Source organism: Cibotium barometz, chromosome 18 (assembly GCF_041138505.1).
Source record: "Cibotium barometz isolate CiBa-2024 chromosome 18, ASM4113850v1, whole genome shotgun sequence".
NCBI classification, from domain to species: domain Eukaryota; kingdom Viridiplantae; phylum Streptophyta; class Polypodiopsida; order Cyatheales; family Cibotiaceae; genus Cibotium; species Cibotium barometz.
The window spans coordinates 34,169,389-34,313,567 of NC_141063.1; the positions used below are offsets into that span (position 1 = coordinate 34,169,389).

Genomic DNA, 144,179 nt, shown 5'->3' on the forward strand with positions numbered 1-144,179 from the left:
GACGTCTTTGGTGAAGCATGTGGAACCTACATGCTATACAGAAGCTATTGGAAAGCAATGGATGTTGAGATGGACGCATTGGTTCATAATGACACATGGGACTTGGTTGCATTACCAAAGGACAAAAATGTTATTGGTTGTAAATGGGTTTACAAAGTAAAATGCAAGTCTGATGGTTCCATTGAGTCACATAAAGCAAGATTGGTAGCTAAGGGTTATGCACAAACCCAAGGATTGGACTATGATGAAACATTTAGTCCAGTGGCAAAGATGGGAACAGTGAGAGCAGTCATTGCTATGGCTGCAGCTAATGGTTGGGAAATGTATCAAATGGATGTCAAAAATGCATTTCTAAATGGTGATCTACAAGAAGAAGTGTATATGGCACAGCCAGAAGGTTATGTACACCCAAGATATCCCACTCATGTATGCAGATTGAAAAAGGCATTATATGGTTTGAAGCAAGCACCTCGTGCTTGGAGTGATAAGATGAGCAGATATCTTATCTCCCTTGGATTTCAGGTTTCTACAGTGGGATTCTTCACTCTATGTGAAGAAGACTGATCATGGGATTGTTTTACTTGTCATCTATGTGGATGACTTAATTATCACAGGTGATCATGGTACAGATGTGATGCATGTCAAGAAAGCATTGAGTGGGCAATTTGACATGAAAGACCTTGGTGAGTTGAGATACTTTCTTGGAATCGAAGTGATCAAAGACCATGCAAGTACATGGTTAGTGCAATGCCAATATACATTGGATATGTTAGCAAAATATGGCATGACAGGGTGTAAGCCTATGAGTACACCTTTGGAGCAGAATGTGAAGTTACGGGCTGATTTTGGTGAGGAGTTGGATGATCCATCTATGTACAGAAAGATGGTTTTGGTAGTCTCATTTACATGACTATTACACGCCCCGATTTGAGTTATGCTGTGGGGCTAGTAAGCCAGTTTATGCAGAGCCCCAGAAAACCTCATTTGGATGTAGTGAGACGCATCATGCGATATGTAAAGACCACTGCACATTATGGTCTTCTTTATGAGAGTGGTAAAGGCTTAGACATACATGGCTACACAGATGCTGATTGGGCAGGTAGCTCATATGACAGGAGGTCTACTAGTGGTTATGCTTTTACACTTGGAAGTGCCGTGGTGAGTTGGAGTAGCAAGAAGCAACCTACAGTTGCTTTATCCAGTACAGAGGCTGAATACAGGGGTGCAGCCATTGCTACTTATGAAGGAATTTGGTTAAAGAGTCTCTTGGCAGATTTGGGTGAGCCTATTGATGGCAAAGTTGTCATTCATTGTGACAATATGAGGAGTATACAGTTGGCCAAGAATCTAGTGTTTCATGCGAGGACCAAACACATAGAGGCCCATTATCACTTTGTCAGAGAGAAGGTGCTGGATGGTACAGTTGATCTACAGTATGTGAGGACTGAAGAGCAGGTGGCATATATCTTTATAAAGCCACTTAGCAGGGAGAAGTTTGAGTACTTCCATACTATGTTGGGAGTACATGGGATGAGCTTGAGGGGGAGTGTTGAGAGCCTTGATATCCCAAGCTCATCTACATCTTCATCTATGGCAGTACATCATGAGCTTGAGAGGGACTGTTGAGATTCAAGCTCGATGTCAGTGTGAGCCAGCTATGCTAGGTGCTGGCATGTTAGGTAGGAACATGTGTGAGACATAAATGACCGCGTCCAGCTGGTCATAGTGTGTGGACATTAGCTAGGGTTAGATGTGTGTGGACACAACTTATAGTGTGTTGTGTGTATTATGGATTACGGCTTTATGCATTGTGTGAGAAGTGAGATGGCTTCCCTCTATGGTTAGGGTTTGCAATATACATTAGGGTTTGCTCCTGTGTGTGTGTCTCCTCCCCCTCTACCAATCTTTCAACATATCCCTTGGGAATGGCACCACTTCCATCTCCCTTACAATCAAGGGAGAGTGGCACTACTCCCATTCTCCTCAAGGTAGTGGTGCCATTTCCCCCCTAATAAATATATGGAAGGGAAATGGCAGTGATGCCTCTCTCCCCCCTTACATCAATTTGATTATGAGGAGAATGGCACCATTGCCATTCTCCTTTTTTAATTTAATGAATTCTTGTCTTAAGAATTTTTATTGAATTTATTTGGGATATATGAGTGTTTTACATGATTTTAGTTTTCCTTACAAAATAAACAAAGACCGTGGCTTTTAGAGGTGGGGACAAAGTAAAGATGCTAGTGGGTAATCGAGTTATTGTAGTTGGTGCAGTATGTGTAACTGACCCAAAGGGCTATTGCAGTGGTGTGAAAATAGGGATAGACAATGTATTGGTGATAATGGAAAAGGGTATTAATAATGACATGCTATTACCGTTCTCCACTATGGATGCAATGACAATTGGTGAAGCAATTTGGAGTGTCATCAAATGGCCTAAGACCTCTCTCCAATGTGTTGGTCAACTTTGGATGAGGCCATGGGTGAAGAGACTATAGAAATTGAGTCCATGCCCCCTTATGTTAAGGCAATTCCTATTTCCTCAATGGAAAATGATAATAAAATTTGTGAGCCTTGGAGAGAGAAAAAGGTGGCCTTATGGAATGAGAGCATGACAGAGACCATTGGGAAGGGTATGATCTTATATGTTTATCCCTATGATTCCCATTTACTCAATGGAAAATGATAATAAAATTTGTGAGCCCTGGAGAGAGAAAAAGGTGGCCTTATGGAATGAGAGCATGACAGAGACCATTGGGAAGGGTATGATCTTATATGTTTATCCCTATGATTTTGGAAAATGATAATAAAATTTGTGAGCCCTGGAGAGAGAAAAAGTTGGCCTTATGGAATGAGAGCATGACAGAGACCATTGGGACCATTGGGAAGGGTATGATCTTATATGTTTATCCCTATGATTCCGTAAACTTTGTTGTCTTGGGAGAGGATTGTTTAGGTGTGGGAATAGATAAGAACAATCAAAACATAAGGAGGACCACCTCAACAAGCACTACACAAGAGATTGGTAGTGTAAGCTTGGTTAAGTGACCAATTAAGCAAATTACCATGTTAGATGGAAGCCCATTAAAGAGATATGTGCCCATGGAACATGATGAGAGTATAGATAATGTTGTGAATGGTGCATTGACAAAAGATGCTTCATCTTCAAGGAAATGAATGTACACTTTCATTAAAAGAAATCCCAAGCCTGAGCAAAGAGAGCCACTGACATCAATGTTCAGAATATCGATCGAATCAGTGCTATAAGTTCCTTCGATTGATTGTTGTGAGTGCAGCATGCTGATTGAGATATGTTATTGAAAATTTGAAAGAATTTTTGGGGCAACTCTCTAGAATCTTGCATAAACTGTGTATGACATGTTATCTATGGCTTTGCATCGTGACATGCATAGAAAGGCAAGTTACAAATTTAGGGGGAATGGTGTGGAGGTATGTTTGAGAGCATGGTATGAGATGCATGGAGTACCAAAAACATCATTCTACAGATATACCTAGAGAAGTTTGAGAATGGTGAACAACAATATGTGCATGGAAATATAGGAATTGTGAGGAGAACTAGGGAGCACACATGTATATGAAGGGCTCTTATGCAAGAGTTTGTGGAAAATAACTCAAAGCGGATGCCTCACACAAAAGTAGAACCATGTTGGATGGTTCTATAAGGACTCAATTGGTAATACCTAAAGTATATAAAAAGGTAGGTATCCAACGTGAGTGAAACAAAGGCCTATTCCATTTGGGTTTAGAAAATATGTCCGAATCTTCTTTTGTGGTGGTAGGATATGGAATAAGGGTTTCAAGAGGGAGAAGTGTGTAGATATAGAAGAGGTGAGATAACATCATATGAACCCTATATTAGACCAATCATAGATTACTGGAAAAATATGCTAGAGGAACTTGAGCATCCAATTTTATCACCAGACAAGAGTGTACTCAGATTTTTGGCCAACGACACAATTGCCAGATCATGTGGATAACTTCGATAGGCACAGTAATGAGTTCATAGGCTATGAGGAATGGAACAATCACTATTGTGCTCCTTTAAGTGGTAAGCCAAGGGAAGAGTTTAGCTCGATGATAGATGTTAAGAAATGAAACTTTGTCTTGGTGAGGCCATCTGATCCAATTTATCCTATATGGCTTGGTGTTTGCCCAATAAGAAATCAAGATAGATGGAACATCACCTAATTTCAATAAGGTACTAATTTAGTATTGGGCACCTTGTACTAAGAAAAAAGAACTAAGTGATGCAGAAGTCTATGAGGATTGTTGGAGCAAGTTTTAGGTAGAGAATAAGAAGGATCGACAAGTTTGGGAATGTGTTGAGGCAGTTGTATGTTCATGGATATCAAAAGTCACAAATACTAAGAGGATTAAGATTCCACAAAATGTGCGTACAAAAGCACAAGAAGGCTTGCTTAGTAGTGGAGACTTGAAAATCTCCTGACTTATCCGGCAATACACTCTCATGTTTACACTCTTCAAATTCTACATAATTTCTTGTACATATTTTGAAAAAAGATCTTTCATTGATTTTATTGATGGTGTAGAAAAGCATTATGAAATCCTAGGAGAACATATATTGAAAGGTGTTTATAAACACCACCCTTTTGTGTGATTATTGTATTAAAATCCATTGTACCCCTAAATGGTGTGAAGAAAACCATCTGTTGTTTGATCATTCAATCTCCCAAACTTGTAGAAATTTTCCCAAATTTAATGAAATTCATCCAATTTCAAATTCCCAAAGTGTCTCCATTCACCCAATTTATCTAATACGTCCTTAAGTGGTGTATGTGACCAATGGATGTGGTTTTCTAATGAGAGGCTTGACCATACAAGCAATATGGACAGCAATATAGTGAGAACCCTACCACCTATTCCTAGGGTATGGCCCGGTGCAGATAGGAACAAGTTTGACAATTGAGGAGATTTGCAAACTAGAATCTGTAACTTTTTGATTGGAGAAAACCATGTAGGCACAAAGGATGCCACAAGCAGCTTTATTATGTAAGCAATGAGATCAGAAATGTTACAGAATACCAAGGCACAATTCAGTGGAAAGCAAAGTGGAGACATGGAATCTCAAAGACAGCTTTGAAGAAGATTCAAGATTCTCCTATACAGCAATTTGGTGTGATCAAGGAGACAAAAAATGGAGAGGCAAAATCCACTTTCTTAGTAGTATCTTTTTCCACAAATAAGAAAGGAAGGGAGTATGAGGTGACGATCAAGACAGAACCCGAATGCAGTTTCCTTGACTTCGCAAAGAGTTCACGGGAAAAATCATATCTTGCTTGCAAGCATGTTTACTACTTGTTCCTAAAAGTCCTAGGTCTACATCGGAATAAGAACATGTTTGTCCATCATCCTATTATACCAGAGAGAGATATCATTGAAGCTTTATGCAGGAATCGCAAGTTATACTGCATTGAATGACTTTTAATGTTTCATCATCACATGAAGTATTTATCAGGTTTTTTGTATAACTAAGAATGATGTTATTTATCTTTCTACTATGAATCCAGCTAGTGTTTTTTTATTTTCAAGAATACCTTTTAGTTAATACTTGCATTTTGCAACTTAACAAATCTTTCCCAAATCTAGTGCGGTCTGGTCCACTATTCTTATGAAAAGTCTAAATAATATGAGCTGCAAAACATTATTGGGTGGGATGCCAAATGACAGAAAGGAGGTCACATGCTATTAGAGTTTTGAGAGAATTCTATTATTGGTCACATGTAGTATTGACATTTTTATGGTGTTACTTTTAAGAGAATTCTATAATTGGCCACATGTATGATTGACATTTTATTTGTGTAATTATATAGTTGTTCAAGATGGGACAACCAGAACAATGACTTGTTTTTTAGTATGTCCTCCTTGCCACCAAGACAATGGTAATTTTTTAATTAAGTCCTTCCCACCCTATACATCCACATTTTAGCCTTCATGGATACATTAACACCAGCTTTAGAGCCTCCCATTTAGCCCATGCTCTCGGTTGAAGAACGAAAATGACAACCTACAAGACGTGAATAGACAACGGAAGTTCAATATTGCCAAGAAGGTATTTTACGGCTACCTCATTCTTTACAATTACTTGAGGGACAAGATGAAAATATGATGTATATATTTCATGTTCCATATGTTACAAGAATAACAGATTTTACACCAAATCATGCTTCAAATCATTACTTGAGGGACAAGATGAAAATATGATGAAAATATGATGTATATATTTCATGTTCCATATGTTACAAGAATAACAGATTTTACACCAAATCATGCTTCAAAAGTGGTTGCCATCAAAAAATCTCACCATAGGAAGCTCCCCAAAAATATTCCCCCTTGACATTTCACGTGCTAGCACAAAATCAAACTAAGGTTAATGACAAGGTAATGAAACGCATTTTTATCAACTACAAAGCCGAAAGCAAAGGTTTTTATCTCTATAATTCTCTCACTAAGAAGATTATTGCACTAGGGATGTTATTTTATAGAGGATTCTATCTACCCATTGATCAAATTCCATAAGCATGCTTATGCAAATTCTTCGGACATGTTTGATGACTTATTATATGTGCTAGTATCAGCTAATTCTCAGCAGATTTTGCCTACTGATCCTTTTTTGTTGCAAGAGGGAATGCTCAAGGAATTGATGCATCAACTTCATATTAACTCGAAAATATAGTAAATGTTGAAAGATCACAATCAATTAATCTAGGGTTATGCCTAAATTAGTTAGAAGTACCTTGTAGGATAGTAAATGATCTTCACCTTTGCAAAGTAGAACCAGATTCGATGCTCAAACCACTTCTTTAGTAGATATTAGTGAGTTTTTATTTTTTAGTTCTTAACATGATGTAGATGAATGTGAGTCTTTTGAACAGGCTCAAGAAAATCCAAATTAGGTGAAAGCTATGCAAGATGAAATTCATTCCATTCAAAAAAATTGGTACTTGGGATTTAGTGGATCTACCTAAATCTACCACTTGGCAAGAAAGCTATTGGTGGGTTTAGTGGATCTATCACTTGGCAAGAAAGCTATTGGTACTTAGTGGGTTTTCAAATTCAAGAAAAAGGCATATGGATAAGTTGACAAATGCAAGGCCATACTTGTAACAAAAGGTTATGTCCAACAGAGAAAGGGATTGATTATGATGAAACTTTTGCTCCCACTTCCCATATGACCACTATTCAATTTGTTATTACTTTGGCAACTTGATGGAAAGTACACCAACTCGATATCAAAATAGCATTCCTAAATGGTGGCTTGTAAGAAGAAGTTTATATGACTCAACTAACTAGATTTCTAAACTAGTCAAGAATAGAAGGTTTGTAAGCGTAAAATAAAGCTTTATATGGTTTGAAACAAGCTCCCAAAGCTGTATATGGTTTGAAACAAGCTTCCAAATCTTGAATCCAAAAGATTCATACCTAATTGACTAGAGAGGGATTTCAAAATAGTCATATATGGAAAGCACTTTATATGTGAAAAAGAACAAGCAGGATTTTCTTATTGTCATTCTCTATACAGATAACATATTAGTGATAGGCACCAATGAGGATTTTATTATAGCCTTCAAGGTTAACCTTACCTCAAATTTTGAGATGTCAAATCTTGGTCTTTTGGACTATTATTTAGATATGCAGTTTATACAACAAGATGATGGTATAATCATTAAATAGTCAAAGTACATCAAGGCACTAAATGAATTCAACATGGAAAGTTATAAATCGATTTTTACACCGATGGAACCTAGTATAAAATGTAACCATTTGATATAACCACTTATGATCAAGATATTGGATGCCTAATCTATTTCTGCAAATCATGGCTAGACATCCAATATGGTGTGTCGCAACTTTCAAAATTTATGCATTATCCAGGCACTAAGCATTGGCAAAAGAAGTTAAAGGGGGGTATTTAGAGTTGCAAGCCTTTAGTGATTTTGATTGGGCAGGTGATTATGATACATGACAGTGCACATTTATAAACTGTTTCTTTTTCTTAGCAATTCGTGTATATCATGGCTAAGTAAGATAGTCCACATCTAGAAACTATTTCTTTCTTGGTAATTCGTACATATCTTGGCTAAGCAAGAAACTAAGGCAACATTCCCATATGAAGCTAAATATAGAGAAGCATTCACTATGATAATTAAATGTCTATGATTAAGAAGATTGATGGAGGATCTTTGTGTCCCTTTGAGACACTCCTACTCCTATTCTCAAAATGACAAGTCAAAGCGCAATGACAGTTGCTAAGAATCTTGTCTTTCATACTAGGACTGTATATTATTAAAGCACATTACCACAATATTAGAGAGAGACTCCATGTAGGAGAGATCAATCTGATCTATTATTATAATACACATGATAATGTGGTAGATCCTTTCATTAAAGACATATCATGTGAAAAGTTTGAGGCTTTCCATAAAGCTTTGGGCCTCTTCTCTTCCAAACATTGATATGTTATCTCTATAAACCTAACATTTGTACTATAGGGGGTTTGTTAGATATTTGGTAGTACTTCACCTTGAGGTCATGCATTTATGCTATGGCCACTTTTCTCCCACTAGGTTTTTCCCATAACCCCATCCAAGTGTGAATGGGAACCTTAGGGTTCGCTAGTATATAAGCAACCATACATTTTAGGCTTACTTTCTCATTTGTAATTTCTCTTTGTACTTGTAGAGAGAATTCATCTCTCTCCTTTGAGCTTTCCATTCTCTCTCACCCTCTACACCCTTGTGTTCTTGTCATCGATGAGAGAATTGTGTGTGTGAGTCTGATTCTCCATTCTATGAGATACAACACATCCACAATGACAACTTTAATGTTACTGACATCATCCTTGCTGACACGCTTGATTGAGATTTGCTCTTCTAGTGCTATCTTTCCAATCGGTGTTGCAGCATGGTGCACGTGGGTGTTGTGGTGATCCCCTTGAGCCTTGAGAACACTTGTGTGTGTGTGTGTGTGTGTAGCTATCTTTAGAGTTTAGAACCTTGTGTGGATTTTCCTTAATGGGAACAGGGTTAAGTGGGACCACTACACAACCTCGAGGGATTCACATAAAGCATGTAACCTATCACCTGAGTTCAATAGAATGATATTTTTATTTAATTTTTTGAGAGAAATATATTTACAAAAGGATGCTATCAATAGGATTTTGAAAAAAAGTTACAAATTTATATTAAAAAAGGGTTAATTTCAAATCTATAAAATTTTCAAATAAGGAGTTTAGATATAGGCCTTGAACACATGTGCTATACTAGGTTTACATGTAGTGAACTCCCCAAGTACACAACATGGGCTAGGTATTGCCTCTTGCTACTTTGGTGTCCATAGCCTCTTCTACCTCCTTCAAAGAGATGGTGTTTGTATGTGTAACGAGGTGTTAATAATAGTGGCTACTTCTCTCCATTCCTTCTTAAGCTCTTTAGAGTTGACATCGAAGGTTTGTCTTTAGGTCTCCACCCCATTTTTGGTCTAGCTTTTGTTGTTAGAGGCTTATAGTGTAGTGGTGCAAGGTTTCTTGACTTTGGGATCCAAATGTAGGGGTTCCCTTTTAGAAGCCTTGCACTTCTAGCAACCTACTTAAGATCCAATAATATGTCACTTGCTAAGCTTAAACTGGGGTCTAAGGTTTTCGCTAGACTCTCTTTAACTTTGAAAATTAGGGTGTAATTTTTGCGACCCAAATGGAGGCCTTGAGCTTCTATGGGGATCTAACGAGCTCGAGTTATGGGTATAATTATTTTATGTGAGACTCTTGGCAGATCTCTACTCAGGTCATGGGTAGGCTTTTGGCCAAATGGTGACTTTCCATGTCTTTTCTTTAGTATCATATCTACCTTGGCTAGCCAAGGTACTCTTGGGTACCCACACCTTAAAGTGACCTCCTTCTTAGTGACTTCCTTGAAGGGTTGTTGAGGTTGACATTTGGAGGGTGTAGGCACTATATACATACAAATTTATAGCCTTTATTAATCATCAAGTTCATTGTAGTTAAGCAAGACATCCACTATCTAGTTAGAATCTATCTAAATCATCAAGTTCACTGTAGTTAAGTAAGACATCCACTACCAATTTATAGCCTTTATTAATCATCAAGTTCACTATAGTTAAGCAAGACATCCACTACCAATTTATAGCCTTTATTAATCATCAAGTTCACTATAGTTAGAATCTATCTAAATCATTCAATCCTCTTTACCCGAAGCACATAGGTGGTTAGATAACCATCAGTTTATAATCAAAGTTTGCAAGCAATAATATTATTTACTCTCTACATCTTTCCATAATTTAATACATTATAATATTAATTTCATGCTTCCCCTATTGTGTTTTCTTATATGGTATCATAGCTTAGGCTTTAGGAAAACCTTATTTTGGTAGTTCACTATTTGAAGGTAGATTTGGAGAGGTGGCCCAAAGTTGCAAATAATGTAACCACTCGTGCTTGAAGGAAACTGCTCATGCTTATTGTTCTCCACCATTTGGTGATGAAAAGTTGGATGGGATAAATTATACTCTATGGAAGTTTAAGATTATGTTCATTATTAATTTAAATCACAATAGGGGGTAAAGTCGGGTCCTACTCCAAATCTAGTAGAAGATCCACTATAGACCATACCAACAAGCCTTACTTTGGCTTAGCATGGAGGTTATATTCATTAACATTATTAATTTATTAATGACCCTAATCTAGCTTTCTAAAGCATGGTAAGTTCTTAAGGACCACTATGAGAGGAGGAATTAGATAAGGATTCAAAAACTTGAGGATAATCATCTTGTAGTAGAGAAGCATTCCCAAGGGAAAGCATCATAGTAGTTCATATCATGGATAAAGAATCTGCAAGATCAAATGATGACAATGGGGACCACCAAGACCAGTGAGCAAATCAGACACAAGTGCATCAGATTGTTGTTACTCTCAAAGTATAAAAGTTTTTTGACCTGAATAAACATGCAGGTGTGTGATGCACCTTTTACTTTTGAGGAGTTCGATGCAATTTTGGCAGAGGAGATGTGTTTTAAAGGCAAAGAAGGTAGTGACACTGCATTCTCCATAAATGCATAGAAAGGCAAGGGGAAGGGCTTTGATAACCCCAACGCTTCCGAGAAGAAGAAGAAATCAAAGGTAAAGTGTCTCTACTATGACAAGCCTAGTCATGTCATGAAATTATGTAGAATGAAGAAGGAAGTAGATGAGAAGAACATCAATTCCAAGCCTATGATGAAGAAGAACATCAATTCCAAGCCTATGATGAAGAAGAGTCTAAGAACAGTAATGAAGCAGAATTAGAGTTGTTTATGATGGCAACTGAAGAGATATATGCAAAGTCAAAAAATTCATCAACACTTGATGGTTCATGGATCAATGATAGTTGAGTATCCCAACACATGATGACCAGTCAAAAGGGCTGGTATAGCTCCTTCAAGCTTGTGGAAAATTATATCCTAGTAGCAATCAAGTATGATGCTAAATGCCTAGCCATGGGATCATGTACGATTTCTTTTGTTTATAGAAATGGTGATACTAAGAATTTATCTAATTTTCTTTATGTGCGAAACATCAAGAGAAATTTGTTTTGTAAGATTACTCCCTCTAGCTTTTGAGGTGTAAAGGTGTAAGAACCTCCCCTTCTATTCTTGTAATTATTCCCCTCTCTGAAATAGAAGAAAGATCTTGTTTTACCCTGTTTTGGCCTAGAGAGAGAGAGAGAGAGAGAGAGAGAGAGAGAGAGAGAGAGAGAGAGTCTAGAGAGAGATAATCCTAAATTAAGATATCTTTGGATATAAAAATCCTCCTAGTGTCTAAAATGGATTCCCCTGAAATAGAAATTCACAAAGAACTTTCCAATGTGCATTTGGAATTATTAATTGAAAATGTGTATAAAGGACCTTAGCCTAAGGGTCTACATTTTCAGAAATTTTTGGATTATGGTCCAATTAAGGTTCCAATGTGCCAATTGGATTAATCCAAGTGTTGGGATGAGATAAATCCAAAGAATAAAAGAAAATACCCAAAAATGAGTAAATGCTCACATAAGATGAAGAGTTGACTGAGTACAAGGTTTATTAGTTAAAAACTATGAGATATTACTAAAAAAAATGAGATATTTTGGAATAATGATGCATTTTTGACACCTTGGTAAGGAGAGGGGGACTCTTGAGGTAGGTGCCTAATTCACACATGTGGATGAGTTTTTAATTCAAAAAATTTGTGATATTTTTATCTCTCCTCTCTCTTGGATCAAACCAAATCAAAAAGGGAGCCAAACTGGTCCAAATCTTGTCCAAATTGAGTCAAACTGAACCTGGAAAATTCTAGAACCTAGTTGGACTTAGCTAGTGGCCTCCTTCACCTATAAATAGATTCTTAGTCTTTTGAAAAAAAAAATCTGTGAACTATACCATGCCAGTATTACATTAAAATAATGATATTTTCTATAATCCCTTTAAAATCCTCTACTTTTGGAGGACTTGGAGCTTCTCTCGCTCTTCAACAATCCTTGGAGCTTTCTTCTCAACATACTAAACCAATTGATTGGTTGGGGGCTTCCTTCTAAGATAAAGAAGCAAGCCAAATCAAGAGGTAAGAAGTAATTTCATGGTTTTCATTAATATTCTCAAAAGATTTCACTTCTCAACCCCTCTCAAGCTTGAAAAGTTTCAAATTCATTGTTTTCAATGCAAATCAAGCTTTCTATAAGAATTCTAATGATTAATCACAAAAAAAGTTAGTTTTTATGCTTAAGATGCTTTTTATGTATATCTCTCTCTCCCCAAAAGAATAGTCATTCCTATGACTAATTCTTTATCAAATGGATGCTTCTCATTGATAAATTCTCAATTCAAAAATCAAACTCTATGCAAGTTAAGCTAGAGGTTAAGAAAATAATTTTTTATGCTTTTATGCTAATAAAATTATGGTAAACTTATGATTTAATTCCATAAATTGGATTTAAGTCTAAGGATAGTATTCTACCATAATTGTATTACAAAGTCTTATTCTTTCTAGAAATATTAAAAAATTATAATAGCAAAAGCGAACCTATGGTGGCAAAAAATTTAGAAATTAATACATAGCTCATTTTTATGCATAATATGAAAAGAGGACTTCCTACCATATTCTAGGATTGGTCATCCTATGCTAAAAGAATGATTTTCATCACATTCATGGAAAGCTAATTTTTAGTGTTTATGCATAAATAATTAATTAAAGAAAAGAGGAATTTTAGGTAATTTTATTTTTATGCAAAAAGAGGAATTCCCATGATAATGGAGATCCATGTAATTAAATGGAAAAAGAGAATTTTTGGTATATAAAAATAATAAATATTTTTATTTAAAGAGAAATTTTAGATAAATTTATTTTATGTATGAGAAAATTTAAATGATAAAAGAGGAATTCCCATGACATTTAGAATTCAATCATTTAAATGGTAAAAGTGGAATTCTTGGCATATTTGAAATAGTGGATATTTTTATTAAAGAAAAGAGAAATTTTAGATAAATTTATTTTATGATAAAAGAGAAATTCCCATGACATTTGGAATTCAATCATTTAAATGCAAAAAAAGGAATTCCCATGATATTTGAGATCCAAGAAATTAAATGGAAAAAGAGAAATTTTTAGCATAATTCAAATTATGAGTATTTATCAAAAGTGAAATTTTGAGCATTATTGGAAAATATGGGTAGAATTGATTTTTGTAAATCCCATGAATCTTTTACTCAAAAGAAGAATATTGAATATATTTCACTTGAGAAATTTGAGAAAGAATATGAAAATATCTATCGAGAAAAAGTACCTTTAACTAGACCAAGCAATTGGCAGAAATTTAGAAAAAGTCTCATCATCGGTATCAAAGTAGAAAAAGCTACTAAATGTGATTATGATGTGAATAAGATGTGAATGCAATGTGATGGGATGTGAGTGGATGTGATAAGATGTGAATGTGATGTAAATGGATGTGGATGTGAAGAGATGTGGATGGGATGTGATGTGATGTAAATGGATGTGGATGTGAAGAGATGTGGATGGGATGTGATGTGATGTAAATGGATGTGAATGTGATGAGATGTGGATGGGATGTGATGTGATGTAAATGGGTGTGGATGTGGATGTGAAGAGATGTGGATGGGATGTGATGTGATATAAATGGATGTGGATGTGAATGTGATGAGATGAGATTAAGATGTGATGATATGTGAAAGGATGTGATGTGATGTAAATGGATGAGCATGAGATGTGGACGTGATGTAATGTGGATGACATGTGATGTGATGTAAATAGATGTGAATGAGATGTGATGTGATGTGAATGGATGAGATGTGATGTGAATGGATGTGAATGTGATGTGATGTAAATAGATGTGAATGGATGAGATGTGATATGAATGGATGTGATGTGATGTGAAATGGATGTGATGTGATGTGACGTGAATCGGGATAGATGTGAATGAATGAGATGTGATGTGATGTGAATCAGGATAGATGTAAATGAATGAGATGTGATGTAAATGGATGTGATGTGATGTGATGTGAATCGGGATAGATGTGAATGGATGTGATGTGATGTGATATGGATATGGGTAGATGTGAATGGATGAGATGTGATGAGGATAGATGCGATGAGATGTAATATGATGTGACTAAATGAGAATGGATGAAGGATGATGGGAATACATATGATTGGATGTGGATTAAGTAATGTGAATTTATGTAGAAGAATGTGGAATAACGAGAAATGATGTGGAACAATGTGGAAAGATGAGAGTTCGTTATTAGAAACTGTATTTATGACCTATTTTTAAATGATTGTTTTGTCAAGAATGTTGGGGAAGCATTTTGACCTTCTTGTGAATGAGGTCGTGGAGAGCTAAGTGATAAAGTTGCAACAGCTGACGGAGAGTCAATGGAGGACGTCTCACGTAGCAAGGTCGGCCGAGGCCTTGACCAGCCTCTGTTCAATTTAACTGGGTGAGCTTTTGGTACGGTGGATGAGGGACCAAGGAAGCGGCCTACGAGTGAAGCGCTAGGTGACCCTGCGAAGGAGCCTAGAGGGTGCTAACCATACGGTGCTCGGGCTCTGGGTCGCCAAAGATACCCACACGTGCATTGAGGAAGAAAATGAAACAAGGAGTTAGAGTTGTTTTCTGAACTCGGGCATGGATCTGGTTGATTATCCTTGCTGGACCATGGATGAGTCCATGGCTCTTTTATATAGATCTGTTGGTTGATCTTGCTAATCGTCAATGGAGAGTCCATCTGGATTTTTATAAGTGAATATATTTTCGAGTACTATGAGCTAGGAACTATTGAAAAGGCCCCTAAGTGAACAGGTGGTGAGCGTTCTGGTTGCCAATGATGCCATAGGTACATCGATGAAAGAATGATTGGAAATTAGAATTCAACCTGGATATTTTGGAGGATTATGATCAATGATACTATGGTTTCATTAAAATATTATTTTAAAGACAGCTGAATCTGTGAAACAAGCAATTTCATATTGGGTGTGTAAGTGGTGTGACTATCTTGAAGTTTGCATGAAGCGCCAGCTAGGGGACCTGGGAACTCTTTTCCCTAGTACCTAGGGCAAAACATAACCAAATTCCTAAATGGATCCTATCACTACAGTGGTTGGGCGGTTGGCTGACCCATGGGACTGAATGGGGTTAGGCTGGACTGATGGATCCCTAAAATGAGACTCAATTCTGTTATGGTACGATAGATGAAGTAAATCCCAGATAGTCTTTGTTCCATGGAAAAGAATCAACGACTATGCCTCTCGAATGAGGAAAAAAGTGTTGGTCTCTATGATCCAAGTGCAAGTCTTTTCCTTGATCTGACCATGTGACTTATAGGTTCAATTGGATTAGTTTGGTTAGTTAAGACTCTTGACTACGTTAGAATAAAAATATCCTAGAGGAATCACCCGTGCTTTCTGGGCGAGGAAAGTTTTTTCGGGTGGGTTTTGGAAGAACCGAGGGATTAGTCTCTTGTCTGGATATCCGTGGGGCGAGGTCCCGAGTGACAGGCTCTACCCTGCGCAAGAAGTGCTACTTCCACTGCTAGCACCCCCGATTTCGTTGCACAGAGGGGGCAGGGATCTTTCATGTTTTGTCAGTAGTCTCAGCCCCCATAGCTGAGACTATGACTTGAAGCTTCTCTTTAATTGAGCTAGTGGTGCAATCATCATACATGCGAGTTTCAATGTCATTTGGGAGAGGAATTTGAAGAAGGGCATGACACTCAAGAAACTTATTCTAGTAAGAAACCTTTAGCTATATATTTCAATAAATTTGGGGTGGCTATTTTCTGTGCATGTTCTAAACCCATCCAAAACCAAGTGAGATTCCAAGTGTAAGAACTGTATCTTCTTAGAGTAAAGTATGGAGTCAAAGGGTTACTGACTATATAACCTAGATACAAAGAAGACAATTACATAGCTATGATGTGGTGTTTGAGGAACAACCTCATCAAGTGAAGGATACTTTGCTCTGTTCACACATTCCTTAAAAAATAAGTAGCCCAATAGACATAGCCACACCAATGACATTACCAACTCTACAAGAGATGATTCATGAGATAACAAAGAAGTAAAGCCTATAACACAACAAAAGGGGCCATATCCTAAATGGGTGAAGCATCTCTTGGATTAGAAAAGATCCATCAAGCCAACAATTGTTTATAGATCTAAGAGAAAAGAGGAGCCTCCACTCACATTATCAATATGGACTTGATGGTGGCTAAGATAATGAAAATATAAGAGCTAGTCAGCTTGTAGGAAGCATTAGTAGATACAAACTAGATCTAAATTTAAGGTGGCCATGTAGTAGTCAAAGTAGTGTGAATTAATTATGTGAAACCGCACGTGGGATCTTATGGATCATCCTACAATAGAAACATCGGCACCAACAAGTGGATTTGGAAGGCCAAGTATGGTACATGGATAAGTACAAGGTAAGGCTCATGGCAAGGGGCTTTACACAGGCCAAAGGGTTTGACTTTCAAGATATATTTTCCCCCTAATCTAGATTAATCATTTATATGGTACTAGCCTTGAGACTGCTCTTGTTAATACTAGCCTTAAGACCGCTCAGTCAGGACCCCATACATCTGAATGCACAACAGCTAGTACATTCCTGCTCACATTTCTATCATGTGGAAATACATGATGTGTTTGCTTTCCAAATTGACATTCTTCACATACTTTCTGCATACCTTCAACTTTAAACTTAGGCAGCCCTATCACAATTTCTTTAGTCTGCATAGACTTCATTCTTTGCACATTTATATGCCCAATTCTCTTATGCCAAATGTCTGTATCTACAACAAATCCTGAACCATTTACAAACATTGCAGCACTCACTTCAGGCATATTTACATTCAATGTAAACATTATGCCCACTCTGTTGCCTTTTGCAAACCAACCTGCACTTATATTTAAAGTCTTCTACATAATAGCCATCAAGGTTAAACCAAACCTGCAAACCCTGCTCAATCATCTAGCCAACAGAAACCAGATTCTTTGTAATGTTCGAAATATGAAGTACATCTGCAAGGTACTTCACCTTACCATCTTGCATAGACAATGACACATCTCCAACATGGGCAATCGGATGAGCAATGTCATCCCCTGTTTCAACAAAACCTAGTCTTTCAAGACTCTTCATTTCCTTGAACCACTCACCATGACTTGTCATGTGGTTCGAAGCACCTAAATAAACATACCATACATCATCCTTACATGCTGCTACATCATTTCCAAACACAGCATTAACCACATATTGCATAACAAATAACCTCTCATTATCCTCACTATTTCTACTAGAGGATACATAGTTGTTTTGCTGCACTCTTCCATTTCACATGTCACTCTACTCCTAATAGCAATCTGCATGCACATGTCTAGGCTTACCACAATAAAAACAACATCGTGTATCATTATGCTACCTTTGCTAATTACCACGACCTCTTTGACTCCCCCTGCCTCTAAATTGGCCTCTTGCACCTGTGTGTTGTTGTTGTGAATCCTGGGACTGTTGTTACTACTGACCATAATTCTGATTACCTGTTCGACCACCACCTTGGCCACGTCCATGACCTCTACCTCTTCCTCTACCTAAACTTGTGTAGAAGGCCTGCTGCTCTGAACTATTTTTGTTTTGTGAAGACTATTGATCTTTACCCAAATTCTTCTCTTCAATAATCAGCATTGACACTAAATCTGTGAAGTTGGAAATGTTCTCCCGAGTCTGAATAGACATCTTGAACGCCTTGTATTGTGGCTCGAGACCACGTAGACACACTTTCACCTTATCATCATCATCAAACAAAAACACCAATTGATGCAAGGGATTCCACAATGCCCTTAATCTTCAAGGCATAATCATTCACAAACATATTTTTCTTCTCCACAGTATGAAGCTCATTCTTCAACTGACTTTCGATGCTCCTTGATTCCAATCCTTGAATTCTTTTACATGTGCAGTGGTTGGATTAATCTTCGATATCTCTAATGCGTCCTCATGTTCACCTTCAATGTAGTCCCAATAACCTTTTCCCATTAGGAAATTTGTCAATCTAAACCTCCAAGCATGGAAGTTGTTCTTGTCAAGCTTCTCTCCAACAATCTAGTTTATTCTATCATTTGACATCTTGTCATCAACACAAATTTACCAAAAACAGTACTCTTGTTTGACTTGCATAAACTATTGTATTCTCTACAGCAGTTCTTTGCAGCACACACAATGTCTGCACAACCAGTCGCCCTTCCTGCAGTTCCAAAAATAGAGTTTTCATGAACCTTTCAAAGGAAAAACATCCATCTAACATGAACAACGCCACACAACACCACTTCATCAACCAAATGCACCACAAGATGCAATTGGCTAGTGAGAATTGTTCTAGGAAAGTTGTCCTCAATCATACACACTGTGTCAATGAGACAAGCCATCTCAATGGATGTAGGATCTATCTCCTTTAAGGATATGTACCTACATACATAGCAATTATGTCTCCTAGTCTCTCTCTAGAATATGCACCATAAAAAGAAATACCCCTTGTGAAAATAATAAATGGTAAAAGGTATCTTACATCAATAGAAAGAGTAGTTACACAAACCACACCTCCCTTCCAGACATTTGTACAAGGGGAAACCTTTTTCCATCCAAACGAACCAGCTAAATATTGAACCCTTGAAGAGGAACATGAACTGATGGACATGTTAAAAGAATTTAAGGATTGCTTTGTGTGAAAATATATGAGCATGAAGGGAATACCACCATAGGTGGTGCAACACATAATCCCTATCATTGATGAATCAAGACCCATTAGTTAAAGACCTTACCAAATAAATCCCAAAAATTGAACAATTATAAATTAACAAACTTATTGATCTAGCATACCAACTAGGTTTCACCCATTATCATTGTGCTAAAAAAGAATGGAAAGTTATGCGAGTGGTGAGGATTTGAAAAATGTTGATAGGTTTTTTTGTGTCAAGATCTTTATGCCCAATAGATGTGCTCACCTAAACCCCAGAAACTGAAATAGCACATAGAGTATGTAGAGAACAAGAAGGGGATGTTGCATGGCCACCTTCTAAAAAAGAACTAATTGTTATCAGCTCCTACTATTAAGTGGAGTGAGAACTGCTACATGCATAGGCAATGTAGAATAGTCGACATGGAAAAAGCACATAGGAGATGGTGGGTTGAATGAGAGAGAAAAGGGCAAAGGAGCTAGGAGAGGAGAGACGGGGGAATTATGTAGGAAGCTCTGTGGTAGCTTGTGGGACAATGTGTTTGCTATTTTGTTTGTGTGGATTGAAGGTTGTTTGCGAGACGAGAGTGTTTTGTTTGGGAAGAAGATATAGGAATTGATTGAGGAGGTTTGGATTTGTCCAGAGAGCAGGGGTGACAGAGGATCTTGTAGGAGGTTGGTGCCCTAGGATCTCTGTGTTACAGTTCTGTTAAAACTTGGACTAGCACAAGGCTTTGGTCAACAATTCTCTACTGTGTTTGATGGTGGAAGTCTGCAGAGGGTGGTTGCAGATCCCTTTGTTGTGCTGGTGGAAGTCTGCAGAGGGTGGTTGCAGATCCCTTTGTTGTTGGTTCTTGTGGAAATTAAAGGAAGGAAAAGACTTGAAGAGTTTTGATGGGATTTTCCTATGATGGTGGATTCCCCTTGTTCTTGATGCTTTCTCTCTTTCAATTTGAACCCCATGTCTCACGGTTATTGAGACAGGCTAAATTATCATCTATATGCAAGAGACTCCTTATGTGTTTGGATGAGACTCATTATACTCTACTTTTTGTTGTTTGGTTTTGAGATTGTTGAAAGAACTCATGTGGGAGTGAAGATCTAAGGATTGCTAATTCAAGCCTGTGTCAAAAAGCTCTAATTTAGAGTTAGCAAGGTCTAACAGAGTCAGCTGGAGTCAAGTGTATATTTAGTTTAGTCAGCTGATGCTATAGAAAGGTAGATCAAAGCCTGTGGAGTCTGGTCTGATAATCTGAGTATAGTCAGGAGTTGGTCTGATAGGTTGTGGGCTTGATTGTGGTTTAGCTATCCAGCTGAGGGCTGTCTCACATCAGAAAGGTTTCAACTATGTTGCTGTCAGCCTCCTTAAGTTTGTGGAGTTGAGTCATGGTGGGATTTGAGATATTTAAGGGATTGGAGGTGTCAAGGACACTGGAGGATTGAGGTCTGACTCAAAACTGAGTCAGCTGAAAAGCACATAAGTCAGATCTCAGTCAACAAGGGTTCTAAAGCAGATAAGTCAGGGGTGTGTTAGCAAGTTCTGTGAGGTTTTGAAGAAAGGTTTTGAAGATAGCGGAGGCTAGAGTGACTTTGAGGAAGCTTGGCACGGACATAATTCTAACTAGGTTCAGCAGCTATCTATTTCAGTTTTTAGGGAGTGTTTGTGGTCACAGCTGGTAGTGAGCAAAGGTCAACAAAGGGGTTTTAAGTGAAGATCAAAGCTATTAGAGATCAGGACTCACTTGGGGCTACAGCTAGAGGAGTCAACTAAATCAGTAAGAGGGGTTTGTAGAGTATTCAAGAGTCCGACTGTGTCAGCAGCAGCTGGAGGACAGCGAGCATCAGCTATGGATTGGTACCTTGATCTGGTGTTGGTGTTGGTGCTGTGGTGTTGGTTATTAGTATCCTCCTCACGGTGGTGTGTTCAGACGAGCTATAGAGGGCAGGTCTTCCCCGACACATCATTATTTTGGTGGCCCTACTAAGGATGGCTTTGAAGCACTCTTAAATCTGTTTGCATGGCTGGGAAGTAGTCAGTTGTTGTTGCGGAGATGTCTACCATGGTGACATATCGTGTGTTTCATGGTCATGGTGGCAGGGATGGAATTGGCAGCCTTCACCTTTGGTAAGGATAGGGATGAAGATAAGTTGACATTGATGTCTATGTTGCTAAAGGGGGATGCTAAAAGGTGGTTGCAGACATGGAGAGCCCATCCAAATCAAGGTCACGCATATAAAGACATTAAAGTGGCTCTCGTGCAGCATTACAAGCAGAGTGAATCCCTAGATGCTCTATGGTAGGAGATTCAAAATTTAAAGCATAATCTATCTAATGTGTTTGATAGGTTTGTTGATCATTTTGAAGACCTATGGGGAAGATGGGACACTTGTCTGGGAACAGAGCACCCACTTGTTCTTCTCAAGAAGGACATGTTTATACAGTCCCCCCTTCATGTAGATCTAAGGGAGAAAGTGGGGTTGAAGAGTCCATGAACTTTTGAAGAAGCCTTGAAAATTGCCAGAGAGAAGGAGTGGAAGCTACAAAGGATGGCTCTAAAGCAAAGGGAAGTACATGCTGAAGGAAGGCCAGTCGTGCCTAGGGAGAGAAGAGCAGAAGGAGTTGCTCCAATAGTCCAAGTGGTTACTGATCAGTTCATGTAGGGAATCAATCATCTAGCTCAGCAAATGGAGAATCTGAATCTGAACCTTTTGCAAGGAGGCAAAAATGCCCCTAGGGTAGGAGACAGGGATGGTTTGAGAGATAAGGGAAGAGGAGGACCAAACATGAATGTTCAATGTTTCAATTGTATGGAGAGGGGTAACAGTTCTCCTCACTACCCTTACCCTAGGAGGATGGGAGGTTATATCTATGCTTTGCTACTCATACAAGATATCCGAAGAGAGGAGGAGATGCCAAATTAGCAGGAGCCAAGAGAGAGGCAACTAGAGAATCAGATGGATGAGGTTCAATGCTTTAACTGTGGAGTAAGGGGTCATGTGGCACTTCAATGTTTGCATCCAATGTCATTCAGAGACAAGAGGGAAATAGGGATGTTGATTATTGGGATGAAGTTAGAGAGGATCAAGTGCCCAAACAGTAGCCACTCCAAGGTCATATTGGTAATGTAAGTATGTTGGAAGGAGCCATTGAAGAGAAAAGTGAAGTTACTGGTCTGAGAAGTGGGAAGATAAGCTTTGATACTTGTGTGATAGGGTCTTCAGGTGGATCATATGAGGAAACAGACCTGGACCAAAGTTTGTTAAAAGCAAAAGTGGGAGACCCATGCACTAATACTAATCGAGCTGTAAAGCTGAATGTTGAGATACTTTCGTAGAAAGTTGGTATAGATCCGAAGGATGATAGTATTGTGGAGCACAAGCTTAGGTGTGTACTCAAGATGATAGGAATTCAATGAAAGTGGAAGATGGATATGATCATGATTAGCTGAATGATGCTCTTCCATTATTCGGTGCCTCTCTAGGTGGCCTCTCTAGGTGATGTTGATGCTGAGCTTGTGAATGTGGATTGTATGGATATCCATCCAAATTGCTATGATGATGTGGTTGAAGAAGGTTGTGGACTGCATTATGCAGCTTGTGTGAAGCAGTTTCAAAACCTGGATGTTGATGTTGTTGCAGATGCTACTAAGACCTTGGACATGGACTATGTGGAGATTCAATTAGGTGGTTGTGGTGCTGTGACTAAGGGGAACTATTGTTTGCATTACATAGACTTTTCAGAGAAAATTCATACTTTGGATGGTATGGAGAATGGACAGAATGTTGGCGTTAATACGAATGTGTGTATAGGGAAAAGAGTGCTATAAGAAATCTTGTGACTCCATGCTGGGACATGATCATTTTGTTTATGTGAATGTTTTTAGCAGTGATCTGAATGAACAGATCTTTAATGATGGAGAGGCTGTGTTCAGGAAAGAGGATGTAATTAATGAGGTTACCAATGCTTTACAGAGGCAGGTGATGGATGGATGTGCTATACAGCTGCATGATGAAGATATGTTTCTAGGAGGTTTATGGTGGGCAGGTGATGGATGGATGTGCTATACAGCTGCATGATGAAGATATGTTTCTAGGAGGTTTATGGGCTTTGGGATCTGTAAGGTATGAAGGCTTGATGGATGTACACAGTTTGTCCAGGAATTTTGAGTTGTGTGAAGATCTTAGAGCTAACAAGAGTGAAGGGATTGAAAGGAGGCTAGACAGTAATTTTACATACATGATGTAACTATTTGATAGAGGGTGTTTGTAGGTTGATCCAAGTGGGCGAATCAATTCAGTTGGCTAGCTTTGGAGGATGGTGTTATACCTGTTTGATCCAGGTGGAGGATTATGCTGACATTGTGCTAGCTAGATCTAGCTATAGGGTTTGAATAAGTTGTTGCCAAAATAAGAGGTTGAGCATGAATGCTCTGCAAACAACAACCATTGCTAGTTCTTGTGAAAATTGAAGAAAGGAAAAAGACTCAAAGAGTTTTGCTGGGATTTTCTTGTGGTAGGATTTCCCTTGTTCCTGATGCTTTCTCTCTTTTGGTTTTTGAACCCCATGTCTCAGGGTTGTTGAGACAAGCTGAATTATCATCTATATGCAAGAGACTCCTTATGTGTTTAGATGGATGAGTTGATTATGCTCTCCTTTTTGTTGTTTGGTTTTGAGATTGTTGAAACAACTCATGTGTGAGTAAAGATCTAAGGATTGCTAAGTCAGGTCTGTATCAGAACGCTCTAATTTGGAGTTAGCAGAGTCTGATAGAGTCAGCTAGAGTCAGCACTATATTTGTTTTAGTTAGCTCTTTGATGCTATAAAGAGGTAGATATTGACTTATTTAAAGCCTGTGGACCCTAGTCTAACAATCTGAGTATAGTCGGGAGTCAATATGATAGGTTGTGTGCTGGATTATGGTTTAGGTGTCAGCTGAGAGCTATCTCAGGTTAGAAAGGTGTCAGTTTCTATCAGCCTTAAGTTTGTGGAGTTGATTCGTGGTGGGATTTGAGATATTTAAGGGATTGGAGGTGTTAGCGAAAACTGGAGGGTTGAGGTTTGACTCAGAACTGAGTCAGCTGAAGAAGATAAGTCAGATCTCAGTTTAGCAAGGTGTGAGCAGGGGTGTGTTGGCAAGTTCTATGAGGTTCTGAAGTAAGTTTTTGAAGATAGCTGAGGCTAGAGGGACTTTGAGGAAGCTTGGTAGACATAATTCTGATTGGGGTCAGCAGAGCAGTAGAGCTATCTGTTTCAATTTTCAGTCACCTGATTAGTTTGTGTTAGCTGGGAGTGTTTCTGGTAAGTTGGTAGTTAGCTAAGGTCAACTGAGGGGTTTTAAGTGAAGAGAAAAAGTGAAGAGATAAGACCAAAAGCTAGAATAACCAAGGCTAAACTATGTTTCAAGTAAAAGACTCTAACAACAAACAAGTCTACTCTAGTCTCCTTTGACAATGATGACATAGATATTGATCTTGCATGGGTCAAGATTCAAGTGTTTGATGTAGGAAACCATACCTTGAGCATTGCTCTAATAGAGACAATGGCAAGCCATAACTTGCTATCCTTTAAAACATGGGAAGCTTAAACTATAAAATCTGGACACTAGGGCTCATAGTTTCCACTCAAGCATGGTAAAGGTTGAAGGAAGTTTGAAAGTGCATACCATTGTTAATAATCCTATGGATAAAAAGGTTTAGGTTATGCTTGTAGGAGTTATGAAAGAACATGTGTTGCTTGGAAGATCTTGCTTGTAGGAGTTATGAAAGAACATGTTTTGCTTGGGAGATCTTGGTTTGGTGCAATTGACTACACAATTTGATGGAAAGAAAGAAGGGCTCAAATACAAAAACATGGGTGCACAGTAAAAGTGCTACTCTAGACTCCGACTAATGTCCTTCTTTTTCCAATACTTAAACCTTCCAAACCCATAGATAGATCAAAGGAAGGATATGGATAATGCAAGAGTGATCACGATAGTGGTAACCCCTCCTAGTGGTCTCCTAAGTCCGGTTAATCACCAGAGTCAAAGCACTGGAGAACAATGGGTTCCTAAAAGCCTCTTGAAGACACAAGGGTACTATGAAGGTGGGAAATAGGTCTGGATACCTAAGCCAAGAGTGATGAAGAAATCCATATCTAAGACTCCAAAGAACTATTAGAAATACACCAAAATACCATGTGACATTGGGGATACAAGGCATCCGGTCAATAGGTTTATAGCCAACTTGGTGTGAACACTCTAGGTGTGAACAACCTCTTAGTTAGAGTCAAAAGATAGGACTTGATGCCTATAAAAGGGTATTGTACTTGGTGGTTCATTCATCTCTCATATCATTCATAATACAATCACCTTGTGTTGTGCCCAATTTGCTCTCTCTTCTTCTTCCTCCTCAACCATGGAGAGATTTCATCCTCCATAGCTCCATGGTTGAACCTGTGATTGCCAACATGATATTAGAGCCTTGTTTTTCATTTGCCAAATCATGACCTAATCTCTATCTAATCATTTATTAGCACCGTTCATAGATTTGATTAGTTGCTAATTACAAAAACCCTAGATGAGAAGCTTGCAGGTGTTCTCCCTCACTACCCATGGCTAGTGGAGGATTGATTTCTCCTTACACACCCATTCATTGACCAAGCCATTGCTTAGGGCATACTCTCAGCTCAAGGGCGCACACCGCAGCTGCATCAATCGATCAGAAATGGGCTCATTAACGTTAAGAGAAGACGATTAAGAAAAACACGATTTTTGGGCAAAAAACGTAGTGGCAGATTAACACAGCCAAATTGGCACAATTAAACTTGTCCTTGGGGATTTTCAAAGGTGGTGAATCCACCTATAGCGTCAAAATTTTGAATTAGCACCAGTATCAGCGGCCTCAACTCCATGTGCTTCACAAAAGAGAGTTTGCCAAAGGTGAAATTAATGCATGATTAAAAGGGTTAATCTCATGATTATGGTCTTCAAACACAACTAGATAAATTGCTATTAGTGTCCCTTGAAGGCTTTTTGAAGAATATTTGTGAAAGGTCTTCAATTGAATGCTCCAAGTTACCCTTTCTTTTGCACTGCAAATAGTGAATTACCGCTTCTATCAGTGATTAATCGGCACTAATACTTGTATTCTTGGACAATGGAGGGTTTAATCATACCATTGGGGACTTGCTATTGCTTGCCAAAGCTTCATATTGAGAAAGCCCCTTGATTTTCCCCTCTGACGATGCTCTCCAAATCAAGGTATTTTCTGCTCAAATACAAAAAATTGCTTTCACTAATACCTTGATTAGTGCTAATCATCTGAGGTTTTTAGGGCCATTAATGGTTTATATCTCACATTCAAGTGTTGTTGAACCTATGTAAAGCATCAAATCATATTTGCCCCTTGATTTGAGTGGTTAATTTATTAATCCAAAATCGGGTATAAATCTGTACCAGCATTTCTAAGCTTATATGCTTGATGTACCACATCTATCATGCTCATAAATCATTTGTACAAGGGCAAGAAACTAGCCATTTATAAGGCTAAGACCTCCTTAAGCAAATTCAGTGCATTAACATCTGAAAGGGACATGCATCATCATCATGTCAGGCTTTATGAACACATTAAGAATATGATCTGTCTTTGCCTACATGGATTTTGTTACACAATGAAATCAAGGATGAAGAAGACCAAGGGCTACATCAACATCAAGATCTACATCAACATCATGAAGAAGATCAAGAGCTACATCGACATTATAAGCTACATAAAGAAGATCTTCATCGGCATATTGGTCATCAAGGGGGGACTCTCCCTTTATTTCTAAATTACTATTTTATGTTGAGTCATGGGTTCGCTACCCAGATCGTCCCCCAAAATCTGAATCTTTTGAACTTTTGAGGTTTGTTATCTAGCCTTGATGTTATAAAAGGCATAGGTGGCTTACTAAACCAGCCATCCCACCTATGTTCACCCCTCTATCCTAAGTGAAATGTAATCATAACTAGATGTCTAGCATCTGTCAACATTGATTGGCATGGTAAACCACCATGAGCAAGACCTATGGGCACTTGGATGGTCATCATATTCAGCTTTGTAAATAGTAACTAGAGCTAGTGTTGGCATCATAGTAGCAATGGATATTTTGTTGAGGGAGGGTTTTAAAAATACACCAAAATACCATGTGACATTGGGGATACGGGCATCCAATCAGTAGGGCAATTTATTTAGAATCATTGTCGTCCAACAATGGTATGAGAGGTTTGGCCAAGTATAGCAAGAAGGTTATCTCGAATTCTTTGCAAAAACAAGGTAGCTTTCCGCTATATGCTTTGATTGAGGTTATGCTTTGTTGGATAATTCATAAAATCTTGAAAAGTAATTTTGGTAGCCTTCAAAAAGCGTGCAAATTCTTCCATAAAGTGTACAACTCGGATCTTAAGGGCTATGACTCTTGGACAAAGAAAAAAAAGAGGGTAAAAATCATCGCTCTTAGGCTTAAATTTAAGACTAAGGCCCAAGGGAAGGCTTGTTTTATCCATTGGACAACCAAATCTCATAATCCTTTTAACCCCACACAAGGAAAAATAAGGTGGAAAACCAATCTCCAAAACCACCCAAAATCCAAAAATGGTTTTTCCTAATTCTTCACCTCTTCCAAATTGGACACCATAGATGTGAATCTCAACCTTCAAAACCACCTTTTTTATGTTTTCTAGCTAAATTTCATCATCCTCTCTCTCTCAACGGTACACAGCACACTTCTCCACTAAGTTACTTGTGTCTTTTCACTACACACAGATGGCTGATGAGTTCTTCTTTATTTCATAAGCTTTAAAAAGATTAAATCTTTACAAGCTTTATAAAGCTTAACTTGTAAGCTTTTCTTATAAGCTACCAAGCTTATTATTATTTTTAACTCTAGCCCACAAAACATTTCAGCCTCTGCAATTATTTCCCTTGCTAGTAAAACCCAAAATTTTATAGAGCCATTTTTTGGTTCCAAAATCCATATTTTTATCCCAAAATTGCCATTTTGAGCCCAAAAGTGCCTTAAAATTTACCAAAAATATCCCCCAAAAAACTCAAATTTTTTTGAATATTTTCTTTCATCTTTATTCTCTCTTTTTTTGGCCAAATCTTGTTAATTTAAAGGCTTTTTTGAAAATTTCAATGCGACAACGTTAGAGACCATTCCCATGATCAATTTCCACTTTAATTGACTATACCTATGCTCGAATTTCTACCACGCTAAACTTTTCTCCAAAAATGCCTTTTGACCCTGATCAATCTATGATTAAGAATTTTGAAATTTTGATAGCTCGCCCGAGAGTTATAAGAAAATTATTATTCTTGTTCCCTAGCTATATCTTTACATTTTAAATGTATCAATAATCACTCTATACTAAAGTATAATTCAATTTATTATCTTTGTTAAGATGACTGCAAAACTTATTTAGTTTATTCTCTTTACATTATATTCTCAAACTTAAACCAAATGAGTTTTTCATTACTCTCTCATTTAAGACTAAAAGATTTTCCAAAACATCCACACCAATAAGACTTATTGTTTTTAAACCTAAAACACTTCGAAGTTTTTATTGTCAGAATATCTTTTTCACATCAAAATGACTCAAACATCTCCTCATGATCTTCATCAACCTGCAGTTAGAACTCCTACGACTTATGGGAGTGTCTTCGACTAGCTTATATAGCGGAGCAAAATTCAATTTAATTTCAGACATTGCTACGAATCTTCAACAACAAACCGAAGAATGAATGGAGACATTGCTTACGAATCTTCAACAACAAACTGAAGAATGAATGGAGACATTGCTATGAATCTTCAACAACAAACCGGAGGATGAATGGTCAAAATTTTGGATACGAGATCACGAAGAGTGTTTTGTCATGATTCCTATTGGCAACACTTGAGTTTTTGTTAAAAACATTTGTTTTTGTCGACTCATGGAACGTCAGGAAATCATTCGAGGATACAACATCAAAGAGAACCTGACAGTGACCGATGAAGACTTTCTTACTCATTTAGATTACCTTGAAACTAAGTTACCACCTGAAAAGATCTGTCTTAGATCATACACATGTTGATAAAGGAATATAAAATATCTTATAGTTCATATTATAAAAAATTTCGCATTTCATTTTGTAGCAAAAAAATTATCCATTAAAGGTGAGATTCTCTTCCTCTAATATTAATAATTACTTTTAACTCTACCTTGTGCTTCTAAGTTTTATTTGAACATTTTCTATTTAAATCTATTGAAATTGCAATTCTTAAAATTATTTACGTATAGATATTATTTTTCTTCTTATTTCTAGCATAAAACTTCTCTACCATTTTTATACATAGTAAATAGATTTTCACTTGTTAAATATGCTCTTTGAGTATCAACCCCTTTTGCCAAGACTTCTGAAAACAATATTTGTATTCCAATGAAACTACTTTCTTATCATTTATGATAAACATCTCAAACAATAGGGTTATACAACCACTACACTATTTAACGATGCAAGTACGTATAAATTCATATTCGCAAATATGTCAGGACCTTTAAGACACTTGGAGAGGAATTCTAATTCTCAAGCACAAAAATTAGAGCATAGCATAGACTTGCAAAAATTAAAAGCATAAACCTTAATAAACAAGAAGATAAGGAAGATAGAAAGAGATCACTATCAACACAAGATTGGGTTGAATCTCCCCTGGATGTGTGTGGCTCGTCATACCACTCACCCATATTTATCTGTATTAAAAGCTTAATTTTCAAAAAGATAAGTCCAAAAACAGAGCATAAATGATTTTGAGTTTTTTAGTGTAAAAGCTCTTACAAAAATATAACAAGCTACAAATATAAAATCTTGGGCCTACCAAAAGCATAAAATACTAATTGGTATGTACAAAGGCTTGAGGCCTTAGCCTTATAAAAATATTAATGCCAAAATACGAAACCATAATAGGTGTTCACAAGTCTTCCCAAAATATCTCATAGTGGTCCAACACATGTTTTAACACATAATCCACCACTTAATCATCGCTTATATTCAAAATAATATTAGTCAACGCACACAGCCAATTAAACACATTACTCCTGAATATATCATACCAGAACACACAAATGATTAAACACATTAATCCTAGAAAATAATACTACATCATACCAGCACACATAGCTAATTAAACACATTAATCATGAAAAATGATATAAATAAAAGGTACATCCAAAATAAAATATCTTTGAAATATTCTCAATGAAATAATAGATAGGTGTCCCCATAGAGATTATGATTAATATTCCCTCTTGCACAGGTTGTAATTGACCTCAATTATGTTGATTGTATGAGTGGATGAGATTTTGTTGAGAACAGTGCATCTTCAACAGGATGATTCTTGAAAGTCATAAGATACTAAGCATAAGTGTTTCTTGTGCATATAGTGATGGTCTCATGGTGGTCAATGATAGACTCAGCCACAAAATGTTCTTCTTCATCTACAATGTTGAAAGGTCCATAAAATCTAGGAGCTAATTTTTCCATAGGTTACTTCCTTGTTCTTTCATTTTTAGAAGTGTATGAGGTGAGACTTTATTTTCAATAGGTTTAGGCATACTTGGATCATCAAGAATATTTTAATGTTTGGAATTACCCTCTTAATCAATAGAGAAGTTCGGTCATGTATATGCGACCCTTTGGTGCTCAATATTTGAGAAGAAAACCCTCTTGAGATTGGTATTTCCTTGTGGAATTTTGAAGTATGAGAATTCTTACCCATAAAAATAATCATCAAGTTGGCTAATCCATGATAACAATATTTTTGCATCCTTTTTACCATCAAAATTCTGAAATGTGAAAGTCTTACAACTTATTTTCTTTCCCTTTTATTGCTCTTGCTCATCAAAAAGTTTCCTTGATGATATGTCTAATATCAAATTCAGATTCAACACTTCGATATCATTTCTTATATCAGAGATTAATTCTTCCAATTCTATTCTCTTTGCTCGTTCTTCCTGTAATTGAGCTTGAAGAGAGAGAATTTTCTTGGAAATAGAAGGTGGTTGCGGGCTTAACATGATGAGGAATTAAGAAAGAGAAATAAAATTGTAAAAATTTCATAATAATTAAGATAAGCAAGAAAACAATATGTGAGGAGTAGTACTTATAGCCCTTTCTTCGTCCCAATTTTTATGGGGCAAGAATCACAACTTCAAGTGTCACAAAGTCTGTGAATGGTGTTAGCTTGAGAAAGAGTCATCGAAGAAGCCTGATGTATAAGAATCCTTGATGCCCAAAGTGCCCTTAATTTAATGAGGATTTAATCCCCTTTGATGGTGTATCCAAAAATTAGCCTTGGAGAGAGCTTTTGAAAATCTCCTTGTTAGTGCAACCCTTGGTGCTCAATCTTTAAGAAGATAACCCTCTTAATGTTGGTACTCCCTTGCAGAATTTTGAAGAAAAAACTTTTGAAGATTGTAAGGCTTTGTGAATTTTAATAAAAGAGATAAGGGGCGCACGAGGTAGAAGTAAGAAGTCAAAAGCTTTATAGTGTTAAGCTTTCATGAGCTTTTAAAGCTTTTAATAAGAAAGATTACAAGCTTTTAAAAAACATAATGGTAAAGCTTTGAAAAGTCTTTAATAATATTAAAGCTTAAAGCTTTAATGCAAGGAAAAAGAGATGGTCAATGCATAGTAATAATAATTAAAAAAAACAAAGCTGACAAACGACGATTTTGCAAATGAGAGAGAAGGTAATAGACAAGGTCGATTAAGGAAGAGAGAGAAGATGGTGAGGTGGCCAACGTGAAAAAGGGAAGAAAGAGAATAAAAAAATAGGCTACAGCGTGCATAGAGAGAGGGAGGGCAATTTGATTTATTTTTTTAAGGAAAATCCCTAAGGATTAAGGAATCCCCTCCACACCGTCGAATTTCCAAATTGATGAATTTTGAAGCTTCTCCAAAATTGAGATGAGAAAAATGATTCTCAAACCTTCCTTAATTCATCCATGGCTCTGTTGGAAATAGGGTTGCAGGAATGCACACACACACACACACACACACATAGTGGAGAAGTTGAAGGGAGCACACAATGAGATGATAGATAGATAATGAATGTGTGATGTACAAAGAAGATTAGTATACCCCAAGATGGGTGTATACTAGCACGGGGGAAAAAGGCTCCTAAAGAGGGAAAAGCATGTCGGCTGGTCCTAGTCTATTCACACACATCACTATCAAATATGGCACAAATCCCCCCTGGGTGAGTTGGCACTAGAAGTACAGAGATGTGCCATGATCTTTGGACTGTGATAGGGAGTCCAGACTAGTCCCCAAAGGGAAGTAAGTTCAAGGTTTTGCGAAAAGCTTCAAACTTCTCTCGTGGGAGAGCCTTTGTGAAAAAATATGCCAAGTTGTCATGTGTTAGCACATAAGCCAAGCTGATTTTTCTATAGAGCATCTCTCCCTGACATAATGATAGTGCATCTCAATGTGCTTTGTGCGAGCATGAAAAACTAGATTCCTTAGTGAGATGAAGATGGTACTGACTGAGAAATCACCAATACCCAAATCAATAATAAGGTGCCTGAGCTAAACACACTCAATTGTAACTGTAACGCTGCCTTGTACTCAACTTCACCAGCTAGAAGTGGCCACAGTGGGTTGCTTCTTGTTGTTGCTGAGCCATGATATACATGAATCACCAAGGCAAAAGCAAAAACCGCTCGCGAACACTCGTGTGTCATAACATCCAGCCCAATTCGAGTCTCTAAATGCATGCAGCTGTGATTTACCCCCCTTGGAATAAAAAACCCAAAATGCTTAGTGCCCTTTACGTAATGAAACACCCGTTTGATAGAATGCCAATGCTTTGTGCCTGGGTTGTGCATAAATCTGCTCAATATTGAGACCACACTGAATGTCAAGCCTGGTGTTACATAAAAAAAAATAAGGCATCCAACAACTTCTTGATACAAGCCAGCATCAAAAGGGTCACACGCATCTTCAAGACTTAGTCATAAACCTGGCTCCATACGTGTAGCCACCATAGGTTTCTAGTCTTCAAGATTGAATCTCTTCAACAATGCATCTATGTATTTCCTATGTAGCATAACAATGCCATCATTATGCTACCAAAACTCAATGCCAAAATAATAGTACAACGGTCCAAGATCTAACATCTCAAAAGACTTCTATAAATCAACTATAAAAGCTAACGTATGGTCATCATTAGGGCCTATGACCAGCATGTCATCAACGCATAACACAATGACCAATAAAATATCCTTAGTCCCCTTAATATAGAGGGTACTATCAGTTGGGCTATTGCAAAAACTCTATGCAACCAAGTATGCATGCATCTTTTGGTACCATGCTTTGGGAGCTTGCTTACGATTATATAAAGCTTTCTTCAATCTACACACTTTTGATTCTTGACTTTTCTAAACAAATCCACGAGGTTGAGATACATAGACCTCCTCATGCAAATCTCCATTCAAGAAAGCAGTTTTGATATCCAACTAACGTACATTCCAACCTTTATGTGTTGCAAATGCAATGATAGTTTCGAATGGTAGTCATACAACATGTGGGTGCAAAGGTTTCACCATAGTCAATGCCTTTCTCTTCCGCTTTAAATTTGAGCTTGTAAACCCATTTTGTACCTATGGCCTTCTTGCCAAGTGGCAAGTCTACTGAATCCCATGTATCATTTTTGAGTATCGAATCATACTCAGATTACGTAGCACTAATCCAATTTTTAGATTCCTTTGCTTCATCAAAGGATAAAGGTTCCTCTTCATCACATAAACTGTCAATAATAGCATAACCTATATCAACAAGAGATGCATGATGAGAGCCTGCATGTGTTCAACCACGTAAAAGAGTGGCCAATTTATTGTCACGTAGTGTTTGCACCAACCATTTTGGTACACTTTTAGATTCCTCAATTTCCCTTCTTTCCTCATCAACTTCATCATCCACATTTGCCTCATTGATAAGCTGATTTATAACATGTATGGGCTAATTTTTAGCATTTCTTTGATTACCTAAATGGTCTACATCAATGTGTCCCACATTGAACAATGGAAGGAGAGTGTTGAATATGTCCTGCGTACATACATTTTGTTGTTTTTTTACATGAAAGCAAAAGGCTAAATTTCATCTTCCACAAATACATCTCTACTCACAAGAATCCGCTTGGTAGCAGGATGATAGAGATGATAATCCTTACTTTTCGAGCCGTACCCCATAAAAATACATTTAACAATCTTATCATCAAGCTTGCTGCTGCTGCGAAGTTGCTTAGGCACAAGGGCATAAGCAAGACAACCAAAAATGCATAAGTGAGCCATAAAGGGATTTTTCAAAAGTGTAATTATATGCAAAGCCTTTGTAGGACACCTGTTCAAAACATATGTTACACACATGACTACTTCTAGCCATAAACCATGAGGTAACCAACTTTTGACCATACAATGTGCCATCTCCATGAGAGACTTGTTTTTACGTTCAGCTACACTATTTGTTGAGGTGTATAGGGCACAATACATTGGTGTTTTATCCCATGATCACCCATGTGTGCATAAAACTACTTAGACATATACTCCCCCCCTCGAGGGTACCAATCTTACATGTAAAAGCATTTGGAACCATAGCAGCAAAGGGTCTAAAGCACATAAAACCCTCTGATTTCTATTTCAATGGATATACCTAGGTATGTCTAGAATAATCATCAATAAATGTGACAAAATAGAGGTAGCCCCCAATAGATGGTGTCCTCATAGGACCACATACATCACTATGTATAAGCGGAAATTTTTGGACATCTCTGATTGAACCATCTTTGGGAAATGATGTCCACACTGCATTTTTCCAAGAATACAACCCTCACAAACATGTTTGATAGGGGCTTTAAGATGTGGTAACTCAGACACCATGTCATGTTTATGCAAACGCAGCAAATTGCCAAAGTTCAAGTGACCAAAGCGTGCATGCCACAGCTTAGCATCACCCATTGCCTTTGTGGCAAAAACTGTACATACAACATGCCTTTGTCTTTCATATACATCTATTCTGTAAAAGGCCATGAGATAAAGTACCACAAGCAACAATTGTATTGCCGTCACTGTGATCATGAACAATACATCTAGCATCCTTAAACTGAATGAAAGAGACAGATAACAAGTTCGTCTTGATCCTTGGTATATATAATACATCTAAAAGCATGATTGTTCCACTAGCAGTGAGAAAAATTTTACCAACTCCTTTTACAAGATATGAGGACTTGTTTGCACATGTTACAGTGTTTCCCTGTGGAGCAGGTTTAAGTGATGAGAATAAATTACGATGAGAAGTGATGTGCTTACTAGCACCACTATCAAAATACCAGACATGTACATCTGTAACATCCATGCGTATATCCTTATGCAAAGGGTCATAACTGAATTCCACAATGAAAGCCCCATCATCATGTGCATAGTTTGCAGATTCTTTGTTTTCTGCATTGGACGCTGATGCATCAACTACTACAGCCATACTTAAGTCTTTCTTTTTCTTCTTCTCCAGTCGTTTCCTGCACTCATTAATGTAATGACTGGGTTTCCTGCAATAGTTGCATTTTTCCTTTTTCTTTGGCTTGTTGCCTTCTTTATCTGTAGACTTGCCGATGACTCTGATTTTGACTTGTAACTACCTTGAGGAAAGGATTTACCTTTGCCTCTTTGTTGACTGGCAGCAAAAGCCTGATCTCCTGTACGCATGACAGATTTGTTTTGCATGGGTTACTCTTCTTGCAAGAGCAGAGAAACCAACTCCTCAAACTTCAATGCATTTAGATTACCTTTCATCATGAGTTTGATGATAGAAGCAAAACCTTGATACGAGTCCGGCAACGCATTCAAGATAGCAGGTGCCAATGAACTGTCAGGATATATTTCATCAACACTGGCCCAACTGCTCCTTAAGATTCTTTTTTTTTTGTAAGGAAATTGTCCATGGAGTCTCCCTCATCTATATACTTTGACTCTAATTTCTTGCATGTATAAGCAACACGTGCTTTATTACGTACCTAGTACAATGATGCAAGTGCATCCCAAGCATGTTTAGCAGTACTACATAACCAAATGTGAGAAATGATACCCCTCTTAACTGACAGAGCAAGCAACACACGTGCTTGCACATCTCTTCCATCCTTTGTTTGTTTTTACGTAGGAGGTATGTTGTGTCGTTTTGTAATGCACCATGTCAAACCAAGTCCGTATCTACAGATGTGCCTTCTGCATCATGTTCATAAGAAAAACTAGGAAGTTTCTCAATACCAACCATAACATTCCATAGCTCTTTGGCTACCAATACATGCCGCATCATATAGGACCATAAGGGATAGTTAGTGCCGTCAAGCTTGTCCTCAGTGGACGGATAACATCCGAAATACATCAATGTCTACCATTTCTGATAATACCCAAGCAAGTAATCACACAACTTGTAAAGTGTTGAGTTCTCTTTGATGCAACCAAGGTGGTAGTTAATAAGGTCGCTGACAATAGAGCCCTGCAAGATGTATGAATGAAATACATAGTATAGTGAGTAATTTTTTTACTCGTAAGATGTAGAGATAGATGTTGTTGAAGTGAAGCCTGTAGATGCTTTCTTGTGTATTTGCACACCCTTTGTATTAAATATGACAAAACTACTCCAGAATCCGATGAAGAACACTACAAATCCGATCCCCAAAGATGTCTGTTAAAAATCAAAAACCACATGAATAGCCTCAAAAATAGGTGACTCGAGGTGAAGGGTAGGCAATAGCATAGGGGCGAGGATCGTATGCTCTAATACCAAATGTTGGAAATAGGGTTACAGGATGTGTGCTATACAAAAAAGATAACTATATCCCAAGATGGGTGTATACTAGCACGGGGGAAAAAGCTTCCTAAAGAGGGAAAAAGTGGCCCGGTTGGTCCTAGTGTGTTCACACACATCACTCCCAAATATGGCTATAGGCTCTCGATCTTGAAGAGGTTGAGAGAGATGAAAAGTGTTTGTGGAAAAGGTGGTAAAGGAGACGTATTGTCCAATGGGTAAAACTCTCGAATGGTCCCCAAAAACATGTAAATCAATTGTTCCACTTTACAATTAATTTTTTTGATAGTGCCTCCACCTTTTTGCCTCTCATAGTATTCCTTCTTTGTTTGAAGCTTTAATATTTGCCAAAAATCAATTCCTTGGCCTCCTTTTCTCCAAATAATGGCATAAATTTTTTTCCTTCAAAAATCCTTCTCCTTGAGTGGCCCCAAAGCTTTGATACTACTCTTAGGACCTTTAAGACACTTAGAAAAGAATTCTAATTCACAATTTCAAAAAGATAAATCCAAAAACAAAGCATAAGTGCTTTTGAGTTTTTGAACATAAAAACTCTTACAAAAATATAGCAAGCTGCAAATATAAAGTCTTGGGTTTACCAAAAGTATAAAATACTAATTGGTATGTACAAAGGTTTGAGACCTTAGCCTTACAAAAATATTAATGCCAAAATATGAAACCATTATGTATCCTCGTCAGTGACCAGGTCTGAGTGAGTGTTTTTATGGTTGTGTGAGTAAAGCTTCTGTGTCAGCTTGTATCTCATATTGGTCCAATGTTTCACCCGTGATTAACACATCATCCACGACTCAATCATCATCTATATCCAAAATAATATTAGGCAGCACATACAACCGATTAAACACATTAATCTTAACTATACCATACGAGTGCACATAGCCGATTAAATACATTAATCCTAGAAAATGATACTAGATTACTAGTGTACACAGTCGATTAAACACATTAATCCTGAAAAAATGATTCTATATCATACCAATGCACATAGGCGATTAAACACATTAATCCTAGAAAATATTATAAATAAAAGGCACATCCAAAATAAATACCCTCAAAATATTCTCAATGAAATAATGGGAGTCCCCATAGTGGTTATGACTAACGATAGTTGCTTCTTACCCCCAGGGCATGTTATGTGAGGAGTAAATTCATGAAACTTAATATTCCCATGTTTCTCATTATTTGTGAATTCTCTAGATGGATTTAGATTGGGACACCTTTCTAAATCCATGCAATAGTAGCTTACTTTATGCGTACATGGGTGATTCTATCCATGCATGAGAGTATGGGCTACATTGTCTTGATTTATTAAGTTTCAAATGGTTATTTATATTTTTAATTAGTTTATTTATTAATTGATTGGCATAGTTAATGTAAGTGTAGATACTTTGGTTTGATAATGGAGGCAAGCTGGTAGTCAGGAAGATTTTGAGACACTCAACTTTGGATGTTGGTAGAATATTATTTGATTTTATGCAACGCATGCCATTTATTCCATTTTGAATGGCGTCCATATTTATTAACAGCACAACAGATACATTTATTTGGGCATGTCAAAGGTCCCTTATGCATATTTAATTTTACAAAAGATGTACACACTTATATGGTTTAATGTTTATACCTATTTTGAGTAGTTTGGCTTGCATGTTCAATAAAGCAAGCGATTTTTATTGAAGTCGACATCTTTGTAAAAGTGGAAGCTATTTTGAGCCCCAAAAGTTATTTCAAGTAATATGATTAAAAACACCAAGAGGAAGCATGGGCTCACTCTTGTGTGGGGGTAATTGGACCCAATCTTGTGTTATGTGTAAAATTTATGCTATCATGTTAATTCTTATTTTACAATTTATTTACGGGTCATTGTCCTCCAACAGATATGATAGAGTGTCTCCCTATTGTGGGCTGCTTTGCCAGCTGCTATCCGTAGCTATTAGTAGTGTTTTGCTTGAGAATCAAAGGGAAATAGATGAAATTACTCTTATCCATGTACCGCTTCCTGTGCGTGCCTCTTGAGCTCTTCATGTGATCTGACACTCTGATACCATGAGAAGAATGTGGGGGAAATGGTGAGCTTGAGCTCCTTGCAAGAAAACTTATCCACACACACACACACACATAAGAGTAGACAAGCACCCACAAGAGAGAGATGCATGGCTAATTTTTTCTTCCTCTATCTTCTTACTTCTTTGTGACCGTAACATAATGATAAGAGTACATACTATAAGATGAAGTACTCTCCTACTAAAACATACAAGGTCAGTCCATAGTGTGAACCCAATTATATGAGCTGGTGCTACAACTATGCCATAACTCTAGTAAACCAAAGTGGTTATCATGTAGCCTTTAAACCATTGGTAGCATATCAACCATAATCTCACCAACTATGCCAATGGCATAAATGCAGAGCTATCATCTTAGTAAGTCATCCATATCCGCACACTTGATATCTTAATAACTTTCGTATACATTATATAGACATCTATCTTCGTTGCGTGTGAGCCCTTGTACATTAATACGTACAATCTCTCCATCTCTATAGTTTTCAAACCCACCATTGAAGCTACTATTAATCAAAGCACATGGGTGGAAAGTAGAAGCCGTTGTTGTATTAATCTTTTGCGAAAGTAATTCAATATTACTCTCCATCTCTTTTTGTTTGTAATTTATGCTAACTTTGATTGTGAAAAGATTATGCATTTTGTGTTTACGCATGGTGTGTCTCACAAAAAGATCCTCTCACACAAGAAGTATCCTAAAAATACTCCGATTCCCTCTCCTTTTTTCAATATTCTATTGGATTTTTCATTTGAGAAAAAAAAAATTAAGGGGTGAATTTTCCATTCTCAAACAAGTAAATTCAAATGCAAATGGTGTCAATTCAAATTGGGATGACTAATTTAAACTTTTAGAACTTGGTTTAAAAATTTAATGGTTTACTTATGCTTGATTTAGAAAATAATTTTTGCAATGAACAATTACATTGACTTTTGTCCCAATAGGCGTTATGAGAAGTGCATTCCTTCAGGTTTATACCTTTTTGCAATAAACAATTACATTTGACTTTTGTCAATAGGTGTTATGATAAGTGCATTCCTACAGGTTTATACCTTTTTGCAATAAACGATTACATTTGACTTTTTTATGATAAGTGCTTTCCTAGAGGTTTATGCCTTTTGTACAATAAAATCACCTTTTATGATAAGTGCATTCCTAGAGGTTTACGCCTTTTGTACAATAAAATCACCTTTTATGATAAGTGCATTCCTAGAGGTTTACACTCGACAACAAATCACTTTTTAATTAACCCAAATGGATTCTAGATTCATGAAAATCACTTTGGGTGGAATCTACTCTCCCACTAAGACACTAACCCTACCAACCATTAGATACTTTTTAAATTTGAAAACATCGAGAAAATTCAAGAAATTTTTTGAGGCCTTTCATTCATAGCTACATATTTACACTATTGATCACACTTTTTTCCATTACAAAAGGTTCAATGAACAGTTCAAGAAAGGATTAAATTAAATTTGTTGATCTACACTATAAATCACAATGATGTTATTAAAGGGTTCAAGACCTTATATGACTTTCTTGAACTAGACAACTCTTTTGAACACTCTAGGCAATCTCTTTTTAGATTAAAAAATATCCCCCACTATAAGTCTTATCAAATGTGGCTTGATGACCCAAAGCTCTTTACTATAGAAGTGAGACCCTGTGAGCCACCCTATGTGTAAAGCTTATATTACCACCCTATGTGTAAAGCTTATATTACCGTCATCCAACTCTGCATTTTGCTAGTAACTCCCTCCCAGCCCATAAGCAAGGAGGGATGTTGGAAGACGTGTGTAGTGAGCTTTGGTTTACTCAAGCTCCTACTTGACGGTGACACTGAGCACAAGCTCCTGTCCAAATAACTTTGTCCACCCTACAAAAAGCAACATGCAGCAGGTAGGGAGGGACATAAGTCCTATAAGTAGCCAACCTTTGGCTTGTTGCACACGAGCTATTGAGTGTGAATTCATTTGCTTTGTCATGACACATCCAGTGTTCTTGCGAACTATATACAATGGACCTCCAATACTTTCACTTTAACCTATAAATTTTATTTTCTTAGTGATTCAAGACATCTTAGTTAAATTTTGGCTCAAAATTTTGAAAATTCTAGTTGTAACACCCCCTTCCTAGTTAACTAAGATGTGAATTCATTGCTCTGTCATGACATATCCAATGTTCTCTGCGAACTATATACAATGGACCTACAATACTTTCACTTTAACGCATAAATTTTATTTTCTCAGTGATTCAAGACATTTTAGTTAAATTTTGGCTCAAAATTTTGAAAATTCTAGAAAGACCTTCAAAATTGTGACGTTGTAACACTGGCCTAGTTAACTGGGCCATGTCAAGGGAATCTCCTGTGAGTAAACTACACCTTCTCAATTCCTAATTGTGCCAAACTTGGCACGGTTACGCTTTGCAAGCAAAACTTCAGCTCCTTGCTCTATGCCTCATGGTTCCCATGGTTACGCATTCAATAGCTTGGATTGACTCTTCTTCCCTAGTGGCTTGAGCTTGTTGTGGCCTCTGTGGTTATGTTGAACCTAAATCCACTTGCCTTGCTTGTATGGGGGTCAGATACAGCGAAGCCAAAAGGGACCATGGGCCTCCAAGCTATTCTAAACATACCAAGGTTTGTATTCTACTAAGTTGGCCAAGCCAAAAGCTGTTGAAATAGTTATAGTCTCAGCAACGATTCCCATTCTAGTTCTAGGAGGGATTATTCGTTCGTTTAGAAGATGTAACACTTCTTGTTCTCAAGATAGACTAGTTTAGCACCTCAACGCCGTCATGTTGTACTTGGCTTTTTTTTGCATGGGAATGCAGAAAATCTAACTGCCCCGTGGAAAAGCCCCTCTAAGTTTTATGGTGAACATGCATGTCCATCCGGAAGCCAACTGCCCGAGGGGGGCCCTGTGTGTGAAACCGGACACTTAGGTGTGCCTGCCCGCCCATAGGTGTGTGTAAAAAAAAAGAAAAAGGAAGAGCACGCAGAGGAGGAGGGGGAGGAGGAATCCTCTTTCCTTCTGGGCATAAGCACTGATATTCATTTTTTTCTCTGTTGACCTAAGTAGTCTGATCTGTACAGAGAGGAGAAGGGCAAGATGATTCCCACAAGGCAGTCCCCCAAGCCCATGAACTCCATGAACTCCCTTCCGCCTTACTTGCAGACGTTCTCCCCTAGCGCTGGCCCCTCCCCACACCATCGCTCCTCATCAAGCGCCTCCGAACTGGACAAGTAAGTCGCCATCAGATTAGCGTATTGGGTCAATGCTTTACTCTCTTAATCTGTTAAAAAAATCCCTTAAACTTGATTATGATCCAAACCCACCTTCTTTTTACCTGTTATCTTGCTACACAGGTACCTTTCCGAGCTTCTAACCGAACGCCAGAAATTGGGTCCTTTCATGCAAGTGTTGCCCAATTGCAGCAGGCTTTTAAACCAAGGTAAAAACCCGTTTATATATTTAACATCTCACATCTCTTTGTATGGTGGGGGCGAGCACCATTTTCAATACCTATATCAAGCCTATACATGAACATTAAGGATAGCATATAAAGGTCCTTGCATTGAACCCTACCATATGCCTAGTAGTCTCTGAGAAATCAATCCAAGATTACAATTCGGAGTTTCTCAAATGTTTGTGGGATAAAATTAGAGTATTGTATTTAGTTAAGGTTTTACTAATCCCAATCGCTTGATAGTGCATTACAAAGCTTATAGGCTGAAACTTAGGGATTGAGAATACTTTCTATGGTGCAGCAACATAGTAGAGCTTTACCCATTTCCTTGTGATCAATGCGAGAAACCCTCTTTGCACCAATATCAAGCCATTTGAGCTCAGGCTCTTCCTCATTATTGAAGATACTGACACTAGCCCACAAAGAGTATTGAGAGCGTTGGGCTCTCTTTTGGTGAAGTGCAGGCTTGGATATATTAGATTAATTGCTGCAGCGTGCAGGTTGCTTGCATATAACACCTGTGCTTATACTAGAGAATGTGCAGTGGGCTAATGTAATGATGGATTAGCCTAATGGCAGAATGTAAAATGTTAGTATGAGTGAAAGGGAATGATGTGCTGGCGTGAGGCCACATGGGGGTGAGAAAATTGTGTTGACATCTAAGCATGTTTGGTAGGCTTTTGATAGAATGTATTAGTTTTTTTTAAAGAGTCAACATTCTGTTCTATTGGGATTTGAAATTTCACTCTCTCTCTCTCTCTTTCTATCTCACTATGTAAATTTATATTTTGTACCAGAGCTAGGTTGTGTAGAGTGAAGGTGTGTTATTTATTGATGCCGCACCTTATCCATGGTGTGGGTTTGTATGGATGGGAGCCTTGAGCCCTATGCTCAGGGGTGATCTGATGTACTTGATCTATGTTTGGGTGGTGAGTTCGAGCCAGTAGAATCTAATTTGGACTAACAATGCTTATGTCATGTGTTTAGGGGATCTTGGAGTGGGTTTGGTCTTGTGACAAACCCCTTACAACCACCTCCTTGCTCAGCACGTAAGCGTTACTCCTAACCTGGAGCTGTTTTGACAAGCCTAAATTAGGCCCCTTGCTTGCCGTCCTAACCTTGAGCTGATTTGAAGCCCTAAATCAGGCCCTTTGCTTGCCCAAGCTTTAGCCCTAATTCAAGCCTAACCTTGCACTGATTTGGAACATTAAATTAGGCCCCTTGTTTGTTCCCTCATTGTTACGTGTACAAGGCAGTACCATGGCTAATCCTAGATCTAAATTCCTCATTAGGCAGCTTTAGATGCATTTAGGGCATGTAGATCCAGCCAGCAGCATCTGGGTACTCATGATCAATCGGTAGCAGTTATGACCACAGCCGACCAGTATCCAAACATCATATATATAGAAGTAGCATCTTTTGCATCATTTCATCTTTCTCCCTTTTGGAGATTGGTCATAAGTAGTCCGTAGCACTTTTGGGAAGGCCTATGGCCAAGCATACATGTAACCTTTTCCATGTACATAATACATATATTGAAAACCAGTCTCTCTCTCTCTCTTCTCTCATGCATTTTGCGTTAATGTTCCTACAGGGTGCATAAGGGCTGCGATTAAGGCATGAAGGCTTCCACTGTCACATTGGTATCACAGCATGAGGTGTAGCCACATCACCAAGCATTGCAGGTCCCACTGCTTCACTTCAGAATATGCAAAGTTCCCATACCTGGACTAGTAGTCTTGTGTAAGCCACACCCACCCTACCTTCATCGCACGAGGACCAACCTCCATTCCAGGGACCTTAAGCTTCCAGATAGTTGAACTATGCATAATGTTTTCCATGTTTTTTTGGTTGAAGCCCTACATTGGTCTAGCTTTGCAGGATATTGCAGATGAGAAACAACCGGACATGGTAGATGAAGTCGAAGTTATTTAGCGTGAACAAATTCTCCTCCACAAATGGAAGCATGGATCTGGTCGAAGACAAAGATAGTTCTACGCGAAGTTTAAGGAGCGTGGTACCCATGAAGTCGTATGGCTCGACGAAGAGTTCTTTCTAGAGTACCCAACTGAGTTCTTTCCAGAGTATCCCTAACTCTTGGCAGCTCTTGGATGTGGAACCAATCCCATTGAGTTGAAGTGCGGACGGAGCATCTGCTGAGGTAGAGGCTTCGTGAAGAGGTCTGCTACATTGTCCTCCGCCGAACAATAGCTAAGCAAGATGTCACTTGCCAAAATCTTCTCACGAACAAAGTGATATTGTATCTCTATATGCTTGGTCCGGGCATGGAAGACCGGGTTCCGAGCAATAGCTATACAGCTCTGGTTATCACACTGGATGACCGTGGGTTCCTTTTGTGGAAACCCAATCTCGCCAAGTAACCTCTGCAGCCACACCACCTCGCAAGCAGCCCGATACTCTGCCTCTATAGAAGACAAGGCAATAGTTGGCTGCCTCTTGCTGCTCCAAGAAATAGCTCTTGAGCCAAGGATAAATCCGCAGCTTGATGTAGATCTCCTCGTGTCTGGATCTCCTTCCCAATCCGAGTCACTCCAACCTCGGAAATTGACTTGGTTCTTCGTTTCCCCTCTAGTGTCATCGAAGAGTCCACGATCCTTGTTACCCTGTAGATAATGCAAGATCCGCAATCTTGTGTCTCAATGAGTCTTCAAAGGTGTTTGCTGCTGAATGAGCTCAACAGCTACACTGGAAAACTCAAGTTCAATCTGGGGTTCAGCAACCAAATCAATGAACAAAAATATATACAATGAAGAGGGCTAGAGGCACCATCCCTCTCATTTGAATCTGTCTTGATTGCAAGACGCCCATATCCGTACTTCAAATACATCTGGACCAACCACTTCCTCATAAGCTCGTAGTATATCTGGATAGTTCTTGAAGTACGTCTCTGGCATCCATTTCACATCCATTTCCAAGAAGAGTTTTCTGACCACTGTCTTTCCTCTTTTTCTCATAGAATGGAACGCAATCTATTCTAGCTCATCCACCCCCGGTGGATCCTCCAAAACAAGCCTCTCTGGGCTAACCTGTACATGGTTTCAACAAACTGTCATGGAAGGCATTATGTGTCCTCCAATGATCTGAAAGGTCCAACTGATGACATACATGGTTGATCTTCTTGGTATCTTGAAAAAGGTCCAAATATCATCATTCTCTGACTTTGGCAATCCAAAGATAAAATCCATAACAATGCTCTTCCATAGAACATTCAATGGGTGCAATAATCCTGGTGGTGTTTGTCGATCAAACTTGACCTTCTGACAAACCAAACATTCTCGAACATATAACTCAATGTTGGTGTTTGTCGATCAAACTTGACCTTCTGACAAACCAAACATTCTCGAACATATAACTTAATGTTCTTTCTCATACAAGGCCAGTAAAAGTAGCTTTCCAAAGCTTAAGTTGTAGATGGGGCATGGCTTTTCTTTGTTCACTTTTGGCCTCAAATCCTTTGTTTCACATAAACGGGTTTACTTCATAAAATAATCTTTCTTGATGCAAGAAGAGTCACAAAATTTCTATTCTAAAATCTGTTTCAATGCAATCCTAGAAATCCTCATATAAGACTTTTATAGGCCACAACATGGCCCTCACGGTACAAGATTGCTCCAATGCAATCTCCTCGTGACAAACTTCCGGGCGGTGTCACCATTTGGTCCCTTCATTAGTCTTGATTAGTGTTTCACACATTGAGTGGAACCAAGGTGTGAATGGGGATTTTCCACATAAGAAAGCTGAAGCATTCTCACAGGCATGGATTGGCTTGCAAGATGGCCACATAGCATGAGTAGCATGGGATTTTATCAATAAGGTGACTTATAATGTTTATAAGTCGGTGTTTTCACACATCATTAATGATGGGCTGGACTTGTTATTATTTTGGGCATGTATATGTGGACATAAAGAGGCACCTAGAGCAAACTTGGGCTACAAGCTTGGGGAAAGCACAAAAGTTGATATTTTTGGCTGAAAACTTGGGCATCAAGCCAAGAAAAGCATAAAGTTGATATTTTTGGGCAAGTTCACCTATTTTGGGCAAAAAGGAAAAAGTGCTGCAAATATAGCTAGTCAACTCTATTAAAGCAAGGATTGGGGCTGATTTTATCATCAAGCGCTCATCTCTCATCTAGTTGATTGGAGCTTCTCTCTCTCTCTCTCTCTCTCTCTCTCTCTCGGAGATCAAGAGCACCAGGCTACCAGACTCCCAGACTACATCAGAGGGAGATCACAGAGATACGGGGTCGACATCAGCACCATATCCAGGAGCGGCTAGCTCACTTACTCTCTAGACAAATCTGCATTGCATTCTTGTATACCCTGCGCATATAGGTTGCATACTGAGCCTTTAGCGGTAGTGCTCCATCCATCACACCCCCCCACTAGCTTAGTAGTTTCATAGTTTATTTCATGTTCATTTTGTCCTTTTTTTTTCTGAACATCCAGAAGACATTGACAGTTGTACATTGATTTGTCTCATAGGTCGAGTTCGGCCTCTAGTAGACGTTAATACAACTTTCTTTCTTTTTTTCTCTCTCCATCTTACTTGCGCTGGCCGTACAACATCTCTCCATCTTACTTGCGCTGGCCGTACAGCTGGTACAGCCTCACAATAGCCGTGCCCACACGTGTGACAATTGCCAACAGTTTTGGCTATTGTTATGGGCAGACTCCGGGCTGTTTTGGAGGAATCTGGGTCAGTTTTTGAGAACTCTACTGGGGCTGATTTGAGGCTCAGTTTTGGGGCTATTTTGGTGCGGAGTTTGGGGCTGTTTTTGGCTCCGTACCGGGTTGATTTATGAACTGTTTGTGAGCTGATTCCTGGGACTGTTTTGAGACAAATTTTTCGGATGGTTTTTGGTGCTGTGTTTATATCTTGGCTTTTGGTGTTGTGTTTATATCTTGGCACTGGATAGATATCTGGGCAAGAGTTGTGTTGATGCTTTGTGGAAAATCTGGTGCTGTATGCACCTGCACCTTGGTTTATTGTAAAAGCTTCTCTCTCAATAAAGAAGTTCCTAGGGGGGGCCGGTGGTGTTTTTACATTGTATATGGTTCTTCCGGTTAGACATCATCCCGTACTTGCTGGCTTCCTATTTGGTGTCCTATTTTAGCCTATAGGGCTGACCATGTTAATCAGAGGGGCTGGTCACCCCTCACTCATATTTTACCCATATTTATTCCCCATTTATTGTCCTGGGTATTTTTCCTAGTCGTGGAGGTATTTTTGCTCCAGTCGGCTGCCTTCATTTAGGGGTATATATAGCCGGCATGCCTCCCTCATATTTCATTGCTTGCCTAGCTTGTCTAGGTGCAGTCCCTCACTTACGACTCACGAGGTTCTCCCCTCTTGCTCGGGACATGTATTCCTTTTGGTGATGTTATTGAGAGTAGGTTCTCACCTGTGTTTTCTCTCCATCTCTCTCTCACTCTGTCTCCTGTGTTTCCACTTTCCCTTCTTCCGCTGCACATTCTATCATGGTATCAGAGCGCCGGTGATTTTCAGCATTGGATGCTCCCTCCTCTACCTCTTCATATCTGCGTTTTTCCGCCCATGGACAGATCTGCGTTTTTTTGTGTTCATGCGTTGAAGCTTGCATTTCTTCAAGGGCTGATTGATACCCATTCAGTGGGCTGCAGTTTTCTCTCTTTAGGGCGTCAGTTTGCAGCTTCTAGGCAGCCTGACGGGCGTTTTTTGGACAGCATACTTGCCCGTCTTGGCGGCACTCTCCAGGGGTTCTCAGGCGTTTTTTTTCAGGTCTGGACAGCAACATAGCTGTCCCAAACAGACTTTTTTTGGCTTGTTTTGCTTTCCTAGCCCTGATCTTGGAGCTTTCTAGGCTCCCTTTTGCCTGTCCCTTGTGGTTATCTTTTGCCATCCCTCTCTTCTCTCTCTCTCCCCCCCCCCCCTGCCTTGATTGTTCACTGCAGTAGTTCTTGATGTGAGGCTTCAGCGTTTCCATATTCAGCCGGTTCTACAGCCCCTTATACCTTTGCGTTTTCAGATTTGCAGCCATGGTTGCTGCGTTTTTTCTGAACCGATCTTGCTGGTAGCTCTACCTTCAACTGGGCTTCATCTATTGGACACGAAGGTACCTTCTCTTCAGCGTTTTTCCTCATAGGAGGTGTGGACACTGGTTGACCTGAATTTTCAAGTTTGTAGCCTCTTGTTTGGCTGTGTTTTCTTCTCCAGTGGACACATATCACTTGCAGAGGGGATTTCTTGTTTGAATTGTGGCTTTGGTGGCAGTTTGGTACTTGAGGAGGATTCTGAATTTCAGATTTCAATCAGTGTTTTGCTGATTTTGGAGCATCTATACTTGTGTTTTGTTCCTGGCCTACACGGTTTCCCGGTTTCTACACGTTTCTTGCCTTCTGTTGGTGGTATTTTTTGTTGGATAGCAGTGTTTTGGCTGCGTTTTACTTCCCACAGGAGTTTTCTACACTCAAAGGGGGCCTTTCTCCAATTACTTCACTTGAGGATCAGTTTCGGGAGCTGTTTTGTATCTGTGGAGACTTTCTTCTGTGACAGGAGTTTTCAGTTTTCTGGAGGAAAGCAGTTATATTTTCAGAGATCCTGAGCAAAGTTTATTTCATCTGAGCTTGTGTTCTTTGTAGTATTTGTAGAACAAGGAGGGTGTTTTTACCCTTGCGGTGTGATCCTTTCACATGGATCCTTTATTTGTTGCTGATTCTTGGGATTTGGTTCTGCTTCTGGAACAGTCTTCTGCTATCTGTGATGCTTTTGAGGACTTTGTTACCACTGCAGTTTATATTCCTGCTTTCCTTCCTCATTGTGAGGAGTCTATCTATGTATCTCTTTGTGATGTTTCTGAAGATGCCCCTCCCCCTACCAGTTCTGCAGGTTTATTGTTTTGGAGGATGGTTTTTTGGATCCAGTGGGATGCTTTGGGTTTGTGGTTGCTAACCGTGCCCGGGGCACAGTGGTACTTCCAGAGATTTTTGGATTTGGATCAGAATCAGGTTGGGCTTATATCAGTCCGATGATATCTTTTTTCAGAGGGGGATGTGGAGTCCTTTCATATTGCGATGCCCACTTCAGTGGTGTGTACTTATGTACAGCATTGGGTAACTCATGTTATGGAGTTTGAGCAGATGGACCCCATCTTTTCTACAGAGTCTTTACATCTTGTGATGTCGACCTTTTCAAAGGATGCTTTTGTACAGCATTTGGCTACACTTTGTACAGAGTTGGAGCAGATTGACTCTATTTCTTTTGAGGTTTCTAGTGAGGAGCAGTTTGTTGGTTGGTTTTGAGGTTTTTCATACCTTCTCCAGGTTGGATACACGATATTCGACTTAGGGGAGTGTTCTTACACTTGGGTTTGGAGCCATTTTTTGGAGTAGCACGTCGCAGCCTATATGGTTGTTTTCTTCCAGAGGAGTGGTGTACCTGGTAGCTTGTTCTGTTGCTTTTGTAGCTGAGTTGTTGAGGAGATTGCTTGTGGAGCTTTCTTGGTACCTGTTTCTGCAGTCTTTCATCTTGATCGAGGACGGCGTCTCTGGCTTCTTGGAGTTTGCTCAGCATTCGGTGCTGAGAGGGGGTGTTAGACATCATCCCCTACTTGCTGGCTTCCTATTTGGTGTCCTATTCTAGCCTCTAGGGCTGACCATGTTAGTCAGAGGGGTTGGTCACCCCTCACTGATATTTTACCCATATTTATTCCCCATTTATTGTCTTGGGTATTTTTCCCAGTCTTGGAGGTATTTTTGCTCCAATCGGCTGCCTTCATTTAGGGGTATATATAGCCGGCATGCCTCCCTCATATTTCATTGCTTGCCTAGCTTGTCTAGTTGCAGTTCCTCACTCACGAGGTTCTCCCCTCTTGCTCGGGACATGTATTCCTTTTGGTGATGTTATTGAGAGCAGGTTCTCACTTGTGTTTTCTCTCCATCTCTCTCTCTCTCTCACTCTCTCTCCTGTGTTTCCACTCTCCCCCTTCTTCCGTTGCACATTCTATCACTTCCGCTGTGTCTTCATGCTCTGTCTAGTATCCGAAGTGTTGGTCTATTATTGTTCTGGGTTCCCTACTTGTGACAATGGTATGAGAGCAAAGGCTTTCTTGGAAGCAAGAGGCTTCCTGCCAACAATGAGAAAGAGAAAAGATCACAAGTGGGAACTACACTGACCAACAATTTTACTATTGAGCTTCTGGAAGTAGTCATGAGCATGAGCAGTAGGCAACTTGGACTAAGGATTTATGGATTCACAGAATTTATCCTCGGAGTATGGAGTTGGTGTCACCATTTGGCCACCCAATTGGTCCACCCGTGCTTTCTCATCATGTATGTACATTGGATTGGTGTCCATGGCAGTTGTATATGCCGGGGATTGATGCCACTCATGTGATACTGTGGACTTGGCTTTCCGTTGGGACTTGTGCCTCCGTGTATATGCCCGGAAATGCTTGGTGGATTGGTGTTCCATTGGGTCTAGTACCTCGTGTACTTGCCTGGAGCACGTCTATTTTAGTATAGTCTCATGAACGGGGATTGTCCATACCAATGCTGCATTGCATAGCATCTTTATGTGCTTGTATGCAATTGAAATTGCATGCTGTTTTCATGCTTGCTTGACCAATGTGTAGTTCCGGGTAAGGGGATGCCCGCCCGCGAACCGTGCGTGTGAAACTGTCTGCTGACATGGTTATGTGGCATGTGACAGGTGGTAAGTATTGGTCATAAACCTAGCCTTAGGAGTTAGCACTAATTTATAAGTGAGTGTGTACACACTTCATTAAGTTTTGGGCGACCAAAACTCACTTATAAATTATGACCAGCTCGGTGTTCACACACTGATGTCCCGAGGTGGACATAACCCAATGTCCACCGCCCAGACCTTATCCCCTTTGTACAAAGGGAGTAACCAGCCATGTGTCCACTCTAGCTTGTTCCACAAAGCACCTGCCAGCCACCTACACTGGACGACTCACCACCTCACCACTCTTCTCTCTAGAGATTGGCGCCTCCTTCATGAGGGCTGTTGGGCTGCATTTTCTACACTTTCTCCTTCCCAACTCCATTTCCAAGCATGCTAAGGTGTTTCTCAAGCAAGTAGCAGGAGGGAGGAACCGGATTACAAGATCACATACCCTGTGTAGTGTTCTCTTGTCCTATGTGCTCTCTTGCAAATTGTTGCTACCATGTGTTGTGAAGACTAAACAGGGTTAGGGTTAGGGTTTACAGAAAGAAAACAGGCATGGAAAACAAGCAGGGAGTGAACACGACTGCTGTAGATATCTCAATGATAGAAAAAATGTGAAGTACAAGCCACATGATAGTGACCCCTAAAGGATAAGTGTTCACATGACCGGCCATAAATGTGCCGGGTGGACCAAAACACTTATAAACTGCATATAAGTGAAAATGAACTAAACTGGGGGAAAAAACCTCCACTAACTGAAGTAAAAAGTGCCCCAGTAACCTACTGATGATCACTAGCACTCCTCTGGGTGCATACACAGCATAAAACCCAACAAACCCCCCTGGAGTGATATGTGATCACTGTACATCATCCACCAAAAGGAAACAAATTCAAAGCATTGCGGAATGCTTCAAATTTCGGACGTGGTAATGCCTTGGTGAAGATGTCTGCCACATTCTGATCTGTAGGACAGTAGATCAGACTGATATCTCCTGCCTGGAGTCTCTCCCGAACAAAATGATAGTGAATCTCAATGTGTTTCGTGCGAGCATGAAACACAGGATTCCTGGCCACAGCAATGGCACTCTGACTATCAGTATAGATAGGTGTAGGCTCCTCCACTGAAATATCCATATCAGTCATAAGACGACGCAGCCAAACACACTCAACAGTAGTAGTGTAGGCTGCTCTGTACTCTGCCTCACAAGATGAAGTGGCCACCGTGGTCTGTTTCTTGCTTAGCCAAGAAATGCATGAAGCGCCAAGGAAGAAACAATTCCCACTAGTGGAATGTCTGGTATCAAAATCACCAGCCCAATCTGAATCACTGTAAGCATGTAACTGCATGTCACCCCCCTCAGGATAAAGCAACCCAAGAGACAAGGTACCCTGCAAATAACGGAATACACGCTTCACAGCTTGCCAATGTGACAACCGTGGGCTGTGCATGAATCTGCTCAACTGAGAGACTGCATACTGAATATCTGGCCTTGTATTACACAAGTAAATGAGGCACCCAACAGCCTGAGCATATGTAGTGGCATCAAAGGAAACACTGTCATCTTGTAGTGACAGTTTCATCCCAGGCTCCATAGGAGTACTAATAGGCTTGCAATCCTGAAATTTAAACTTCTCCAGAAGTTTAGCAACATAACGTGATTGCAACAACCCAATGCCTCTGTTATCCTGCACAAACTGTATGCCCAAATAGTAATGTACAAGGCCCAAGTCAGACATGTCAAATGTCTGTTGCAGTATCTCTTTAAATGCTGCAATTTTGTCATCATTTGATCCCATGAGCAAGAGATCATCCACATAAAGACTGATGACCAGCAGATCTGTCTCTTCTTTCTTCACATACAAAGTGGTCTCTGATGGACTGTTCACAAATCCCTGAGTGAGTAGAAAAGCATCTATTTTTGCATACCAAGCTCGTGGAGCTTGTTTCAAACCATACAAGGCCTTTTTCAGCCTGCATACTTTCCCCTCATGACCATGTTCTGCAAATCCCATGGGCTGAAATACATAAACTTCCTCCTCGAGGTCCCCATGTAGGAATGCAGTCTTTATGTCCAACTGGTGAACAACCCAACCACGATGTGCAGCCAATGCAATGACACACCTAAGTGTCGACATACGGGATGTAGGAGCAAATGTCTCCTCATAATCAATGCCCTTTTTCTGTGCATAGCCCTTTGCAACTAGACGGGCTTTGTACCTGTCAATGGATCCATCTGCATGTCTTTTCAACTTGTAGACCCATTTAGTACCAATGGCTTTCTTGCCTTTGGGCAGATCAACCAAATCCCATGTTTGATTCTTTTTAATAGAATCAATCTCATCCTGCATGGCTTTGTTCCAATGCACATTATCTCGTGCATCCACAAATGAATCAGGCTCATCATCATCCTGTAAACTGGCTGCCATAACCAGATTCAAATCTATGATGTGTGCATGCTCATTGGTCCTTGTCTCCCTACGAGTACGACCAGCAAGAGGACCCTCTAAATGGCTGTCCTGTAGTGTCCTCAAATACCATCTAGGTATATGTCTGACCTGTGGTGCCTGCTGTCCCATATTTGGTTCAGCTTCTGGCTCATTTGGCTGCTGAATTTCTGCACCACCTACATCATTTGCTGGCTGTCCATTACCCTCATGAGTTGGATCACCAACTGTGGAATGAAACTCCATGGGTAGAAGACCTTCAAATACATCATTTTCAGCCTGATTTGCCTCATAACCAGCCATGGATAATTCTGATTTTTCATCAAAAATCACATCCCGACTGATGAATATCTTCCTGGATAGTGGGTCATATAACCTGTAGCCCTTGCTCTCACGGCTATACCCAACAAAAATGCATTTTGTGGCTTTATCATCAAGCTTCCTCCTCAACTCTTTGGGTATGTGTGCATATGCGAGACACCCAAAGATACGAAAATGTGATACAGAAGGCTTGCGGCCATGCCAAGCCTCAAAAGGAGTAATAGAAACCAATGCCTTTGTGGGACATCGATTCAAAATATGACAAGCACACATTACTGCTTCCACCCAAAAGATATGTGGTAGTCTTTTTGCCTTTAGCATACATCTGGCCATCTCCATGAGTGACCGATTTTTCCTTTCTGCAACCCCATTCTGCTGTGGAGTGTAAGGAGTAGTATACTGATGTTTTATACCTCTACTCCCAAGAAAGGAATTCAGCACATGTGACATATATTCCCCCCCTCGGTCAAAACGGAGAGTCTTTACTTTGCATCCTGACTCTGTCTCAGCAAGTGCTACAAAGGCCAAAAATGCATCATATACCTGTGATTTCTGTGTCAAAGGATAGACCCAGCATATACGAGAGAAGTCATCAATAAATGTTGCAAAATAAAAGCAACCACCTAATGACTTCGTCTGCATGGGACCACAAAGATCACTGTGTATAAGTTGCAACTTTGCAGTTGCTCTTAGAGCCTGATCACGTGGAAAGGAAAACCTGTGCATTTTTCCCAAAATACAGGATCTGGAGGCTTCTCCATGAGAGGTAGATCTGTAAACATATTATGTCGCTGCATAAGCATAAGACTACCAAAATTTACATGCCCCATGCGAGCATGCCATAACTCCGCATCAACCATAGCTGGAGTAAGAGTGAATGCATGATAAGCAGACTGATCCACTGGCTGAAATGCATCCAACTCATAAAGTCCATGACATAATGTACCAGTAAGCATCAAGGTCAAGGCATTTGCTTTGTCTCTGACCATGCATTTATCATCATCAAAGTGGACTTGCATTCCACAATGTGCTAAAGAAGAAATGGACAACAAATTCTTCTTTATCCCTGGTACATATAAGGCATCTGTAAGGCGGAGAATGGAGCCATCAATGGCTGTAAGCTGAATCTCCCCAATGCCACACACTGGATATGAAGCATTGTTGGCACACTGAACAGTTTTGCCAACAGGGGCAGGGCCAACATGACTAAACAAATCCCTGCGAGATGTGATATGTTTTGAGGCACCACTATCAAAATACCAAGTACATGCATGCTCTGTCATACTGAGTGCCTGTGAAGACCAAGAGGCATCATAGCTGCATGTATAGAAACAGTAATCCCTGTCCTCAACAAAAGAAGCAGTCTCTGGAGGAGCTTTAGGAGCATCATTTACAGACATCCCAGCTTCCTTTGCCTTCTCTTTGGCAATCCTCTTCCTACATTCCGTGATGTAGTGACCTGGCTTCTTACAGTAATGACATTTGCCCTTCTTCTTGGGCTGTCCATCACTTTTCTTGGTATCCTGTGAAGAACCACCATCACCTGAATTTTGATTTGCACTCTTTGGCTGAGATTTTCCTTTCCCCTTTTGACCTGTAGTAAATGCTTGTTCAGCATTTGTGTTCATATTCATATTCTTCCTCATTTGCTCCTCTTGTAGTAAGAGAGCAACAAGTTCCTGATACTTGAGGGGTTCAACAGCATTCCTCATGCTGAGGTTCAAAGAGGTATGGAAAGCCAAGTAAGATCTTGGCAAAGAGTGCAAGATGGTGGACACAAGCTGTGTCTCAGGAATAATCTCATCCACATTGATGAGTTGCTCTCTCAAATCCTGCAGCTTGTTTAAGTGGCTAGACATATCATCTCCTTCATTCATTTTCTGATTTTCCAGCTCTCTTTTCAAAAATGAGATCCTAGCCTCATTACGAGCAGCATACATCTGCTCCAAAGTCACCCATGCATTCTGTGAAGTGCCAGCTGAACGAATATGAGGTATAATGGACCTCTGAACTGACAATGCAATGAGTGACAAAGCTTGTGCATCCCTGGCATCCCATGTCTTTTGAGCATTTGTTCTCTGAACAGGCAATGGCTGTCCTGGAGCCTGTACCTGTTGTCCTCGTCCACGAGCACCCCCTTGGGGAGGAGTCTCTGGAGCCAATGGACCTGGACGTGGTTCATCACCACTAACAAAATCCCAAAGACCTTTTGCCACAAGCACATTTTTCAGCATAAAACTCCACAAGGAGTAGTTCGTGCCATCCAATTTGTCTTCCTTAGACAAATGTGTGAATACATCACTTTGCTGTTGATTTGCCATTATGCTTTACGCACAATGTTGTACCTGTTTACCAAAAAACCCAAAAGCAAAAACCCTGATAACAACTGTACTCCACTGAATACAGTTTACCCAAATCTGCCTGCACTCTCAATCCTCTGAATGTGCAGCTTAATGCACCAATGACTGAGTAGAGCAGCAAATGGCGTACACAATGCCAAAATGCCCCAAAAATGCCCAAATTTGCTGCACCCAAACTGTGCAAAAAACTGTATATTTTCTTGCTAGAAAATCTGCCTGTTGTGCCTGTATATTTTTCACAGAGAAAAATAAGAATGCCCAAAACTCAAAACCTGTAATGCTTACCAGCTGAGATATGAATTGATTGTTGTACTCTGCAGGTACTTTACGAAACCAGTCCTAGGAGCTAGTCGAAGGCGGCGTTGTATTCAGCTGGTATGTACGGGCAGGTACTGTATTGTGTTAGGCAGGTTCACTGAAGACACGTCAGGTACAGTCGGGCGAGCAGGTTCACTGAAGACACGTCAGGTACAGTCGCCAGGTGCAGTCGCCACGTGTGTACAGTCGTCAGGTACAGTCGCCTGGTACGGATGCAAGTGTACGGGCAGCAGGTGATGGCTGCGCTTGACTGTACAGGCTGAAGGCGGCGCAGTACTGTAGTTGTAGGCGACGTGCAGTACCCGAGCACGGAAGTTGTAGGCGGCGCAATCTGGATGTACGGGCAGTAGGCGCTCAGCTATAGCTGAAGGCGGCGCACAATGGGTGTACGGGCAGCAAGTGCGCACGTGTGACTGAAGGCGGCGCAGATGTACGGATGCTGTACGTTTGATGTACGGGTAGTGCTGAGCGCGCAAGTGTACAGCAATGGGCAAGGGCAAAACTTCAATGGCTCTGATACCAAATGAAGACTAAACAGGGTTAGGGTTAGGGTTTACAAAAAGAAAACAGGCATGGAAAACAAGCAGGGAGTGAACACGACTGCTGTAGATATCTCAATGATAGAAAAAATGTGAAGTACAAGCCACATGATAGTGACCCCTAAAGGATAAGTGTTCACATGACCGGCCATAAATGTGCCGGGTGGACCAAAACACTTATAAACTGCATATAAGTGAAAATGAACTAAACTGGGGGAAAAAACCTCCACTAACTGAAGTAAAAAGTGCCCCAGTAACCTACTGATGATCACTAGCACTCCTCTGGGTGCATACACAGCATAAAACCCAACATGTTGGTGGAACAATAGAGAGCCGATGGTAGGGAACATGGGCACTTGAGAGAGTAGTGTGGATTGCAAGTCTACATCGACAACCACTTGTTTGCAATACTGAATTCATATGCATTGGTATGGAAATCTGGTCAGAAATGCCCATGAGACTATGTACTTGATTCTCCTAAGATCAATATACTTTATTTGAGGGAGGGGTCGGCCGTTCCGGCTCATTGTGTGTCTCTTGTCAATTCAGCAATTTACTTCTTGTATTTGAGCAAGTGTCCATCAAATCTTAGTGTATTTGAGCAAGTGTCCATCAAATCTTGTATTTAAGTGTTCAACCAAGTTACATTGGTATCAGAGCATACGGTTCTCTTTCACTTCTATCGTGAGAGATGATCACCGTGAACACTAGCTATCTCTACACCTAGAACATTATGGACAGCCATACAATGAATGTTGGAGATGCTAACACAAGAGGTAGGGACAATGAAATGCATGCTTCCAATGCTTTACAGGATGAGCAAACTCATGTGGTGCACAATAGGGAACATGAATATGTGGGACAGCCGTCCCGTGGCAAGGAGAAGATGCAAGAAGAAGATGTTGGGGTAAAGGCGTTATGCCCACCCTTATAGTGTGTACAAGCCCATAAGTTATAGTACATAGTACACTTAGTACTTTTAATGTACTAAGTGCACTATGTGTACTAGTGCAATATACATGTGTGATAGGGGAGTCACACACTCATGCTTTTCATGAGTTGACTTATCCCCACATCTCTCTCTCTCTCCCTTGCTTCTCTGTGTATGTCTCCCATGAATGAACTCTAAACCCTAATTGACAGGTTTCTCCCCATCAACTGGTATCAGAGCAAGGAGTCAGGTGCAACAGGCAGCAATCAGGCACGTAGTTCTTCTCTTCTCAGCTTTGTGGATGTGAACGAAGCGCACCAACAACAGGCGTGTGCTGTCTGGCTGAGCGTTTGGTGGAAGCGAAGGCTGCTGGGTCTATACTCAGACTATAGCACCTGGCGTGAAGTGCAGGCAGGTGAGCCGAAACAGAAGTGGCGGGCGTTGGAGCGAACATAAGCGCTGGACAGTCTAGGCGCAGGTGGAGAAGAAGGCGACGTAGCAATACCAGGCGCTGGGCGTCGACGTAGCAATACCAAGCGCTGGGCGCCGGGTGGCGCTAGGCGAAATATTGGCGAATGCCGTCCGTCGGATGCTGTTGGTGCATCCGTCCGATGACGCAGCGCACGAACGGTTCTCAGGTCGCCATTGTCGGAGTCCCATTGCTTGAAGAAATTCCGTGCCTTTATTCTGATGCGAAGGCACCGGTCTGGCAGAGGAAGTAGAAGAAGAAGAAGATCCGGCAGACCATTACGGCCGGCTGTGCATTCGGTGATCTGCCCTCAGTGTTGGCATTCGATCGCCACCTTGCGGCCCTCTGCAGAAGTCGATCAGACAAACATTGTTGTTCTTGCAACCTTGACGCTAAGGGAAAACAAGTAGGTTCCAACAAGAGGGGTAAGCAGGAATATCGCATTGATTGGCCCCCTCTCCTGCAACAGCATCTGCAATCAAAAAAAATCAGCACTCAAATCAGAATTGCCCCTCAAATTCAGTCTAAATCAAAGGTATTTTGCTTCAATTTTGGATTTTCCTTGTCAAATCAAACAATTGAGCAGGTACAGGTGCCCAATTGCTCAATTTTGAGCAAAATTGGCAAAATTGGGTGACATTGGTCACAATCAGGATCAATTTGCAGGAAATTGGTCAAATCAGGATCAATTTGCAGGAAATTGGATGTCGAAATTTGGGGCTTTTGATGTAATTGTGCAATTAAGCACTCATACATGCTGTATGATGTGAAAAATCGCACATTTGGGCAAAATCGCAGCAAATTGCAGCAAATTGCAGTGCAAATCAAGGGGCTTTTGTGCCGATTGAGTTGATTTGCATGCAGGCAATCGCATTTGATGCTGTGGATAATGTGCTGATGCCTTACAAGCACTCAATGTGCCTGTAAATCAAGGGGCTTTCATGTATTTGATGTATATGTGGCCAGGGGGAAGCATCGTGAACACTCTGGATGCCTTCATGTGCGCAAATGTACCATGCATGATCAGAAATTGATCTCAAATCAAGGGGCTTTTTCAAGTTTTAATGCTTGTTGAGCTTGGCAAAGCAGCAGGCAAGACATTTATGCCTTGAATCCTCAGAAATCAGCTTGCAGTCAAGGGGCTTTTGCCCAATTTCTGTTCGGGACTGTTTTATGCAGTGTTCGTGACTGTAAAAATCTGATTTTCACTCATTTGGACAGCCAGGAGAGCATTTATTGCTATTGTACCTGCTGGTACAGATTTGGCACAGCTTTGTGCAAGTTTTGGCATGGCTGTACATTGTTTTGAGTGATCAAAAGGTTCAAATTCAGTTGCTGAAATTGCCGGTACAGGTTTGGTACATCATTTGTAAGCACTTAGTACTGCTGTACAGTACTTTGGAAGGGCAAAAGAGCACATTCAAGGTGCTGTCCAAAATCTGCAGCAACCAGATTTTGGTGTTTTCATCACAAAAAGTGGGAGAAAAGTTGCATTCTTGCTTCCGCAGTGGGAGATAAAGCTTGGGAGAACATTTGTTAGCACTTTGTGTGCTTTGGGTGCAGTGTTTGCACATCTTTTGGGTGCAGTGTTTGCACATTTGCAGGGAGTCAGGCATTACAGGTTGCATTTTGCTATGGCAACCACAGGTGAGAGCTCTTCATTGCTTCACATCAAGAAGCTTGAAGGCTCGCATAACTATGATATTTGGCAAACCCAGTGCTACAATGTGTTGCTTCAGAAAAAGCAGCACAAACCTATCAAAGAAAGGGGTGTGATGCCCGCTTCTCTTACAGCTGAAGAGTGGGAAGATATGGATGAGCTGGCAAGATCTACTATCATGTTGTCTGTGTCAGACTCATTACTTTTCAGCATTCGTGAAGAGAAGACAGCTTGGGGAATGTGGCAGAGATTGCAGGACTTGTATGCCCAACAAAGTGTCTCAAGCAAAGTGTATTGGTTGAAGAAACTCATAGGTCTTCAGATGAAGGAAGGGGCTTCTATGACAGCCCATCTCAATGAGTTTAATGGTATTGTCAGCCAGGTTATCAATCAAAAGTTGGCGATGGACGATGAGTTCAAAGCCACCTTTTTGTTATGCACTTTGCCAGAGAGTTGGGACACATTCAGGACAGCCACTAGCAATTCGAATGCTATGCTGTCATATGCAGATGTTGAGGGTGCTCTTCTTCAAGAAGAGATGAACAGGAAAAACAACTCTGTTGGCAAGTCTAATGCAATGAATGCACGTGGGAGATCCCAGCAAAGGGGGAAAAGCCAAGAAAGGGGAAGGAGCAAGTCTCGCTCCAAAAAGGATTTGGAATGCCATTATTGTGGCAAGAAGGGACACATCAAAAAGCAATGCTACAAATGGAAAAATGATCAAAAGGAAAAGGGAAAAGGCAAAGACAAAGAGAAGGATGAAGCCAAAGATGTAAAGCCAAAGGGCAAAAGTGGAGTCAAGATCGAAGAAATCAATGTGTCACATGCAGGTGGCAGTGAGGATGAGGTCCTCTTTACTTCTTCACTTGATGCCCATTCACTTCTTACAGGTGGTCATGGTATGCACTCATGGATCATTGATTCAGGTGCCTCCTTTCATGTCACAGGTTGCAGAGACTTGTTTGTCAGGTACACTGCTGGCAATGAAGGAGTGGTTTATTTGGGTGATAACCATGCATGCAAGATTCTTGGCAGAGGTGATGTGAGGCTTGTATTTTCAGATGGCTCACAGCTTATGCTCCATGATGTCAGGCATGTGCCTGAGATCAAGAAGAATCTGCTTTCTACTGGACAGCTTGATGATGCTGATTATGTTACCACATTTGGTAGTGGAAAGTGGAAAATTAGTAAGGGCTCACTGGTTGTTGCCAGGGGCTCTAAGGTGGACACTCTTTACTTTATGCATGCAGGTGTTTGTCACCATGCTAATGTAAATGCAACCGAGCTGCCGGAAATTTCTATGTGGCATAGCCGGTTGGGACACATGAGTGTCAAGGGAATGGAGCAATTGTCTCGTTTGGGTTACTTGCCTTCTCTAAAGTTTTCAAGTTTTCAGTTTTGTGAGCATTGTATATATGGTAGGCAACTACAGTGCCCCCATAAGAAAGCTCTTGGACAGAAAGATGCTCAGTTAGAGCTTGTGCATACAGATGTATGTGAGATGCCTCAGCTTTCTTTGGGAGGTGCAAAATATTTTGTGTCTTTTATTGATGATGCCACACGCAAGGTGTGGGTCTATCCTCTTCGCTTGAAGAGTGATACATTCTCAGTGTTTCAGAAGTTTGTTGCTCTTGTTGAGAATCAAACTGGCAAAACACTGAAGGCTTTGCGTTCCGACAATGGTGGAGAGTATACGTCCAAACAGTTTCAGGACTTTTGTGATGCTAAAGGCATCAAGAGGGAGCTCTCTACTCCTTATGATCCTCCACAAAACGGGACAGCAGAGAGGATGAACAGGACCATACAGGAGAAGGTCCGTTCTATGTTGTCACATGCTGCATTACCTCATGGTTTTTGGGCTGAAGCTGTTATGACAGCCGTTCACCTTATAAACAGGTCACCTAACACGAGGCTTGGTGGGAAAGTGCCAGAAGAAGTATGGACAGGGAAGCCTCCGTCATACAAGCACTTGAGAGTGTTTGGTTGCGTTGCGTACGTGCACATACGCAGGGAAATGCGCACCAAACTTGATCCTAAGTCTCATAAATGCATATTCCTAGGATATGGTGACAGAGGTGAAATGGGGTATAGACTTTGGGATCCCATGAATAGAAAGATCATACGCAGCAATGATGTCATTTTTGATGAAACATGCATGTATAAGGAGCCTGCAAGGCAACAGGAGCCTGGCAGAGTCATCTTTGATGATGATGGACATCATGGACAACAACAAAGGGCTGTAAATCAGCCATTACAGCAGGAAAACCAGCCCTTAAATGGTGCTGAAAATGGTCCAAATGGACAGCCAGAGATGGCAGAAGATATCCCTATGGATATACCACAGTTGGAGGAGATACCGGGCATGATATTTCAGCCTTATGGCATGGAACAGGAGCCACCAATGGGTGATATGCAGGCTGGACAGCAACCTGCAAATGATGGTCATTGGGTACGGAGGTCCACTAGACCCTCCAGAGCCCCTGACAGGTTTGTTCCAGGGGTTGACTATTTGATGCTTACTGACTGTGGGGAGCCCTCATGTTACAAAGAGGCTTTACAGAGGGCAGACAAGGCTCTATGGGAGCGTGCCATGAAGTCAGAGATGGATTCTCTGCATAAAAATGGAACATGGAAGTTGGTGCCTTTGCCTGCAGGCAAGAAGGTTTTGCCATGCAAGTGGGTATACAGGCTCAAAGTTGCATCAGATGCTAAGCCAAGATACAAAGCCAGGTTAGTGGCTAAGGGCTTCAAGCAGGAATATGGTGTGGACTTTGAGGAGATCTTCTCTCCAGTGGTCAAAATGACCACACTTAGAGCTGTGTTGGCTTTGGTTGCGCATGATGATCTGGACTTGATTCAGATGGATGTGAAGACTGCTTTTCTTCACGGTGATCTCCATGAGGAGATATATATGCAGCAGCCAGAGGGTTATGCAGAGAGTGGAAAGGAGAAGCTTGTATGCAAGCTGAAAAAGAGTCTTTATGGGCTCAAACAGGCACCAAGAGAATGGTATCATAAATTTGATACATTCATGAAATCTCAGAAATTCAGGAGAAGTGACATAGATCACTGCTTGTACACCAAGAAAGCTTTGGATGGCAGTCTCTTGATTCTCATTTTGTATGTTGATGATATGTTGATTGCCGGGAAATCTCGTAAAGAGATGGATGCTTTGAAGAAGAGGCTGCATGAAACCTTTGATATGAAGGGTTTGGGTGATGCAAATCACATTTTGGGTATGCGGATACTTCGGGACAGAAATCAGCATGTGTTGTATTTGTCTCAGAAGGAATACATTGGCAAAGTCTTGCAGAGGTTCAATATGGACGGGGGGAAGAAAGCTAGTACTCCTTTGCCTCCATATGTGAAACTCAGTGCTATGGACAGCCCACAGTCAGATAGAGACAGGGCTGATATGGCCAAGATTCCGTATGCTTCAGCTTGTGGCAGTCTCATGTATGCCATGGTTGCTACTAGGCCGGACATTGCATTTGCAGTGGGAGTGGTTTCTAGATACATGGCCAACCCTGGCAAGAAGCATTGGGAAGCAGTGAAAGGTGTCATGAGATACCTGAAGGGCACACAGGATTTGTGCATTTGCTTTGGCAAACAGGATGCATTAGTGCATGGTTACACGGATTCGGATTATGCCGGTCATCCAGATAACCGGAAGTCTACTACCGGTTATGTATTTACATTCACAGGAGGTGCTGTGTCATGGATATCCAGGATGCAGAAGTGCACTGCCTTATCTACTACAGAGGCCGAGTATATTGCAGCCACAGAGGCTTGCAAGGAGGCATTATGGCTATCTCGGTTAGTGGTTGATTTGGGTTATACAGGGGATATTCCATTGTTGCATTGTGACAGTCAGAGTGCCATTCAGTTGGCAAAGAACCCTGTTTTTCATGCAAAGACGAAGCATGTGGATGTGAAGTATCACTTCATCAGAGAGGTGATAGAGAACAAGCAAATACAGCTTGTTAAGATTCACACGGATGACAACCCGGCTGATCTGTTGACGAAGAGTTTGCCTCCGGAGCGGTTTGCTCATTGCAGACACTTGATGGGCATTGGATGAGGCCATTTTCAGCCTTGATATGGCCTTGTATATTATCATGTACATGCTGATTTTTTCTTTTCCTTTACTTAAGGGCACTTTGCCTTTAAGTGGGAGGTTGTTGGGGTAAAGGCGTTATGCCCACCCTTATAGTGTGTACAAGCCCATAAGTTATAGTACATAGTACACTTAGTACTTTTAATGTACTAAGTGCACTATGTGTACTAGTGCAATATACATGTGTGATAGGGGAGTCACACACTCATGCTTTTCATGAGTTGACTTATCCCCACATCTCTCTCTCTCTCCCTTGCTTCTCTGTGTATGTCTCCCATGAATGAACTCTAAACCCTAATTGACAGGTTTCTCCCCATCAGAAGAGTCCATAGTCTTCAGGACTAAACTTACTCGTATGAAGGCTCTTCTCCATGCACAATAAGAAGAATTGAATCTCTACTGCCGCGAGGATCCATTGGTACATGACCGTTTGAAGGCCAAGTGTCACATGCACTCTGCACTCAGTGCATGGTGACAAGATGGCTCATCATCAGAAGTGCAGCAGTTGTACAGTTTTAGAACTCAATAGGATGATAATTGTCGTACGCTGTGACCCCATTGTACATCCTCAGTCCAGGATAAGTCAGGCACGAGCTACGTAGGTCATTCCTCAGCCTTAGTGGGTCGGTCAATCAGTCAGTCAAGTCCCTTAACCCACTTGGAGAGAATCATTCATGCATGTAGAGTCAGTAGAAGCCTTAGGGTTTGCATCAGAAAGCACTCTGCATCCTGCATAATATGCATTCATATGCCTGTGCATCATTTAGAACATCCCCGAAGCCTTAGGGAATTTACTAGGATTTATTTGGTATTTTTCCCATATTTATTAGTATTTATTTAGCATTATTTGCATTATTGGGCATTTATAAATATAAACTTTATTAAATGACCAACCTCCAGTTAGTATAAATAGGCTTGCATAGAGCCTCTTTTCTCATTCAGTCTTCATTGTGCTAAGAGCTCTTCTCCTCAGCCCTAGGAGCATCCTTGCCTTCAGCCCTAGACTAATCCAGCCCTTGGAGCTCATAAGCTTGCTTCTCCAGCCTTGAGAACCCTTGCTTCAGTCAGCCCTAGGCGCCTGCTATCAGCCTCCAATCAGCCTGTTTTCAGCTTCAAAGCAGCCCTGATTCAGTCCACTACAGTCTCTAACTCAGCATACTGTCAGGCCTCAGTTCAACGCCAGCATTCAGCCTGCAGCCAGCCTGCGTTTTCTGTCCAGCAGCAGAATACCTCTGCGTTTCTGTCCTGCAGCAGTACCTTCATGCGTTTCAGTCCAGCAGCAGAATACCTCTGCGTTTTCTGTCCAGCAGTCCCAGAACCTCTGCGTTTCAGTCCATCAGCACCCCTACAGGTCTGCGTTTCTGTCCACAGCAGTTTCCAGCCCTGAATCAACAGTTTGTAGCAGTTTCCAGCCCTGAATCTGCAGTTTGCATCAGTATCCAGCCTTCTGTGCATCATCCATACATGCAGCAGTCATCTGGTGAAGGTAACACAGCATTCATAAGTGTTTTCAGCATTCTAACATAGTGTAGAACAGTCCACCTTCTTCTTCTCTCAGCCTCAGGTGTGCAGCCCTTCCTCGCCCTTCCTCATGCCCTTGGGAAGAGTGCATAGGCTCGAGATCAGGTCATCGAGGTGTTTCTACAGCAGTGTACAGATCAGCCACTCTCCGATCCTCCGAGATCTTGCGTTTGGCTCATCTACAGTCCACAGTCATTCTCTCTAAAGAAATAAAGCAAATACTATCTCGTTATCGGGATAGGGGGACCCTTCAGTGGGTAATTCGGGACCCAATCTGGTGTACAGTTCTTCATCTCTCTCTCTCTCAACTCTTTAAAGTTTGAAGTATTGAAATGGATTGCTAAACTCACGAAACTCAGGATACAGAAGACGGTGTGAGCATTTGTGTGACAGGATCTTCCAATACAAAGACTTCCGCTGCATATCACATTGGTATCAGATTCAGATTGTCCACACACACCGTATCCTAGCGTGGGGGCATCCTTGGATGGTTAGATTGCGTTCCGGCACGACCACCGACTTGGCCACAGGTGTCACAGTCTTTGACTGGGACATCTTTGTCCATGACCTGAAGACCAGATTTCTCCCGCCCCAGTACATGACCGGTCTGAAAGACGAGTTCTATGGACTCAGACAGAACGGATCCCCAGTGCTTCAGTTTTCCGGTAAGGTTATTACTTTAGCACAACAGTTAGGGTTATCTGAGCAGGCCAAGATGGAGCAATTCATTCGTGGATTGGACTCGGTTCACAGTTCGTAACTTTGAACCAAGTATGATCGGGCTCTGACTCTCGCTCAGAATGAAGAAATGAAGCTTAACGGGGGCAAGCCCAAGCAGGCATCTCAGTCTAGTATCAAACCCCAGCAACAGCAATCAGCTGCACAGCCAGGGAAAGGTAATGCATCTTCTAAAGATGCTAAGAAGGACAACAGTAATAGCTCCAATTCAGGGGGTAAGAAGGATAAAGAACCTAAGAAAACCCCTGATGAAAAGGCTAAAGCAGGCATTACTGGAGGTTATCTTCCTCCAGAGGAGCAAAGGAAGTACCAATCAGAAAATAGATGTTTTTTCTGTCATTTTATAGGGCATGGTAAGAAGGATTGCCACAAATGGCAAGCGCACGAGCCGCCAAAGCTCCTTCTGCCACAGTTGCCACAGCCTCCCCAGCTCCTCCAGCCCCGCCTACTACCTCAAATGTAGTTCAACTTTTACCTTCCATGCATCCTATGCCATCCGTGGTATTTGATGCTAAGCAGGAGGGTGAGAGCGATGCTGCTCAGAAGAGCCTCATCTGAGCTTATGGCTCTGCCCAGGGCCGACAGTTTGTAGTCCTTTTCGATATGGGTAGTTCTGAAGACGCCATCTCTCCCCAGTTGGCTAATAAATTGAACTGCACATTAGTCCCATATCATCTGGATGTGGACGGGTTTACACCTGGTCTTCGCACCCACATTTCCCAGAAGGCACAGCAGTTTGCCTTTGAAGTTCAGAAGGCCTCATTTCAACGAGATTTCATCGTCTCACCTTTGTTGGGGTGTGACATGATCTTAGGAATTCAGTGGTTCCGTCAGTATGAGCCTATTCCCAATTGGGGGTTGGACACTTTTACTATTTGTAAAGGTTTTCCTGAGCCTGTCATGATTCGGGGGGATAGAAGCATTCTTGGCATTCCATTGATTTCACATCTCCAGGCCAGACGAGCTATCCGCAAGGGAGCAGGAGGAGCACTCCTTTATGTTCGTGCTCAAACAGCCCCTCCCTCATTAGTAGCATCCCTTACATCTTCAGTCCCTCAGTTAGCAGACCTCCTATCCAGACACCAGGACATTATGCTTAGGGATGATCTCCCGCCCAGTCTCCCACCCTCTCGCCTTGAGGACCATCACATTGATTTGGTCCCTGGATCAGATCCTCCTAGCAGGTTTCCCTATCGTCTTTCCAAGACTTTAGAGGGCGAGTTAGAAAAGCAATTATCTGAGCTTCTCGGAGCTGGATTCATTCGGCCTTCTTCCTCCCCATTTGCTGTACCTATCCTATTTGTCCAAAAGAAGGACAAGTCTGCACGCCTTTGTGTAGACTACAGGGCATTAAACAAACTCACTATCAAGAATAAGTTTCCTATGCCCAGGATAGAGTACATTTTGGAGCGTTTAGACGGTGCTAAGTTTTTCACTAAGATCGACCTCAAGAGTGGTTACCATCAGGTCCGCATTTTTGAAGCTGATATTCCAAAAACAGCTTTTCGGACAGAGCGTGGTCACTACGAGTTCGTAGTCATGCCTTTTGGGCTTACAAATGCATCCACAACGTTCAATAAGATGATGTCTAGGATTTTCGCAGTCCACATTGGGAAGTGTGTTTTCATATTCCTTGATGACATACTAGTCTTCTCAGCGACTGCGGAGCAGCATGAGAAAGATGTGGAGAAAGTCTTGCAACTTTTGCGAGATAATCAGCTCTACATAAACGCCAAAAAGTCTATCTTTGGTGTTAAGGAAGTTCAGTATCTGGGCTACATCATCGGTTCCGATGGGATTAGACTGGACCCATCAAAGGTTCAGGAGATCTTAGATTGGGACATTCCTAAGACCGCCCAAGAAATCCGTTCATTCGTAGGTCTTTGTCAGGCCTATAGCACACATGTCCATCAGTTTTCCAACCTTGCAGCACCCCTTATTGACTTGCTCAAGGGGGTGAAGACTCGCAAGCAAAAAGTCTCAGTTACAGGTAAGGCACTTGATGCATTCCGTGCACTCCAGAAAGCTGCCTCAGAAGCACCTGTATTAAAGTTAGCATCATGGGACAAACCTTTCGAGGTCATCACCGATGCCAGCAATGTAGCCATAGGTGCAGTCCTCCAGCAGGACAATAGACCCATGGCATATTACAGTAGAAAGTTGGATGTCGCCGAAAAGAATTATTCGGTATATGACAAAGAGCTTTTGGGTGTGATCACAGCGCTCAAACATTGGAAGCCTTTTCTTTATGGACAGACTTTCACAGTGAAAACAGACCACCAAGCACTTAAGTGGCTTCAGACAATGCCAAGTGCCCAGTGGAGTGCCCAGCACACTAGACAGGGTCAGCTCTTCCAACAAGTTGGAGGAATGATTAAGTACATCCCTGGTTAGCATGACCCAGTAGCAGATGTTCTTCGTAGAAAGACCAGCATCCCGACCAGTCAGGAGTCTACCATTATTCTCAACATCTCTGGAAAAGACTTAGAAGATTAGTATGTTGATTCCACAGAGTTTGGTACTCAACCTAGTTTGGCCCTCAATTTTGAGCCTGGCCATCATTCAGTTCACAGACAGGCATGTAAGTTTAGACGAGATATCCACTTCAAGGAAGGGGATAGGGTCTCTCAGTGCATCATGAAACAAAGATTGAAACAAGTGGGCAAACATTGTCCCAAGCTTCATTCCGTAGTTTTGGTCCTTTTCCAATAGTTAAGAAGTTAAGTGATGTCTCCATGAAATTAAAGTTGCCTGCCAGTTGGACAATGCATGATGTTTTCCATGTTTCTTGGCTAAAACCATATATTGGTCCAGAAGTGTTTGATGTTTCAGATGAACAGCAGCCAGACGTGGTAGACGAGGCAGAAGTGATTGAGCCCGAGCAGATCCTTCTTCATTGATGGAAGCATGGTTCCGGTCGACGGATTCGTCAGTTCTATACGAAATTCCGAGATCGAGGCACCCACAAAGCCGTATGGCTCGACGAGGAGTTCTTCCAGGAGTACCCCCAGTTATTGGCGGACTACTTGGAAGCCATAAACCTGCCGCCAAGCTAATCAGGAGGGAATGTCACATGCACTCTGCACTCAGTGCATGGTGACAAGATGGCTCATCATCAGAAGTGCAGCAGTTGTACAGTTTTAGACCTAATAGGATGATAATTGTCGTACGCCGTGACCCCATTGTACATCCTCAATCCAGGATAAGTCAGGCACGAGCTACGTAGGTCATTCCTCAGCCTTAGTGGGTCGGTCAGTCAGTCAGTCAAGTCCCTTAACCCACTTGGAGAGAATCATTCATGCATGTAGAGTCAGTAGAAGCCTTAGGGTTTGCATCATCAGAAAGCACTCTGCATCCTGCATAATATGCATTCATATGCCTGTGCATCATTTAGAACATCCCCGAAGCCTTAGGGAATTTACTGGGATTTATTTGGTATTTTTCCCATATTTATTAGTATTTATTTAGCATTATTTGCATTATTGGGCATTTATAAATATAAACTTTATTAAATGACCAACCTCCAGTTAGTATAAATAGGCTTGCATAGAGCCTCTTTTCTCATTCAGTCTTCATTGTGCTAAGAGCTCTTCTCCTCAGCCCTAGGAGCATCCTTGCCTTCAGCCCTAGACTAATCCAGCCCTTGGAGCTCATAAGCTTGCTTCTCCAGCCTTGAGAACCCTTGCTTCAGTCAGCCCTAGGCGCCTGCTATCAGCCTCCAATCAGCCTGTTTTCAGCTTCAAAGCAGCCCTGATTCAGTCCACTACAGTCTCTAACTCAGCATACTGTCAGGCCTCAGTTCAACGCCAGCATTCAGCCTGCAGCCAGCCTGCGTTTTCTGTCCAGCAGCAGAATACCTCTGCGTTTCTGTCCTGCAGCAGTACCTTCATGCGTTTCAGTCCAGCAGCAGAATACCTCTGCGTTTTCTGTCCAGCAGTCCCAGAACCTCTGCGTTTCAGTCCATCAGCACCCCTACAGGTCTGCGTTTCTGTCCACAGCAGTTTCCAGCCCTGAATCAACAGTTTGTAGCAGTTTCCAGCCCTGAATCTGCAGTTTGCATCAGTATCCAGCCTTCTGTGCATCATCCATACATGCAGCAGTCATCTGGTGAAGGTAACACAGCATTCATAAGTGTTTTCAGCATTCTAACATAGTGTAGAACAGTCCACCTTCTTCTTCTCTCAGCCTCAGGTGTGCAGCCCTTCCTCGCCCTTCCTCATGCCCTTGGGAAGAGTGCATAGGCTCGAGATCAGGTCATCGAGGTGTTTCTACAGCAGTGTACAGATCAGCCACTCTCCGATCCTCCGAGATCTTGCGTTTGGCTCATCTACAGTCCACAGTCATTCTCTCTAAAGAAATAAAGCAAATACTATCTCGTTATCGGGATAGGGGGACCCTTCAGTGGGTAATTCGGGACCCAATCTGGTGTACAGTTCTTCATCTCTCTCTCTCTCAACTCTTTAAAGTTTGAAGTATTGAAATGGATTGCTAAACTCACGAAACTCAGGATACAGAAGACGGTGTGAGCATTTGTGTGACAGGATCTTCCAATACAAAGACTTCCGCTGCATATCACATTGGTATCAGATTCAGATTGTCCACACACACCGTATCCTAGCGTGGGGGCATCCTTGGATGGTTAGATTGCGTTCCGGCACGACCACCGACTTGGCCACAGGTGTCACAGTCTTTGACTGGGACATCTTTGTCCATGACCTGAAGACCAGATTTCTCCCGCCCCAGTACATGACCGGTCTGAAAGACGAGTTCTATGGACTCAGACAGAACGGATCCCCAGTGCTTCAGTTTTCCGGTAAGGTTATTACTTTAGCACAACAGTTAGGGTTATCTGAGCAGGCCAAGATGGAGCAATTCATTCGTGGATTGGACTCGGTTCACAGTTCGTAACTTTGAACCAAGTACATATGATCGGGCTCTGACTCTCGCTCAGAATGAAGAAATGAAGCTTAACGGGGGCAAGCCCAAGCAGGCATCTCAGTCTAGTATCAAACCCCAGCAACAGCAATCAGCTGCACAGCCAGGGAAAGGTAATGCATCTTCTAAAGATGCTAAGAAGGACAACAGTAATAGCTCCAATTCAGGGGGTAAGAAGGATAAAGAACCTAAGAAAACCCCTGATGAAAAGGCTAAAGCAGGCATTACTGGAGGTTATCTTCCTCCAGAGGAGCAAAGGAAGTACCAATCAGAAAATAGATGTTTTTTCTGTCATTTTATAGGGCATGGTAAGAAGGATTGCCACAAATGGCAAGCGCACGAGCCGCCAAAGCTCCTTCTGCCACAGTTGCCACAGCCTCCCCAGCTCCTCCAGCCCCGCCTACTACCTCAAATGTAGTTCAACTTTTACCTTCCATGCATCCTATGCCATCCGTGGTATTTGATGCTAAGCAGGAGGGTGAGAGCGATGCTGCTCAGAAGAGCCTCATCTGAGCTTATGGCTCTGCCCAGGGCCGACAGTTTGTAGTCCTTTTCGATATGGGTAGTTCTGAAGACGCCATCTCTCCCCAGTTGGCTAATAAATTGAACTGCACATTAGTCCCATATCATCTGGATGTGGACGGGTTTACACCTGGTCTTCGCACCCACATTTCCCAGAAGGCACAGCAGTTTGCCTTTGAAGTTCAGAAGGCCTCATTTCAACGAGATTTCATCGTCTCACCTTTGTTGGGGTGTGACATGATCTTAGGAATTCAGTGGTTCCGTCAGTATGAGCCTATTCCCAATTGGGGGTTGGACACTTTTACTATTTGTAAAGGTTTTCCTGAGCCTGTCATGATTCGGGGGGATAGAAGCATTCTTGGCATTCCATTGATTTCACATCTCCAGGCCAGACGAGCTATCCGCAAGGGAGCAGGAGGAGCACTCCTTTATGTTCGTGCTCAAACAGCCCCTCCCTCATTAGTAGCATCCCTTACATCTTCAGTCCCTCAGTTAGCAGACCTCCTATCCAGACACCAGGACATTATGCTTAGGGATGATCTCCCGCCCAGTCTCCCACCCTCTCGCCTTGAGGACCATCACATTGATTTGGTCCCTGGATCAGATCCTCCTAGCAGGTTTCCCTATCGTCTTTCCAAGACTTTAGAGGGCGAGTTAGAAAAGCAATTATCTGAGCTTCTCGGAGCTGGATTCATTCGGCCTTCTTCCTCCCCATTTGCTGTACCTATCCTATTTGTCCAAAAGAAGGACAAGTCTGCACGCCTTTGTGTAGACTACAGGGCATTAAACAAACTCACTATCAAGAATAAGTTTCCTATGCCCAGGATAGAGTACATTTTGGAGCGTTTAGACGGTGCTAAGTTTTTCACTAAGATCGACCTCAAGAGTGGTTACCATCAGGTCCGCATTTTTGAAGCTGATATTCCAAAAACAGCTTTTCGGACAGAGCGTGGTCACTACGAGTTCGTAGTCATGCCTTTTGGGCTTACAAATGCATCCACAACGTTCAATAAGATGATGTCTAGGATTTTCGCAGTCCACATTGGGAAGTGTGTTTTCATATTCCTTGATGACATACTAGTCTTCTCAGCGACTGCGGAGCAGCATGAGAAAGATGTGGAGAAAGTCTTGCAACTTTTGCGAGATAATCAGCTCTACATAAACGCCAAAAAGTCTATCTTTGGTGTTAAGGAAGTTCAGTATCTGGGCTACATCATCGGTTCCGATGGGATTAGACTGGACCCATCAAAGGTTCAGGAGATCTTAGATTGGGACATTCCTAAGACCGCCCAAGAAATCCGTTCATTCGTAGGTCTTTGTCAGGCCTATAGCACACATGTCCATCAGTTTTCCAACCTTGCAGCACCCCTTATTGACTTGCTCAAGGGGGTGAAGACTCGCAAGCAAAAAGTCTCAGTTACAGGTAAGGCACTTGATGCATTCCGTGCACTCCAGAAAGCTGCCTCAGAAGCACCTGTATTAAAGTTAGCATCATGGGACAAACCTTTCGAGGTCATCACCGATGCCAGCAATGTAGCCATAGGTGCAGTCCTCCAGCAGGACAATAGACCCATGGCATATTACAGTAGAAAGTTGGATGTCGCCGAAAAGAATTATTCGGTATATGACAAAGAGCTTTTGGGTGTGATCACAGCGCTCAAACATTGGAAGCCTTTTCTTTATGGACAGACTTTCACAGTGAAAACAGACCACCAAGCACTTAAGTGGCTTCAGACAATGCCAAGTGCCCAGTGGAGTGCCCAGCACACTAGACAGGGTCAGCTCTTCCAACAAGTTGGAGGAATGATTAAGTACATCCCTGGTTAGCATGACCCAGTAGCAGATGTTCTTCGTAGAAAGACCAGCATCCCGACCAGTCAGGAGTCTACCATTATTCTCAACATCTCTGGAAAAGACTTAGAAGATTAGTATGTTGATTCCACAGAGTTTGGTACTCAACCTAGTTTGGCCCTCAATTTTGAGCCTGGCCATCATTCAGTTCACAGACAGGCATGTAAGTTTAGACGAGATATCCACTTCAAGGAAGGGGATAGGGTCTCTCAGTGCATCATGAAACAAAGATTGAAACAAGTGGGCAAACATTGTCCCAAGCTTCATTCCGTAGTTTTGGTCCTTTTCCAATAGTTAAGAAGTTAAGTGATGTCTCCATGAAATTAAAGTTGCCTGCCAGTTGGACAATGCATGATGTTTTCCATGTTTCTTGGCTAAAACCATATATTGGTCCAGAAGTGTTTGATGTTTCAGATGAACAGCAGCCAGACGTGGTAGACGAGGCAGAAGTGATTGAGCCCGAGCAGATCCTTCTTCATTGATGGAAGCATGGTTCCGGTCGACGGATTCGTCAGTTCTATACGAAATTCCGAGATCGAGGCACCCACAAAGCCGTATGGCTCGACGAGGAGTTCTTCCAGGAGTACCCCCAGTTATTGGCGGACTACTTGGAAGCCATAAACCTGCCGCCAAGCTAATCAGGAGGGAATGTCACATGCACTCTGCACTCAGTGCATGGTGACAAGATGGCTCATCATCAGAAGTGCAGCAGTTGTACAGTTTTAGACCTAATAGGATGATAATTGTCGTACGCCGTGACCCCATTGTACATCCTCAATCCAGGATAAGTCAGGCACGAGCTACGTAGGTCATTCCTCAGCCTTAGTGGGTCGGTCAGTCAGTCAGTCAAGTCCCTTAACCCACTTGGAGAGAATCATTCATGCATGTAGAGTCAGTAGAAGCCTTAGGGTTTGCATCATCAGAAAGCACTCTGCATCCTGCATAATATGCATTCATATGCCTGTGCATCATTTAGAACATCCCCGAAGCCTTAGGGAATTTACTGGGATTTATTTGGTATTTTTCCCATATTTATTAGTATTTATTTAGCATTATTTGCATTATTGGGCATTTATAAATATAAACTTTATTAAATGACCAACCTCCAGTTAGTATAAATAGGCTTGCATAGAGCCTCTTTTCTCATTCAGTCTTCATTGTGCTAAGAGCTCTTCTCCTCAGCCCTAGGAGCATCCTTGCCTTCAGCCCTAGACTAATCCAGCCCTTGGAGCTCATAAGCTTGCTTCTCCAGCCTTGAGAACCCTTGCTTCAGTCAGCCCTAGGCGCCTGCTATCAGCCTCCAATCAGCCTGTTTTCAGCTTCAAAGCAGCCCTGATTCAGTCCACTACAGTCTCTAACTCAGCATACTGTCAGGCCTCAGTTCAACGCCAGCATTCAGCCTGCAGCCAGCCTGCGTTTTCTGTCCAGTAGCAGAATACCTCTGCGTTTCTGTCCTGCAGCAGTACCTTCATGCGTTTCAGTCCAGCAGCAGAATACCTCTGCGTTTTCTGTCCAGCAGTCCCAGAACCTCTGCGTTTCAGTCCATCAGCACCCCTACAGGTCTGCGTTTCTGTCCACAGCAGTTTCCAGCCCTAAATCAACAGTTTGCAGCAGTTTCCAGCCCTGAATTTGCAGTTTGCATCAGTATCCAGCCTTCTGTGCATCATCCATACATGCAGCAGTCATCTGGTGAAGGTAACACAGCATTCATAAGTGTTTTCAGCATTCTAACATAGTGTAGAACAGTCCACCTTCTTCTTCTCTCAGCCTCAGGTGTGCAGCCCTTCCTCGCCCTTCCTCATGCCCTTGGGAAGAGTGCATAGGCTCGAGATCAGGTCATCGAGGTGCTTCTACAGCAGTGTACAGATCAGCCACTCTCCGATCCTCCGAGATCTTGCGTTTGGCTCATCTACAGTCCACAGTCATTCTCTCTAAAGAAATAAAGCAAATACTATATCGTTATCGGGATAGGGGGACCCTTCAGTGGGTAATTCGGGACCCAATCTGGTGTACAGTTCTTCATATCGCTCTCTCTCAACTCTTTAAAGTTTGAAGTATTGAAATGGATTGCTAAACTCACGAAACTCAGGATACAGAAGATGGTGTGAGCATTTGTGTGACAGGATCTTCCAATACAAAGACTTCCGCTGCATATCAACCAAGAAAGCTGAATCTTATATGGATCATGCAATGGCAATGATTGCTCAAGAGTTGCACATGCAACCGAGAGATGCAGCACGTGCATACTTGGCTCGTACCGAGGATGCCTATGCAGAAAAGGCAACCATCCCACATGTCTTGGAATCCCCACAGGTGCCCGAACAAGAACTTATATCTAAAAGGATGAATCTCCATGCTATGGGAGAGGAACAATCAGTGACTTCACGCCATGCAAGAATACCTTATGTAGCCCGTGAAGGATACAATGTTTATGGCAGTGGTCAAAATGTATGTCAAATGCCATCGCCGGCTGAAAATGTGCATGCACAACACATGCAACATGGGCTGCAATTTTTTGTTGGTGCAGGTATTCCGCGTCTCTCTCATGCCTCTCATGCCTTCGAGTGTGCTCGTGAGGGAGAAGCTATGGCTGAAAATGTATCAATGCATGTTGAGGGGCCAGCCATGCCTCATGCTTCAAGGGCACATGTATCTATGCCTTATGCATCACCTTTTGGACCTAAAATGATGCCAGTCACACAGGGGCTGTCCCAATGGATAAACATGGGGAAAAACATGTTGAGATGCACGCACATGCATCAAAGTCGCGTGACTTCAAAGCCGGAGACAAATCTGTGAAGTCTGACACATATCATGGGAAATATGATGTATCAAAGGCACTTGCTTTTATTGCCCAGTTTGATATTGCTTTCAGTGATGAGGATTTCACTCAGAAATCCATGATTTGGCATGTAAGCATGTTCATGAAAGGCACTGCTGCCCATTGGTGGCTCACGGAGAAGCTCTCACCGAATCTTGTTAGATCATGGGAAGAGTTCAAGGAGAGGTTCTATCCTCAATTCTTGCCTCCCAATGCATTGAATGAGATAACAATGAAGTGGGATTGGGTGAAGCAAAATGAGAGGGAATCGGTAAATGCATATGTACAAAAGTTTTGGATAGTGCTTTTGGAGGTGTCTCTATTTATGCATGTCACCGAGGTGGAAAGGAAGAGAAGGTTTCAATCGGGATTGCAACCCGTGTACAAAGCGGGACTACAAATGTATCTTGGTCATACCTTACACCAACTAATCGCCGCCGCCGCCGCCGCCGAGCAATTGAAACTCAAATTGAGTCGATCCAATAAGGCTAAACCCTCATTTCAAGGCAAAGAGAGGGCTGTCCAAAACATGCAAAATAATGGACAGCCACCTAAAAAGGACCAAAACCAAGATAAAAATGGTCCAAAGGTTGAAAATAACACTACCAAGAAGCGTCCCTTCAAACTGAGAGACTATGGTCTTACTCCAGAGCAGAAAAAGCGATATATGAGCAAGGGGAAATGCTTTACTTGTGGTAGCACCGAGCATATTGCAAAGGCATGCCCAAACAAGAAGAAGCGTGATAATGCAAATGCATCAAAGCCTAATGTGCATATGGTTCCGGATGTGCAGGGCAACACTTCACATGATAGCAAAGACAGGGTTGTATGTAAAGCTTGGGGACAGCTCAAGGATCAGTCCGCTTTGTTGATGTTTGATGATTGTGCGTCTGAAAATTTCATATCCACACAGATGGTAGCTGCTTTGGATATTGAAGTGGAGGACATGGGTCCTTAAATTAAAGCAGGGACTGCCTTTGTTGGTAGAGAAGTGCAGGTCATGCCTATTTTTGGCAAGTTGCGCATACACATTCAAGGCTATGTGGATCATGAGGATTTTCTTGTGGCGCCTTTGAATGGCTGTGATGTATTGCTTGGAAAGCCTTGGCATACACGTATTGATCCGTGCAAGGCTTACAAGACCAACCAACAGGATCACCTTCATGCATAAAGGCCAAGAGTATGTAATTGATGCTAGTGAAGAGGGTGATACCATTTCCCTTGTATCTCATGTACAAATTAAGAAAGTAATGAAAAAGAGTGTTTTTGCGTACTTGATTTTTGTACGAGATCATGCTGAGGAAAATAATGTACATGTAAACACTCTTAGTAATGATAGGCTGAAATTTTTGCAAGAGCACAATGATTGTTTTGTTGATGAGTTACCAAATGAGTTGCCACTCGTACGACAGGAAGATCATCGCATTGATCTTGTGCCGGGTAGCTCACCACCTAATAGGCCAGCCTATCGTGTAAGTGCATCCCAAAAAGAGGAGATCATGAAGCAGGTGAATGAGCTTCTTGAGAAGGGTTTGGTTCAGCCAAGCTCTTTTCCATATTGTTCACCCATCCTCTTGGTTCAAAAGAAGGATGGATCCTTTTGTATGTGTGGATTATAGAGCTTTGAATAAGCTTACTATCAAGAATCGGTTTCCGATTCCACGCATAGATGACATCCTTGACAAGTTGGATGGATCGGCATGCTTTAGCCGAATTGATTTCAAGAGTGGGTATCATCAAGTGCGTGTGGTGCGTGAGGATGTACACAAAACTGCTTTCAGGACAACATTTGGGCTTTATGAGTATCTTGTTATGCCTTTTGGTCTTACAAATGCCCCAGCAACATTCAATAGAATGATGGATTGTATATTCCATGGGTACAGAAAATTTACAAGTGTCTTCTTTGATGACATCCTAGTTGAAACCGGCCTCTGATAGAAAACCAGAGTGCGGTAGAAGCAATCACCCGTCCACTTGTAGTCTAGATGAGAAACAAAAACACAGATTGGAGCTAGAGTGCCCAAATCTGAAAACACAGCGACACCTGTTGGCCCCAAAGCTTGGCGCCCCTTGCGGTATTTTTTTATTCAATTAAAATAATATGAATGGCTGAGTACAACACAAAGATCAGCCAAGAGTTTACACCGGTATGTCCAATCTGACGGCCCACAATCCCTCTTAGCACAGAGGATCTATGCACACAGATCTGTGTTCCACAATAACACACTGTGCCTCCCTCTGATCAGCCAAGACCACTAAGCAGGCTAGCCATGGGCATACATCTGGCATAACTCAAGTGCATGATACATCATCTCAGCTCATACATACATATGCTGTCCAAACTCTGTCTCAACCCTTGTCAATCTGCCATACCCCTCCTCTCACAAGGGGCCAGATAACACATATCTAACAGACATCAAGCAGTAGAAAGAGAGATAGATGAATAGAAACAGAGCTTACCAAGTTCAGCTCGTGAAACAACACTGGAGGAAGCAACAGCACCAATCAGTACTTGCAGGCAGTTGTATCCACAACCCTGCTTCACACGTATGCTTGTACTTGCCTGTATCCTCCTTCCGATGTTCACTCTTATGCTGTCCTTGAAAATACAGATCTGAAAATCAGCACTGTACCCGTCTGTACCGCCTCGGGATACGTGCCAGGAGTTGTACTTGCACAAACAGTCGGCTGTCCACTCTTGTACCTGCCTGAATCTGAGTACACAGACCTGTCCAGCACCTGTCTGCACCCCTGCAGCAACTGTACTTGCTGTACCTTGCTGCCCGTACACTGTACGGCAGCCGTACAATATGGTACTTGCTGAAAAACGGACTGTACAGCCTGTACAGGTCCTGTGCGCAGCCAGTCCAGCAGTGAAGGAGTCCCACAGCCCTGCGCTCCTCTGTCCACAGCAAAACCAGCAGTCGTACAGCACTGTACGGTTGCTGTACGGCCTGTTACAGCTCACAGTCCACAGAAAACAGCAACAAAAACCAGTCTTCAGCAGCCGCCTGGAGCTTCTATGCTTTTCCACGCTTCAAATCCCTCTTTTGCTCCACGACTCCCAAAAAGGGAAGAGAGAGAGAGAGAAGAGAGAGAAAACTCCAAAAGTGGAGTGACTCTCCCCCAAATTAATCCCTAGGGCCCCAAACTTTAATAAGTTCCTAGGGCCACTAAGGCCTAGGGGCAAACTTTAATAAACATTAAAGTTTAATGTTTCTAGTTCCCCCCTTCACACCTAGGGATGTCCACACATCTTAAACTCTGTCCGGGCACCCCCCATGTGAATCATAAAATATTCTGACTCTGCAACCACCATGCCCACACTTGTCCTGCTCCATTTTCACAGGGCCATGACATACCCCCCTCTTGAAAAATGGCAAGCGTCCTCGATTGCATTCTGGTGATGCATCAAAATATCCAAAGTGAAATATACAATATGGCAAGATCAGCGTCCCAATCTCTCTAAGCCATACACATGTATCATCATTCACTGCAAACCAATGGCATAGTAATAGTTCAAGTTGTATACCATTGTGAACCATCAAAGATCTCCATGTGACTAGTACACATATACCATAGAAGTCCCATAAACAGATGTACTGTCAGCCTCAGTACCTTCGGGTGAGTGAAAAACTGCACCAAGCGACCTCTAGATGTCATCTGAGCCTGTCTGTATCAAGGGAGTGGAGGTGCTACCCCCCTCTTGAGCATCAGGTAATGCTCCAGACCCATGCTCTGCTGAACCTAAATGAGCCACAATAAGAGTCGGCTCTAACTCAAAGGCATCGAGATAAAGCTGCAAAACCTGAGGTGAATCTGTTAAGTCACCTTCCTCCATCCACTTCGCATCCATCGGTGAATAGTTCTTGAACTTCACAAGATAGCGACGGGAAACTTTACCTCGTACCTTCCTTTCTTTATGTGCCAGTATCTGCTCTGGAATCAGAACCTCATCAAGTTCCTCAACTTCCGGCTGAGCCTCATCTGATACATCCTCAGGCACATCCCCACGGAAAGGTCTAAGAAGACTCACGTGAAAAGCATTGTGAATCCTCCAGTGATCTGGTAACTTCAAACGATAGGTTACCTCACCAATCTTTTCCAAAACCTGAAAAGGCCCATAATAACGCATGCTCAACTTAGGGAATAAGCGCTCTTTACCCTTCATCTTCTTGAGTCTAGCCTTTTCAAAGCGCAAAAGAACCCAATCACCCAATGCAAACTGTAAATCACGTCTGTGACGGTCTGCGGCTTTCTTTTGCTTCTGCTGAGTTTTCTGGAGGGCCAACTTAACTCTCCGATAAGCTTCATCCAAGCTCTCCACATACTGATCAGCCTCAAAGATCTTATCCTTTGTATGCAAAATGGGTGGAACCTTCTTCCCTCCTACAATCTCAAAAGACGCCTTGCCTGTCGAGCTATGTACAGTGTTGTTATATGCAAACTCCACTAAAGGAAGATACTTTTCCCATTGTTGCTTGTGCTCTGACACATAACACTTGAGAAGATCCAACACTGTAGAGTTAGCCTCTTCTGACTGACCATCTGTCTGTGGATGAAATGATGATGAAAACTTGAGAGTTGTACCCATGTTGTCAAACAACCCTCTCCAAAACAAACTCGTCATCCGTGGATCACGGTCACTAATGATAGACGTAGGCAAGCCATGATACTTGAAGATGTTCGCCATGAACAACTTCACCATATGATCCACTTTAATTGTCTTCCTCACGGGAATGAAATGTGCCTGCTTACTGAACCTGCATATGATAGTCCAGATGCCATCATTTCCCGTTTGTGTCCGTGGAAGATCAAATACAAAATCCATGGCAATGCTCTCCCAAGGTCTATCTGGAATAGGTAAAGGCTGTAATAACCCTGGTGTCTTCTGACGGTCAAACTTTACCTTCTGACATACGATGCATTCCTCACAAAGGCATCAACATCTCTTCTCAAGGTTGGCCAATAAAAGAAAGTCTCCACTGCTTTGACCGTGGCGTCAATACCTCTATGACCTGCATACGGTGGAGCATGACTTTCAATCATAACCTTGAGTCGCAATGGCCTGGTAACACACAGTCTGCCATGCATCAATAAAAACCCATCTCTGAGAGTGTAATGCTCATGCCGCTGACCCTCAGACATCTGATCATACAACCTTTCAAAATCCTCATCATGGGCATACTGCTCTTTCATTTCATCAAGCTCATGATGATAAGCAAGTGAAACTGCAGAGATAAGCAAGTGAAACTGCAGAGACCTGTGGCTTGCGTGACAAAGCATCTGCCACTACATTCTTTTTGCCTTCCACATGCACAATCTGAAAGTGAAACATTGACAAAAAGTTTGCCCAACGCATATGCTTCTCTGAAAGCTTAGTCTGCGTGAGGAAATATCGCAAGGTCTGATGATCTGTCTGCACAGTGAAATCAGCCCCAAGCAAGTAGTGTTTCCATGTAGAAAGAGCGTGAATTACAGCCAACATCTCTTTCTCATACACCTGTAAATGCTTCTCAGCATCTTGCAAAACTCTACTCTCATAGGCTATCACATGTCCCTCTTGCATGAGAACTGCACCAATGCTACTTCCACATGCATCACACTGGACAACAAAAGCCTTTCGGAGGTCCGGTAACACCAATACTGGGTCCGAAGTAAGCTTTTCTTTGAGCTTTTTGAATGCTGTAATTTCCCGATCAGCCCATCTAAACGGAGTTGCTTTCTTCGTCAAAGCATGAAGAGGCGAAGCAATTTCAGCAAAGTGCTGTATGTAACGCCTGTAATAGGAACACAATCCTAGAAAGCTGCGTACATCATGCACGGTCCTCAAAGCAATTAAGTATTGCTTCCACCTTTGCTGGATCCATACGGACTCCATGACCAGACACAATATGCCCCAAGAAATGTATCTCCTGCAAGAAAAACTCACTCTTCTTGCCATTAACCACCAATCTATGGTTTCTGAGTTCTGCAAACACAATGGCCAAATGCCTTCTATGCTCTTCCTCAGTTTGTGAATGCACAATCATATCATCAAAGAATGTGCCCACAAACTCTTTATGAGGCCTGAAAATCCTGTCCATCATTCTGTTGAATGTGGCAGGCGCATTCGTCAAACCAAAGGGCATAACCAAGAACTCATACAACCCAAATGTGGTTCGGAATGCTGTCTTATGCACATCCTCGGGTCTAATGCGTATCTGATGATACCCGCTTTTCAAGTCAATACGACTAAAAACTGTGGAGCCCTATAAGCGGTCCAAGATGTCATCGATCCTCGGTATGGGGAATCGATTCTTGATGGTATTCTTGTTCAGCGCCCTGTAATCAATACACATGCGCCAAGAACCATCCTTTTTCTGCACTAAGAGCACAGGTGAGCAAAAGGGTGATGAGCTAGGCTGAATCAACCCCTTATTCAAAAGCTCCTGCACCTGACTCATAATCTCTTCCTGTTGGGCTGCACTAACACGGTACGGCGGTCTTTTCGGTGGAGTACTACCAGGAATCAGATCTATGGCATGATCTTCTGGCCTCTCAGGAGGTAATTCTCCTGGCAATGACTCGGAAAAACAGTCTTGAAACCCACTTAAGAAATCAGCCCTGTCCTTATCTAACATTGACAAATTAGACTTAGAATCATCATCTTGTGCATCCTTTACATAAATCAAGTACGCGGAAAGATGCTTTTTCATTACTGATGAAGCGGATACAATAGGAACAGATTCCCCTTTGAGTTTTACATCCAATACATGCTCTTTCCCTCTATGAGTCAAAGTAATTTTCCTATTGTAAGTATCCACCACCGCATGTACCCTGTGGCACCATGGCATCCCCAACAAAACATCACAGCCATCCAAAGGCATGATGAAGAACTCCTCGCTGTCCACATAACCCTGCAAATGAAGCCGAAGCTTCCCAATAATAGGAGTAACGGGTTCTGCATACCCTGGACAAGCCATATTTGCCTCATGTAACGGCCCCATCTCCTCTGCGCGAATCACCAATCGGCCAGCCAAATCTGGTGAAATGAAGTTGGCTCTAGCACCTGTGTCAAAGAAGATCAAAGCATTCTGATCTCTCACTTTGCCCCATGCCCTGCACAACTCTGTAGCTTCACCACCTAGCTGCTCCCCCACAAGATCAGGAACTAAGCCTGCAGAAGGCTTTGGTTTCTTTGGCTTGGGCTCTCCTTTATTGTCAGGGTCCTTTTTGGATGTTCTTTTGGGACAATTGAATGACATATGCCCCTCTTCAGTACAGTAAAAACACTTTTGAGCATCTCTCAAAGCCTGTCTTTCCTCAGAAGTCCTTTTGGGCATTGGCAACTTCTTATACTTTGTCTCTGAAGACCCTTTAGTATCATGAGAAGCATGCCCAAATTTTTCAGCTTTCTTGCTCAATTTCTTACTGCCTTTAAACCCAGATGAACCACCTGTGAGTAACGCATTAGCTGTCATAGCATTCTCAATCATCTGTGACATGTTCGTTACTCTTGTCTTTATACAATAATCTCGTACCTCCTTGGGCAGCCCACAACAATATTTCTCAACCTGCTCAGATAATGGCACGGCACGATAAGAAGTCACTGGGAGTAAAGCTTCCCAAAACTTCTTGTTATAATCCTCACTTTGAAGCATCCAGCTTGTGCCATGCTGTCATAACATCCACCTCAAATGTAGATGTGAGCCATACGGAAGAGAAAACCTGTTTGAATTGGACCCATGTGGTGGGTGCTATGCCCTGCAAAAGAAGAGTAGACCACCACTGCAAAGCATTGCCCTTGAGAAAAGTGGCAGCTTTCCTCACCTTTGAGGACTCTGTATAATTCCCACCAGAAAAAGCAGCATCAAACTGCTGTAAAAAGGTAAGTGCCTTCAATTTATCCTTGGCCCCACTGAAAGTGTCAAACTTCACTGCAGCTCCCCCTTCCTTGTAATCCTTCGCCTTTCCCATAGGCGTTAGATTATCATATGGAAGTGGTTTCGTAAGATTGCTGCCCCCAACATTCATACCCATCATTGGGTCAACATTTCCCATTCCCATGCCAGGCATACCATATACATATTCCCCTGCATACCAGGCTGAAAATTGGCTCCAAAAGGCCCATACATACCCATGCCTCCTTGAGGATAACCCCCAGTCATGGATTGAAACACCGAGCCACCACCAAAATAACCTGGATGCATATTCTGCTGAGAAATAGGTGGCTGTCCATAGAAGGAACTCTGAGAGTTTGCACCATAAGCATGCTGCATATTCGGAAACTGGCCAAAAGATGGTTCCTGTGGTATGGCACCACTATGACCCTGAGGAAGATTCTTCGAACGAACCTTCTTCTTCTTTTTCTGGGGCTCTGTGCGGGGCTCTGTGCGAGATCTCAAAAATTCAGCAAATCTCTCGCTCTGAGTGAGCTGCATAAAAGTATCCATAACACTAGCCAAGCGATCTTTGAACCGAGCATCATCATCCTCTTTACCAAGCACATCTTCTGGCTGTGTTACATCCTCATAAGGCTCAACATCTGCAGCCTATTCTCCTGCAAAAATATCCTCAGATACATCTCTTTCAGGAGAAGTCTCTTGCTCTTCTTCTTCATGATAGAAGTACTCATCCTCTGTATCAGACATGTTTGCTGAATTTTCAGCGATGGCTTTCTTCAAAGCAACCACGAGCTCAACCCCTTCAGAAAGTTGATGATTGGTCCCGGCGACGGAACCTTGAAACCGGCCTCTGATAGAAAACCAGAGTGCGGTAGAAGCAATCACCCGTCCACTTGTAGTCTAGATGAGAAACAAAAACACAGATTGGAGCTAGAGTGCCCAAATCTGAAAACACAGCGACACCTGTTGGCCCCAAAGCTTGGCGCCCCTTGCGGTATTTCTTTATTCAATTAAAATAATATGAATGGCTGAGTACAACACAAAGATTAGCCAAGAGTTTACACCGGTATGTCCAATCTGACGGCCCACAATCCCTCTTAGCACAGAGGATCTATGCACACAGATCTGTGTTCCACAATAACACACTGTGCCTCCCTCTGATCAGCCAAGACCACTAAGCAAGCCAGCCATGGGCATACATCTGGCATAACTCAAGTGCATGATACATCATCTCAGCTCATACATACATATGCTGTCCAAACTCTGTCTCAACCCTTCTCAATCTGCCATACCCCTCCTCTCACAAGGGTCCAGATAACACATATCTGCAACAGACATCAAGCAGTAGAAAGAGAGATAGATGAACAGAAACAGAGCTTACCAAGTTCAGCTCGTGAAACAACACTGGAGGAAGCAACAGCACCAATCAGTACTTGCAGGCAGTTGTATCCACAACCCTGCTTCACACGTATGCTTGTACTTGCCTGTATCCTCCTTCCGATGTTCACTCTTATGCTGTCCTTGAAAATACAGATCTGAAAATCAGCACTGTACCCGTCTGTACCGCCTCGGGATACGTGCCAGGAGTTGTACTTGCACAAACAGTCGGCTGTCCACTCTTGTACCTGCCTGAATCTGAGTACACAGACCTGTCCAGCACCTGTCTGCACCCCTGCAGCAACTGTACTTGCTGTACCTTGCTGCCCGTACACTGTACGGCAGCCGTACAATATGGTACTTGCTGAAAAACGGACTGTACAGCCTGTACAGGTCCTGTGCGCAGCCAGTCCAGCAGTGAAGGAGTCCCACAGCCCTGCGCTCCTCTGTCCACAGCAAAACCAGCAGTCGTACAGCACTGTACGGCTGCTGTACGGCCTGTTACAGCTCACAGTCCACAGAAAACAGCAACAAAAACCAGTCTTCAGCAGCCGCCTAGAGCTTCTATGCTTTTCCACGCTTCAAATCCCTCTTTTGCTCCACGACTCCCAAAAAGGGAAGAGAGAGAGAGAGAAGAGAGAGAAAACTCCAAAAGTGGAGTGACTCTCCCCCAAATTAATCCCTAGGGCCCCAAACTTTAATAAGTTCCTAGGGCCACTAAGGCCTAGGGGAAAACTTTAATAAACATTAAAGTTTAATGTTTCTAGTTCCCCCCTTCACACCTAGGGATGTCCACACATCTTAAACTCTGTCCGGGCACCCCCCATGTGAATCATAAAATATTCTGACTCTGCAACCACCATGCCCACACTTGTCCTGCTCCATTTTCACAGGGCCATGACACTAGTCTTCTCGAAGACCGAAGAAGAGCATAGAACTTATTTGGCCATTGTTTTTGAAGAGTGAGTTCTTCTTGTCAGAGATACATTATCTTGGTCATATCGTGTCCAAAGATGGAGTGCGGATGGATCCTGCAAAAATTGATGCAATTCGGAATTGGCCCGAATTGAGTTCAGTGCATGAGATCCGTAGTTTTCTTGGATTATGCTCTTACTACCGCAGGTTCATTCGGCACTTTGCATGGATTGCTTCTCCTTTGCATGATTTGACAAAGAAGAAGGCCGTGTGTTCAAATGGACTAATGTAGAGAGGGATGCATTCCTCAAATTGAAAGATGCAACTACTCATGGTCCAGTGTTGATTAGGAATTTGCATACAACAACACGGTGCATGCATCTACGAGAAAGGCCCCGTTTGAGATTGTTTATGGTAAGCTGGTTTTGCCACCCATCCTTCGCACAAAGGATGAGATATTTGCAGCTGATGAGTATGTAAAAGACTTGGATATTGCATTTGCTCAGGTGCGGACAGCCATTGCAAGGTCACAAGACAAGCATAAAAAGGCTACCGACAAGCATAGAAGGCAATTGGATGTTAAGAGAATGATTGGGTATTGCTGAAATTTGAGAAAGCAAGACTTGCAAAGAGGCATGGCAAACAAGGTGCATATCCTAAGCTCACAACCAGGTACTATGGGCCTTTTCGAGTGATAGAAGATCAGTGAAGTGGCTTTTAGATTGGCATTACTTAGTCATTGGCACATACACAATGCTTTTCATGTGAGTCTCCTTCGCAAGTATGTAGGGCCGGAGCCCAGTGAAACGGTCATTGAGGATCCACCAGAAGTGGATGAGCTTGAGGAGATCTTGCAGCCAGAGCAGATTGTGTATCACAAGGAACGCAAGCTTGCTGCTGCAGGCAAACTTGTCAGGCGTTACCTTGTGAAGTTTAAGAACTATCTTCCCATTGATGCTAAATGGGTAGATGAAGAGTTCTTCAGAGATTGCCCGCATGTGCTTCAGACATATTTGGATGCTTTTCAGTTTTACGGACAACTGTTTAGAAGGGATGTCACCATTTGGCCACCCAATTGGTCCACCCGTGCTTTCTTATCATGTATGTACATTGGACTGGTGTCCATGGCAGTTGTATATGCCGGGGATTGATACCACTCATGTGATACTATGGACTTGGCTTTCCGTTGGGACTTGTGCCTTCGTGTACATGCTCGGAAATGCTTGGTGGATTGTTCCATTGGGTTTGGTACCTCGTGTACTTGCCTGGAGCACGTCTATTTTGGTATAGTCTCATGAACGGGGATTGTCCATACCAATGTTGCATTGCATAGCATCTTTATGTGCTTGCTTGCAATTGAAATTGCATGTTGTTTTCATGCTTGCTTGACCAATGTGTAGTTCCGGGTAAGGGGACGCCCGTCCGCGAACCGTGCGTGTGAAACTGTCTGCTGACATGGTTATGTGGCATGTGACAGGTGGTAAGTATTGGTCATAAACCTAGCCTTAGGAGTTAGCACTAATTTATAAGTGAGTGTGTACATACTTCATTAAGTTTTGGGCGACCAAAACTCACTTATAAATTATGACCAGTCCGGTGTTCACACACACTGATGTCCCGAGGTGGACATAACCCAATGTCCACCGCTCAGACCTTATCCCCTTTGTACAAAGGGAGTAACCAGCCATGTGTCCACTCTAGCTTGCTCCACAAAGCACCTACCAGCCACCTACACTGGACACCTCACCACCTCACCACTACTCTCTCTAGAGATTGGCGCCTCCTTCATGAGGGCTGTTGGGCTGCATTTTTTGCACTTTCTCCTTCCCAACTCCATTTCCAAGCTTGCTAAGGTGTTTCTTAAGCTTCCAAGAGTGTTTTCGGATGCTAATCACTCTCCTACACACTCTCAATGATTGAAATTCAACAAACTAGCTCTCTTTATTGTTGTAATTTTTGGTCTTTTTGCTGAAAACCCTAATTTCAGCCTTTCTTTCTCAAGTTGAACCATAGGGGAAGCTTTCCCAAGGTTCCCTTCATCCTCTTGAAGACTTTTGTCGCGAAGAAATGCGACAAATCGAAGATCTCTTCACTCCAAGGACTTCCATCGCGAAGACTTCCGTTGTCATCGACTCTACTTGCAATTGGCAAGCTTTAATGCTTAAATATGGAAGCAAGTAGGAGGAGGGAGAAACCGGATTACAAGATCACATACCCTGTGTAGTGTTCTCTTGTCCTACGTGCTCTCTTGCAGATTGTTGCTACCATGTGTTGGTGGAACAATAGAGAGCAGATGGTAGGGAACATGGGCACTTGAGAGGGTAGTGTGGATTGCAAGTCTACATCGCCAACCACTTGTTTGCAATACTGTATTCATATGCATTGGTATGGAAATCTGGTCAGAAATGCCTATGACACTGTACTTGATTCTCCCAAGATCAATATACTTTATTTGAGGGAGGGGTCGGCTGTTCTGGCTCATTGTGTGTCTCTTGTCAATTCAGCAATTTACTTCTTGTATTTGAGGAAGTGTCCATCAAATCTTAGTGTATTTAAGTGTATTGATTAGCATTGTGTTCAACCAAGTTACAGTTGGCTTTATGTGTCCGTGTTTAGCACTCTTTCCATATGGATTAAAGCCTCACAACAAAGGAGGGGGCCAAATACTTCAAAGCTTCAACATTAGAACTATGCAATTCTAGACAGGTAGCTTCTTTCCTCGCTCTTTCAATACTATCCCTATTAGCCTCCCTATTTTTGGCTTCATTATTGGTCCGTTATGCATTGAGCCATGTGTCATGCAAATGATTGACCTTTGTCTCTTAGTGATAGTAACTCTTTCCCTCAGGGGAGGGATCTCTAGGATACCTTTCATCTTTGTGTCAGTGAGGTTAACTGGCTCTAAATTCTTGTTATATCGAAACCTAAGAAGCCGTTAGCGAGTACATGTTCTTTGACATCATTGTCACTTTGTGTGCATGGGTAGCTAGAGCCTAGACCGTAGTTGTCCCAAAAATACTCAATGAGCTAATCCTCTCGGCAGCCTCCTGTAAGCAACCCATCATCGAGTCCTGCCAACACATACCAATGTGGTTCCTTTCACGAATGGATATGATAAGGCACTGGAATGGGAGCTTCGAAATTACACTCTACACCTTTTGCAATTCACATAAAATGGACCTATGCAGCTCGTATCTTCGACTCCTCATTGATCAAAGGTTGGATATGTTTTTTCCTAGTGCAGATTTCTAACCTATTTTAGAATCTTTCGACGAGGAGGCCCTCATGGTCCGCTTTGTCCATGCCATCTATAACAAAATCGGATGGATAGCTCAAATGACTAACCAAGAAAATTTTTTGGATAAAAATTACTACAACGCAATAGACAGACATCCAAAACATTCAATCCTCCACATCGCATTGTATTGAATTCACAATCAATAAAATAAAAACGTGCAAAATCTATTCAAATGACCAACAAGGAAAACATTTTGGGTAAAAATCACTACAACGCGGTAAGCAGACATCCCCAACACATTCAATCCCCCACATCGTGTTGTATTCACAATAAAGGAAAGTCCAACACACAAAATCGGCTTAAATAGGCCAGTTTCTTCTTCGCGACACCTCTTCATGTCCTTTGTCTCCTCAAGTCCCCAATCCCCCCAAGATATATGGAGCTATATCTCAAGATACCTTATGCATATGTTGAGGAGATATTTCTTTTGGCTTCTTGACGAACTTGGCAAAGAAAAGCTAAGTATACTTTGAGTTTTACGAATTTAATGCTTTTTGCCAATATTTGGAATTTTGTACTACATGTTCAACTCCCTTGTTGACGCAAGTGGAGAATGTTTCCCATGTCTCTCTCTCTCTCTCTCTCTCTCTCTCTCTCTTGCGCTGGCCTTACAGCATTTCTCCATCTTACTTGCGCTGGCCGTATAGCTGGTACAGCCGCACAGTAGCCGTGCCCACACGTGTGACAGCTGCCAACAGTCTTGGCTATTGTTATGGGCAGACTCCGGGTTGTTCTTGGGGCTGTTTTGGAGGAATCTGTGACAGTTTTTGAGAACTCTATTGGGGCTGATTTGAGGCTTGGTTTTGGGGCTATTTTGGCGGAGTTCGGGGCTTTTTTTTTGGCTCCATACCGGGCTGATTTATGGACTGTTTGTGAGCTGATTCATGGGACTGTTTTGAGACAGTTTTTCGGATGGCTCTTGGCATTGTGGTTATATCTTGGCACCATATAGATATCTGGGCAAGAGTTGTGCTGATGCTTTGTGGAAAATCCGGTGCTGTATGCACCTGCACCTTGGTTTATTGTAAAAGCTTTTCTCTCAATAAAGAAGTTCCTACGGGGGGCTGGCGGTGTTTTTATATTGTATATGGTTCTTCCGTTGTGTCTTCATGCTCTGTCTAGTATTTGAAGTGTTGGTCTCTTATTGTTCTGGGTTCCCTACTTGTGACAGGTAGAATGTCAATCCGATGATCTTCCGATGTGTCTAGCTTCTTGCTTTAGTTTGTCAAGACAATTTGCAGCTATATGTCCCTTGTCTCCACATTGAAAACACTTGCCTTCGTTGCCGTATTCCTCACGTTGTTTGAGGGACAATCTTCTTCGAAAGAGTGGAGGTTTGTTCTCACTCCGCTCCTTCTCTTGAGACTCGGCTCTTGATGGAAATCGATCTTTAAACTGCTTCCTTTGAGGTGGATCCCGGTTGTCATTCTTTGTCTTGCTTGCCGTCCATCCAAGGCATGTACGGCTCAATACTCTGTCGACGCTATGGCCGCAGTCTCATGAGAAATAGATCGACGGCCTTGGTTCCCATCTTGAAGTCTTGTATTGGTCTCATAGTTGTTCCCTTCATGAGGCCTTTGGTCTCCCTCTACCCCCAAGAAAGTTTCTTCAAGAGAAATCCTGCTCTGATACCACTGTAAGCCGAGCGGGGCGTGCCAACCACATGTCCAAGAGATAAAGATAGAGAGAGAGAGAGAGAGGGGAGAGAGAGAAGGGAATAGGGATCTTGCACAGTACACCACACTAAGTTGGGAACGGGCCTTGCCCCCTTTCAAGAATTTATTCCGGAACAATCCACGGGCACGTTGGCTAGGATCAATACAACCAATGAATACAAAATCAAACAAATATGTCGGTGTAGAAACCCAAGGAGTCGATGTCGAGGCATGAGATCTTTGATGTCGAGCACACCACGGGGATGACCCACAAGTATCTCTCACCGGTCTAGTACCAGATCCAAAATCCAAATCCAAGTCCAATTCCAAGTCCAAATCCCAAGTCCAAGTTCCAAGTCTAAGCTCCAAGTCCGAATCCCAAGACCAAGCTTCAAGTCCAAGCTCCAAGTCCAAATCCCAAGTCCAAGTTCCAAGTCTAAGCTCCAAGTCCAAATCCCCAAGTCCAAGCTCCAAGTCCAAATCCCCAAGTCCAAGCTCCAAGGCTAAATCCAACTCCCGAATCTCAAAGATGGGTGGCGGCGGCGCTATATAGGTGGCGTCCAATTGAGCCGGGCGGAGTTAGGTGGCGGTTGGGCGGCGGCCGGGCTGAGCTGAGCGGTGACGACGAGTGGATGAAGATGAGGGTCTCCTTGCTCTCCACAAGCTTGATGCCCAAAACAAGAGGGCTCTAGCTTCTTTTATACTTCGGGAGGGCCTTGCTTTTTGCCAAAAGCAATACTTTATGCTTTAATATTTTAGTAATAATAAAATGTTGCTCGTCTTTTGCCAAAGTTCTTGATTTATGCTTTTCTAGCTTCAGGGCCTTGCTTTTTGGCTCTGGAGCTACTTTTTGGAAAAGAGGTCTTTAGCTTTTTGGTTCGGCTCAATCTCCTCTTTCCAATGGTGCCCTTGGCTCGCGGTCAACCCAGTTTGTCTTTTTGCTTTTTCTTGTTTTGACCAAAATTGGTGCTTTTTTTCATGAGCCAACTTCAAGATTTTTGTTCCAATGCTTTCATTCGTTTGTACATGTGGCCGGGCATGAGTTCCATCATGTGGAAAAGAGTTAGGAGGGACAAATAGTTACAGTGCCTCCATGAGATGGCTAGTCCCATGACTCTTTTACAAAAGATTTAGTGTTCAATCTCAGAGTTGCTCCTTTTGGATACAACTTGGACAACAACGTGTTACCACTCATCTCTTGTCTGTACTATATTACTCAGTAGGGAGTGAGGGCCTCTGTTGTGGGTGTGCCCGCCGAGTTAGGAGTAGTCTCCATTTTTTCCTCATTTTCCATGCTTTTTTCCTAGTTTTGCTAGTCGTGGGGGATCCTGAGAGCTGGCCGACTGGTTTTTCTCCTGGCCGCCTTGTTGTATTGCTAGCCGACTTGATATGGTCCTAGCTGACTGGTTCTGTGCTGGCCGACTGGAGGTTTTCCCAGTCGTGGACCTCTCTGCTGCTGTCGGCTGTTTCTGGGCTGGGTGACCAGCAGCCTAGGGTGGTATAAATACCACCCTTGCCCCCCACTTGTATATTGTACCTAATCTTGTTGTATATAGCAGAGTTTATACAGCTTCTCTCTCTCTACACTTCTGCGTTTTCTTTCTCACAGCAGTTGCCTCATTGTCCGCTGTGCATTCCGACATGGTATCAGAGCCTAGGTGGCTTGAAGCTTGGAAACAGTGGGAGCTTGAGGGTTTGCTGTTTTTTGGTGCTGATTGGAGATTTCTTGGGCTGTTTGGGACTTGGAGAACGGGTAGAAGGCGGCCATCACTGTTGGACAGCCACCTTGCATAGTGTTTACAACCTCTTCTTCATTTTTTTCCCACCCACGCTCCCTTCACAAGACCTTGTGAACCCTTGAGATGACAGATTTGCTTGAGATGGTTGAGAAGCATGTGAAGATCCCCACTCTCCCCACATTCCCGGTGGATCGATAGTTGGACGGGACCAACTATGGCATTTGGAAGGTAACGATGGAGTCTGTCTTGGAGTCTTATGACTTGGCTGATTTGTTGGTGTTCCACGACCAGAGTTGGAGGATGGGGAGCTTTTACCCTCTACTAGGAAAGAATGGGAGGCTCAGGCACAGTTATGGGATCGTGTCAATGCTTGTGGGCGTTATTTCATCTTCCTTAATTGCACACCTCAAGTGATTAATCATATCAAACACATGATGTTGGCCCGAGGGATTTGGCAGCACTTGGCTTCTTTGTATAACAGGGTATCACCCGTGAAGTGGATTTCCTTGGAAGTGGAGATGTGAGTGATGAATCTTGCAAAGTCGTCGACGATGCAGGAGCACATCAACAAACTCCAGGCTCTTCAGCAAGAGGTTCTTCAGGTCGGGAAGGAGATATCTTTAGAGGATATGGCCATCACTTTGTTGTCTCATCTGACCTCGCAGTATTCAGCTTTCTATTCCTCTTTGATCACCAGTGGGAGGCTCAACACCATCACATGGGAGGAGCTTGTGCCTATGGTCTTGGACCAGGAAAAGCGGTTTACGAATCCTTTGCAGGGCGGAGGTTCTGAGGCCTTGACTGGCCAATGGTCGAAAGGCTGCAACAACAACAAGGACAAAGGGAAGTCTTCATCAGAGAAGTCTTTTGATAAGAAGCCCGACTTAGAGCGTGATGCAATGCCGAGCAGACTTGTAAAATTGTGGCCAGAAGGGTCACTATTGGAGGAAGTATTCCCAGCGGAGTACTGAGAAGAGTGTTGATTCTTCAGTTGCAGTTGCAGAGACTCTAGCTTTTGTGCACTTGGAGATTATGGACACAAATGTTTCATCTTCTTCGGGCAGGGAGGCGGTTGGACTCACCGCTAAGGATATACTCGGGAGTGGATTCTAGATTGTGGTGCTTCCAGGCACATGACTCCTTCCCGAGAGTTATCAAAGGATCTTCAAAGGCACACAGGTCACATCCTTATTGGTGACAAGTCCACTATCCCTATTCACAGTGAGGACAGGTTGGAGATGGTTCCCGATGACAGGGGGGGAAGCATTCCTCCCAGGTTCTTCATGTCTCATCCCTTGGTTTTCATCTTTTGTTAATGCATGAGGTTTGCAAGACTGGCATACGGGTGGAGTTTGATGAGCATTTTGTTTCTCTCCGGGACAAAGCAACAGATCAGGTTGTTTGGGAAGGCGGTGTGGAGAATGGGATCTACAAACTCTCAGCACTCTCTTGCAGGTCCTTAGTTAGGGGATTTGTGGCAGTTTCGTCATGGCCACTTGAATGTGGATATGCTGCGGTGGGCTTTCCGGGACCAGATGGTGGATGGCTTGCCAAATGTTGGCAGCAGGCAGGGACATTCCAATTCTTGCGTTCGTTAGTCAGAGGAGCCTTGACAGGTGGACTATGCTTTGATGTCTTGTATCATTTGGGACAAAGTGTCCACTTCCATTAAGGAAGCTCTTTCCCACGAGATTTGGAGGAAAGCCATGCAAGTGGAACTTGAAGCCATTGAGAAGAATAACACTTGGGAGTTGGTTCTGAGGCTGTCAAAATGGTCAGTCATTGGTGTCACGTGGGTCTATAAGACCAAGTATACGTCTGATGGGTTAGTGGACAAGCACAAGGCCATACTTGTGGCTAAGGGCTATGCTTAGCGGCATGGCATCGACTATGAGTAGCCAGTGAGAATGAAATCATCCACATAAAGGATAATCAACGTGACCATACCACGTTTCCAAAAGAGATACAAGTTAGGATCTGCAATTGATCTCTGAAAACCTTTCTGTAATCAATCTTTTGATTCCAAGCCTTGGGAGTCTGCTTAAGACCATACAAGGCCTTCCGTAACGTGTAAACCATCCCCTTTGATCCCAGAACCTCAAAGCCTGGAGGTTGCTCAACATACACCTCCTTATGTAAGTCAACACTAAGGAACATAGATTTTACATCCATCTGATACACTGGCCACTGCTGAGAAGAGGTAAGGGCAAGAACTATCCGAATGGTGGTCATTCTCGCTGTTGTCGGTGCAAAGGTAGGTCATGTGGAGCACATAGCTATGACGAAGGCTACCTTGTCATGTCAAAGGAGTTTGAGATGACTGACTTAGGCTTACTCTATTTCTTTTTGGGATTGGAGATTTGGAAGACCTAGAGGGGATTCTTTGTTTCTCAGTAGCGGTATATTCATGAGTTACTGGAGACCTTTGGCATGGAGGATTGCCAGCCTATTTCTTCACCGATGGACCCGAATACCAAACTTACAGTTAATGATCCTTGTGAGCAGGTAGATGCCTCCTTGTATCGGAAGCTTGTTGGCTCATTGTTTTGGTTGCTGAACACCAGATTGGACTTGAGCTTTCCAGTGGGGTTGTTGAGCTCATTCATGCAGACACCTTTGAAGACTCATTGGGACGTAGGATTGCGGATCTTGCGGTATCTACAGGGTATGAAGGATCTTGGACACTTCTATGACACTAGAGGGGGAACGAAGGACCGAGTTAGACTCCAAGGTTGGAGTGACTCAGATTGGGGAGGAGATCCAGACACGAGGAGATCTACATCAAGCTACGGTTTTACCTTGGCTCAAGAGCTATTTCTTGGAGCAGCAAGAGGCAACCAACTATTGCCTTGTCTTCTATAGAGGCAGAGTACCGTGTTGCTTGTGGTGCTGCTTGCGAGGTGGTGTGGTTGTGGAGGTTACTTGGCGAGATTGGGTTTCCACAGGAGGAACCCACGGTCATCCAGAGTCGCTTTGTTCGTGAGAAGATTTTGGTTGATGATATCTTGCTAGAGTTTTGTTCAACGGAGGACAATGCGGTGGACCTCTTCATGAAATCTCTCCTCAGGCGATGCTCTGGTAGCACACCAGCTCACTGGGGTTGGTTGCACATCTAGGAACTGAGTGGGTGTTAGCAGTCATCTCTTGTCCCTACCATATTACTCAGTAGGGAGTGAGAGCCTCTGTTGTGGGTGTGCTCGTCCAGTTAGGAGCAGTCTCCATTTTTTCCTCATTTTCCATGCGTTTTCCCTAGCTTTGCTAGTCGTGGGGGATCTGAGCTGGCTGATTGTTTTTTCTCCTGGCTGCCTTGTTGTAGTGGTGGGGCCGACTTGATATGGTCCTAGCCGATTGGTTTTGTGTTGGCCCACTAGAGGTTTTCCAAGTCGTGGACCTCTCTACTGCCCTTGGCTGTTTCTGGGCTGGCCGACCAACAGCCTAGGGTGGTATAAGTACCACCCTTGCCCCCCACATGTATATTATATCGGATCTTGTTGTATATAGCAGAGTTTATACAGCTTCTCTCTCTCTCTACAGTTTTGCGTTTTCTTTCTCACAGCAGTTGTCTCATTTTTCGCTGTGCAACTCTCGAGTTCTAGAATACTTAATTCCTTGCAGTGGAATATAAAACCTTGAGCATTCTTCTTTGTTCTTGGTTCCTTAGATGTCAAAATACAAAGGCCGGTGATATCCCCTCGGCTTCTAATCAGTTGTCCTCAAATGAAAAGCTTCATGATATGCTTGTAAAACTTGTGGATACTCCACAAAGAAGAAGTTCTCATCCACCCACTTGGCATCCATAGCTGAATAATTCTTGAACTTGACAAGGTATGTAAGCCCAATGGGGCATGCAGTGACAGACTCAACCGTGTGTCCAAGAAATAAAGATATATAGAGAGAGAGGGAGAGAGAGAAGGGAATGTACAGTACACCACTCTGAGCGGGGAACAGGTCTTGCCCCCTTCCAGGAATTTATTCAAGAACAATCCACGGGCACGTTGGCTAGGATCAGTACAATCAATGAATACAAAACAAACAGATATGCCGATGAAGGATATCCAAGTTGATGTCGATGTCTATGTCTAGGCACAAGATCTCCGATGCCGAGCACACCACGGGGATGACCCAGAAGTATCTTTCACAGGGCTAGTACCATATCTAATATCCAAATCCAAGTCCAAGTCCAAGTCCAAGTCCAAGTCGTCCAAGTCCAGGTCCAGGTCCAGGTCCAGGTCCAAGAATCACTCGCTAAATGATCATGTAATTAGTACTATGTGACATGTACTATGTTACATCAACACGTAGACTCATAGTATGTACAATGAATAGTTTACCTCAATGATTGCTTGGTGGATGTGTTGGAACATGAAGCTCCCACTTGTCTTTCTACCGGCTTCGGAGAGGATGCTACATCCAGATTCCATACTTGGTCCATCCCAAACGAATGGGCTCAAGTGATCTACCAATTCTCTCCTCCTCGGTGAGCTTCTTCGTCCTCATGTTGACGTAGCTCACTCACGTCCATCCCTCACATGGACCGACCGCGGCAATGGCCTTGACCATCCTCTTCCACTGCGGGGTTTGAAGAACATGAAAAGAGAGATTGCACTCAATGATGGTGCGCGCAATCTCGATTCTGCCACTCGTTGCCGCTCTTTGACATAGGCCTTCGTGTTTTGAGTGGCCCTCTAGCACCGGCATCATCGGGGGGATGTCGTGGTCGCTTTGATTGGGAGCTTGACCCCGATCCTTCCCCAATATTGACACGCGCGCTTCCGGATACCGAAGAGGACACGAGTGTCTCTTCCTTGTGCTCTTGTTGTCGAAGAGGTTGGCTTGACCTTGTGTTCTCCGCTTGTAAATGAGTGTTCTTCCTAGTCATCTCATCGGCAATGGCTTGTGGAATGGATTGACATCCAGAGATTCCACCTCCTCCCAACTTTTCCATGTGACGAAGCACTCGGGTGATTGTGCTATTACCTTCGAAGCCGCAATACCGGCATTTCCAACGCTTCCTCCCCGAATCGACGGTGGAGGGTCCAAGCACTATGGTGAAATGACCCCATGTGGGATTGGCCGGCTTAGGCATGATGGATTAGGAGGGAGAGAATGTGTGTGTATGACTCTATGAGAGAGGGAGAGAGAGAGAGAGAGAGTGTGTGAGTGAGAGAGAGAGAGAGAGCCTTGAGGGAGGGAGAGAGAGGGTGTGTGTGAGAGGGGGAGAGTGTGAGAGAGAGCCTTGAGGGAGGGAGAGAGAGGGTGTGTGTGAGAGGGGGAGAGAGAGAGAGTGTGTGAGAGACTTGAGAGGGAGAGAGAGTGTGTTGGTGAACCGTGAGAGGCTAGAAATTAGAGGGGTTGTGGGTATAGAGGGCTTAGACGGGTTGCCGGCCCTCCCTTATAGCCATAGTCACCAGACATGTTTCGGGGTTTTTGACATTTCGGGGTTTTTGAGGTTTCGAGACAAAACGTTTCGTCTTTCGGCTAAGAAACGCAGAGGTTTCGTAGTTTTTTCTATAAAAATACAATAAAATGGTTTAGAACTTGTAGTTTGTAGAATTATTTGTCGGCCTACCTAGTGTTAACTAGACACTTAAAATATGGTAAAAGCTTAGGCAATTGTTTATGGTCACAATTGGGCAATTGGGGAGTTGTGGAATTGTGTGAGAAATTGGACAATTGTGAGAAATTGGGGATTTATGAGAAATTGGGCAACTGAGAATTTAGCAAATTGGAAACATTGGGAAATTTGTGAGAAATTGGGGGAGAGGAGGAGGAGGGGGAGGAGAGGTGACTGCAGATCGCGTGCAAGAGAGAGAGAGAGAGAGAGAGAGAGAGAGAGAGAGAGAGAGAGAGAGAGAGAGAGATTAAGCGTCTACTAAAGACCCAATGGGCCTATGAGACCAAAGTGATACAATAATGTCCATGGCATATCTCATCATTGAAAAGATGCAGGGGAGAAGAGAGCTTGAGCTCTTGCAAGCACACACACACTCACAAAACCCTAATAGAGAACACACAAGGTGAGAGGTTGAAAATCTTCTTCTTCTTCACTCAACACTCAACACACCATATACAAGATAAGAGTACACACAATATGAAAGGTACTCAACCAAATACATACGAGGGTTCTCTATAGTGTGAACCCAACTAAATGAGCTGGCGCTATAACTACGTCAGTCTCTAGAATGGCTGTCACACAGCCTGTCATCCCACTGGCCGCATATCACCCAAGATCTCACCAACCATGCCAGTGGTGTAAGTGTGGGGCCTATCCCCCAGGCGGGTCATCAGTGTCCACCGCCTCACTAGACGAGCTCGATATCTCAAAACTCCCCCTCGAGCTCAACTCCATCTCATGTACACCAAGCGAAGCCCTAAATCTGCAGAGCTTCTCTGTACCCAATGCTTTGGTGAAGATGTCAGCTACCTGATCCTCTGTGCTGACATAAACAAGGTCAAGTTCTCTTGCCAAGACCTTCTCTCTGACGAAATGGTAGTGAACCTCTATGTGCTTCGTACGAGCATGAAAGACTGGGTTCCTGGCCAACTGTATACTGCTAATGTTGTCACAGAAAATGACAACTTGTCTATCCACTGATAGACCCAAATCTGCAAGTAGCTTCCTCAACCAAGCTACCTCACATGCTGCCATAGCAGCTCCTCTGTACTCGGCCTCTGTACTGGATAGAGCAACCGTAGGCTGCATCTTGCTGCTCTAAGTCACAGCAGCACTCCCCAAAGAAAACATGAAGCCACTGGTAGATCTTCTATCTGAGATACTACCAACCCAATCAGCATCTGTGTATCCATGTACACATATCTCTGTCCCAGTCTCATAGAAATAGTCCACAATGCAAAGTAGACCTCACATATCTCAGTATGCGTCTCAATGCGTCCAAATGCGGTTTCCGTGGAATCTGCATAAACTGACTCACCAACCCAACAGCATAGCTCAAATCTGGTCTAGTGATCGTTATGTATATCAAGCTTCCTACTATGCGCCTATACATAGTAGGATCCTCCAAAACCTCTCTTGAATCTGCACTCAACTTGCCATTCTGATCCAATGGCACGGAAATAGGCTTACAGCCTGCCATACCATACTTGGACAACATGTCCAAGCCATACTGTCTCTGCAGTAATCCAATACCATGTGGTGACCTAATCACCTCAATGTCCAAGAAATATCTGAGCTCCCCCAGATCCTTCATCTCAAACTTCTGTCTAAGCAAGATCTTTACATCAAAGATCTCTGCATCGTGGTCCCCCGTAATGATCAAGTCATCTACATAGATGACAACAAGCACAACTCCTCTATCACCATGTCTTGCATACAGCGAGAAATCTGCATTGGCTACATGAAAGCCAATAGTGACAAGATATTCAGAAATCTTGTCAGACCATGCTCTTGGTGCTTGTTTTAAGCCATACAAGGCTTTCTTCAACCTGCAAACATGCTCGGGGTGACCCACATCCTCATATCCAGGTGGCTGCAACATATATACCTCTTCTTGCAAATCCCCATGCAAGAATGCATTCTTTACATCCATCTGATGTAAAGACCATTGCTTTGACGCAGCCATTGCTATCACAACTCTCACTGTTGCCATCTTGGCAACTGGGCTGAAAGTTTCCTACACCCACTTGCATCCAATGGCTTTCTTGCCTTCAGGCAATTGCACTAAATCCCAAGTCTCATTTCCATATAGTGCATTCATCTCCTCATCCATAGCTTTCTCCCAACACACATTTCCAACAGCCTCATCAATGCATGTGGACTCTACAACCTGCAGAACCTTTGCCATATATGCATAGTGATGTGCCACATAACCATCATAGGTAAACCTCTGCACAGGATTTTTCACTCTCCCAGATCTTCGCAGCTTTTCATTCATGGCTTCCATAGCCTTCTTTATACCAGGTGTTCTCATAGCTGGGATCCCAAGCTCCTCATCAAGGCTCATCTCTGAGCCACTAGACTCTCCATCAACATGAGAATGTCCTGCAGAAATGTCAGGCATACCAAGGGACTCAACCACTTTCTCTTTTTCTTTACGTGATGTACTAATCACATTTGCAGGACTGGTATTATGACGCAGCCTGCCACTCCATGGTCTATCAACAGACCCACTAGATGAGAACTCTCCTGGTCCACTCAAAGACTGTGATTGCTCACCTGCATTCTGTGCAACCACACTTCCACTCACATCACCCCCAACAGCTTCTTTTTCAGCAACATACCAGCTGCTCATCTCATCAAAGACAACATCCCTGCTTACCCTCAACTCACGTGTAGCAGGGTTATAACACCTGCATCCCTTTTGCTCAAGGGAATATCCAATAAACACACATTTTTCAGCTTTTGGATCCAGCTTAGTTCTCAGCTCATCTGGCACATGCACATATGCAATGCATCCAAAGACTTTCAGATGAGACAAATCAGGTTTTCTGCCAGTAAACCTCTCCTCTGGAGTTACATCATGTATGGCTGCCGTTGGAGTCCTGTTCATGATGTATACTGCTGTAGAAACAGCCTCAGCCCAATAGCTATGCGGCATATTCTTCTCTTCCATCAATGCTCGCACAATCTCAGCAATGTGCCTGTTTTTCCGCTCAGCAACTCCATTTTGCTGCGGAGTGTATCTGCATGTAAACTGTCTCCGAATACCATTCTTCTTAAAAAATTCAGAGAACTCATTGGAGAAGTACTCTCCCCCTCCATCTGACCTTAGGCACTTTACATATTTCCCTGTTTGCTTTTCAACCAAAACTCTGAAATTCTGAAAGTGAGTGAACACCTCACTCTTCTCCTTCATAAAATATACCCACACTTTCCTTGTATGGTCATCAATGAATGTCACATAATACCTGCAGTCTCCCATAGACATGGTCTTCGTAGGACCCCATACATCTGAATGCACAACATCTAGTGCATTTCTGCTCACATATCTATTACGTGGAAATACATGCTTTGTTTGCTTTCCAAATTGGCATGCTTCACATATTCTCTGTATACCTTCCACTTTAAACTTTGGTAGCCCTGTCACAATTCCTTTAGTCTGCATAGACTTCATTCGCTGCACATTCACATGTCCAATTCTTTTATGCCAAATTTCTGTGTCTGCAACAACTCCTGAACCATTTGCAAACCTCGCAGCACTCATTTTAGGCATGTCTACATTCAACGTAAACATTCTGCCCACTCTGTTGCCTTTTGCAACCAACCTGCACTTGTCTTTAAAGTCTTCAACATAACAACCATTAGGGTTAAAGCGAACCTGCAAACCCTGCTCAATCATCTGGCCAATTGAAACCAGATTCTTTGTTATGTTCGGAACGTGAAGTACATCTGCAAGATACTTCACTTTGCCATCCTGCATAGACAATGGCACATCTCCAACATGGGCAATTGGATGAGCAGTGTCATCCCCTGTTTCCACAAAACCTGGTCTTTCCGGGTTTTTCATCTCCTTAAACCACTCCCCATGACTTGTCATGTGGTTCGAAGCACCTGAATCCACATACCATACATCATCTTTTTGTGCTGCATCAACATTTTCAGACATGGCATTCACGACATGCTGCATAACAAACAACCTTTCATTATCCTCATTATTTTTGCTTGAGGATGCATAGTTGTTTTGCTGCACTTTCCCATTTTGCATGTCAGCCTGCTTCTTATAACATTCTGCCTGCACATGTCCAGGCTTACCACAATAATAGCATTCACGTGCATCATTATACTGCCTTTGCCAATTTCCACGGCCTCTTTGACTCCCCCTGCCTCTGAATTTGCCTCTTCCACCTGCGTGTTGTTGTTGTTGTTGTTGTGTATTCTGGGACTGTTGTTGTTGCTGCTGCTGGCCATAATTCTGATTACCTGTTCGGCCACCTCCTTGACCGCGTCCACGACCTCCTTTACCTCGTCCTCTTCCTGAACTTGTGTAGAAGGCCTGTTGCTCTGAACTGTTTTTGTTTTGTGAAGACTGTTGGTCTTCACCCAAGCTCTTCTCTTCTATAATCAGCATAGACACCAAATCTGTAAAGTTGGGAATGTTTTCCCGAGTCTGAATAGACGTCTTGAACGCCTTGTATTGTGGCCCGAGACCACGTAGACAGACCTCCACCTTATCATCATCATCTACTGACACACCAATAGATGCAAGGGATTCCACAATATCCTTTATCTTCAACGCATAGTCATTCATAGACATGCTCTTTTTCTCCACAGTATGAAGTTCGTTCTTCAACTGTATCTTGCGTGCCTTGGTATTTGTTTCATAGAGTTTTACCAAGGTGTCCCACGTCTCCTCGGGGGACTTGGCATCCTGAATGTGCCCAATCATGGTGTCTTGTATACTAATGGAGAGCCAATACATAACTTTCCTGGCTCCTTGGTTCCAGGCTTTAAACTCTTTCACATCTGCAGCAGTCGGATTTATGTCCGGTATCTCTTGTGCCTCTTCATGCTCAGCTTCTATGTAGTCCCAATAGCCCTTTCCCATCAGGAAATTCGTCAACCTGAACCTCCAAGCATGGAAGTTATTCTTATCAAGCTTCTCAGTCACAATCTGGGTTATCCCATCATTTGACATCTTGGTAAACACACAATTTTACCAGAAACAGCACTCTGGTTTGTCCTGCACAAACTGCTGTATTTTCTGCAGCGGTACTGTAGTACTCTCAAATGTCACAACTAGTGACTTCAATGTGCATACATACACCCAATGGCAACTGTTGATCTCTTTGCAGCACCCACAGTGTCTGCATAGTCAATCTGTCTTTCTGCAATTCTTAAAACAGAGTTTTGCAGAGAATCGATGACTTACTTGCATTGCTTGAAATCGCCTGCTTTCTGAAAAACGGGTCTCAAGAAGGTGTCCCTGTGTCTGTGGAGCTCAAGCAGGAAGAGGTCCAGGCAACGCTGGTCCTTGAAGTCAATGATCCTGGAGAGTGGACCGAATCCCTCACGAAATAGACAGTGAAACCTCCCGCGGATCTCATAGTATATTGGGTAGCGGCATATGTAATGCTCCTCCGTCTCAACCTCTGTGTGGCATAGTCGGTAGATCCTCTCCTCTCTGGGTGTCGGTATGAGCTTCCCGGCTCTGAAGATGTGCTCAGCTCTACCTGTCTCCACTCTGAGGTGGTGGGAAGAAACCCGTACCTGGCCAATTGCAATCCGCATGGCATGGGACATGTGAACACTCAAGTAGCCCGGATGCTAGATAAATCGATCCTCAGTGAGTGTGAGGAAGTGGTCACTGTAAAAGTGCATCTTCGTGGATTTTTGGGTTGCAGGTTGCACGACGCGGAGAGAGAGAGAGAGAGAGAGAGAGAGAGAGAGAGAGAGAGAGAGAGAGAACATTAGAGAGAGAGAGAGAGAGAACATTAAAAAAAAGCACTTGGACAAAATAAAAAAAAAAGACAATTTATTTATTTTAGATACGAAAAAAAATCCCGTTTTTGAATCCGTTTTGGGCCTCGAAACGCGTTTCTATGTGACTATGGTTATAGGCTCACCCCAAAAAGCATTTTTAAGGGTTTTGGGAGCAGTTTTAGGGTTTCTGAAAGTTTTAGTTTGTACAGCTCCGCACATGTCCGTACAGTTCCGTATGGCTGTACAGCTCCATATAGACATATGGAGAGATGATGACGTGGCACGACAGTCGAATCGTTGATAAAGGCGCTCTCCCGCAGTGAAGAAATCTTTGACTCAAAGGATTCAACTCTTGCAGTCGACCTCAGTCCCGACAGAAGACCTCAGTCCCGGCAGAAGAAGTCAGAAGGGGGCAGTGGTTTCAGTGGAGGAGGATTAGTAGAGGAGTCGAAAGGTTGCCAAGTATACCCAACAACAGTTTAGCAGAGTGGAATGTCACGTGCACACCATTCAGGCATTCAAGCATTTATCATAGCATGTATGGGAGTGTTTCAGCTCCTACATCAGCACATAAAGCATTTAATAGCATATAGAGCATTTACTACATCACGTCGAGGCTTGTTATGACCAGCCGACAGCAGTATCAACAGTTGACAGCATTAATAGGGCATTTATTGCAGACATGAGGTCTCAGACACCTGGCCAACAACAGTATACCTGCCCAACCTGCATCAGTACAGCATATATAAGCAGTGCATCATACATTCAGTTGATCATCTCGATTATCTCATCATCGTTTGTGGTCTTCAGCTCCAAGACCCTAGGTGAGTGAGGAGTTCAGCATTCAGCATCTCATATCTCAGGCCTCTTCTCAGCGTTTCCTATCTAGGGAGCAAGGAGAGACCATAGTTCAGCATACAGCAGATCAGCATCTTCATTCAGCAGCATCCAGTTTATCTTCCTACCTCCTACATAGAGGAAAGCTTGCATCTAAGGGTAGACCTCAGCATTGGAGAAAGGATCAGTCATGCGTCATTAGCATCTAGCATATCTCTCATCCTGAGAAGGATATTCTTTAGGACAGCATGATAGATCTGTTTAGATCTCATTGTAAACACATTCATTTAATATAGCTGCATTGCATTGCATTGACACCTTTGTCTCTCTCTTAAGTATCATTAAGTGTAGTTTAGTTTAGCCTAAGGTTGTTTTACTACGATCAATCCCCCGCATGTCACATCCACAGTACCTATTGGACATCTTATGATAAACCTTCTCTTGCCCTTCTTCTTGCAAAACCTTGCTTTCTTAAACTTCAACAATATCCAATCACCTTCCTTGTACTCCACCACCCTTCTATGCTTATTTGCAGCTTTTTTCTGCTTAGCTCTCGACCTCTCTATGGCTGTCCGCACCTATGCAAAAGCAATATTCAAATCTCTGACATACTCATCACTTGCAAAGGTGGCACTGCAACTTTGCCATAAACAACTTCAAACGGTGCCTTTCGTGTGGAACTACGCACTGTATTGTTGTAGGCATACTCTACTAGTGGAAGATACTTCTCCCACTCCGATTTCTGTTCTGCCACATAACACTTTAACAAATCCTATATGACTGGCTATCTCACTGTGGCCATTTGTCTGTGGATGATACGAGGAAGAAAAATCCAATCTCGCCTCCAAAACATGGTCCTGGGATCTCGATCACCAAACACTAGACTTGGGCATTCCATGATGATTGAACACTTGTGGTAGAAAAATCCTTGCCATGTAATTTGCCTTGATGGTCTTCCTTACTAGAATGAAATGAGCTTGCTTACTGAACTTGTCCACAGTGGGGCAAATACCATCATTCCCAAACTTTGACTTTGGCAAGTTTATTTAAAAAAAAAGTGACGTGGCGTTGGTGATGTGGCATTGACACGTGGTAAGATAGTAGCACAAGGTCACCTTATAGGCTTGGAATGATGCGACTAGCTTTTGGAAAGCAAAAAATTAAAATCTTTTTAAATACTAAAAAGAGAAGAGCTTTTATTGTTAAAAAGATGCTTTTTGGACTATAAGTGAGTTTTAAAGTGCTTTTCTTGAGTGCTTTTGGGCAAGAACTATAAATTCAACTATTCTCTAGATGTGTAAAAAGACGAGAGCTCTCTAGCTCCAAGCACTTGTACTCCAGACTCCTCCAAGGAGTTTTATCTAATGTAACTTGCCGCCGGGGGCCGGGGGGGGGGGTGTCGGCCGAAGGCTATTTCGACCCCTATTGTGGTGGCGCGAGTACATAGCTTATCTTCAAGAAAACAACAATTTCATGCATAAAACCTTGAGAAAACCTGAAAATAAACAAAAGAGAGAGAGTAGAGAGAGAAGACACCTGCATCACATTGGTTGCTTTTGCTTTTGGAATTTGACTTCAGGTTCATTATACGGAAAGGATTACAACATGTTTTAGCTGACCATTTGTCTCAAATTACTGAGTGAACTTGCCATCGGCGTCGATGATGTTTTAGCTATACGGAAAGGGTTACTTTACGGAATTCAACTTTATGATCACTATACATAAAGGATTACAACATGTTTTAGCTGGCCATTTGTCTCGAATTACCAGCGGTGAACCTGCCATCGGCGTCGATGATGACCTTTCTGATGCTTGTTAAATTTGGTACTTGAATGGAGGGATGAGATATCACAATTCTTGCTTATGGTTTTCCACAAGATCACCCATTGAACAAAGATAAGATGTGAAGATTTATCAGGGACAATTATATAAAGCTTGGAAAGGATGATGTGCTAAGGAGATGCGTATGGGAAGATGAGTTTGTAAACGTTCTAGAAGATGTCGCATGACAAACCCAAGCATGTTACATTATTGTGGCTACTACAGCCAATTTCATTAAATGGGTATAGGCCCGGGGCTCGAGGAAACTTTATAATTTCAGATTAGTAATGTTTTAAAACTCAGTGCGATTGTTTATCTGTGAAGATTTGTCTACTAAGGTGAAATATCTTTATGCATGAACTTGCACCCATTCACTTAGTTCGATTGTTTATTTGTGAAGATTTGTCTACTGAGGTGAAATATCTTTATGCATGAACTCGCACCTACTCTTTGGTGCCAATGACATGAGTGGTCTGGGTTGCCCTCTCCACTTCACTTACCAACTTGATTTTTAGGTGCTATAAGGAAATCATGGAAATTTGGTATGCTATCATGCAGAGATCATGAGATTAACTAGCTTGGTGGGGACCACTCCTTACGGGGAACACGATGCTTTAGAGCATGGCAGTCTACTTGCATCTGGAGGTTTGTTGTCAAATGGAGCAGGGCATGATTCAAATGGTTGGTCTGCTTTCCAATCGGAGGTATTTTTTGCATTCGAATCTCTTAAAATTATACAAGGATTCTATCACAGATACTCCTATATTAATTGATTTGTCCAGCTTGCTTATTAATATAAATGTGTACAGAGGCTGGTTCAGCAGGCATCTGCCATGGCATGGCGTGGTTTACCTGGTGTGGGGGGTCTTCCGGGAGGCTCCCCAGGCCCTGTGATTAAAAAGCTCATACGAATTGAAGTACCAGCAGACAAGTACCCCAATGTATTTTTTTCTTGGGTCTGGTCTTTGCAGAAAAAAGTTGTGTTAGGGCAACATTGGAACTTCCTGGCGCAAAAAAAAAACAATAAAAAATAAAGAGAAATATCAGTGCAATTATGTTTATCATTTCTGATGTGAAACCTTTGTATGTTATTCTGGGTAGGTGGCCTTATTTCTGTCGTCGGTGTTTTTGCAGTTTAACTTTGTGGGCCGTTTGCTAGGACCACGAGGCAATTCGTTGAAGCGTGTTGAAAGCAACACAGGATGCCGTGTCTTCATCAGAGGAAGGGGTTCTGTGAGAGATACTGATAAGGTAGCTGTTTGATTTGGCTGGCTCCAAGTCTGGTTCTTGTAGCTTTGGTTTGATTGTTTGTGATAAAGCTTTTGATTTGTTGAAGTTATAAATCACATCTATCATGTTATATGCCCTTCTTATCATGTGTGCATATGTTATTGTTGCTGTACTGACAGTTATGTTTTGTGAGTCTGTTCTTAGGAGGAGAAGCTTCGAGACAAACCTGGTTACGAGCATCTCAATGAGCCTTTGCATGTTCTTATTGAAGCAGAGCAACCTGCCCATGTGATCGATATCCAGTTAAATAATGCCCGAGAGATAATTGAAGACCTCCTAAAGCCTGTGGTATGCTTTTTATGTATGCTTGCTCTCAATAGCCAGCTGAATGTTGATAATAGGTTAAGCTTTTCTCCTTATTCAACATCAATCTATTGGTCTATTCAGGATGAGACACACGATTACTTTAAAAAACAGCAGCTTCGTGAGCTTGCCATGCTGAATGGTACTTTGAGGGAAGATTCGCCATCTTGGAGTGGAAGCATCTCTCCCTTTAGCAATTCAGGGATGAAGCGGGCGAAAACACGAGGATAGTTTTGCAGCAATGTGCCAGCAGCCACCTTTCTCTTTATATCAAAGATGTGTGCTTCAATCAAGTAAGATATTAATGCGATGGCAGACATCTACCGTTTGATGTTGTGGGTAAGAAAAAGTGTCCCATAGAACATGCCTGTTTTCAGCAACTCTTCTTTTGAAGCATGCGTGCTCGATTTCTGGGACTGGCGAGCTTTGCAAGAATTTTCACCAAGATGGTTACTGGAAGACGTTAGGATTTTGACCTGTATCATTGCGTGTCGATTATTCTCACCTTAAGTTAAATAAGGATTCTAATGACGGGGTGCTTTTGATGATTATTATTTTGTACCACAATTATTCCTGAATATTCTGAATTCATGGGAGACAAGTTGATTTCATTATATAACTGTAAACATAAGAGGGAGTGCTTTTAGAAATTGACATAGGAGCTTGATTTTGAGAGCAAGTTTTTAATAAAGAATTTCAACATTTTATGTGTTATACAACCTGTAACTCGTATATGGTGGGCAACTTGTATATGGTGCTATGTTTGATGGGGTTGTTTTGCAAATTTGGAGGATTAACATGAAGTTTTTGGTCGGCAAGACAAAAGCTGCCTAGGAATAGGGACAAGGTTGAAAATGATGGTCCTTGGGACGTTGGTTCTAAGCTTAAGCATGTAAAAGTCCAATTAGAATGTAGAGAAACTGGGAATACTGAACATGTACAGGATAGGTTGACTGGAGTGGAAGATGTGTACTCATGTTGGTAAATTGAGGTGTATGTCTTGTTCCTGAAGCCTATCCAAACAAGCTTGTGTGGTATGGTGGTGTGCAAGGAGCAAGCTGTGGACCACTTGCTACATGGCATATGCATGAACATTGGTGGGGTCCCATCCCCACAAACTCCCCCCTCTCCCACCTACCCACCAAGAGGTGGCTTGTGCACTGGCAAGTGGCAATGTAGATGGCATCTCATGGCCACTCTCATTAGGAGTTTGCAACTCACTAGGTGAAAGAATGCAAGCAAGTGACAACTGCTGGTAGACCCATATCTCTTGAGGACGAACTTGCTTGTCGATTAGAGATACACCACCCATGAGGGCTAATTTTCTTCTCTCCTCTTCATTTTGTGCTTTGCTATGTGATTTCCATGGGGAACAAAGCACTAGAATTTGTCAAATGCGGGCCCACGTAACCCAAAGAGAGATGCACACATAAATACATTGCTTTTCTCTTTAAAGTTGAGGTGGTCTTTCAAAATAGGAAAAAGACCCCCTAAACATCAATAACCAAGAGGCAGAGAGAGAGACAAATAAGAAAAATACCTTAGTGAGGGAGAGGGATTCCAGGAACTTACAAGAAGAAACCTTATATTATTATTGCTTGCAATGCATGCAATGAAGGGTAAAAAAAATATCAATAGTTTAAAAACATATTTAGACAAGAAGGAGAGGTTGTACTTGGATTATTGAGAGGCAAAGTTTTGGGGGAAATGTGAGGCTATTTGATTCTTTCCCATAGCTCTATTGGTTTTTGAGTGTGCTAAGCAAGGTTACCAAGAAGTAGGTATTTTACATGCCTTAATCCAAGAGTCCTAACTACCCATAATCTGTTGATATAGTTCAGGGGTAATATTGTGATGTTCTTCCAATTTCTCATAATCACATCCTTAGTACTTGCATAAAAGCACTTTACCAACTTCTCTTACAACAAGTGTATCCTCTTTTATGTGCAATGCTTGATTTTATGGACATGTTTGTGTTTTCATTAGTAGCATTTTTGTGTTCCAAAATCTCTTTTTGAATTAGTTTTTTCCTCATCCAAACCTTGCAAGTATCTAAAATCTAATAATATTGGGTGCCTCTCACCCTATAAGTCTGTTTTAAAATCGTTCCATCTCCTATTTCAACATGATCCATTCTTTCCATGTGACAAGGAGGAGTATCCTTAATGTTACCATAATGTTTCAAATACACCATTGGCCAAGTGATCATTGATCAAGTGATCTCTATAAATGTTTCCCAAACAAGAAAATCCAAAATATATTGAATAGATTTGAACCTCTCTCCAAAACTCATTGAAAGTCAAACAAAATGTACATAATAGCAAAAAATGACAAATTAAGATTTTGATTCTTGATTTCTCAAGACACGGGACTTGTGTCCAAAACTTATGAGGTCCAACTTGATTAGCATACAAATCCAAAACTCGTTTAAATTTTAAAAAATTGTACATAAAATTAGCAACGAGATCCCATCTTTCCCTTTCTTGATTTTATTTTGGGAGCATCATATTAAGCATTTGGTGAACATCAATATATGGTGATGGTCTCATGATATATTATGACTCAAATGATCCATCTTGGGTATCTCAATACACTCTTTTGGAGGGTGATTAACCACAATCCTTGTAACCCTTCTCTCAAAATACTCCCTTTTTTGTTCTACATTCATATTAATATTTTTAATAGAGTTCAATAAGTGTCCACTTCATCTCCATGAATTTATTGCAATGTATTATTGGTGTTTGGATCAAAGGGAACAGGATCCACACATGGTGAAGGAGGCCTTGAATTATTCCCAAAACTCAAGGACCTATACACACAGTGCTAGTGCACAGTCTTGCAATTTCTTACTAGTATCCCAACCCCCATAGGGATAAAATTGCTACTAGAGTATTTTTGGGATCCAAACTTTGATGCCTTAGGGAAAGAGGAGAAGTTTTTGTTAACCACCATTGGTTTTTGCTACTATCATGGTTGGAGGTTGGGGTGCACTTTGGGGTGGGTTATAATAGAGAGGCGTCTTTAAGGCAAGGTATTACAGGCCAAGGCTAGATTTAGCAGGGTAGTCGATGCAGAGGCTTTTGAGCATGAGGATGAGGATTTTGGTTGTAATTCTTGGGATGTAGAAGCTTGGATTCTCATTCATGAGTTTTGACATTAAGGAGTTTGGGAGGTAGATGTATTCTTGCTTGGGAAGACTACTGATGATGAAGATGGGAAGTTGAGGATGAGGCTGCTTCTTTCAAAGGGTAGAGGTAGTATACCTACCGTGTTTGGTACTTTGTCATTGTTAGCACAACGTGGTAATATTACCACCTTGGAGGTAATAGTGGCTCTTCAATGGTAATATTAACTCATTGGTGTGGATCTTCAATGTAGTTGTCCGCTTGGGCCAATAGATGGTACACTTTGTAGGCCATTTCTTTCAAAAAGTAGAGGTAGGATACCTACCATGTTTGGTACTTTGTCATTGTCATAGATGGTACACTTTGTAGGCCATTTCTTTCAAAAAGTAGAGGTAGGATACCTACCATGTTTGGTACTTTGTCATTGTCTGCACAAAGTGGTATTGTTACCTCCTTAGAGTGGTTCTTCAACATAGTTATATTCTTGGGCTAGTAGATGGTACACTTGGTGGCATCTAGCCAAGCACGAGTTCCTCTTGAAAAAGAATTTGCACTCCACATGGAACATAGTTATATGCTTGGGCTAGTAGATGGTACACTTGGTGGCATCTAGCCATTCCCATCCAAGCATGAGTTCCTCTTGTAAAAGAATTTGTGCATCATCTAGCACAAAAAGAATTTGCACTCCACATGGTTATTTCCAATGTATAGTTTTTGTACGAAATATCCAACATACGGAACCTTATCACATCAAAGGAGAATAGAATATACAAATATTGTAAAGAAGGGGTTAAGAGACTCCTAATAATGAAAGCACACCAGATTATGGTCAAGTTCCATTTGTATGAGAGCTTGTTTTAGCCCTTGGTTCAATAAAAAACCCTAGCCATAACTTAGAAGATGCGCTCACATCTTAGTTTTGATATGATACTCATTTTCTAAAAAGTAATCCACAAATCAAGTACCCCAATAGTGTTGGGATGTTTGTGACTGTTAAGATTTGCATCTAATTCTTTGAATTAGTCCTATCCAAAATCTTTTATCTTTCCCTTCAAATCTTTGACATTTCTCTCTTCCACTTACTATCCCCCAAAGCCTATATTTCATGAGAATAAACTTGAGTTTTACCACGGAAACCTTCACCATTAAATTTATCTACTATGAGTGGATTTAACATGGTTTTATTATGTGGATGGGATGGTCTTGTTGAAATGTACAAGTGAATGGGTGTGTGCGGGAACAAGCCCTTAGCAAGAGGTTGTAAAAGAGAGTCTGTAAATGAGTGAGTAGCAGTGAAAAGGTGAGAGGTATCTATTGGGAGAGAATAAAGGGTAGCATGAGAAGTTTTAGGATGTGTGGAAATATTCTGAGAAAAGTGAAGAGGTGGAGAGAATCAAGCAAAAGAGGTGGAGTGAATCAAGGAGAGATCAGTGGGATTAGATGCTTGGCATCTTGTGGATGTAAACTCTATAAATTGAGGCATTGGCCTAATGAGTATTTGCTCGTTTTTGAGTATCCATGCGTACATTAAGCTATCAGTTAATTGTTCACTAATCTCATCTTAATCATTATCTAATTACTTTGTTAATGATGTTGATTCTTGCATTTTATCCACCATAGCTCATCACTTTTCTTGCTTTTTAACATGGTATCAGAGCCAAGCTTAGTATTCATCTGGTTTTTAAGCCTAGTTATCTTGCTAATAAGTCTACTAATCATAATTATGAGATAATCCCAATTTTAGCTCTTTTTCAACTAGCCTTTGTACCCCCAGCTGGTGGAGTAGCTCCCTCTCCCTCTAGCCTTAACAATAGGCTTCAACCTTCTAACCACACCTAGCTACACTCCCCAAGCTTCAACCCTCAAGACAAATCATCAAACCGCCAACAACGTATGCTGATCGTCAAAGCCAACCAACAACAAACCTAGGAGGTGCTCGATGAGGCCACGCTAGCCAATTAACACCTTTAGGCTACCTTGGAAGACCGCAAGGCCACCCTCGCCACCAGGCTGCCCAAGAAGTCATCGAGAAATATCGCCCATTTGCAGGCTCGATCAAAGGTTAAGGGGTCCTTCACTAACAGATGGTTGTGAGGCTTTGGATTGTGCAAATCCAAGAGGAAATGGTCCATTAATTACTTGTCACTCAATCATTCCCTTTCTTTGCAACATGAATCAAGGTACTTAATGTATACTATGTAGTGTAAGGTTTCCTTTGGCTTTTGTTCCAAGTGGAACAATTAATTAACCGGGCTCCATTTGGGCCCGTAGAGGGTGCAAATCCAAGAGTGAAGGCCTCTTTGACTGCTTTGAAAGTGCCTTTGTGCTGAGGGTCCAAGGATTGGAACCATTACACTGCCTTAGTCCAAAGATATGGACCTTTGTTCCATCATCAAAAATTTCAAACGCTTGACAGATTTGGTTAAAGACCTCTAGGTGGGATAGGGGGTCTCATCACTGTGGAATTTTGGCATGAGTTCAAAGATTTTCACCCACATTGGTTATGTATGCGATAAAGATTTATTTTTTTAAAAAAATTTATATTTTTTTCAAAAAAGTTTTTTTTTTGGAAGCGAACGTTTGTACACTTAGGAGTGAACGGTTGTGGCCTTATGAAAAATGAACGACCGTGGCCTTATGTTGTGTGAACGGCCATGGCTTTATAAGGGTACTTTTTTTTCAATTTCTTTTTTTAGAGAGTTTTTTTTGGAAGCGTACATCTGTATGCTTAGCGTTAATGATCATGGCCGTGGGTTTATGTGTGAATGGTTGTGGTTTTATGAGTGTACTTTTTTTTAAAAACATTTTTTTCTCAGAAGGGTACATACATCCATACGCTCATGAGTGAACGGCCGTGGCTTTATGTATAAACGGGCCGTGGCTTTATGTATAAATGGTCGTGGCTTTATGAGTGTATGATTTTTTAAAAGTTTTCTTTTGGGAAGCACACATCCATACGCTTAGGAGTGAACGGCCGTAGTCTTATATGAGTGAACAGCCATGGCTTTATAAGTGTACATTTTTTGTATGAAAAATAAATTTATGTCCGTACGTCGTGCGATTTGGAATTTAGGGTGCGTGAAGATTTGAATTTTCGAGTAGGGGACAACTAATATTCCCTCTTAATGACAAGTAGGTGTGGGAAGAGGCTAAAGTTAGAGGTTAAATCCAAATTAGTGGTTTTCAACTAATCTAGAGACTCTCTAACTTAACTAAAAATTGATCCACCTTAATCTCATTGTTAATGACCCTTTAACTCTCTTTCTTTTCTCTTTAATGGTAAGTGTTAACCAAATCATCATGCTACCTTGCACAAGAGAGGGAGTGAAGAAGAGAAGGAAGACCATGCAAGGGTCGGTTCAGAGACTAGCACTTAGCCAATCCTAATGAGGGTTAACTCCCCGATGTGAGACCGCTAGGGGCTCACTCCACCTCCATGTGTGTCACCCAAATGGAGCTTTAACAAGCTAGGTAGAGAGAAAGGAGGAAGGGATCTATGGAGAGCTCTACCTCTACCCAATACCTTTGTGTTTGCAAGAGTGATCTCAAGAAGAAGAAGACAAGAAGAGAGAGAAGAGAGAGCAAGACAAGAATCATCACCTACATGCACACACCCACAATCAAGCAAGCATGCATTCACAAACACAAGCCTACCACCATAGCCACAAGAGAGTGAGTGAGAGAGAGAAGGAAAAACTCAATTTTGATAATGGGATTGTCCCTTTTCATATTTCATAAATCACTTATGTACATGAGCTCACTTTTTACAATGGTTAGCCACCCATTTACAATTGGGGGCCCAAAATTGATTTCTTAGCTCTAAGTACACCTAGGCTCATTCCAATGACCATCAGCATTACACAAGTTGTAAGCTCGGTCATCCCATATTCTTTTACATGAAGTGCTTAGCGGTGGTTACATAATAATGAGTTACAAGAAGTGTAACCACGCTTGAAAATGATGTTAACTAGTGTGGTTAACATACCCCCCTCCCTAATTTTGATCCATCCTCAGAGCTAGCAAGGGTACTTAGCGGTAGTAGATGGAGTAGGTGCGGATGAAGTCATACCACCACAACTTGGGATGTGGGGGGGATTGATGGAAGAACTTGTAGTGGGTCCAAAAGGTGGTCTCCATCATATCTTCGAAGGTCTATAGGTGCCAAGCGGGCATCCATTGGATGCATTCATAGTAGCCGAACAACTACTTCAAGGTTGGGCCTTTGTTGAGGTTGAAGGAGAGGCCTTGGCTGCCCTCGTAGTTGTGGTTCCAATCCAGGAAGGCCTCCATAAGTGTGATGATTAAGTGGAAGAAGTAGATGGTGGGGCCACATTGCTAGATGAGGCACCTGCTCGTATCTGTTGATGAAGGCATGTATCTTTGTGAGCATAGTGGCCTCGGTGCAGGGGGTTCGGGATGTGGGTGGGGCGAACCACAGAAAGTTGTATTGGAGGTTAGGGTTTGCTGTGTGTTTCTTCTAGAAGAGGTCCCATGCCCATCGTCCAAGATGGGAAAGTACTCGGGGTTTATCCACGTAGGTGGCATGGTGCCTTGTAGTACTTGTCCCAAATGTACGACTTGAGTAAAAAACCGACGCCAAGACGGTTTCTCGCCCATAAGTTTGAAGGTAATGGGGGAGCCGTGGAGGGAGGTCGCTAGTAATCGCCATGTTAGCTTCCATGTGATGTGCTTGGTGTCTAGATAAGGCTAAAGGACATGGATGTCCATTTGGTCTATAACCCTACTGATTGGGGCATGTTGGAGTTGTTGACCGAGAAATATGTTGATGTCTTGCTCAAACTCCGTGTGATCTAGGGGGTCGTGTCAATTGAGGGGGATGAGGGGTGGGTTTATCTCTTCATGCTCCTGCGGGGGCGGCAGGGGGATCTCATCTTCCTCCAAAGGTGTGGGGGAAGGGAGGTCGGCGGGCAGTGATTATGATTGGGATGGTGGAGGAGAGGGTGGTAGTAAAGAAAGATGGGGACCTTGTCGATGTTGAGGGTACGTCTTTAAGGTTGAGTGGGAGGCCTAGATGAAGATTGAGGGTGGGGGGTGATGGAGGGGATGGTGATAGAGGAGGAGTGGGTATGTGAGGGGGTGTAGAGGATGGTGAGGGGAAGAGGGAAATGGTGGTGGTCCCTGGTGGTGGTGGGGATGGTGGTGGTTGAGAGCTGGTGCTGGTTTGGGATGGGTGAGGGGGGAAGGATGATGAGGAAGAGACGAGGGTGGGGGTGGATCGCTTGTGGGGGTTGCCTAGAGCGACACCTCCGTTGTTGATGTTGTCATTGTCAGAGGAGTTGTTGTCTAGGCACTTGGAGTAGAAGCTGCTATGCGGGATTCATCAGCCTCTTGGGGGTAGAAGTCAAGGGGGAAGGCCACGTGGGAGTCATCAAATTTCATGATCCCAGTGGCATGGATGATTTGGAGTTGGAGGTGGCATTTGTGGTAGAGGATGAGGAGGCCCTGGTAGGTGTAACGTGGGAGTGTGTAGCTCATAGATTTTTGTAAAAAATCTCCTACCTTAGGTGACGGAGGAAGTGGAGGGCTTTGGTGGTCCGGGAGGGAGAGTAGGGGGTATGGGCAAGGCCCCTCAGTGATGACGACAAGGTCAATGATGTCATCATTGGTGGGTTGCTCATAGAAGGTGAGCCCAATTAAGGAGGTTGGCCTGAAGTGGATGGATAGGGAAGTCGAAGAGGGCGGCTAGTTTGGAGAAGGAGATCTAGGCCTAGAAGAAGAGGGTGATAAGGAAGGAGATGGAGGCAGATGGGATCTTGGTGAGGATGTAGGAAAGGGTGGTGGGGGAAATCGGTTTGTCGATGAAGATGTTGTGCTAAAGGAGGTTGAGGCGGATGATGCGATGGTTAAGGTCAAGGATTTGGGTGGGGTTTTATGGAGGGGTGGTGAGGAAGAGAAGCTCCGTGGTTGTATCCATCAGCGTTTCGACTTTGCGTTTGAAGGCTCTGGGTATTGGGCCAGAAGGAGTGGGCTAAGGAAGAAGGGCCCAAGCCTCCATGGCTTGAAGCTGTAAGTCCTTTTGGCGTAGGGCGCTCTCAGCTACTTCCTTGTATTGGAAGGAGAGGTAGATTTGGTTGCCTTCCTCCTCTGCGCGTGTCGCTCATTGTTGGAGTTGGTGGGCTTTATTTGGGCAAGGGCATAATGGGCGTACTACGTAACAGTCCTCCTATTTTTGAGGAAACAACTCAGTTGTGTAGAGGCAAATGCTACAACGACAACATGCCTGCCTCTGGGTGATCTCCCCGCGAGCCTGCTCGTTTTGCTATCGGTGTCATAACCTGGAAGAGGTAAACTCAGAGATCCGAACATGGCTCAGAGGTTGATCAGGCGCATGGCTCAAAGGTTCTTATGGACATGGAATACCACAAACAGACTCATAGGTTCATTAACTGGGCATGGCTCAGAGGCTCGGATGAACATGGACTACAACAATAAAACTCATATGACACCTAAATTGGTGACCCTCACACTCATCATCATCAAATCACAAATAATAATACGAAATAATATGATTAACAAATGATCTCCATCTTCATGTCACCACTAAATCCACCATCCATACGACACCTCAATCGGTACCCTCGTATAGTGTGACACCTCAATTAGTACCCTCGTATAGTGTGACGCCTCAATTAGTACCCTCATATAGTGTGACGTCTCAATTAGTACCCTCGTACATCTCATGCCATACGACACCTCAATCGGTACCCTCGTACGGTGTGACACCTATTAAAATTACAGCAATGTGATGAGCTATGGTGGATCAAATGCTAGAATCAACATCATTAACAACGAGATTAGATGATAATTAAGATGTGATTAGTGAGCAATTGATTGATTGCTTAATGTAGGCATGGATAATCAAAAACCAGCGAATTCTCATTAGGCCAATGCCTCAATTTATAGAGTTTACATCCAAGCATCCAATCCCACTGATTTCTCCTTGATTCACTCCACTTCTTTTGCTTGATTCTCTCCACCTCTCCCAAAATATCTCCACACCTCCTAAATCTCCTCATGCTACTGTTTATTCTCTTCTAGTAGATACTTCTCACCTTTTCACAGGTTCTCTCACATTTATAGATTCTCTTTTACAGCCTCTAGCCAAGGGCTTGTTCCCGCACACACCCTATTCACTTGTATATTTCAACACCTCCTCTCAAGTGAATACTCCTAGCACACCTGGACCCTATACCAAGTTTCCCTCTTACTACTTGATAGTCCCTAAACGCATAGTCCTTGACACTCTCTCTCTCTCTCTCTCTCTATGTGTCCAAGGCTACTACAAGTGCCCGTGACCTTGACTAAAGTGCTCACACATACATCTACCACATGGCCTACATCATCGGTGGCTCAGAGGTGGTTTTACTCTATTGGGGCAGGTTACATTGGGTTGTGGGGTTTCTCTCTCTCTCTCTCTCTCTCTCTCTCTCTCTCTCTCAGAAAAGATGATCTGACTCCACTTCCTTAAGAGCCTCCATGAAGTTTGCCGATGTTCCTTCTCCACCACTGGGTTTGCTGTAGCAGTCTCTTGCCATGTATCATGGCTTTCCACAGTTGTGGCAAGTAAAGGTCCTTCCTCTTACTCTGCCTCATCCTCCTCTGGTGAAGAATGCTTTTTCTTCTCCTGCTGTTGCGTCGAGCCATTTCTTCTCTTTGCCTTTGGTCTCTTGCTCTAGTAGAGCTCCTTCTATCTCGTGTAGCTTCAATTCAAGTACATTCTTTAGTGTTGCTACAATGTTTTCATATTCACCTTTGTCCACACTCTTCAGAAGCACTGCTAGTGCCTCATCATCTTCTACCTTTTTGTCAATAGCTACCAGTTATTGCTTAATGCTTTTATATCTCTTCAAGTGTGTGATTAAAGGTTCACTTTCCTTCATATCCAATTTGTAGAATTGCATTAATAGATTTATCTTTGAATTTTTAGCTTGTGTGCCAAATAATTTATTGAGTTCATCCCATGCATCTTTTGCCCTTTGTATCCCTATGATGTGATGAATGATTTCATCATTTAAACTCAGTGCGATAAGTCCCAATGCTTTTTCATTCCTGCTCTTCCACTCATTTTTCCCTCTCACCTCTGGGCATTCATCTCTTCCCTCAACTAGCCCCCCCACAGATTTTTCCTCATGAGCAGACACGGTTTTTGTCTGCCATGTGCAAAACTACTCCCCATTAAATTTGGCTATCTCTTGTGCCGTACTCATGATGATGTGAAGGGGGTCTTACCTCTTGATCCAATTTCAAGATTCAAGGGCAGTGTCTACCCTTTTACAACTCAATCTGGTATTTAGGAGATGATTACAACAGATTTATCAGCATAAAATCACTAGAAATTACATTAAATCAAGGGTAACCAATTTGTACGGAATGGTTGGAGTATCAAACCATCTCCGAATTAAAATCTGAAGTTATAGGGATCTGTATCACATACTAATGGTTAATTTGAACCCTCAATTGCACCAAAATATAATGATTAGCATTGATTAATCACTGATTAGCAAATTAATCCTCTGTTTTATGTGCAAAAAACAGAGTATGCGGGGAGCCCAAATCTGAGGCCTTAGAGTTCAAATGAGCTCAAATCCTTTCAAGGCCATCAATAGCAATTAGTCTAGTAGAGGATTAAGCCAAGAAATACAAGATTTGACCAAACATTGAATGCTTAATATCTGTTTTACCAAAGTCACCTGTAGATTTGATGAAGAGCTTGGATCTCACTGTAGACTTGATCAAATCAAATTTTATCTTCACAAGCTTGTAGAGCACCCTTGAAAACCCCTATGGCCAAGAGGAATTATACCCATTGCAACTGGAGAAGAAGAGATATCATTTTTCCTCAGAAAAAACGGTGCCTATAAATTAGAGCAAAAATCATGAGCTTTTCTTGGCGGTTTGCTGCGCTGATTCGCTTAGCTGGATTTTGTAGGGAGGCTAGCTATGTATGGCTCAAGTGGCTTGCCCTAATGTTGCTCCTGGAGGGAGATCAAGCCCCTCCACTGGCTGGGGGTACAGTGAGCTACTTGAAAATAACTAAAAAAGTGCTTATTTCTTAATCATCTACTAATCCTAATTAGTTAGATAATGGGCTCATAAATTTGATGGATTCTAGGCTAGGCTCTGATACCATGTTAAAATTACAGCAATGTGATGAGCTATGGTGGATCAAATGCTAGAATCAACATCATTAATAAAGAGATTAGATGATAATTAAGATGTGATTAGTGAGCAATGAACTGATAGCTTAATGTAGGCATGGATAATCAAAAACCAGCAAATTCTCATTAGGTCAATGCCTCAATTTATAGAGTTTACATCCAAGTATCCAATCCCACTGATTTCTCCTTGATTCACTCCACCTCTCCCAGAATATCTCCACATCTCCTAAATCTCCTCATGCTACCCTTTATTCTCTCCCAGTAGATACTTCTCACCTTTTCACAGGTTCTCTCACATTTACAGATTCTCTTTTACAGCCTCTAGCCAAGGGCTTGTTCCCGCACACACCCTATTCACTTGTATATTTCAACAACACCTCAATAGGTATCCTTGTACATCTGGGTACCTATACTCATAGACATAATCCACATTAGTTAAACAATTAATTGACATAAATAATAATACAAAATAAGATGATTAACAAATGATCTCAATCTTCAGCCAAAAAATCCACCATCCATACGACACCTCAATCGGTACCCTCGTATAATGTGACACCTCAATTGGTACCCTCACACATCTTATGCCATGCGACACCTCAATCAGTACCCTCGTATGGTGTGACACCTCAATATTTTCCAAACCCAGCTGAGAGAAGACAGCATAAGTGGTTTGCAGCACAATATATCCACGCCTCTTGCAACCCAACATCGTCATGAGATATAGGCAACCATAAAATCAAATTACACATACCAACATGCATGGCACACACGGGCGTCCCCAATATAAAATAAGAAATATAATTCCCAATAAACAAGAGTAATTCTCATTACATTCCCTCTTGCTTGGGTTGCAACTATCCTCAGTTACATAAATCGATGAGAGGATGGCTTCATGATTGGTGTGGAAAACTAGATCAAACATAATGCAAATATGCAATGAACCAATCAAATGAACATATGTGAAACGAGTCTGTGTCACATACCACAAAGGCAAATTCCATATACACATAACATGGTAAAAGATAGAAGACATAAATGTGTCTGGAGTAAGTACATGAAATGAATCTGAGGTCCCATACCACCAAATTAATTCCACATATCACTCCTTTAGAATAGAAGTTTGAGATGGAGTGGCCAGTTCTCTCTGAAACTTAAATTCGGACACAAATTTTCTTTATTTTAAAAATTTACTTAAGTTACAGAATTTGAACTAATCTGAATGTTTAATGTATGGTTTACTAATTAGGTTCTTAGGTTGTAAAAATATTATAGAAATGCTCAAAGAAATATAGAAAAAATGTGAAAAGTTTACAAAAAGAAGTGAATATATATACATACCTCCATCATTGTGGTGTGATTGAAATTATCTGTAAAAAACAATTTTGACACTCCAAAGAGACGTGAGAAACTTAACATAATTCATGAGAAACTTAACATCATAAGAATTAAAGATAAATTGATTATGGATATAAAGATAGGAAATACTAACCTTGACTTGAAAAGCTATTGAGAGGGTGTAAGATTGTAAATAAACAATAGATAGAATTGATTTTTCAATACATCCAAAGTTTAAGCACAAATATAAATATGAATGACTAGTAAAAATTCTAACAATCTTGATTAATAAAATGAAAACATGAATTTAACTATTTCATGATAACTCTCTCAAAGTTCAAGACATAAACAAGTTAATGTGAAAAGGCATTATTGGGAAAGGATAGATCATATGTGATTTCTTAAGGTCATAAAGAAGGTCTCTAGAGTAAGGAGGATTTAGGGTGTGTACCATCTTTCAAGGAAGGAATTGTAATCATAGGTTTGGGTAAATGAAGTTCCGTGGAAACTCACATGTTCACAAGGAGGATAGGATAATAATAATTTCAAACACAAGTTCTAGAGTCTCTAATTCAGATTAGGCTGAACAAAATAAACTTGTACAAAATGTGAGGCATAGTTTCATTGAAGCTTGTATAAATACATTTATAAGATATTTATAGAAAGCGTTTCTCAATTTTAAGAAAAGCAACCTTTTGTTTTTAAAACGGTTTAAGTAAACAAGTCTAAATCTATGTACTTACCTTAATGTCAAACGAGATGATGATGAAAAAATTAATTTGCATTCGAAGTTGAAATAAACTTGAATAATAAATATGAAACTTAGCAATTATAAGATTGAGTCAAGAGTAAGAAGGTTGTACCTTACATATATTCGATTGTAATGATGTTCTACATTGAGAATACGTCATTGGAAATTATAGAGAAAAGTGAGAAAGCAATGTGAATTGATTGAAATATAATTTCAACTTGTAAACATAACCCAATTAAGGTTATTTATTTATGAATTCTTCCAAACCTAACTAAGGTTATATTAAACTATGACCTTATAAGAAATAAAACCTATACTAATATGGTTTGAAATTCTATGCATAAGTATTTAAGCAAGATCACTATCGTAATGATAGTAATGAGAAGCTTACTTGAAAAGTGCTCGAATCATTGTTTGAAAAATAAAACTTACATAGAAATATTGAAGGAATTATTTACTGAGTTATAGAGGGTAGCAACTTACTTGCAAGTTTTGGATAGCTTTGCTACAAAATACATCATTAAAAGGACACAAATATCGTGAGCATATGTGATATTTTAATTTGCTAATGATTAAAATTATAGAAAATGGAGAAACTTACTTAGGTTGAACTACAAAATATTAGTTATAAGAAAACGAATCAACAAATAATAATTTTTATTTTATGCAAGTAATCAAATTACACAAGGTGAAATACTTAACTGGTAAATCATCAGAGATTTTGCATATACTAATCTGTAGATTAGTTTCAATTCATAATATAATATCAAACTTCAATTATTAATTTATAAAATATAGAAAGTGTAGTTATTACTTAGCTATTGCTTGGAATTCATAAAAAGTCGAAAGCTCGTATGTCGAAGAGTAAGTGGAAAAAATAATATTATTGATGTGAAAAAATCAACTAATAACCATGGATCTGAAAATCCCCAAAATATTGAGAATATTGTTCAATAAATGCATCCGATGTAGAAAATAACTCTTGATGGTGAAACTATCTAAGTAATAACTTGTTGTTGAAGAGATATTCAAAAGAGTCGAAAATTTGTCAAAGAAGATAACCGAGGTAATAATTTCTTGATGTCGAGCTTTGTGCAAAAACCACCTTTTTCTAGATTTTCCAAAAATCAAGAATTTTGTACTGAGATTTTAGATGCCCACAATGAGATTTTAGATGCCCACAAATTGCACTTGTAAACCCTTGAAAACCTTTGGAATTAAGTTTTTATAAGCTTATCAAGCTTTTGATATTAAGCCTTTTAGCTTTAAGTTTTTAAAGCTTTTAATATTAAGCCTTTTAGCTTTAAGTTTTTAAAGCTTTTAAGTAGAAGCTTTAATTAAAGCTTTACTAAGCTTTGTAAAAAGCTTCACCGCCCACGACCTATAAACAGCGCATAAGGGAGAACCTCACAACAGCGCGCAGCGTGATTTGACGTGAAGGGAGAAAAACAGCATGGAGGAGAAGAGGGATATTTAAAAAAAAATTAAAATTCTGAAGTTCGTGCTGCTACCGCCGTCGCCGAATTGGTGGGAAGGGAAATTTTAATTGGAAAATATATTAAAAAAAAAAGATTTTTTAAAAAAAGTTTGGCATTAGAGAAGAGAGGGGCTTAGTACCCATGGGACCCCCTCAGATTATGGGTTCGAACCCTGCTGGCTACCCCGATTGATGTGCCTTGCCCCTGAAAAAGATTTTCTTTGCTCTTCTTCAAAGGAAGGAAACCACCAATGTAGCCCTCCACGACCACAAGGCAAGCTTAGCAATTCTGAGATGAGACCCATAACCTCCTCAAAGAGCTCATTTCATCCATATGGATGGATTATGGAGAGGATTAGAATTGAGTAAGGTGGTTTAGTGGTTTTTCAAAACCCACTAATGTTTTTTCACTTTGCTTTACCCTTTTACCCTTTGGACAAAAGATTGATAGAGATTTGTTGTCCAATGGATAACAACAAGCCTTCTTTCAACCCCACAAAACCATAATTATATTCTTTTTCTAATTAAATTGAAAAATCACCAAAATCACCTTTGTCTTTGTCTCTTTCACCTCTTTGTCCACGAGTCTTTTACCTCTCTTTGTCCATAAGTCTTTGATAGGCTTCAAGAAGATTGAATTAATCCAAAGCTTTCATACCACAGTCACAGGACCTTTTGTACTTCTTGAAGAAATAAATTCAAAACTCTCAAATACACCAAGATTAAAGAATTGACCTCCATCAAATTCATATGAAAGAGAATAACATAGCATAAACAAGAGAGATAGAACAACATTACCATCAAGGCAAGAATGGGTGCAATCTCCCCTCTCATGCGTGTAGCTCCACTTCCACTGCATGAGTATTTTGAGAATTGTATTCAATAAATAGCCCAATGAGCTATTCATAGTTGTGTATACAAAACTGGGCTTGCTTTTCCAATTTTACAAAAATAGCTCAAACACTAGAGCTTGTTCACACACTAAGTGTAAATAATCAAAACTCTTCTAGCATATATGCTATGAATATAGCAAGGCCATGCACAAGCATGCATAAATAATTTGTACAAACATTTGGCACGTGGCCAAATAGATAACTCATAAAATAATCTTGTGCACATTCGCACATTCCATTTATTAAGCTAATTTCTGCACACATTAAATCAAGCATATTTTCTACGATTAGTATGCAATAAAAAATGTGATAAAATATATACCTATGACACCATTGATCAATGAAAAGATCAAAACATGGTCCCTTGCCAAGCCCATGGAGCCTATGTGCTTTGACATCCCTGTTGAGGCACCCATAACACATCATATTCCCTTGCTTGTGCCTCACAGAGACCCTAAACCAATTGTGCATAATTGGTTTAGGGTCTTTGTGGCACCCATAACACATCATATTTCCTTGCATGTGCCTCACAGAGACCCTAAACCAATTGATTTAGGGTCTCTATGGCACCCATGGAGCCTATGCGCTATGACACCCCTGAGGCACCCATAACACATCGTATTCCCTTGCCTGTACCTCGTAGAGATCCTAAACCAATTGTTCACACCATAGGTGCACTCGCAAGGAAACCACCTCTTCAGTCTTTCCTTTGCCATGGACTCCATAGAGTGGCTGAATGCCCTCAAAAGAAAAGCCTGCCACCATTGACACCACAATGTCACAGGCGGTATCGACCATTACTTTAAGGATTGCTTTTTGCCATGAGTTTCTAACTCCACGGTTGAAGGCATGTCATCCCTCAACGTGTTGAGCGTTCAACATGGAAGATATCTAATTTCCCATTAAATGTAGTCACATGGATGCATGTCAAACTCAAGAAGGCCAAAGAACCAAAGAAATCCAACACCTTAGTTACTAAATGTGCCACATCCAAAAAGAAACAATGCTCCAAGAACATTGGCAAAGGTGAAGATTGGGTTAGCATTAGAAGTGGCTCAATAAAGACCACATCATTCTCCTCAGAGAGTGATCATCATTCCAAAATGCCACTCCACCAAGTAGCCCTAAGGAATCAAGCCAAACTACCAAAGCAGCCTATCCCATATCCCAACCCCATCATCGAGAAGCAACATCTTTAGGCCCGCGCACTGGTACTATAGGCCTGCTAGGCCCAACTCAAAGAACCATCATTACCACTTCCAAATGTAGGCATACCCTCAGACATGCAATCCGAAAAAACCTGAACATCCACAACACAGGTACGGTAGGAGTCTTCGATGATGCTGAGGAAGATCCATTCCATAACTTGACGTTGACCCACAAAGATCTTGCCCCACCTGTGCCTCCTAACATTCCATTCTATTCCATAGGAGGCCAAGACCAAATCCCACATTCACATCAAGGAACTCAATGTGGACCTTGACACAGAGTCTGACAAAGACTCACAAGGTGCCTACAAAACATTTCTTGAACTATATTACTCTCCTACGGCACCCGTCTCCACCTAAAGCCCTATCAAATAAGGACCAAATTGAACTTCCATTCACCATTTCCAGTCCAACCTATGAACCAGGCCCTGAAAATGAAGAAGCTTTGCATCAATGTGACCTTGCTAGCCTGTCAACCTTTCTTTCCTCCCAAATCCAAATGCCCAGTGGAACCTTGTTTGCAAGGGAATCCGAATTTATGGAATGACCTTAGGGATTGGATGGAACGAAAACTACAGGCTCCCATAGAGGAGATAGACAACTTGGATTCCTCATATGAATCTGAGCCACATCATTCTGAATTACTTTATGAGAAACACCCACAACCCACAGGTGTACTGACAATTCGAGTAAATGTGCTGGGTCACTACTTTGAAAGTGATGACACAAATGCAATCCTACCCATTTTCTACGAAGGACATGAGGCCACGGCCATCCTCGATGGGGGTGCTAGCGTAAGAATCATCACAAGGACGTGCTGGGAAAAATGGAGAGAACCACCCTTGGGTGACGCCAAATTTGTGAAATTTGTGATAAGGCTCGGGACGGGATAACTTCAAAACCCTTAGGACTATTGAAGGACCTCAATATTAAAGTCCTTGACATGAGATTCAAACACACATTTGTAGTCATGGAATTTACTCAAGGTGGCTATGACAGCATCCTGGGAAGGCCCTTCATGCGACTGACACGACTGGTCCATGACTGGGAAACAAATCATGTCTACCTCTCCAAATGGGATTGCATGCTCAAAGTGAACTTATGTACATGGAAGGCACATCCCATGATGAGAGGTCCCTTTTCAGAAGATTCTATGACCACATCTAGGACTAACAATCTATTTGTTTGCCAAGCTTGTCATCAATTCCTTGATGAAGAGTGGGAGCCAGACACAGTCGCTTTTGTCATGGACGACAAATCCGACCACAACTGGATGAAAATCCTAGCTACACTTGATACACTCACAAATTGCAAACACAGAATGCAATTTATGGTCCCAACCTATGAGTATCTTCATGAACCCTACAAGCCCTTTGCCTTGCTTAACACCCTGAGTGTAAGCGTAGTTCCCCAACATGCAACCATAACCCTTCAGGTATGGTTAGATTTCCCCTTTGGAAGAAATATGCAAAGAAAATATGCCTTGCTATCTCCAACAACTAGCCACAATCTTTTGCCATGGAAAACATGGGTCTCCCTAGGCAAACCATCTCTTCATAGTGCTCATGCCAAAATTCAGGTACCTATAGCAGGGTGCAATCCTGGTCAATGATACAACCCATTGCTTGGATCTTCTTGAACACTCCAGCTTTGACCAAATAACTATACTTCATGCTTCATTAATCCTACCGAAAACTTCTTCTTATGCTACCTCAGCTTTGGAAGCTAAATGAACCATAGAAGCTTCTACTACCATACTCAATAGATGCTACACCTATGGATCCTCACATCAACTACCAGTCTCATCAAAATAGGATCTCAATCACATGCGCTACAATGACAAAAGAAGACAAACGACTAAAATAGATAGAGAGAATACCGACCACCAAAAGATTAACACCCAAGGGAGCCAAGATGCCCATTGAGGTGTCTTGATGAACATGCTATGGCTACATGTACATCGCCATCCAAAACCACATCTCGGAGCAAGTAGTTTCCACGCGAGTTACAAGATAAATTTTGATTAAAAAATAAAAATCAAGGCTCGATGGAAAACCATGGTATTTTGACTATGCCAAATATATTGGTTTAGGTTATTTCCTTGCAACAAATATGCATTTGTATGGATCTGGAGTGGATAACTAATCTTTATTTAAACTCATTTTCCTTGTACAAGGCATTAGACACTACTTGAAGAGAGTCTCTCAAGTAAGACCTTGCCATCATGTCTAAAACCTCATAGTTGGAGAGATTTACTAAGGGAAATTTTCATACTTGGCAAACTAGGCACAATTTTATCCTTCAAAAGAAAGATTTGGGGAAAGTAATTACTACATCTAAAAATGATAAACCACAAGGGAAGGAAAGGCGCAATGGGAAATTTGTGACACTAAGGCACTTGCTATTTTAGCGATTAGGCGTGGTGATCAATATTTGCATCATATTTCAAACATAGAGCATGTGAAACTCTTGATAGATTCTTTGGTGCTAGTGGAAAGAATTTAAAGATAAATCTGAAGTTACAAATCTTTAGGCTCACTATGAAGACTGGAGACTCATTTCCCAATCATCTTAATAAGATGAAAAGTCTCCTTGCACAACTAGCAAATATCAAGGCACCTGTCAATGATGAAGATACAATAGCTTTAATACTAAATAGTATGCTTGAAGAATATGATAATATTGTAAATACAATTCTGAATGTTTCGGATCTAAAAATTCAAGATGTAGAGTCCTCTCTTATGGGATAATATAAAAAGAAACAACTGTGGCATGAAGCTTATGAAGAGAAGCTGGTGGATCAAGCATATCTCACTCAAAAAAGAATGTTAAACCTCCTCAATGCACTCATTGTGGTAGGATTGGCCATCTCATGAAGAATTGTTATCACAAGGATAAAACAAAACTCCAGTAGTGCACATGTGGAAAGCTAGGATATCTTGCAGAAAAATGCTACAACAACAAGGGTGAAGCAAACATTTCTAGCACCCCTACACATGAAGCAAACATTGCACTATACAACCATGTACTTATGATGATGAAGAGGCATCATGGGCTTTTTAAAGCCATGCAATGATCTCCATTGCCCACATGTAAATCAACTCTAACCACCTATGATGTAGGTTATGTGATATGTCTATGCCCACATTGTCTCTCACTTGGCCATGTCGCCCTCAAAGGGGAGATTGATTGGAGTGTTGGGACTCCATGCCCAACTCATGATAGTAGTTCACATGAGGCACTATGTTTCATGGAGTTATGATGGGGATTTGGAGGGATACACTATGCTTAGAAATGCCTAGGACTCATGTAGAGCTATGCTCATACATAGGAGCTATGCTAATGCATTATGTTTTTATTTTCATGTTCCATGTAAGGATCAAGGAGGGTGTTGGATATGCTCCAACACATGCAAAATTGAACATCCTCTTTGTAGAGTTCAATCTCTAAAGTTATTGAGGTCTTGACCCTTTTTACTCTTGTAATAAGTCGTGGTAGACATGCCTACATCCACTTGCATTGGAGATATTCTTGGATCACTAATCAAGCAAGAGGTGGAGATAATTAAGGAGAGGATTATGGAAGGTATTAGTACTTAATCATCATTAGATCTAAGTTAATCCATGTATCTAAGCCTATTTAAAGAGGCATCGAATCAATGCAATATACACTATATTTTGCTCAACTATAGTGTTACTATTTTGTCATTTAGTGCTAATCAAGATTATGAGCCCCCCTTGATTAATAATAATACAAGGAAAAAAGAGTCCCTAGTAGGAGAATATCTCTGAGAAGGCTCATTCCTATACTTAAGGCATAAATAATATGTATTCCATGTCGCCACACCACCACAAATATATCAATCTCTTGAACATTGCACCTTGGTAGTGCGCAACATTGGCTCAATATGTAGAAACTAATGATAGAAGCTTAGAGGCCATGATTTCCAAGTACAAGCACAATGATGCAATGTTGAATCAATAGTTGAAGAATCAAGAACACCACCTTAAGAATCACATTAATAGTAGTAACAAAGAAACATGAAGATGAGGTACAAATGGTGAAACTTTTGGTGGACATTTCTCATAGAGAGATCGATCTATTGAGAAGACCACCTTGAGAAGCACCTTAAGAAGAAACATGAAGATGAGGTACAAATGGTGAAGCTTTTGTGGGCATTTCTAGTAGAAAGACCAAATTATTGAGATTGATAGAGAGGATAGAGAAGGCGGCATAGAAGGCACTTCAAGCTTCAAAAGAGACAAAAATCACAACCACTCTAGCACTTAAAGCCAAGGAAAAAGAGCTTAGAGCAAGCCAATAAGAGTTGGTCTCAAGAAAGGGAGAAACTAGCTAAGGCTAGACTAACACACCAAGGTTTGCCAAAGAGAGCTTCAAAGACGAATGCTACAAGAAGCATATCTCAAGTTTTGGCTCAAAGAGATGACATGACCCATCAAGCTCTCAAGGCAAGGGATGAGGAAAGCTTGATCCATTACCTAATCTAGCTCTGATATGGCTCCCTATGATTTAGCTTCCACCTTCTCCCATGATTCGAGGATCATTCAATGGTTGTTGGCCTTTATGCACCTACTAGGGTACTTGTTCTAGGCACCTTCTTTTGATGCTATCTTGGGTTGATTCCCACCCACATACACCCTTCACATGTTTTTCTAAGGTTACATACCCCCTTAATGCCTAGATGGTTGCACCCTTCATCACATGTTTTTCAATACTAAAAGTGTGATTCCAATTCAATAAAGTGATTATAGGTTATGGTGGTGAGGCTCCAAAAAACCTAATGCTCATTTCACCACATCATGCCAATATACTTTGGACCTCCTCTATCAAAAAGATGCTTCATTTCATCTAGTTACTTACTATAGAGGCTATGCCAATTTCTCATCCATACATCTTACATTACAAGTGCTTGGCATTTCTTGGTATGACACAACAATAAAATGGATGGCATCACATGGTTGCTCTTTAAATGTTTCACCAATGTTTCAATGGATCCCCATGTATTATCAAAGCAATTGAAGAACATCATTAAAGATGGCATTTAGAAAATTTACATCCATAAGATTTGAATACAACAAGAAACAATCCCATCAGAGACAATCCTACACATTTGGCAAAATTACATCCATAAGATTTGAGTACAACAAGAAGCACCCCCATTAGGGATAAATCCTACACAATGGATGATCGATTTACATAGATACTCCATTAACTAAAGATTCATGTATCACATGCAGTAGGACCTAAATGGGCTAGTTTTGAGTGTCATCACATAGGCCCCACATTAAGACATATCACTATCTTCTTTGCACCCTTACCTCTCTTATAAGTTTTCAAGCACATGTTGCCTTATTTAAGTTACTTGCATGTGTATATACTTACCACCACAATGACCATAAATTGTGGTCTCAAAATCACCTCCCCCCTTGTCCCCCCCCCCCCCCCTCTCTCTCTCACACACACACACACACGCGCGCGCGCGCGCGCACACACACACACACTTTTTTTTGGTACACACACATGCACTCCCATACACACATCCATTGAGATTCACAAATAGATGGATTTGTCTAGCCAAAAAATTGAACTTTTCAAACCATTTCCAAGTGGAAAAAAAGAGGAGGAGGAGGAAAATAGCTTGAGAGTTCTAATAAGCAAACCATACTCTCTTCAACCCAAAGTGTGAGGAGTGAATGAGAAAATCAAAGAATAATTGTCTCAAAATCTTTGGGGGACGGAGTGCAGGAATCAGAAAAACCCAAATTCTCTTCGATCCATAGAGGAGGATTGAAATAAGCGTTGGTGTGGGCGGCGGATGACACAATCACGGGCAATACCTAGAGAGCCGGCTCTGCCACAAACCCTTGTAGAGAGCAATTCTATTGGCGGGGATGTGCGATGTGGTGGGTGCTCTGTGATGACCACCACCTCCACCACCACCACCACCACCACCACCACCACCTCCACCTCCACCACCGCTACTACAACTACTGCTATCTGCGTTCGAGCTTTTGGGCTCCTGGAACTCATTCTCAACGCTGTGTTTCATGCGACCTACCTTGCATCTTAGCCTGTATTCTTGACCATCGCCAGGCGGTTCAATAACATCAGGGGCAAATCGCACTTTCTTCCCCCTTGCAGGCTTGCCGACATCGCCCACACCTCTTGCAGCTTTGGTGGATAGCATTGGGGCTTCGCAATCCCTTTGTTCCCTTGGGCTTGATCCGCTCTCTGTTGACTCGAACACATATTGCCATAGCTTCCCCTTGCCAAGAGAAAGCAAAGCTACGCTGCCTGAAATCGCCAAAATCGAGAGCAATCCAACGACCTGGGTGCCCAATTTGATTGTGGTTGAAGGAGGGCTATTATTATTGGATTCATGATGAAGAACACAAGCTTTGAGGATGTCCGTCATCATGATTCGTCATGTACTCAAAAAAGGGAAAAAACCTGCGCAGGAACTGACCCAAACAGAGGTGCCTGAACAATGCAAAATAGATGTGTAGAAAGGAAAGAGAGGGAGAGGAGAGGGAAGCACCTTGTTTGGAGAGGTTTAACAAATGGGCGGAAAGGCAGGCTTCTGCCGTGTACTGAGCATGGGCCTGGCTGTAAAGGGAGGCAAGAAAAAGCAGGGAAAGGTGGGGCAAGATTGACTAGCTGGTGGTGGATGGAAAATTCTTCAAGAGTGGGTATGGCGAAGACTGATCAAAAGTGGATTGGAAGGTGATGGGGCGTTGAGCAGGAGGCGCAGGAGTCAGAAAAGGGAGAAGAAAAAGAAGAAGGGGAGAGCACGGGAAGGAGGGCGGCTATGGCTGTAGAAGAAGCGAGGCGATTGAAACAGTTAAGAAGTACGTTTTTTTTTTTTGCGTAGTGCTTTTGTGTGCGCTGCAACTTGCAAGCGTGCAGGAGAGAGATGAAGACAGGAGGGGAGCTCTTCGACGGACACGACCAAGTCCTCCTGCCCTACCACCACGCCCTAGAGAATCTTCCCACGTCACTTGAAGAATTTTCTCCCGTGTTTTCACTCTCACACACACACACACACACACACACACACACACACACACACACACACACGTCCACATGGATGATGGCCCCATTCATCATCCCATCGAGACACCACATCATGTGGAAGTGTTTCCACACTTGTTATAGTTGGCCCCTCTCAGAACCTGCCCACTTGTTATAGTTGGCCCAGTACAAACATGCCCACTTGTTATAGTTGGCCCATTACAAACATGCCCACTTCTAGCATCCCCCGTGGACTCTCGAGGCAAACAGCCAAGCCTTTTAGATGAAACAAGGGGAAAAACAAGTGAGAAGCCAATATAATCTGACACGAGAGAGAGAGAGAGAGAGAGAGAGAGAGAGAGAGAGAGAGAGAGAGAGAGAGAGAATAAAGTAAAGATGAAAAGGACATAATAAAAGAGACCTTTTCAACATTATTTTGTATCACCTCGAATAGGTATTACCTTAGGGAAGGAATAGGCCCATAGAAAAGCGATAATTGGAAATTGGCAAAGTACTCAAAATAGGGTGAACAAAGGGCAAACCAAAGCGTGCACATGTGTGTGTGTGTGTGAATGGGGAAAAAGACTGGTTTAAGACATTTAGCCTAGCCTATCTCTTTATTTCCTTGCCCTGTGGTAGGTTAGGTCTTCACCTCATGTTGGAGTACTCTGATAAACCTATGTTGAAAACTACTCATTGGGTGGGTTAATAACTATATAATGGAAGTAATTATCAACACTCATTGGTCAAAACTGTAGTGTTAAAAAATACTCATTAGGTAGGTTAAGAACTATGTAATGGAAGTAATTATCAATGCTCATTGTTGGTAAAAGCTGTAGTGTTGAAAAGTACTCATTGGGTGGGTTAAGAACTATATAATGGAAGTGATTATCAGCTCTCATTGGCAAAAACTGTAGAGTGTCAAACCCCAGATATGGTCAAGGATCATGAAGCCGTGGGTGGCAAAATTATAGTGCATTAAACTCCATATATGGTACAAGAAAATGAAAGGAAGGGTGGGGGGGGTTCATCTAAGAGCTTTTACAGATTAGCTCCATGCCCATGAAAGAGGGGGATCATGGATGGTCTAAGCTTATTGCATGCTACTTGCCATGCACAAAGCATCAAGTTTGGCAATGCAAGATTGCATAATGGTATTAGACACGGGCCTTAGTTTATAAGCTAGGTGTAAGCATACAACCTTGCCTATAAAATAGTCAACATTCACATAAACTTACTATCAAGCATGAAGTCTCTAATATTTGTAAAAGCTATGAAGTAAGTAATCAACATAATAATCATATGCCCATCTATTATCCCACTTCAAATAACAAAGCAGTTTAATAGTTCTGTTAATAGTTCTCTATTGAACCTCAAGTGACAAAAGTTAACATAATAACTTTAGGTAGACCATTGTGTTCTACAAACGTAACAATATACAAACTAGAGTAGTAAAAAAAGCATTAACTTTTTACATTAATCATTTACAAATTTTTTGGTAGTTGTCATAACATACCATATTTAAAAAAATCAAGACTTTTAGTTTCATTTAACATTGGTTTTAAGACCCCATCAACATACAAGGACTTCTCTCTCCTTGCTTGCTGCATCTATGTGTGTGTTGCTACTTTGATCTCCACTTCAACAATTGTTATCAGAGCAGGTGCTCTTGGATCTCACCCCCTTGTCATCTTCTCTTGGAGTTGTTCTTTTGATTATCTCAGATTGAGGTATCCTCGTAGGTGGTTTAATCACTCCAACAATTGGTATTAGAGTAGGTTCTCTTGGCTCTCACCTCCTTGTCATCTTCTCTTGGAGTTGCTCTTTTGATTTAGGTATCCTCTTAGGTGGAGAAGGTATACCCTATAGTGTGGTGTTAACTATGTTAACAATCTACGTTAATAGGCTTTTTGCATGTTTCGGAGCATTTCGAGCATGTTTGGGACTCGTTCGCATGCTTTAAGGCATCTCGAGAGAGTGTCGATTTCAAACTATTTTTGTTTGATTTTTGGTATTCTTCAGCATAGAAGCAGCATTTGGTGTGAAGACATGGCCGTCGTCATCGTTGACATCGCATCTTTGAGCTTATCTTTAACAGATTCAATAGTATTGCCAACATTGTCATCGATTTCTGCATTTCTACTAAGTATCATTTCCACACTCTATAATTTTTCACACTCTTCATTTCCACACTCTTCACTCTATAATTTTTCATACACTTTGCAGGTTTTCATCATCAATGATATATTGGAAGCCATTATCAGTTGCATTCAGTGCGGGCATTGACAATACCTGTATGTGGTTGGGATATTTGTATTCTATGTCAAAGGCTGAATGGCAACACACAATGATGTATTTGGTATGCTTTCTGCTGAGGATAAGCTTAATAAGACCAATGGTCCTATATGATACACCATGTATTAGTCACCAAAGGGCTTTGAAATGTTGCTATTGGCATTGAGGCACACCTTATCTCAGCAGCACAACAATATAGTACAAGTACTTTGGATGGAATAAATACACAGGCACATGCATTAGTGACACTTTCATTGAAAAGGAGCATTATTCCCCATATTCTCTCTTATAAAATTGTAAATCATGTTTGGGATGTGCTTGTTGCACTTTACCAGGTGCCTAACAAGGTATGAGTGGCCTAGTCATCCAAGTAGTTAGAGTTCAAGCATATAAATGAGAGAGATTTAATGGATGAGTTCCTCCAGGGAGCAAATGACATGATGAGGCCTATCTAGACAGTTCTTTGGTGTTCCTACCAAATTCATACCAGGGGGCAGCTGACATGTATTGATGGGGCCTAGCTTTGGTTGCCATTGTTCTCACAACTCTACTGGATTCATAGCACAGTTTTTCATCTACACTTTGGCTCATGAGATGAAGGGTAACCCCAATGCCCTTACTTTTGATAAGTTGGTTGCAGTGCTCTTACAAGAAGAGAAATCTTGGCAAATTTGAACTAGTATATGCGTATGGAAGATAAGGCATTTTCTATTAGTCAAAAAGGTAAAATCAAAGACTTTTCTCATGGTGGCTATAAGCCAAAAGAAGAATTAGCCCAATCTGTTGAAAAGGATGCGAGTCAAAAACATAAAGTCAAAGCATGTTCTCAGGGTGGCTATAAGACAAAGGAAGAATTAGCCTAGTCTTCTCGAACGGATGCCCAGAAGGTAAGTGATAAGCCTAAGAAGAAAGACAAATGCAACTAATGTCAAAAGCCAATCCATTACATCAATAAATGTAGAAAAAGACTGGAGAAGAAGAAGAAAGAGTCAGGCATGGCTGTGTGGCCGATGCAATTAGTACCAAGTGCTGAAAAGGAGGAGTCAAAGAACTATGCACAGGATGATTGGGCATTCATTGTGCACTGTAATTATAATCCTTCTATCGATGATGTACGCATGTCAGTTAATGTCACAGATGAACATGTCTAGTATTTTGATAGTGGTGCTAGCAAGCACATTACTTGATTTATTTTCCTCACTTGAGAGGAGCAGTCACATGTGTAAACAACTTCTCATATCCAGTAAAAGGAGTTGGTAAGGTTTTTCTCACTGCTACAAATGGTGGGACAATCACTCTCTCAGAAGTCTTATTTGTGCCAAGCATAAAAAAGAACTTGATGTTAGTTGCTATCATTGCTATGGACAGATCTATTGGTCAGATTTATTGATGAGATAGGTGTATAGTTCATGATGGAGTGATGCTCATAAGAGTGCGTACATATGCTCGCGAAAAAAAAAACTCCTAAAGAGGGAAAAAGTACCCCGGCCCATTATTAGCCTACATTTACACATCACTACCATACAAAGGCTCGCGAAAAAAAAACTCCTAAAGAGGGAAAAAGTACCCCGGCCCATTATTAGCCTACATTTACACATCACTACCATACAAAGGCTACAAATCCCCCCTGTAGTGATGATATGAATATGTACAAGGATCATGTGGTGGGCTGAGCAATCCCCAAATGGCAATAAGCCCAAAGCTTTGAATTTCTCTCATGATGAGAGAGACTTTACAAACATATATGCCACATATTATGTGTAGAGGCATAGCAAGCTAATCTCTCCTGTGATGAGCCTCTCCCTGACATAATGTTAATGCACCTCAATGTCCTTTAAGGGAGCATGACACACTAGGTTCCTCATAAACAGCTAATGCACTTTGGCTATCAGTGAAGATAGAGGTGGGGGACTTCTATCCAATACCAAGATCTGACAAAAAGAGTATGAGCTGTACACACACTACAGTTGCTACTATAATAAAAGCTACCCTGTACTCAACTTCACAGCTCGAAGTGGCCACTATCGGTTGGTTGCTTCTTGCTGAGCCATGATATACATGAATCACCAAGGTGAAAGAAAAAGCCACTAGTGGACACTCATGTGTTATAACATCCAGACCAATCGGAATCATTGAAAGCATACAACTGAACATCACCTGCCCTTAGCATAGAATAAGCTAAGGGACTAAGTGCCATGTAAGTATCTGAATACTTTCTTCGAAACCTTCCAATGGTTACTTTCGGGACTAGCATAAACCTACTTAGCTCTGGGAGACCCCAAACTAAGTGTCTGGCCTCATAAAACCTCTGACATTTCCTTTAACGGTGTGCCTGGAGTAGTCATCAATAAAAGTCACAAAGTAGAGATATCCCCGTATTGATGGTGTCCTCATGGGATCACATACATCACTATGTATAAGCTGTAATTTCTAGCCCTAACTAATCCATCTTTTGGGAATAATGCATGTTGTATCTTGCCCAAAATGTACCCCTTACATATAGGTTTGACGGGGCCCTTAAGCTTTAGCAAATTTGACATTATCTCTTGCCTTTTAAGGTGCAACAAGCTACTAAAACTCAAGTGATCAAAGCGGGCATGCCACAACTCCGTGTCACTCATAGCACATATGGTAGTAACTGAATAAGCATTGTGTGCCAATATCTCATATCTACCCAACTGAGACCATGGCTTAGAGTACTAGATACCACAATGATGTCTCTACCATTCCTCCGATCATGAATTGTACACCTATCTCATCAACAAATTTGGCCACTAGGCCCACCCTAGCAATGGTAGAGACAACAAGTACATTTTGATGCTGCCTGCACAAACAAGACTTCTGAGAGAGTGATTGTCCCACCATTTGCAATAGTGAGAATAACTCCTTTAACTAGACACACAGAGTTCTTTGCATATGTGACTATTCCTCCTTGAGGAGTAGACTCAACCGAGGGAAATAAATCATGCTCCACTATTAAAGGACCAAACATGTTGATCTATCCCACTGACATATATACATCATGGACACAAGGTCATAATTGTAGTGCACAAATGAATTCCCAATCATCCTATGCATAGTTTGCAGCTCCTTGTTTTCTGCACTTGGTGTGCTGATGCATCAGCCCGCCGACTCTTTCTTCCTCTCCTTATCTAGCCTTTTTTTTGTATTTATATCCAGTAGAGCTATGAGAGAGAATATTAGATACCAAAGAACTATCTAGATAGGCCTCATCAATACATGCTAACTTCTCTCCCTAAGATCTTTAATCCTTGTATCATCCATTAAATCTCCCTCATTCATATGCTCGGACTCTAATTACTTGTGCAAGTAGGCCAATCATGCCTCGTTTTAACGCACATTGTAAAGCGTGTATTAGGCACATCCTAAGCATGTTTCATAGTTTTACATGAGTGAATATGAGGAATTGTGCTCCTTTTCACTGAAAGTGCCACTAATGCATGTGACTGTGCATCCTCGCCATCCCACCTGGTTTGTTCTACTATGGAAGGTGTGGAGTTGGGTCCGCAGGCAAGCAAGCCTCTTTACACAAGCATTCCCCCACATAAGTAGATTAAATAGGAGTCCATTATCTTTGCAATGGTTTCACCACATGAGCCCTACTTATGCCCAGACTACGAGCCAAATGTCACAATTATATTAAAACTTGTATCACCATCCAAAATATCTATACTATATGATGTTGTGCTAGCAAGACGACAGGACGTGCATCAATGTAAATAACAACATTCCAGAGTCCTTTGGTGGCGACCAATACATTGTGCATCATATAGGACCACAATGGGTACTTGGTATCATCATACTTATCCTCAATGGAAAGCATCCCAAATACATCACTAAATGGCCATTCTGTCTGTAAATAATTAATTTTTCACATAGAATACAAACATCCCACAACTACCTATAGAAATTGTCAATGCCCACTAAAAGCAACCAAAATGTCTACCAATAGATCAATTGATCCTACAAAGTGTATGAAAAATCACAGTGTAGTGGAAATGATACGTATAAGGAATGCAAAAATTGATGATAGTGTTGATGATGTTGTTGAAGCTGTTGAGGTTAAACTCAAAGATGCATTGTCAAAGACGATGAACGACACTTTCTGTGCACTAAATCCTTCTGCTATTGTGTAAAAAACCAAAAATTGAACAAAAATAGTTCGAGCTAACATTCCCCCAAGATGCATGTGGAAAACCTTACATCATACGAATGAGCTCCGAAATGTGCCCGTAATGGCGAAACATGCAAAAGCTTTGTTAACAAAGTTAACATAGTGTGATGTTAGCATAGTTAACATCACACTATATGGTATATCTTCTCCACCCTAAGAGGATAGCTTAATCTGAGACAATCAAAAGAGTGGTTCGTGACCCCCCATGCTAACATAAAATATGTGTGACTCATTGCACAAGACGATTGCTTCCCAAACCATTTCAGCTGAGAGATTTTTACCCTTTTCAATTTTTACATTGAACTCCTTAGTCGACGTCTCCCTCCATCGAGCTACCTTGCCGTCTATATTTAGGACATACACAGATAATTAACCTTGGAGTGGTGTGGTGATCTCTCTACTGATTGGAAGGTGAGCTTCCTCTCTCCAAAACAAAACCACTTGCATGAAGATCTTTGATCTCAACTTTGTTGAGGCTTGTCCCGGTGGTAACATGCCAAATGCCAGGAGCTAGACTAGGTGGCTCCAAGACCTTGGATGTATCCACAGCCCATGAGTGTGTGTTGGTGGAGTTTTAAAACCATATAAAAGTCTCAAATGCACCATCGGGGACTAGGTGTAGAAACACCCTCATCCGCAGACTTCGTATAAGGATTGATCAATTTCCCACACCTCATTTTGCTCTCCGACAATAATCCAAAACAAGTGAGCATGCTATGTGGTTCAGTTCTTTGAATAGCCAACATGGTCTTGTTAACATCTACCTCCACAACATCCATACTAAATTGTCTTTGTGGTGCACCTGGACCCACTTATTGATTCACTGTTTACAGTCACATACTCTTGCCTATGACTATCTTTCTCAATAACAACACTTGGAGTATTAAGGCCCTAACATGCCACCATGCTAGCCAAGTTTCCAAGAAAGGAATCTCTCCCTCCCACGGCATGATTATTTTGCCAAAACTTTTGTAATTCTTTCTTGCACTGTTTGACACACTGTTCGGCGGGGGCAACCTCTATGGGCGGCTTCTTTCCATTTTCTGCACAAAATCTTGTGGTCTTCTTGAGAGGATGCATATATAAATTTATTTGTATGATTGAGCATGCTCTTCTCCCAGTGCAAAACACAAGATCTCTCCTTGTCATGCATGATCTTTTTAGAAGTGCCATTATACACAGACCGCACATGTAACCAATTAGCACTAGCCTCATCGGCCATGAACCTCAAAACTCTGGAGTTCCAAAGCCACACTTCTTAACCACAATATTCAGCATTTTCCAAAACTCAATTTGTGCATTTATATCCTCCACAAACTCACATGTGGCTATTGTCATTAATAACTCATGGCGGCGGATGAAAGGGTCATACACATGGGCACCCATTGTAGACCAACCTTGAACTCCATGCACTTGGTCAAAGTGAATCCACATCTCTTGGAGATTGCCACCAGGACGCATTCTATTCACACAAGGTCCAAGCCACTCCCTGGTCCAATAGTGGACATTTTAAATACATGCGGTTGGTGTATGGTCTCGAGTTGATTAGGAAACAACATGTTGTGAACAAATGGATATCTACATCTACTTTTTAAATCCAACACTACATCCAATCCCTTTGAACTAACCGAGCTTGCTCTCTTTGAATCCTCTAGACACTTTTGAACCCTCCTCTTATTAGAAAGTGGAGTCACCACATCCAAAAGCTCTTTAAGGTCTCTGTCCCCAAAATCAGCAGTATTTGTAACCCCATCACCTAACAACATTTCCATAACAATGTCCTAGGACACAGTAACCCCTAATTGTTTTAGAGAAGCAAAAGGATTGAATTGTGCATGAATTGCAATCTTGTTCTCCACACTTTTCTATTTTTGCCTAGCTAAACCCTCTTCATAAGGGTATTCATGAAAACCCAAATGAATAGCATAGCTTGTGGTTGACAAATGGTCACTAGGTAATGCAATAGTATATAATTGCTGGACAAGTCCCTATACACTCTGGCATTTCACCACAATGTTTGCAAGAGAGAATTTTATATTCAAGACCAACCATTCTTATTGAGCATGTTCTTTTAAGTCTTCCTTTCCATTGTGTCAAGTTAGCGCTCATCATTCTTGCCAAGTATGGGCAATCAAGATTCAAACACGCAAATGACCACCACACCTACTAAGCGTGATAACACCTACAAAACAATCTGATGTGCAAGTAATGTATTCTATCCAAACATGCCCATTGTCTCGGGGGTTCACCTCTAAGAAATTTTATGTATCACGTGTGTTCAAGGGGTATTTAAAAAACCCCTTACACTTACATACTTTTATGTATAAAATGATCCCTTTTTCTTCATAAACTTACGGTTTTTTTCAAAATTGGTTTAAAAAATCCCTCTTATAAATGTAATTCTATAACTTTCTTGAATTAATATACCCCTCTTGAGTTCCAATATACCCCTCCTGATAAACTAACGTGCTACACTTACATATTTTTAGGTGAACTCCCCAAGCCCATCGTGCTTTTGATCAATACCAATCATTGTATAAGTATAGGTGGACACCCATTGTAATATTATGATCACCAATAATGCTTGGCCATGGCAATATATACCGAGAGAGATCAATAGTGTTATCTTTATGATTAGAGGCAAAATGAAGGAAATCTAATGACAAGTATGGACGGATTCTGTGATAGGCATTTGCTAATAATGTAGATTAGGGCTAAATCCTGATCTGGATACTGAATAAGAGGTATATGGCGGCCTGATCAAGTCGAGTTTGTGTAGTTATGGTCATGACAAATCATGGGGGTGGGGTGGAGGCCATGACCAATGACCAATGATGTTTGACCCATTACAAGGTTTTTTTTCATCCCCATGACCAATGACCAATAATGTTGGGAAGCAGCCCACATCTCGACACGGGCTTCTTCCTAGCATAAGAATACTATACTTGTAGCCAAGGGACATGGACATGGACATAAGAATACTTTGGTAAAGATCTTAAACCCTACATGCAACTTGATTCTCCATGTGCAACAGCAGAACAACCATGGCATGTATGTTTTGCACAATGATGTTGGGAAGCAGCCCGTGTTGAACGCAGGCTACTTCCCAACACTATGAACAACATTTACAATGCACATGTTTTTTTGAATCTCCCAACACCATGAAGTATTAAACTTTTTGGAAAGGATGCAACTACAACAAGCTTTGTCTTTGTCTTTTGTCTTCAGAATCTCCGAGAGCAC

At 41.7% G+C, this 144,179-nt stretch overlaps 1 protein-coding gene across 1 annotated transcript; it reads left to right on the plus strand.

The window, feature by feature from the left end:
• Nucleotides 1-42,230: 42,230 nt before the first annotated feature.
• LOC147629232 (KH domain-containing protein SPIN1-like) lies at nucleotides 42,231-110,157 on the plus strand. The gene is made up of 7 exons (XM_086812488.1): nucleotides 42,231-42,487; nucleotides 42,611-42,696; nucleotides 108,409-108,554; nucleotides 108,660-108,791; nucleotides 108,985-109,101; nucleotides 109,285-109,428; nucleotides 109,528-110,157. The coding sequence occupies exons 1-7, from the start codon at nucleotides 42,354-42,356 to the stop codon at nucleotides 109,672-109,674; spliced, it is 906 nt and encodes a 301-aa protein (XP_086668614.1). The 5' UTR covers nucleotides 42,231-42,353; the 3' UTR covers nucleotides 109,675-110,157.
• Nucleotides 110,158-144,179: the final 34,022 nt, after the last annotated feature.

What these genes read in the sequence shown, in the direction of transcription:
- LOC147629232 (XM_086812488.1), top strand. Translation starts at nt 42,354, where the DNA reads ATGATTCCCACAAGGCAGTCCCCCAAGCCCATGAACTCCATGAACTCC. An exon ending in CAGCAGGCTTTTAAACCAAG is followed by an intron (nt 42,697 to 108,408) that starts GTAAAAACCCGT and finishes GCTATCATGCAG; the next exon opens with AGATCATGAGATTAACTAGC. An exon ending in AAGACCTCCTAAAGCCTGTG is followed by an intron (nt 109,429 to 109,527) that starts GTATGCTTTTTA and finishes TGGTCTATTCAG; the next exon opens with GATGAGACACACGATTACTT.